Raw genomic sequence first — 144179 nt, 5'->3', positions numbered from 1 at the left:
AACAAGATACATACTCGCAGATGCGCAATTTCGGTTTATTAAATTACATTTAATTTTTGGAGAATAACAATGAAATCGGTATACATGTGTGTGTTTGTGTGTGTGTGTTTTGAGTATATATTACATTAGCCAGCCGCGATAATGTATTTTGCGCTAAGCTTTCTAGCTGGCTATATCCCTTTGTTTTTTTTTTTGTTTGGCAACAAATAAAATAAATTAGGTTGTATAATTAGCTCGTTGGCTATTTTCGGCATCGGAATTTATGCTGCGTAATTACTGTTTTGCGAAATTATTAATTAAATTGCTAGTTTTATTAGTTGTCATTCCTGGGGCCAGTTTTTGCCTTTGTGTTGCGCCTGAAAATTGCAATTAAATTTCATTTCCATAAAATGTGAACACAAGGAAACCGAAAGGAGAAAAATCAAAGCAAAATAACGTAAAGATATAAAAATTGAATTTTGTGCCTAAATAAATTGAATTTTGATTGCTGCTCGGCAGGTTTGCTCCTGCTGGCTGCTGTCTGCTGCTGCACTAACGAAGCGCCATTGTTGCCACGCCCACAGAAAAATAGCACACAACACACACACACACATATACAATCTCAGTTATTCAGTCACTTTGTCACTCTTCCTGGAGGGTTTATTAATGACGATTTGTCAGCCAGCTGCACGTAGCTGGCCCCAACAATATGCAATGCAAATTTCGTGCGAAAATCTCATTTGCCCAATTCAGGCTTGGAATTACGTAAAAAAAATAGGAGCGCACCCTTCCCCTGCGATCTATTTGGTGTCGGAAGGGTGGTGCGTGCCGATGTTAATAAAATATTCATGGCATCAATCGGGCCGAGCCGGGCCGGGTGGGGCGGAGCCTGACACATGCCCCAGCGCCTGATCCAGGAATCATCGCATAACAATGGTGTGCCAAATTTATGCTAATGTATGAACCGGCAATGGCCTAGTTGAATTAGTAAAGTTCTAGCTGATTGAATCATCCGGATAAGTATAGCTTCGAGTATTAAAAGTCCATTTCTATATACATGCATAATCCTAAAATTGTGTCATACATCCATTAAGAGGCTTAACCCAGCCCCCCCCCCCACTTAACGCACTACACACTCGTATATACATATACAAGTTAAATGGTTTGCATTTCGAATAAAATGATTGTGTTTTAAACGCTAACGAAGCAATTGTATGCCCAAATGGAACATTTGGACATAACTTTCACTGGCGGAGAGGCATGAGAGGCACGGATAAAATGCTCTCACACTCAAAAAAAAGTTTCTGACAGCGGAGAGTGGGAGAGGATGAGAGGATGAGAAGCAAATGGAGAGATTCATTTGCCATTAAAAGTCAAATTCAAATGGCCGCTTGACCACTGGCCATGGTCAAAGCCATGAACTTTGCCAGTCGAATCAAATGCCTTTCACAATATGTCATTGCATGTGGATAGGGATACGGATTCTCTCTCTCTCTCTCTCTCCGTGTCCGTCTTCATCTCCATCTTCTCCCAGCTTGGCCAGAGTGCCTAGTCCTGGTCTGTTGAGTGGCTCCTGCTGTTGCCTCAGTGATTATAGCAATTCATTTTGTTGGCTCGCCATCGCTCTTCCCTGCCCCCGGATATGTGCCTCTCGGTGCCGTCCGGTGACTGTGCCTTCTATCTCTCTGTACGCCGAGTGTGCCGAGCTGTTGGTCCATTCAATTTTATGGCTGTATTGTGGAGCAGCTCAGCTACTATTTGGTAGGCTTCAATTAATTAATTGACCTGTAATGAGCCTCCGTTTGTGCGGGAATGTGACTGACACTGAGTGGTGTTTCCCCGAGCATGGAAAGTAATTAATAAAAATAAGTTCTTACAAAGAATTCGTTGAATTTACTGTGCGGGAATTGAATGCGTTTTTCTTTAAAAATTATATACATATTTTCGATAGCCGAACGACCGAAAGCCATTCAAATACTTGAGCTTTCTTTTGCCGCTGTAAAATGCCATTCATGGCCAAATCGGATGTCTCCCCATACCCATCCCCATCCCCAGCAGCGTTGGCTTCATTACGAACCGACTCTGGCTGGGCTTTATAATGTTATCAGCCCTGTTGCCATATGAAGCGTATCGTATGACCATATATCAGAACTGCTTCCCTTTGAGTGTACCAATTTGGGCTTTAATGCTGTGGCATAAATCATTTTTTCGCAATTCGTTTCAATTGCATAAAAATATTTCATGCTGGTGCTGCTTCTTCTGCTTCTTCCACTTCTGGTTCTGCTTCTGCTTCTGCTCTTTCTGCTGTGTACATTGTCCGAGGGCGTGGCTGAGAATGCGAGCGGAACTCGCTCGGTTGGCTGCTGGCCTGCCCCGAACCTCCGGCAAAGGATAAGGCTGTGGCTGGGGCAGCTCGCCAGAGGCTCGAATGATGCACGTTAACATACAAGCAAATGCATTTGCCATCTACCATCAACCATTTTGCCATTGCCTGCCGGGGCCACAACTTGGCCGTGGGCCAGTCGAAAGTAATGAAAAAATGCGTTTGCCAAAAAACCAAATACATGGGCAGCACAACCAGAACCAAAACCAGCAGCAGCAGAAGCAGCAGCAGCAGCAGCACCAGCAGGCCACGCTGTTGGCCAAGTGGAGGAGCTGATTTCTGCCCACTTATGCAAGCATTGAGGCGAGCGAGTGTGCGGCAAATAAAAAGCCAGCTCCAGCACAGCACAGTGGCAGCTCCAACTACAGTTGCAGCGCCAGCTCCAAGGCGAGCACCGCAAAGCGGAAACGGAAATCGGAAACTGTGCAACTGTGCAACTGCCACCACCAGAGGGCACAAGCAGAGGGAGAGGCAACGGCAGAGGCATCGGCATCGGCAGAAATAGGCGGCACCGGCACCAGGACACGAGGACACAAGGACAACAGCAGGCGGGCCTGGGATGACGATAAAAGTGTTGCAATTTATGGTCAGGCTAGATGGCGCCCGCCCAGGCCTGGTCTCAGTTTCAGCCCAATCACAACCCCAACAACACAAACTCAAGCCCAAACCCAAGCGAAGACCCAGACCATAGACAGAGACAGAGCCAGCTAAAGTTTCTGGCTAATTGATTTTGTGATTTTATCTTTTAATGACTTTTTCGGAAAGTGCAAAACTAAACTTGCGGCACGGCGCGGTGCGGTGCGGTTCGGCGACTGCCTCGTATATATTTGATTTTAATTGCATTATATGCACTGCTTGCCATTCCCCCCTTCCAATCAACGCGTTGCAAGCAGTTTATTAAGCAGCGCCAGCCTAAAAGTATGCAGCGCGACACTTAAATTTAATTCGATGGGGGCGTTAAAAAACGCGTTCGAAACGCGTTGTAAATTGAGTTCGTTTCACTTGTCATTGCTCTGTTGACAATCAATTGAACATTTCTCCGACTTGCAGCTGAGCTCGGCGGAAAATCTTAAAGCGCTCAGCCTCATACGGAAAATACTCTTTCCGAAAGTGGATGGAAATTTGTTCTTTTTTTTGTAACCAGTCATCGAGAAGGAAGTCAGTCTTAGTCGTGTTTCACCTTCTCTTTCAGTAATTTCTACTAATTTTACAAATAAATAACATTTATCCCATGAGCACATAAATAAATGGAAGTAGCTTGATAAAGAAGTTTGAGAAAATGCAAAGAAAACTTTATGTTTGCTGCATGACATGCCTGTCGTTCGTTTTCGTTGATTTTGCAACGGATTGCAGCAACTGAAATATTCAAATCGAATAAGAATAATCCATAAGATAAGCAAAAGAAGCATGTCAAATATCAAGCATGACAGAGAGAGTTTATTTACGTAGAGAGCTCAACATTTTAGTATGTGCATTAAGTGCGATCGAGAATGTGGCTCTTCGGTTTGGTTTTACTGCTGCTGGGAATAGATGCGGCCAAAAGGATGGATGACAGGCCCGATCCGAGTGAGGTGAACAATTACAGCAACAGCAAACCTGCTGTGAAGCACAGAATATTCATCAATGACTGCACAATGGCCAAGACGGATGGCATCTACACCACTTACTTAAGCGGCACCAGGAAAAACGCAACAGTGCGGTGCGTGGCCAGCTTCTTTGGCGGTGGCTGGACGGTGATCCAACGCCGCAGGGAGAACTTTGTGGACTTTCGGAAGAATTGGAATGCGTATCAGAAGGGATTCGGGGACATGCAGTCGGAGTTCTGGTACGGACTGGAGAAGATCTACCGCATCACAATGTCCCAACCGACGACGATCTTCTTTCTGTTCCAAAACGGAGTGGGCACTCGATCCTATGCCATGTATGATCGCTTTCTAATTTCCGGCTACAAAATGAACTACACCATCCGCACCCTGGGCGAGTACATGGGCGAGGCGGGTGATGGAATGTTCTACCACCTGAACATGCCCTTCTCCACCTACGACCGGAAGAACACTGACCCCAGCAAAGAGAGCTGCTCGAAGCTCTTTTGGGGCGGCTGGTGGTACAACGACTGCTACACCAGGTGGGTGGCTCGCGAGATCTTCCATCAGTTAACATCCATCAGACATCTCAATGATTTTGTTACAGCAATCTGAATGGCAAATATCCCGATCAAACCGAGCGGCGTACCAGATGCTTCCGATGCATCACATGGAACTACTTTCAGCAGTATCGACCTCTGACATTTGTACAAATAATGCTTCGTCCAACGAAAACAGGAAAAAAGAAAAAATAACCAAACAAAAATTAATCCTCTAGAATTCTTTCAAAAGAATTATTAAACAACTCAAAATTAATTTTTGTGTTAAAGCTAAAAGATTTATTAAGTCGATTAAAGTTGTAGCCCCCCTTGTCTTACCTTTGGCTTAAGATTAAATACTATATAGGAGGTATGTACCCCTTGAAAGGCTCCATTAAGAGAAAAAAATCACTGCCGAAACTAATTTGATTAATTATGCTTGTTTATTTTGGTTTGAATGTATTTTGTTTGTCTTGACATTGGCATTTTATTTTTGTTACAATTGTTTCGCGTTTTTCAATCGTTTCGACGATTTGCACGTCCATGGCTTAAACTTTAAGTTGATATTTGCTTGTGTGGAAGCTAAATGCAAATGAAACATTAATACTTTATCCAATATTTTATGCGTCATTAAATAATCCATTAATTAACAATTAGTCGTACATGTGTGTGTGTGTCTGTGTCTGCTTGAGAGTGTGTGTGTGTGTGTGTGTGTGTGCTGTGCGAGTTCATTTACGTGTATCCGTTTACATCATTAAAGCAAATATTTACAGTTTTATTGTTTAATGCTCGTGTGTACTCAACAGGAATCGCATGTATGGCTGTATGGATGTATGGGTGTATTGATGTGTGTGTGTGTGTGTAAATCAAATGGCATTCACGAGAGATAATTAATGCGGTTCACGGCCGAGAGCTCTAATCTAATGCGCTATCGATTACCACTCCACCCAGCATCATCATCATCATCATCATCTAGGCTATACACATTCCATATCCGGGCCGTGTCCCAAACAGATCCGTAACCAAATCGAATGTTCCATGCTACATGGGTATCGGAGCCACCTGCATTTAGCTGCTTCGGCTGCAGCTAATCAGGAGTGCCAACACTGAGAAGAGCCAGATAGCGATGCCCCCAAAGGCCGTCCCTTGCCAGGTGAGCGCCGCCCTGGAGGTTGTGAAATAGGCCTCCAAGAAGCTGCGCAGTCCCGTGCCCGACGACAGCGTCACTGAAATGGTCAAGAAAATGCAATTTCTACGGCTGCTGCAGGCTGTTGGTGTTGCTGCTGCTGCTGCTGCTGTTGTTGTTGTGGCTTACCTCTTGCCGGCACCGGATCCTTTTGTGGTGTGCCCAACTCGATTTCCTTGTACTCCTGATAGAGATCGCCAATTTGCGCCGTGCAACGCAGAACAAGGCCACCGCCCGACCCACTCCCGCTGGCGGTGACCAATGCGTTTGCTATGCCGTTGCCGTTGCCATTGCCATTCCCGTTGCCATTTCCATTGCCATTGCCATGGCCATTAATACCGGCCACAAAGTGCACCGCCTGCAGCTGCAGCTTCAGACTGAGCCGGGACGCTATTAAGTTGTCAATCGTTCGTATGTACTGCGTTTCCTCCGTGGTTATCTATCGGGAGAGGGAAGAGACAGAGCACAAAGAGAACAATCAAATCAATCGCAGCGTTCACAATATTGTTTTGGTTTTTGTCATTTGAATACTAATCAAAGACTGCCTGAAGCTCGGTGGGTTGGTGGCCTCGGTGCCTTTGTGCTGGTGGCCCCCCAAAAAGTGCCCTTAAATTATTCATGGCGTGCTTCCAGCTGCAATTGCACTTGCAACTGATTTTCCCTACCGTTTCCGTTCCCGAGCACAAGTCACAAAATAATGTTCCAGCATGCATGCAGCAAGGAAAAATAACAGAAAAATAAAAGGGGCATGAAAACTGAACGAATTTCGCATGTCGCAGTCGCAATACCCTATAAAATCTGCAGCAAATCTATTGGATATGGATCGGTCGGCACACACCTGGATCGGCTACAAATATGACCAACAATAATATATGGGGGAGGTAGGTTTCCACCTTGCGTTACCAACATCTGGCCCCAGCTATGTTTCCTTCTGTTAGTGTATGTGAAACGTAAAGTTTTGCTCCGAGTTTTGTCCAACTGCATATGAATGGCAATTTGTCGTCTGTCGACTGTCTCCTGGTGCCCCCCACCGCACCCCACCCACTCGCAGTGGGTGTGTGTGTGTGCGGAGGGGTTATTACGAGCATGTTGCACTTGTGGCAATGGCTGGCTGCCAGTGGCGAGCCCTGGCCCAGCGAAACAGAGCTGGACAGAGCACAGCTGAGCAGAGCCACTTGACCAGGCAGTGGCAGAGGCAGGGGCAGAGGCAGGGGCAATGGCAATGGCAGGGCTACTGGCAATGCGAGGCAAGGAAACGGACACTGAAAGCGAGCGAGCGAACGGACATGGACATGTCATATTTTGTTGTTGCTTGTGGTAAGAGTTGTTGCTGCTTCTGCTGCTGCTGCTGGGCATTGCCATTTTAAAAACGAGTTTTCAATGTTGCACCGTAGCAGGAACAGCAGCAGCAGCAACTCTTGCCAAGCAACAACAGGACGACAGCAACAGCATCGAGAGACACTTATTCACTCATCCGCCTGGTTGGTTTTTTCGCCTCTGCAAGTGTCCGGCGTTTTGTTTGAGAGTGTCCCTCTGACTGTGTCTGTGTGGGTGTGTGTGTGCCTGTTTCTGTGTGTGTGTGCGTGCAGCACGTATGAAGGTTGTTTGCATCGTGTTCTTGCTGCTGCTATGCAAACTGTTTATTTGATGCTTGCATCATCACAGCCTTCCTTCTGCCTCTGCCTTTGCCTGCGTGTCTATGAGAATTTCATTTCCGCCATGACACCAGCAGCTCGAGAAGTTCTCCCCCGCTCCGAAATGCGACTCGATTGTTGACATGCATATGCACCTACATATAGTTGGGATATATAGTTTCGCCTATGCGTCGCTCCTGTACATTCTTTCCGCTTCATTTGGCTAGGCTTCCCCTCGCATGCACACACCACACGATTTCCGTTTGGCGCATCTTTGCCCGCCTTTCGCCGAGTGCGAAAAGAAAACTCTAAACTGCCGTGCAATGCTTTTAGTCGCAAATGGCGCATCGTCCATTGTTGCCGGTTGGCAGTGGAAATGCAGACGCCATTTCGAAAGCGGTCCTGTTGCCATTTCCGTTCTACTGCATGTCCTGTTGCTGACTCATCCACAGCCTCCGCCTCTGCCTCCGCCTGCGCAGCTTTCCTTTACTTTCCTGTTGGCTGCCTGGCTGCCGTTCTCCCTAACAGCTAAGTTCACATGACAACCTGAGCTGTGCTCTAAGGCCGGCGTAAACTCGTTGGCAATTTAAATACAATAAATATGCATTTCATTTCCACTTACAAACTCATTTGAGCTCCATTTACTTATGCATGTATTTTGTAGCCCCGCTCGCTGCCCGTAAAAAAGGTGTAAGATATTACAGGTCTGCCAGAATTTGGGTCAGCTAGGAGAGAGCGAGAGAGCAGGCTCAGGGGTACACTTGCAAAAAAAAGTCTAAAACAAAAACTTTCAGTTAAAATAAAATTATAACCCAATGCAGAATATAATTTTGTTTGTTTGGAATATTTAATTCTTTAAAAATAAACCAAGTACGCTGAATATATTGGAGGGGATAAGCAAAGGTCACCTCAATAGATGTTTAGACCAGATTTAATGTGCAACTTTGATCACTTTTTTTTGCTAGTGTAAAGGACTCTCAAGGATATATCGCACTGCCTCCTCGCCTTTGGACCCGCCTTGCCCCAGTCCCCACACACCCGCAACATTAAAAGCAAAAGAGCTTCATTGCTGAGCTTCCTTTCGCCCCATCCTCAGTCGCTGTTGTTTTTGCTGTCGCTGGTCGCCTTTTAACCCTTTTACAACAGCGTCACACACACACACAGAAACACTTGCACACACACACACTTACTGGTACGTACACATTTTGTTTCGGGTTTTGTGCGTTTTTTGGCTTAGCCTTTTTATTTTATTTTATTTGAATTTTATTTTTATGCTGGCTGGCTGCCTGGCTGGCGGGCAGAGGAAAAGCCGAAACGCAGCGACATAAAAAGTCGTTTTCAGTTTTCTCTCACTTTTCTTTCTGTCCACCCCACCCTCCTCCTCTGCCTATGTGGCTCCTCCTACCGCCCTTCTTCGTATCCCTTGCCGCTGCCAATTTAATGCCGTGTAATTTACGAGAAACTCTTAAGAAGCCAAGCGCTTTAATTAAGCATGTGGCTGAGGCAGCGACCCAAAAGTGAAAATACCCTCATATTTCTTGTGATTTACCTTTATGGGACCACCGACGCCCAGCACCCCCTCCCCCTACCACACAGAGGAGCAATTAAATGAAAATTTGGCATTTGCTGGCCTAAACATTTTGCCGGCCGAATTGTTTTCCAACAGCATTAACGTGGCCGTGGCCCAATGCCGAGCTTGCAGAAACTTTTGTTGATTTCGTACGCTCTCTTCGGTGTTGTCTGGTTCTGGTCTGTTCTTTGCTGGGCTGGCCAAGTCGGCCCTGATGGGCGGGCAATTAATATCGACTTGATAATTTCTGCCCAGAAAGGATTATGCAAATTGAGAGTAAAACTTTGCCAGAACGCAACAAAATATGCAACTCATCAGCAACAAAATTCGGCATTAAATATTTATACATTGAATAAATATCAGACGATATTTTAAGTTAAGTTTTGGGTTGTATCGATTTCCCTTCACGGGACAGGCCATCCATTAATCACGAGCTAAGCTTGGCTTTAATTATGTTCTTAGTTTTCTGTGCTCAATAAATAATTTATCAAAAATCGATTGCCACACAAATCCAAATGTCTAATGGCCCCCGTATCGTGCCCAACAGCAGCAGGGGTGCTGGCCACGACTGTCCCTAATCCCAACTAATCCCCATGAATCACCCAAAAAAGCACGAGGCAAGAAGACCAACACATTTTGAGCCACTTTTCCATTAATATGACAGAAACTTTTTAACAAATTATGTTGGTCGTTAAAGTTTTTTTTCCTCCCCATCTTCCCCATCTGCCATATATTCCCAAGCCCAACCCCAACTCCATGTGAGGCACTCGTTGTCTCAGTGGGTCACATACGATGCGATGTGTGTCCGTTCCCCCCCTCGCCGCGCTAGCTGGGGCTTTGAGGCTGCTTTAATCTCGAGTTGGATTCTCGCCTCGAACTCAACACGTGCTGGGTCAATGCTTTCAGCCCGAATTATTTATTGCATTGCTTTGTGTGACAGCCACTGTGGAGAGATAGAGCATTATCCCAGCCTTTCCATCTAATTTAAAGAGCATGAACAGCTCCGGCAGCCAGATCATAATTCAATATCAAAAAGGCATCTAATGCTCGGGCGGCATACGAGTATGAAACTAAATTGCACCACCATTGCCGCCAGAACACGATGCTGTACAGTGTGCGGTGTACACGATGCTCTGCTCTGGCCTGTCTGCCCTGTCTGGGCCAACATAAACACAGTAGATATAAAATTTTATGTGACAAGACAGACTGAGACCCTACATTCCCATTCCCATTCCCATTCCCAATCCCCCATGCCCAGTCACCGATCCCCTATCCGCCGCACAGCCCAGCAGCGTACTTTTGTCTCGGCTTTTGTCATTAGTTGGCCTGGCTGCGAAGAAGGCGGCAAGCGGCAAGCGGCGTCTAGATAAAATGTTAAACGGCCTGCATATGAACGGTGAAAGCATGTGTGCCCCGAAAAAGTAGACTATGGCGGAGCGACAGATATAAAGCGACAGGATAAGACACGCACACACACAAAGGGTGAGGGAGTGAGAGAGAGAGAGATAGACAAAGCAACAGACAAACTCGGAACAGAGGACAGAGGAATCAGGTCGCCCCGCTGCACGTTATGTCTGATGATGTGGGTAGACATAATATAAAAATTTATGAAGCGTTTAATAAGTTTTCTCCTAGCTGGGCCAGGGGGGAATCCAAGAAAGTTGAAATCGGGGCGTGTCAACTGAAAATTTGTTCATCTCGTAAATTCATTTGAAAACCGTTGTCCTCTGTCTGCTGTGCTCTGTCCATTGTCCATTGTCCTTTGCCCATTGGCCTGTCCGGCAATTTCGTTTTTGCCAGAAGTTTAACGTAATTTATTTTATGTCGTGGCTATGATTAATAACAGAATAAAAAACGCTTTCGGGTTGGGACTGCCCGGGGTCTGCGGTCAAAGAAATGTTACGAGTATCTGGAAATAGCGAACGGAACGCCTTGATTTGCTTTAAAATGATTGCCCGGGGGCTGCAACGTCCGGCACAGGACTGACATTTCACTCCTGATTTATGCAGCTGATTAGCGGCAGTCGCAGAATTGATGCAAAAATGGAAACGCTTTCGAATGAGTAATGATGTTCCAGCCTCCCCCCCGCCCAAACCATATCATTCCGGTATATTCATATGACTCTGCCGTCACATGTTCGGCTACCCCCCATCCATCCAGCCATCCATCCATCCTGCTCAGCCCCCCAATCTTTATGATAAATGACAAAAGGAAAATCGCACAATCAAATCAGAAGGCAGGCAAAGGCAACCCTTTTTGGTTTATTGACTTCATTTGCCTGGAAGGGTTTTGCGTTTGCGTTTGGGGCTTCACGTTGAGGTTGAGTCGCTTCATGCCGGAGACGACTTTTAATTAAGTAGGTAAGACGAGAAGTCCCTTCTAATTCGGTTTCTTGGCTCTGATTAAATTACATCATATTCATAAATAAAGAACAAATTTTGTGAGGCACGTCGCCCGGATCCCAGATTATATGTGCCGAGCCACATGTGCCCGAAACGAGCGCAGCACAGCACCGCAGCGCAGAGCACAGCAAGTGGTGTAGATGCCATTGCCATTATGGAGGAGGATTTACGATGCCGTTAGGCAGTTCAAAGCTGTTTAATTAGGCACATCCCTCCACTTGCTCTGCCCTCCCCCCCCAACCCCTCTATTTACAGTGCCTAAACATGGCCAAAAGTGGAGACAACAAAACATTAATTAGCAATCAATGTAAGGCTTGTGCATACATCGAATTGATGTCTTAATTGCCAGTTGAGCTGGCATTATGTAAAGCGCTTGAGCTTTGCCTGTAATTGCCGGGAATATTGTGGCTCACTCTGCCCCTGTGCCCCGGGGGCGGACCCACACTTACCGGCACATTGTTGATGGTGAAGCGGAGCTCGGACCGCGGTCGTGAAGGCGGTGTGCTGCAATTGGCGCGCAGCACATCGCCGGGCTCGTAGCGGGTGTGCTCCGTGAACAGCTGCGGCCGTTTCTCCGGGAACTCTGCAAGCACAAAAAGAAAGAGACCTTTAAACGGTACACTTGACTTTGCTTTGAGACGCAAGACAGCGAAACGAGGACTCTGGCTCGGTCTCAGGCTCGGGCTGGGGCTCTGGCTCGAGCAGCTTCTGCAAAGTGTTTATTCAGGATTTTAATTGCTGCCAGCGGAACAACAGAGCAGCTTTACACCATTGTCGTGCACCGCTTGTGGCTGTCATGTCAATGCTGTGCCCGGAACGTCGCTAATGAGACAGAACTCTGTCGTCGGATCGGACCCATTGACTCACCCACAACTTGCATCTGGGCGTAGGCCGTGGCCGTGGAGTAAAGCGGCGCATCGGCCGTCACCTCGCAGCTGAATTGACCGGACAGGCCGAAGCTGACGTTGCGTATGAGCACCAGGGTGGCGTTTGAGCTGCCCTCCTGCAAGGATAAGGGAAAATTTTCATTTCGTTGCACAATGCACAATGGCCGGCACCCTTGACTTACGTCCACTCTGATGCCGGGGTACTGAAAGACCTTCGTGTGCGGATACTCCCCGGGCGTGTAGCGGTAGAACTCCATCTGGCCGCGGTAGAACTTGATGGAGTAGAGCGGCGCTCCATCCAGCTGGTAGTCGCACCGCAGAGCCACCGACTGGCCGCGCCTCACCGCAGGCGGTTGCACCAGCAGATTGACATCGCGCAGCGTCGCCTGAACGGCATCTGAAAGAGTGTAAGAGAGAGGGGGGTGGGGGTGGGGGTGGGGGTGAGCATCCGCATGAGATTTATTCAAATTGATGCGGCGTCATAAAGAAAAGGCAGGCTCGTGCTCGGGTTCGGGTTCAAGTACAGGTAGCTGGGCTGTCGATATTGCTACATATTGAAGAGGATGGGGGGCGTTTGGTTCCCTTGTTTATTTTAAAAGCTTTTGGTGTTGGCTCAAACGGCAGCCTCACGGCCACAGCATGGACATGCATTTGCATAGTCGTTCAGGAGCGTAAAACAATATTGAATCTGGCTGCATCAGCACAGTAACGTTGTCGTTGTCCTCCTCATCGTCGTCGTCGTCCTTTTCTCGGGTCTCGCACACACACACACACACACAAAAATCCATTGGATTAAGAATTGCATCCGTTGGGCCCATGCAGCAAGTGCAACATGCAAATGACATGCAGCATACTTTTAGGCGTTTAAAGCCTTAAGAGTTGCCAGCGAGACGAAGCATCAGCCAGAGCACACCATCATCATCAGCATCAGCATCCGCATCCGCATCGATGATGGCAGCAGGCAGAGCAGAGAAGTTGACTGACTACATCAAAAAGCAATTTTCCATTTGTTTTACAATATGCCCGAACCCCTCTGCACCACCCCGCATACCCACACACACTCTCAGACAGGCTCACAGATGTACGACTTCCATGTGTACGTGTGTGTGTGTGTGTGTGTGTGTGTGTTTGCGTTCAAAGTGTGTTTGGCTTTCCATAAACTCGCAAATCGTTTAAGCCGCCTTACGAGAACTTGTAAACCTCTTTGCTTCCTTTTTTTTGAGATTTTTCTTCTTCCCCTACTCTGACTGAATCCTTCTTCCTCTCCAGCCATCTGTACTCTGATGCCCCCCCTTTTTTCTCTTTCCCTGCATACATCGCTCTTTCTTGTGGTGTTTTTCCACATGTGCCCGGTTTCAAATAGAAATCGTGATAGCAACGCAGCATAATCAATGGTGTCAAGGCAGTGTGGGCCTCGTGTCTGCCTCAATTTCGTCACAGTTACTAGGAATCGTATGCCTACACACCCACACACCCACACGACCATACGCCCACACTCACGCCCCTGCCACACCCATTCGAGAAACAATATCCGTTTGACTGCTGCTTGTTGCGCTGCTACTGCTGCTCCCACTGCTGCTTCTGTTTCTGTTTCGTTTTCATCTTCATCGACAGCTTCCACAATGTTTTTTTGCCTCTGTTCTCTTTCATTTTATTCGTACTATTTTTTCGCACTCCTGGCCGTACTTCGAGTCAGGCTCCTTACGGCCATTTGCCTTTCGGAAATTAGGCCGGGCTTAGGTTTACGGCAGCGCCCTGCAGTTTGAGTGGCTGATGCAGATTTCCACACACATGCCACATATGGCACAGACCCACTGCTGCTTCCGGCTAGCAGCAGAGCAGAGCAGAGGACAGAGCAGAGCGATGATGAATTTTTGCGAGCAGTGATTTGGTCTGGCAGCAAGAAACAACGGAAGTAGAAAAACTTTATGGCCCTTCGATGGATTGCCAGGGATATGCCCTGCCCCTGCCCCTGTCCCTAAGCGAGAGCATCAATTCAGGCTTACCAAGGCAGCAGCAGCTTAGCCGGATTTAAGGCCAGTCTCTCCAAACTCCCCAACTACAACCCCACTCCACCCCACTCCACCCGTAATGACCTTAAATTTTTGCAATTGCTCTCAACGGTTTACCGCCCGTTGGCAACTTTTATGCAACTTTGCCATCACAAAGGAGCAAAAAAAAAACGAGCAAAAAACGAGAGGGAAATTGTGAAATATGTGCAGCTGTGATCATAAAACGTTTATTGACTGCAAAATTCAATATATCATGCATTCACCATTACGAGTATGACAATATGCAGTTGCACCAGCACACACTCGGCTATGTGAGTGCCACGGGCGTAGTTGTGGGGATGGTCGGGCAGTTGCCCAACATGGGTATCATTCTTTATGTTTTTATGGGATATGCAAGCCTGGCCACAGCCTCTTAGATGCCATACAGCTCTCTATTATTTGTGGACAGTGTGACTTACGAGTATCATAAGACATCCCCTTTGGAGCTATTTATTTTCCCCGGCTTAAAGTAGCTGTTCTTCGAGTCCTATTTACTGGAACTTTCTTTTCTTAAGTGAGCAAATTTAACCCTTTTCGGGAATCATCACCAATAGCTACGCCGCTGGCTAACATGCTCATGTGTGTGTAAAACGTATGCCAGTGGGTGGGGCCAACGCCACCCGCACACTCATAAACTTTCAGCCACGCAACTGAGTTGAGCTCGCACAGATTTAGTTACAAATGAGCGCGGTAAATGCAATGGGCGGAGATGAGGGTCCTGGAGTCCTTCCGAGTGCTGCAGGATTGGGGTAGCAGGAACAGAAGAGCAGCTGCTGGCAAACTAAAGGCAGGCGAACTTTTTACAGACATGCGAGACCGGGGGGCACTCAATGGTGGAGCAAGTGCAAGCCATGTGATGAACTCACTTCTGATAATTTATGGGTAATATTTTTATTGTCATATAGAGCGGCAGACACTGCGAACAGAGGAGGAGGAGGCAGGAGCAGGAGCAGGGAATGGCAGGATGCACTGTGGCAGACGCCACGTCGCTACCAAACTAATTTAACTTATTGTCTGGCGCTCAGCCCTGTGCCTGCCTCTCGTTTCTTGCTGCAGGTTCTGGCTCGACTCCTTGCCAGCTGCTTATCCCGTTGCGGCTTTCTGGAGCATGATGTGCAATAATTTCAAGTGGAAAAAAATTCCTTGCATACTTCCCAGCGCCAGGCAGGAAGAGCCAGAGATGGATAGAACAAGGAGCATGGGGGAACTCGAGTTTGCGTCTTAAATATTTTATGTTAGTTTTCAAGTTTTGTTTTCTTCGCTCGGCTGTCAATTGCCCCCAGCCACCAGGCACCCCCCCTAAGCGCTGCCTTGCCCTCTCAAGGAACACTCTCCCGTACTTGCCTCAACTGTAAATTGGTTTTCCGGATGATACTACGAACATCGAATAAATGTTTTAAAGTTAAACAATTTACGCGCCAGGCAATAACAAAATTTTACACATGAATTCTTCATGTAATTACGCGAGGCCAAAAACGAACAAAATTAACAAAAATATAAATTGCGCGGTTGCACACACAAACAGCAACCCGCACACCCACACACACACACAGGCTCATGCCTCTGGGCCAGAGATATATTCGTATATATATTGTGGCATTCCGTGATAATTAACGCAATATTTCTGCCGCACAAAATGCTAAAAAGGACGAACAAATATCGAATAACTTCCGCGCCAACAACAGGCACAACAAATGCTTGCAATTATTTAGCATAATGCATAAGCAAAAGCATATATACCATATACACATATATATATATGTATGTATGTATGTATATATACGAAAGAGCGCGAATATATTTGCATAATTTTAGAACAGCTAAATTTGAGTTGAAATTACATTTGAAGTGGGTGGAGTGCTGGGAACTAAGTGAGGAAGGAGTCTGAGAGTGGTATACGGTCAACGTTTTTGTAGACAAATTGGCGCTGTTACAGTTTTGAAAAGTTGCTGACATATTTCGCCAGACCAGACCAGGCCAGGCCAGACAGAGACAAAAAAACACAAAAAGAGAGAAGAGATAGATAGAGATAGAGATAGAGAGAGAGAGAGAAGGAGAACTGGCAGTGGCATGATATAATTATGTGTTGAATTATGAATTGAAATGCTGAAAAGTTTTTATAGTTTTTATGCGCTCTGAAAACTTGCCATTCAACTAACATTTTCGGTCAACATTTATTGCTAATTCCAACTTCTGTGAGAGTGTGCGAAAATGTTTTTAGATGATTTTAATGCACTCGCATCCTATTTGGCAGAGTCAAAGTTTATCGAGTGGCACAGAGCGTCCAAGAAGATGGCGTCTAAAAATAGCACACACAAAATTCAGGGACTTTCCTTCGTTATTTCTCCGATGATAGAATATTATAATTTGATTTAAAGCAGACCAGCAGCATTCAGCAGGAAAGAAAATGATAAATCATAAAGACAGGGACACAGTCGGATTTATTTCCATCTCACAGGCAAAAATCAACATTTATTTACTTGGAAATGCTTTTACACATACACATATATAAATATGGTCTGCCTGCTTCTGTTTTTCTGCTCATTTTGTTTGCCTTCCTCTTTTTTATGTGTTTTTTTTTTCGTAATAGTATTTTTTTATTAAAGTTGAGCGAAGAGCTGGAATTTTTGCATTGGACCAAGAGTCATCAATAAGCCTGTCAGAGGACATGTGCACAGCAGCCATCAGATTCAGCTTCAGCTCCGTCTTGGGCTTGGTCTTGGGCTTGGTCTTGGGCTTGGTCTTGGGCTTCATCTTCATCTTTCTCTTCATCTGCAGCTTGTGAGCTTCGTTTTTGCATGTGTCAGTGTTGGTGTTGCCAATAAACATAAAAATGAATGTCTGCCATGTGGGTGTCCATTGTTGTGCTGGTGCTGGTGCTTCAGGATGCCCCGCCAGGATGTTTCGTATCCATTCAATTATATTTTATATCACACAGTTGCCACACAAAAGCCTGCATCAATGGCTGCTCTCGTGTTTAATATCGCTGACAATATTATTGTTGTCTCCTGCATAGTTTGTGATTGCCTTCACGAGTATTGCCTCTTATTGGTTCCCCGGAACACTGCTGAAGTTTGATATCTTGAGTTGCGTTAATCAGTAGCCAATCCAGGTGTACCGTTTGATTCGCTTTGATCGATCCTGGGCCGTTGATTATGCCAACTGTTTTAGAAAATTGATTTTTGTGGCTAATTGTGCTGCAACCGCAACACTTGCCACACAGATTCCTTTGGCCTAATCCCTTTAATTTAGCCCAAAGCTCCCCCCACACACACACACACACACACACATTCAAGTGAACAAAGACAACAAAGGTGTAGCATCGTTTGGGCGTCAGTCGGTTGCGTGTTTCAGCTCTGATAACAAATTGCAATGCAGGAGGGGGGTGTGCTATGCTGTGGTGTGGGTGTGGGTGTGGGTGCGAGTGTTGTTCGTGGGCGGTGGCTGAGTGCGGCTGATGAGCCAAAAATAAACCACACGAACCTTTTGTAATTAAATGTTGAAAGCAATTTCACGCCCAAAACCAATTCACGCAAGCTATAATCAGGTGTGAGTCTCTCTCTCACTCTCTCTCTCTCTCTCTCTTTTTCTTACTCTTTCCCATACTCTGGGGCGTTGTTTGTGCCGTTGGTTTAAATAAATTTAAACAAAATGTGCGTAATTAATGCGCCATACTGGACCCGACAGCATGAGGGCTCTATAAATCGTTCGCTATCAATTTGTCTGTCTGTCTGTTCGATCCACTAGAGTGTCTGAGTACGGCGTTCTGTGTGTGTGTGTGTGTGTGTGTGTGTGTGTGTGTTACATGTATCTGTACGTGTGCTGTGCTGTGGTCTGCCTCATGTTGCACGCACAATCAGTCGCCTTTCGGCTCTTATCGACTGGCACTGGCCATTGATTGCAGTTCATTAAGCACGCGCAGGCTCACGCACTTGCCATCGCATCCCTTAGTAGCTCGCGGACCCAAAGGCACTTTTCCCAGGCCCCAAACCAGCCCCAACCCCAACCCAAACCCATTCCATCCCATTCCACCCCAACATCCCGACACCTGATAACTTGGCCAACTCATTAGCTGGCCATCTCTTTCACACCTGCACTGAATCCCACTGACCGCTGCCACTGCCATTGCCATTGGCATTCCTTGAACGTCTCTTGTGCTTTAACCTTTTCGTTGTGCATATATTTTCATAATATTCCCATCCCTTTTCTCCATCTCTCTTTCTCTCGTTTGCTAGCTATCTCTTTCTCCTTAGATATCTGTCTCTCTCTCTGTCTCTCTTTCTCGCTTTGCATCTGTATCTGGTCCGTATTTCGTTGCTTTTGGCCATTATTGTTGATTGCTTATTCATGCATTCATTCATTTATTCATATGCCCGAGTCTTCGGCGATGAGCACTTTGCTTGTTTGCCTTGTTATCAAAATGAAAGTTTCACTCCACCCCGCGCCCCATTAGCCACCCACCAATCTCTACAACTGGCCAAAATTAATTGCGGCTGGCTTCGGTTGGCTGTTTATATTTTAAATTAATTATAAATATTTATTTATCCTGATTAGTTAAGTGGGTGGGGTGGCGGCCCGTTCCTGGAGTGCCACCCCCTTTCATGCTCTCTTCAGTTCTGTTCTGTTCTAGCCTGCTATGCTCTGCTCTGGTGGAAGGCTTAACCAAATTGATTTCAGTTTATTTTAGCATTGCACAGCACTTCTGCCTCACCCCACCGCCTCCCGACTCCCACGATTACAAAGCGCTGGCTTTAAAGCCAGGCCAAAAACCCAACAGCTAACCAATCAGCCAGCGGCCAGCAGCCGTCCATTACTCTTGGCCGTGGTTCCATATCTGTGCCCGGCTGCCTGCTAACCGAATTCATTCATTTCTCCCGTTCTGCTGCTCTTCTTTGTGGTTTCCTATAATTGATGGCAGCATCAATTTCCAAACGAAATAATCAAGCAATACGACTACGGATACAAGTACTCGGACACAGATGCACAGATGCACAGAAGAAATCTGCCCGGAGATACAGACACACACATGAGAGCAGCTCACGTGGCTTGATTTGCCGTGTTCTTGCATCCTTCCGCTGCATACTTTCGTGGGCCAAAGTTAATTTCAGGTTTAAGTGGCAGCAACAGCAAAGGCAACGGCAACGGTGGCAGTGCAGCTGCTGATGCTGATGTTGCTGCTTCAGACTCAGGCAAAATTATTGAAGGCAACAAAGGAGGCGACGTGGCTGGGGACTGGGCAAAACGTTTAAATGAAAAACACGAGTCAATTTATATTGCGCTGCCATCGCTGCTGACGTGCCCCTTTTGCCCAGTCCCAGTGCCAGTCTCAGTCCCCTACTCCACAGCCAGCCGCTTAATCTTCCTCCGCTTCTTGGCGCTATTTTCAAATGTTTTTCCTCTGCTGTTTAGCCATTTTTTCCTGCTGTGGCAGTTGTATCGTTTTAGACGTGGCACAAAAACGAAACCAAACCATACACACACACACACACACACACACACACGTCGTTCATTTGGCCATGTCTGTGTATTTTTTTTTGTTGGGCAAAGCTCTACAAAAATCTGCACAAAAATGCACGGAAATTCATCTTGATTTGTGTTGAGAGTTTTTATTTATTTTTTTTTTATTTTTTCTACTGCCCCACACTGCTGTGTCTCTGTCTGTGGAACGGTTGGGTATCTGTATCTTATTCAAGGGCCCCAAAACTGCTGCAGTTTTTGTCCCTCCGCTCGTCGCTGTATCACTACAGTTTGGCGGTTTGTTGGTTTCTGGGTTTGTCTGTCCCTTTTTTGTGGGGCGTGGCGCACTAAATCAGAGACATTTAAGCGCATTTTGTTAAAAGTCACTTACTGCTCTGGTCCATGGCTATGGGCATGGCCATGGCTCGTACTTACCACAGAAGACGCAGAGCAGCAGCAGCCAGTGCAGGAGGCGGAGGCTGCCACCGCTAATGTTGCTGCTCCTTTTGGTAGTGTCGTTTTTGTTGTTGTTGTTGATGGTGATGGTGATGTGGCTGCCACAGCGACACCTACGCACGGACGCTGCTGTCGCGGTGTCTGCTGATGGCAACATGTTGCTCGCTTTGGCTCTGTGACTCTGCATTTCCGCGTGGTAAATGCTGGATTTGGATGCTCGCAGTTTTCCCTTCAGGCGCTGCCCGCACCTGCACCCGGACGGGGGCCCCGGCCCCAGGATAGCCGCCGTGAGTGATGTGGATACAGTTGATAGCGTCTGCCACATTGTCAACGTTGCAACGTTGCCCACTTTGTGATCGTTTGTTGTTGTTGTCCTCTTGACTGCTGCACGACTGCTCCTCAAACTAGACATTAATTAAGTGTGAAATGTTTTTTGGCTTCGCTTTTTCGCTTCGGTTTTTGATTCTTGGCTCTGCCTAAGCGCTGAACTCTCTAGAATTTTTCTACGATATATTATTCTTTATTTAACACGCACTTGGTTACGTATTTCTTTTGATTTCTCTCTTTACTAATTTGATTTGCTGTTTACGTTTGTATTTTCCATTTGTTATCCACACTTGAACACTCGAAACGAAACTTTTCCCGGCTCTCACGTCATTATTTCATTCTTTCTCTGTCTTTGCCGCACAGCCAGCGAACGCGTCACACAACCGTCAGAGTCGAATGCCGCACGAAGTTTGCTTGCCACACGAAGAGTTGTTGTTGCTGTTGCCGTTCCCGCCGAGGCAAGCAATGCCGCAAATGTTGCTGCTGTCAATTGCCGCAGATGTCTCTCAGCAACATGTTGCCTGGAAAGTGTCTGACACTTGGGCCTGTGCCTGTGCCTGTCTTCTCTGTTCCGCGAAAATGTTTGTCACTCGACATTTATAGGCGTTTTTAGTGTTGCCCCTAATTGCTTCATATGCCAATGCTGCAACTCCCTACAAGTTCTCTGGCTTCTTCCTGCCCTGCAATGGGAGAGAGGAGAAATGTTTCAATTAGTTGTTGACAAAGCTGGGGCAGGCAAAAATATTAATTTTATTGCTCGTCGTTAAGGAAAATGTGTACAAAGTTCCTGATAAATAATATACGACTTGGCAAATGCACCAGGGAGTCAGAGAACTCGGCAGCACATTCCAGCGATCGTCACGTGTCGAGACCTTGCCTGCCCCCACTGATTTATGGGGCAGTGTCGCCTGCGATAAGGCTCAGGCCTGCCCTGCCCATTGACCTTACTCAATCGCCGTGGCGGAACGTGCCCCGGGGCCAGGAATGCGACCCAAACTGGAGAGTGCTGGCTAATTAGCAGCCAGTCAGTCGTCCCGTCTGCCCGTCTGCCACTGTCATCCACTGGCAACAATGGCATCCAATTTGGATTTGGATATTGCGCTGGCGGCTATCAATGGGTTTTGTTTTGCATTATTTATGGGCATCCCGTGCTGCTCCATTATGCGCTGTCCTGCCGGAAATACACAATTTCCAATCCTTCAATCGCTCTGCGCGATCCCCACACTGACAAAAAAAGAGTTGCACGCTTCCTGCCTCCCATTGTGCCTCAATTGCAGACTCCGCTGGCTAAACAAAGATTGGGATTGCTGCTGGCCCCATAGAAAGTTTTGGATAATTGCTGAGAGGGGAGCCATTGTCTGATCCCACCCATCCTGGCACCCATGCTCTCATCCCTTTTGCTGGCGCAAAGTCGTGCACTGAAACCAAAAATCACTTCCGCTTGGTCATCAATTGGCGGTGGGGGGAGACTGTGACTCCACCTCAGCCCCATATATGGGATCTGCTGCACTTCACACATCATTTCCTCTGCTCAACATTTATTATGCCATTTGTGTGAGACCAAATTGTCACAATTAGTCGGCAGGAAGGAGGGCGGCACGACGTAGGCGCCGCAGAAGGGCAACAACGTTGCATCTATATTTAGTCCATATCCCGCTCCCCCCATCAACTATTCCTCTTTCACCCCAGTTGCCGCTGTTGCATTGTCGAACCTCTCTCCGATTCATTTATAATATTTTGTCATTGTCGTTGTCGGTCGTGTGTAGCTGTGGGTTGCTTCTGTTGCATTTTATTAATTTGTTTGTCATATTTTCACGTTTGTTTATTGATTAAAATGTGCGCACAGGCATCCGAAAATGGGGGACTTTGTGTAGATGGGGGGAGGGTGGGTATTGGTCTGCTGCCAGCTTTTGTAATACCCTCTACTTGCAAATCGCAAGGTTATACTGGTGTCCTTGCAATTGATGTAGCAAAGGAACGTAATTTATAGAATAAATCCGGCTCGGATCAAAATCAATCGCAAATATTTAAAATTTATCAGAATTGCCAGTTAATTCCAATTAATTTCCACTAACAAAAAAACACGAGAAGCGTACTGGGTATCTTATGGTCGTAATGCCATCATAGCGCTCTGCTTGTTGTTTCTGCGGTGGCAATGCTTCTTTTGCCGCTGCTGCTGCCTGTGCTGCTGCTGAAAACATGTGTTGCCAGCAACATTATCACTGCTGTTGCAGCATTGTTATTTTTATTCCCCGTCTGTCCCGGCTACACCCGCTATACCCGCCACCCGCCCAACACTGCCACTGCCGTCTGGCATTTTAAATAAAACATCATTTTTTGTAATTGTTGCCTCTGCGTGAAACATTCTATTGCCCCAGCCAGCACTCATCTGTCGGCCCATTCCCATTCCCACTCCCACTCCCGTGCGCCCCAGACCCATGCCTAGTCTGTCCTTTGTTCACCTAGCCTCTGGGCCCCCAGATATTCACCCCACTCCGCCACTCAGCCCCTTGCTCTTGTTTGTTTGTACAAATTATTATGAATGATAATTTTGTCTGTCGCATTTTTCATGCATTTTTCCATTCTTTGACGCTTTTATGGCCTCCATTGTTGGTTTTTTGTATTTTTGTATGCCTGTGGCTTTGTTTTATGAATTTCATAATTAATTGTGTTTGACAGGACCTCGTGTTTTTACTAGGGCCATCCATTTTTATATTTTGATTGATTCTACATGATATTTTGCCATTTATCATCATTGTGCATCGAAGTTTGCAGCAGATTGCGATGGCACAAAGGTGCAAAATATTTAAAATAATAATTAATTGCAAGCAAACAAATGCTCTCCTATACTCCACACTGAATGCTCCTAGAACTGCTCTTCAACCGTATTAAATTCTATTCATTTTAATTAGCCAACTGCGGCTTGCCTTGACATAATTATTGGTCTTAACCTTTGCCCCTCAGCCCCTCAGCACAATTCATTCCCAATGTGTCACTGTCAGCGTGGCAAAACATTTGTATTGTAATTGTCATTCCTGCCATTCTTCTTTCCACATATGTATCTTGTATGCTTGTCTTTGGCATATTTTGGCCGGAGACAAATGACAAAAGCCGCCAGCGAAAGACAATTAGCCAAATGCCAAATGGAGGCGGAGCGAGCGGGAGAAAGCCGCTTAGAGTATTTCTCTATATTCCTCGTTGCTTTTAATTAAAAGCAGATTAGCATTGCGCGTGCAATGTATTTTTGTGTAGGGCCCCACGCAGAACCCAGGTCAGGGCCTCACCCACTCGCCATGAAAATTATTGTCCCCAACCCCTTGCTACGCTCTCTTATGCCATTTCAGGCGCATTTGTCTGGAGACATTGACAATGACAGCAGCTCCAGAGTAGCTGACTGAATGTCGTGTGTCGTATCTGTGTGTATTAGTGTCTCTGTGTGCGTGTGTGTGTGTGGGGTTAACTGTCTCAGACAACTGCCCGAATAAAGCCAACGCCATTTGGAGTGCCACACTCCAGCTCTTTGCACTTCTGTCGTTACTTTTAATTCGAGTGCTTGAATGAAATATTTTTATGCATACTTCTTGGATGCACTGCTCCCTCCCTGGAAGGAGACACTTCTGTGAAGGATAGCAGGAGGGTGTCTCTGCCTGCCGGGCTTCGTCTTGTTACTCGCCACATCAGTCACCGCTCACTTGACACATTTCGCCTGCCATGATGCAATTGGCACCAAGACATGCCCAGCACATGGGCAATAAAAGTTGTTGTTGCTGTTGTTGCTACTGTGCTGCGGATGCTGCTGCTGCTGATCGCTGATGCTGCCACCGTTGTTGATGACTTAAAAATAGCTACAAGTTTTTCACACCAAATTGCCCGAGCTGCAGCCTTGCCGCGCCACGCGATGCCTCGACAACAAATTGAAATTTAGATTTCGAAAGTTTCGAATCTTCGCGCTGCATCGACAGGCCCTCAGCTGTCAGGTGAGACCCTCGGATTGTCATAAATCTGTCGCCGCAGTCGATGACATGTTCGGCATTGATCTGTGGAGTGCAGTCGGTTAAGCTTCCTGTGTTTGGGGCTGAAATTTAATTGCCTGCTCGCAATGTTCGCACCAAGTCAAAGATTTTCACATCAGCTTAATTACCGCACGAACCACGTGCGCTCCGTGCAGCATGGAGCCCACGTTTAAATGGGGGCCAGCATCAGCATTTCCATTCAGACACAGACACACAAACAGAGAGAGAGAGAGGGAGACTCAGAGGAGTTGCAGCAGCAGCAGAAGCATGAGATGGGGCCAGTGGCTGTGGCTGCACCAGCTCGTTGGCTCCAATTTGCTGAACTTAATTGCCACAAAATGCGCATAAATGCGTTTTTATTTAATTCGCTTTAAAATTGATTTTGCACGCCCCACGATCGGCATGTGGTTGCACAGCCCGGCAGGCCAGCCCTCCAGCACTCCAGCACCTCCCCACATTTGCGGTTGGGGTGCCGGCACTGAGCCTCTTGCATGAATGGCTTTTATTCATAATCATATTTTGTGAATTCATGTACATTTACTCTACTCTCTCTCTCGCGTATTTTCAGCGTTTTGCTGATTTCGTTTATTGCTTGCCGCGGGGCAACTTGACTTTGAATCTGTGGCGCGGCTTCTGGCTTCTGTTTCCACTTTTAATGCCGCGAATTAATTAAAAGCCTTTCGCAGAAGCTTAGAGAATGAATGTGCATTGTTGCTGGAGCTGCGCTCCGTTTTTCATGCTGGTTTTTGTGCTGCCACGCCCATTTGCATTTAATCTTGGGACAAATTAATGCGAGCTGCGATTCGCTGAGCGTGCGAAATTTATAAATGAGCCAAGAGAAATAAGACCAAGACGAAGATTAAGGGTCACAACAGAAAACAGAAACAGAAACTGTTTGTTGTATCGGTATTGGGTTCCGAAAAAAAAGGATTGTATCTCTGATGGAGATCCTAAGAGGTTACAGCTTGCTTTTCCTTCTTCGGAATTCAGACCAAGCAATCGCTGACCCACAGCTAATAACATTTGGCATTTTCCTTTGCTTCTTTGCCCTGCCCAAATCTCACACAAAATCCAATTACGCAAAGAGGAAGAACCACAGCTAAGGTCAAAGCTCGACCTCTACCCACCGGCCCTCTCACTCTCCCACATAAACAAACGCACCGACACTCCCACACTTCCACTCCCACCCACAGAGAGCACTTGAAATCCAATTTTCATAATAAGCATGAAAGGCGAGAGCCGAAAAAAAAAGAGGATAACGGATGCGAATTTAATAATAATATAATTTCGGCACAATTATCTCAACAAATTAAGCCAAACCGCCGAGCAGTTTAGTTCAAGTGAGCAGATCTAACCTTGTTGTTGTTGGTTCTCTTTCTCCCCTCCCCCTGCTCCACCCCCTGCACCAGCTTCAGCTTCCAGCGCCTGCTGTTGTAGGCTCTTTGACCCAAAACGACAGCTCATTTTGCGGGCAGCTCTCGAGCACATGGGCCTGAGGTCGGGTCGTGCTTTTCGAGTATGGCTCGCTCTATGTAATTAAATTGAAATTTCAATATTGCGAGTGGCCCAGAGCATGCCAAAATGAGTGCTGGAGGGACAGCAGCAGGAGGCAGCAGGAGGCACTCGGCAGTCGGCAGCTGTCGTCCGCCCCTTCGGCGAACTCCGCTGATTTATAAGCCGTGGCCAAAAATTGCTGCAAAATTAAAGTGTAATTTATGAGGCAGTCTCTCCGGCAGAGTCCTGCATATCCTGCGGATCCTGTTTATCCGCCAAGTGCGTGAGCCTGCTGCTAGGCGACCTTGCTCCCCGCCCCCCACCCGGTCACACCGAATCAGCGATGTATGCGAAAAAATGAAAATACTTGGCAGGCTTAATGTTGCCTGGCCAACTTTGACCTGCCCCGGCGACTCTTCACCTGCGTCCCAGCCACAGCCACAGCCCCAGTCCCAGCCCAGCCCATACGCAAAGTGTTAATGTGTTTATGTGGATGGCGATGGCGATGACTCCACCATACGTCCATGTGGCTCCTGGCTGACTGCCTCAACCACTGCCACTGGCCCAGCAGCAGCGGCAGCAGCAGCAGCCCCTGCCATCCTGTGCCTGCTTCGAGTGTCCTTTGCTCTTTTGCGCCGTTTGCCACTTGAGTTATTTAAATTGCGTAAGTGGCGATGGCGATGGTGGGAGCGGGGTTGCTTTAAGGCACGGCCAGAAAAAAAAAGATTGATAAAATATGTTAATTGCGCTTGTTGTGTCTTGTGTGTGCCTGTGGACCAGCCTGGGGGGAAGTATCTGCTGCAGCAGGCCTTGCATGAAATTGTCGCCAACAATGCTGAAAAGTTAATTTTCTTGGCATTCTGTTGCGTAAATTTAAGGCGTTTTAATTATGTTTATTGCATGCTTGAGGACCCCAGTGCTGGTGCTTGTGCCTGGTCCTGTGCCTGTGCCTGTGACTCAGACTGTGCCTTTGTCAGGACTCAGTTAACGGCGACCACAGTTGCCACGCGGCTTCTTTGTTGCCCCATCCAAGGGGAGTGTAGTCAATGGCAACGACAACGCCAACGACAACAACAGGAGCAGTCGCGCACTTCAAATGGACCACATTTCAATGGGATCCTCCGCATCCACATCCACATCCGCATCGCTCACCTGACCATCTAATTAGCGCAGTTATTAGTTGACGCACTTCAAGTGCCTAGTCCAGCCACCACGCGGTTTAAATTCAATTAATTCAGCTGCATTGTCATTGCGGCTTAATAAGCATTTGCTCCCCAGCTTCACTTTCTGTGTTTGATTGGATTGAATTGTTTTCTGTCTTACACATTTAAATACTGCACTGTGACGCCTATGCCCTCAGTGTTTGTGTGTTCATTATAAATTAAATACATTTCTTTGGCAACAAATATGCAACTATTGCCCAAAGTTTAATGGGCATTTGTTAGTGCACAGCGGGGCACAGCTTGAGGCAGGAAAACGTGGGGAAACTTTCCTGCTCACCTGCTGCGATGATTGTTCCAAATAACCAACAATTATTTCAATTAAAACTCACATTCCCATATGACTTGCACACAGGTCAGGCCCCAACCAATCTGTTATCACTCATTCCCCTGAACATCACAATAGTGAGAGGTTTCTCTGTTGAATAAGGAACTCGTAGGAATGAGGAAGGAGCAATAGAAACGTTCCCCAGGGTGGCAGCTAGTGCCACAGCGAAGAAATACTACAAAAGAATAAAGTTTTCTGTTAGTTATTTTGATCCACTGCCAGTATCTATAATATTGAGTTTTCTTTTATGTGTAGCTTGTTTTTTGCTGGAACCGATTCGAACTCCCTTTTATTCCCAGTGCAGCAACATAAACATTTGCACAAAATCAACAATTTAAATATATGTACGAGTAGTAATGCGAAGTACGTTTTGACCGCTTTCACGCTTGACCCACAATCAACACATTTCTCCCCAGTTTAACCTTTGACTCAAGCACACTCACACAAACACAAACACATACACATCTACAAAACAGAGCAGACCGGACCAGAGCAGAGCACAGTTTCTGTGTTTCTCTGTTATTGGCAGCCAATCGAAGGCATTTCCCTGAGCTCTCTGGGGCAGCAATTATTCGTGAGGTTTGCATGTGTTGTGCTCTCGACGCTTCCCAGCCAAAGGTTACATAATCAAAGCAAGGCAAGCAGTGGCAGTAGCACTAACACTAGCAACAAAAACGAGTAACCGATTCGAGGCATCTTTTATGTGGCTTGACTTTAGCAAGCGAGCCCAACCAGGCCAAGCAGCAAAGAAGCAAAGAAGCAATGGCAAAAAAACTTCCGAATTTTGCAGCATTCTATTCACATGTGTGTGTGTTAGTCTGTGTGTGTGTTTGTGTATGTGGGAAGTGCGTTTGTGTTGGTGGCTTGTGTATATCCTTCCTTCCTGCCTCTTTCCTGGCGTCTTTGGCTTTTGTTGACTCAATTTCCGTATTTAATGACCCGTTGCCAAATATGCCTGAAATTTTCAAACCTATTCCAGCTGCTGGCTGCCTGCTGCCTGCCGTCTTACCCCTCGACGACACGCTTCACTTAGAGTGTTTTTGTGTGTGTGTGTGTGTGTATGTGGTTTCCTGATTGAGTTCATCCCCCAACCCCTCCTAAAGCCACACTCGAGTGGGGGTAACTATAAGACTGCACACTTTTGGAGGGTAAATCAAGATTATACATTATGAAGCGCAGCAAATGCAGAGGCTCAAGGGCTCACAAAAGCTCATCAAAACATATTGCAACATCAGGGTGCCGCTCCGCTAATGATAGCCGAAGCATTTGGCCATTCCGGACTAAAAAACCAATTCCCCATTAGCGGGGGCTGCCCGCGTCGGGCGTCACTGTGGACGTGGCATGGAAACAAATACCCGAAATGTGATACGCAATTATAGCTTAATCCCTGGCAATAATCAGATGCTACATAAACGAATAGTCCCGGCCAGATCAGCTGCGGGAACAGCACGGACGCAACACATAAGCAACATGTGTGTGTGTATAGGTGTGTGGGTGTGTGCGTGTCGCTCTCCATTCGCATCAGTGTGGGTGTCGCATTGCTTTTGATAATGGCGCATAAATGTTTTTTAACAACAGCAAACAAAGGCAATCGAAAAGCCCCGAAAAACGGAATGGAACGAAACGAAACGAAAGGAATAAACGAAATCAAAGGAGTCTGAGGATTGGAAATTGTGGGGAAAGCATCATGGCACATAAACAACAATAAACACGCTTGTCCCGTCCTCTGTTCCCAGTCCCCTGCACCATTCTATGGAGCATATTATATTGGGAAAAAGGATATGGCGACCAGGGGTATTGTATTGGGCATGGGGCATCAACTTTGGCATGCATAGGGCGTCGTCGTCGTCGTCTTTGTCCTTTGGCCGACTCTTGTTTTCAATCCTTTGGACAAATAAAGTTTTTATGATAGCTATTTGTAACCTTTTTGGATTTGCCACCGCCACCGCCACCCCCACCGCTCTCCGCACTCACATATGGCCTAATAGCGGTTAGGTTTGTTGGGGTTCTGTCCCCCCCGCACCACGTTCTTAACTTTGATTTAAAAATATGTTTTATCCCCCAGATTGGTCTCTCCGATCGGACATTTAAAGCCCTTCTGTCTCATTTTGTCCCTTGTCTGTTTGCCGCCTGACTTTGTAGCGCATAATTTCAACATAATAACGTTGTCTTCGTGTCGTTTGTCCTTGGTCCTTTGTTTGCACTTCTCCTGCCTGCTGTCCTGCTGCGATGCGAGTTGTACGAGTACCCGGTACCCGGTACGCTGTGTTTTCAACACTTCGAGCCGAAGCTCGCTGCTGTTTACACTGCAAATTACATTGAATAGTGTTAATTGTTACCTTTCGCTGTAAAAATGGCATTTCCATTGATTCCGTAATTTATTTACCCTTGATTGTCACAATGAACCCAGCACACAATTATTTCGTATTAATTACCATTTGTTTGTTTGCCTGCATGCCATTTCTGATTAATATATTGCATAAATGGCGTAGTCTGTTGGTAATTTTCACAAATTTTTGCTTACTCAATAATCAAATATTTATTAATTCAAAATTAATGTGAGGTGAAATGAAATGAAAGTTTAATTCTTGAGTGAGTTATTTACTGGAAAATATCCTCTGCAATGGCTCACATGTCATTAAGCTCTTAAAACTCTTTGGCACACACGCGCAGCAAAGGCAATAAAACCCATGTTAGCCATCATCACTTGAGGCAACTTTTTATGTCTGAGCCCCACTTAATTCGGCCATTAAACCATGTTTTTTATGCTGTCTATTGTCTATTCCACCTACGTCTAAGACTAAGTCAAAGTCAAAGTCTTGTCTCGTCTCGTCTCGGCTCGACTTCTGTGATGATGTCCGAGCATGTTTATTTCGTAACAAATCGCCTCACAAAGGAATTATGTGCTTATGCGATAAATTTTTTATGTTATGCCCAAAGTTTTTTTTTTTGTTGCTCCGACATCCTCATGTAACGCTACATAAAACCCATGGTGGAATCCCAAGAAAAAAAGGCACTCGGAAACTACTAAAAAGTCAGTTCACATGTCACCCAAATGAACAAACAACTAACTAACAAAATCAACGACGCGTCGGTGCCGTGGAGTCACAGCCAAATGAAATGAAATGAATTGTTGTTAGTTGGCATATCAAAATCTGTCGATGAAAACCCATAAAAATATGATTCAAGTCGTGCATGATGAGCACAGATCACATCCCAGTCCCCCAGGCCCTTACCAACACACTCTATCTATCCTATGTGTGTGTATCTCCTCCCCAGTTGGTTGCTTCATCAGCGACGACAACATGAGCATTATTGTCAGTCGCATTTGAATCGAACAAATATACTTACAGTATACGCGCACGCATATACATATGTGGGTGAGTGTATCTGTATACTGTAGCTTGTTTGTCACACATATCCAATAAATTTACATTTTTATCGAAAAAGTTTCTCCCTTATGTTGTTGTTGTTGTTGTTGTTGTCGCTGCTGCTGATGCTGCTGCTGCTGCTTCACCAAAGCGGAAATATCAAAAATAAATCTCTGGCTTGTTTCCGTTGTTAGAATGCGAATAACAGCGTCTAACGCTTGTAATTGGCACATACACACACACAGGGACACACCCAGCACCCAGCACACATACAAAGACAAGCAAATACACATGCCAACGATGGCTGACACATTTGAAACAAAAACATCAATTTGCGACTTTTAATGGCATCATCATTGACTCAATCAGTAGTGAAACTTTCATTTGCCACATCTCCCAGCATTGCTGTCAGCAGCAGCAGCTACGAAAACCCACTACCCAACGAATTCATTCATTGTCTGCCGCTCAGGTTCTTTATTTTATTGGGTTTTTTTTTTATAATTCCGCACACACACACAAATGAGGGGAAAACAAATGAGTTCGTGGCAAAAGAGTGAAGCAAACTCCTGGCGGGTCTAGTTATTGACAGACTCAGGTTGAAAATTGCCAAGTTAATGGAATTACGCAGAAAGAAACCCACTGAAATGTTTCACACTGCATGCACTGACCCACACTGAAATTCCTCTGCGCCTGTCAACCCTCCTCTAAGCATACTTTTTTCTGATGGCAAATTAAATGATTTGTGACTTTTGTGCGACTTTTTCTTTAGTTCTGGCTGGGCTTTGCCCCCCTACAGCTCCGATATTTTACGACTCCCAAGTGGTTTCTGCGCCACAAAGTAGGCAAGGCAAGTCTTACTCAACCCAGACATTTGCCTTTGTTTTGCGTTCTTTGATTCCTCGGCTAGTGGCAGAGTATGCACATCATGTTGCGGTGGTTGTGTTGATGTTACTGCTTTATTGCCTATTGTCTTCGGCTGCTGGGGCACGCAGCGTGTCAATTGAATGCCCCTGCATTAGTCACACAGCTCCTTCTGGCACCACGACCACCTGGCTGCGTTGGTTTACCCATTACCCAGTCCAGTTCTGGAGTCCGCAGTCTGCAGTCCGCAGTCTTTGGTCCAGTCATTCATTGCGCCTGTCATTCAGCCATTCATGGGTGGGAAAACTACCTCCCTGCCTGCCTTCTTTCCTGCTGCCTTCTAGCTGCCAGTGTCATGGAAACTAGTGTGAATGATGGGTGGAGTAGAGTCTGGCCCTTGTTGTTCTATTCTTTCTTTCCGTCGCCCACTTCTTGGCGGTCTATTGCGTGGGCGTGAACGTGATGAGTGAGCTACATGAAATGGATAGCTCAGTGTTTTTGAGGCGCAGGATCTGGGGGTGTTGATGGATTGTGACTAGGGGTTCTGGGTTCCACTAGAAAAAAAATCTAAATTTTGCCCAATAAGCACCTTTAATGCACTGCGAAGAGATTTGCCAGCTACTTGTTGTAACCCCTAAAATTTGGAATTTTTAAGGTGGGATACCATACCCAAGGAGTAGCCTTAAACAACTTTGTGGCTGAAGCTTAGGCGAAACATCAGGAGGGGAGTATCCGCATAGGAGCCAGAGGAGAAATTAAAAACACTCATGCATAGATAATACCTGAATCGTGCTGCACTGCACCCGCCGGCCCCCAGGTGGAAGCCAAAGAGTTTACCTGCCACCAGCCAGGCAAGTCGATAAGCCAGCGGGGCAGCAGAGGATGATGTTGGCAAGATGAGAAAAAAGCAGCGAGTGGAAGGGAAAGCTGTGAAACCCTGGCCATATTTACGTAAGCTTAAATCGCACCATGTGTCTGGCTGGGAATGTCTGTGGGGTATTTTCATACGAGTGCTTGTATGTGAGAGCGTCCCGCCATGTGTTGCAAATTTTTGCAGCCCTTAGCTTCTCCCGGTTCTTGCTGCTGCTCCCTGCACGAATAAACTATGCGGTGGTGGAGGGTGTCGGCGGCGGCCACGCGAAAGTGCCGCCACTTGACTGCCACCCAGCCCTGGCCTTACCCGGTCTGGGCTGGCCTGGGCGCGCCACTGTGCGTATGAGTTATGTAGATAACGCTCGGCGCAGCTCGACAGCGGCTGGCGGGCGACCGCAGAAAGTGTTTTACTCAAAGGCATCGTAACTCTTGCGCGGCGCTTTCTTTTCGACTCTCCTTCTTTGCATCTCTCCCGGAAAGAACTTCAATTTCTGTATCTGTTCTGCGAGACCCGCCCTGAGTTATTGGCAACTGGGGGCAGATAGAAAGAGATTGAGAGAGAGGGGAAAGTTTCCCTTTCAGCTCGCTCCACACGCGCGAGATCACATTTTTTATCTTTTGTGTGCGTAGCTGCTCAAATTTAAATTAAAACTTCGACACTTTTGCATTTTATCCTTGACTTTATAACTGGGGTTAACATGCCAATGCGTGGCTGGCTCTTGCCGTTTCTTCCCCCTTTCTACGAGGGGGGGGGCTGCCGCCGAGACTGCGTGTGAAACTTTGTGTCCACATTTTGCGGTTGTAAAGCGTCAAACGCTTAAAACTTAAATAGTTATTTTTTCCGTTGCTCTTCTTGCTGCCTCGTTGCTTCGTTATTTTTTATTGTTTTATTTTGCAGTGACTGCTGAAACGTTCTGGCTTTTATGGATCAACTTTGAGGGTTTGGTTTTCCATTAGGAAAAAGTTTCGATGGAACCTCAGCAGCGCTCTGATCCCGCCGCCCCTCGTCTCTAGGTCACCCCGAATGCTTTCTGCATTCTGCTTAATTTTATTAAAATTTTGCATATTTCAGTAATTTTTTTTGCTCTCCCACTCTCTCCCACACTGCCGCAGATATTCTTTACGAGTCCAGGGCGGATGGGGGTCTCTCGTACGAGTATTTCCTTATCGCGGTGCTAAAATGTAAAATGCTTATTTGAATATTTTATAAATTTTTCATTCGCGCCTTATTTCGCAAAATATTTTGCTCACATTCTTTGGACAACTTTGACATTGTGGCGGGACGAGGCGAGGCGGCCTGAGGCATGTGTGTGTGTGTGTGTGTGTGTGTATGCTAAATGTCTGAAACACGTCTGTCTCTACTCTCGCTAAGGGCCAGGCCAGCACACATTATGCTCTGGACCAGGCTCCTGCACTTGCCCCCGGCCTCGGTCACCAACCAACCAGCCGCAAAGTAAATTTGCATACCCATACTCATTCAACACACACTTTCACACACGTGTATGTGTGTGTGTGTGTGGCTGGTTTGTCATTCATTTCCGGATGAAATTTATGCAATGGCTTAAATAAGCGCAAAAAATGCCATTTTACCCTCAGCAAGTGACAAAATGTGTGTTTCGTTGGGTATAAAAAAATAATTATGCAACAAGGAGCGTGTCGGGGCGGGAGAGGAGAAAATCATTTCCCAAGAAGCGGAGAAAACCCAAAAAAAAAACAGAAAACAGAAGGCAAAAGCAGGTGCTGGAGTACTTTGCACAAAATGAAACTTTATGCAATTGTAAAATGTTTTCAACAACATTTGCATGTGGCCTTTGGCAACTTTGGCATCGGCTACGACTATTTACACATTCGTCAGGAGCTGGCCGAGCCACGAGCATTTCTGGACAAAGCCCTGGTCTGGCATGGCCTGGCCTGGCATGGCCTGGCCTGGCCCTGGACCACCACTGACCGCATTTAGTTTTGTTGTTGATTAAGTGCTAGAGTGCAAGTTGCGGCCAGGGAAACTTTGCCCTTGCCATGGTCAAGAAAGACCAGTTTCGGAGTAGTTCCCAATGAAAACAAGATGTGTAGTTTAATCTCTCATCTTGCCTGGGCGGCGCTGAGTATTTCGTTTGAAGTTTTGCCCACAAGGCGACGCAATTCCACGTGCCAGAGCCAGGGCCAGGGCCAGCTGGAGACGGGGACGAATACGGAGACACACAGCGTGTGTCGTACACTTGATTTGATATGCAAAGTACTTGCAGCGTTTTATGTGAGATTCAATTTCACACACTTTGCGCCGCAGCTTGCTGCTTATGCAAAATCAATAAAGAGCATGTGACGAGCAAACAGAGTGCAAGAAAAATATTTACGTATGTCAAAGGGGTTATAACACCTATAACACCGGGGCCATGGCTCTGGGCTCTGGGCTCCGGGCTACATTCCATGCCAGGACTCCTACCAAGGCCGTGACGCAATCTAAACGAAAACAAAAGCAGTACAAAGTGTTGTCAAACGCTCTCCCTGAAAGGGTTTCCATTTCTCAGAGGAACGTACAGAGAGAGAGAGAGAGAGTTGGGCCCATCAGAAATCAATTTCCTGTGCAGAAAATGGAAAGCGAAAACTTTGCCAAAAAGTTAAAGCCAAAATGAAGGAAAAACAAAAAAAACGAAAGTCTTGGAAACTTTTGCTTCGTTTCGTGGCTCGTGTGGGTATAGAAAGTTTTACCTGTCGCTTTTGCAATAAAAACACTGGCATCTGCTGCCACAATCAGTCAAACCATCAATAGTTTGATTAGGTCTCTGTGCCACATGTTGACTTTAAGCGAAAAATTAGCTCTAAGCTTCGAAAAAGTTGCCTTTCCCGTACCCTACCACCCACCACTCACCAGCCACTGCAACAAATAAACAAAAACGAAACTTTGAACTGTTGCTGGTTATCTGTGTGTGGGATGGGGGAAGGCATACTCGTAGAAAACTTTGACAACAGCCAGAGATACAGATACAGCAACAGCTACAGCCTACAGATACAACTACATTTACTGGCTCTACATATGGCTACTGCCCGAAGCACTCGAGTTGACATTTAGCAGTGTGTGCAACAAGGAAAACAACTCAAAGTCAGAATGGCCAAAATATGCACATAAATTCCATGGCCAAAAGTTGCCAAAATAACAGGCAACAACTGGTGGGGATGGGGGGAGTGGCACCCGGAAAAAGTTGCAAATGTGCAGAGATAAGCGCATACAAGGCAATGGCAATGGCAATGGGACTGCAAAACAACATCAGCGACAGTGAAATATAATGAAATTAAACAAATTGCTTGGATTTACCTTGGCTGCTGTTGCTGCTGCTGCGAAACTCCTGCTGCCGCGGCCGGAGCCCGAATCATTGTCAACGAGTGGAAAAGTTTTTTCCTTCTGACAAATCCCTGGCCGCCCACCGACACGCCCTTCCAGCCCCCCAACCCCCCGTACAAATGAGTTGTCGTAGAGAAAGGTGGATGGGTTGGCTTGGCTTGGCTTGGGTTCTGCTGCATAGCAAACGACAATTCATGTAAATTGCTTAATTTATTAGACTTTTTCCGAGGCAGAGGCGGAGGCAGACACAGCCCGTCCTGAGCCCTGTCTGCTGGCACTTCCGTCCGCGCCACGCGGCTTCCTGACTTTGACAGCGTCTCGCGACTTTGGCTTAAGCATATTCCAATTGTTGTTGGGCTTTTCTATTTGCGCTCCGCTACAATTTGCCGCTCGCGCTCTGACGGGCTTTTGTTTCGGCAGTGAAAAAAGTTTCGCAGCATTTTCCCAACGCTGTTTTACTTTGTTTTCGTGCTTATGTTTCTCACTTTGGCTCAGATCGGCTCTGCTCTGCCCGGCTCGGCTCTGTTCTGTTCTGCGAATTTGTTATCTTAATTCTTGTCATTTAAAACAAAAACACAAAAATAAGCGAGGCGAACCTGCCTGCCACCATTTGTTTTTTTTTAAATAAAACTCAAGGCAATTGAATACATTGAAGGAGGGCGCAAACTTTTGTGTAATACGCGTGCAGATTAAAACTTTTGGCCCATACACAGCACGCCAACGCCAACGCATACGTATACGCCTCGTGCGCTCCATTCGCCCGGGCAATGGCTGGTCTCACGTTACGCATACGCCCCGCTGCCATTATAGGATGGCAAGCAGGCTGCTGTTTCTGCCGCGGCGGCAATGGCACGTAATGGAGGACCGTGCCAGGGAATCGCTGTCGTTGTGCCGCCGTCAGCTTAATGGCAGCATTCATACAAATCACAGAATAGCTCGCCCCGCCCCTCGTTTCCCTCGCTTCCCACGCTTCCCGCGCTTCCTGGCTGCCATTGCACTTTTCCGAGTTGCTTTCTTGTTTTCTATGCTTTTTTTTTTGGGTAGCGTACATGAATAATGTACGGAAAAATTCAAGAAAATGTATTGCACACCCAAACACACAAATGCAACGCCAGAAAACTGGCGGAAAACAGCGCGCCAACGTAAAGTGCAAGAAAAGCGCGCCAGGACGAACACGAGCACGCACACACTGGCACAGCAGCACGGGTTCCAGTACGGGTTGGGTATATGGGAACGTACAAAGTCTGGCTACACAAAAAACTAGGTTACAAGTTGAAACTTGAAACTTGATGGCGTTACTTTCGGTGCCGGTTCTTGCCACCAGCCATCCCTCCAAATGCTGCTGCTGAGACGCGGCTCCTCCAGCTCCACCAGCGGCAACAGAAATTCCCAAATGTAAAATGAAATTCATGTGCAACATACCCGAAACAGTAGACAATCTTTCGCTGAACAACTCCCAGATGCGGGACTCCTTTCTGTGAATCTTGGCTTGCCTTTCGATTATCACATTAGCCGGGATTCGGACGAGCACAGAAATTGGATTCGCGTCACTTGCCACTGGCCGGCTTTAGCAGACGAGTCTGAGTCTCTGGGTCTGGGCCAGAGTACTGCTTCACTTTGTTGGCTGCTGGCAACTGGCACGATGCGCTGCCCAACGACGGCGACAAGGTGACGAGGCGCCCATCGCCATTTGCCGAATTCGCCGCATCGAAGCATCGGCTGCGAGTCGCGAATGCTGCGAGAAGAGAGGGCATCTCGGCTCTCTCTCTCACACTCTCTCTCTTAGCATTTGTATAACAGTTTCGCCTGCTCCAGTTTGCCTCGGTGTTAGTGTGGGTGCGTGTTCTAGCCGAGTGCGACTGTGTGAGTGTGAAATTGTGTCATTAGGTGCATTTGTTTTCGTTGTCCTGTCCACCTTGTGCTGCATACCCACACCGCCCGCTTTCCCGCCCTGCCGCTGTCCCGCTTTTTCCCTAATGCAGTCCAGCTCTGTGCCCTGTCCCCTGCCCCCTGCTCGCCGCAACATGGCGTATTTGCTGCCTCTTGTGCTTTTGTTTTTGCTGTTTATTTGCTTCATCTTCATGCCGTGTCACTTTTCGAGTGCCAGAGTGTGGGGCTGTATCCATGTGTGTGTGTGTGCGAGCGGGTTTACTACGAGTATCTGTGTGTCTGTGTGCGTGTGTGGTGTATGTCAACTTGGCGCCGCTCATCTAACTAAATGCCAACAATTATGTTTTGGAGTCTCATTAGTTGCAACTTAAAGTGTTCTAATGTGTCGCCGTGTGTGGAGGAGTGATGCCGTTAATGATGTAAGCGTCCACTGACGCCACCAGAATCAAGTCAAGTGTCGGGCTCTGTATGTAATTTTTTTGGGGTCGAGTTCGTGTCACACGGTGTTTTTGTTAATTGGTATTACCTGATACTGACTCGCTGACTCTCTGCCGCTGCTGCTGCTGCTGCTGCTACTCCCCACATCCCCCACGAATATGGAAATTTATATTTGTATTTGTATTGGACGCTGTGCCCGTAACCCCAATGGACCGAACCGAACCGATGACAATGCCAGGCCAAAGCAGGCCAGAGCGAGCGAGCGAGAACAAAGCGTGCACAATATGGCACAACTAATCACGCTGACGTTGACAGAAAATGCACTAAACAAAGAGCCAAATAAACACGGCCCCGAACCAACCAACTAACCAGCCAACACATGCTGTGTATGAGAGCGGTGTGGGGGGTGGGGAGACGGCCACACCAAACAATGTGAACGGGAGCTATAAAAATCGCATGCGAGCGAGCGAGCGAGCTGGCTTAATGAATGCCCAGGTACTGGTCCGGTCCCGGGTCCCGGGTCTCCGGTCCAAAACGGAACCAGCACACAGGTTGGCAGGTCTGAGAAGGTTCGCAGGTCGAAGGGTTGGCCAGAGTTCGGGTTGCTAATGTTGCTTCTCTTCTCTGCTCCTCTCCCGCTCCCTCCCAGCCAGCACATCCAACTAATTTAAGCTGCGCCTTGTTATAATTACAGCGAGCAGCAACAAAGCTGTTGGAAAATGATGCGCACGTGACATCCGGCACTGTCTCTCGGTCGGCCCCATCCTATACCACTCCCGCGCTGTGCTGTCCTGTCCTGTGCTGGCCAGGGGGTTGCGCGGCACCTTCAGTCTCACTCCTTCCAGCCAAGTCAAAAGGACAAAGTGCACGGCGGAAAAAAAAAAGAAAGGGGAAAGCCAAACGAAGAAACGAAGTCGGGGAAATCAGCCATCAGCCAACAGCGAACAGTAAAAGCCACAGCGGCTAGAGGAAAAAAAAACAAAGGCCAGGCGAACGAGTCACACGCTCCAAAAGCAAACAGAGCGCAGTGCATTCTTCTCGGTGGGTGTGAAGCACAAGCAAGGAGCCCACACCCCACAACCCACAATTCCTCTGAGTTTTTAGAAAATTATGAGCGGGAGGGAGGGATGGCCTGCCTTTTTGCATTTTTTATACAATTTTCTGGGATTACTGGCGTAGCGGAAGAGGAAACACGGGGAACGGCGAGCGGGGAACGAGCGTTGGACTCAAGAAAATTAGTCGCGCTTTACGCTCGCGTCGGAAGGGAATAAAAAATGGTACGAACTGAAGCTGAAGTGTAAATTTACTTCCGCTGCAAAATGTGGGCGTGTGACCCAGCTGACAGCCGGCTGCAGGCGTGGCTAGTAGGGGTGGACAGGCGGGACAGGACAGGGCGCCGCTGTTGCAGCAGAAAGCAAAAAAAAAATGCAACTTTTTCTAATTAAGCGTACGTGCGGCTGTCAGCGGCATCAGCAGAGGGCAGCTTGCTCTTTACTTGTATAACTTATTGTCGTTGACAATAGTTTTAATTGAAAAGAGCACCAGGGCTCCGCCATTGTGCAAGTACGTGTACGTGTACGAGTACGAGTGTGTGTGCTGCGGGAGTGTGGGAGTCACGCGGTAAAGCCAGCTGCTTCCGGGCTCACCTCTAACAATTCAATCAACGCTACAAATGCTGACTAGTTTATTTTTCAAGACGCCCAGACAAGTGGGCGCCCGGCAGCTACATCTTCAGGTTTCACAGTGGAAGCTTCTTGCTCGGCATTTGTCTTTGTAAGTGCGTCTTGCCAGGGGCACTTCACTCGTCTGCCACTTGGCTGCCTGCCTGCTGACCAGCTGCTGTTGCTGCTCCTGGATCTGGTTGCTGCTTTCAGCAACATCTTCAACTGCCCTGACAGGGAGTCTGCTGCTGTCCTAATTGAAGTCCTCATCGACGTTGCTGCTGTGAGGGGGGAAAGGTAGGTGCTCGGGGCTCGGGTCTGTGTACTCCGATTAGCGCTGTGGGGGGCGGTCGAGGGTTCGCATAACTCAGCCGCATGCTAAATCAAGAAGCGTCTCAGCTCGAAATCCATTTCCCATAGTCATGCACTACCAGCGCACATTTATCAAGATGATGGCAGCCGGCACATGCACAGTTTACCTGTGTGCCATAAATAAGTAAGCCATCCCCATGCCCAGACCTGCCACTCAGCCCGGCGATGCAATCAGCGCCTGGCCTGGTATATCCAGCACCCTGCCTACCCATCCACCAGCCATTCCCTTCTCGGCCTGCTCTTCCTGTCTGGCTCTCTGGCTGTGGATCTGAGTCTGAGGAGAGGAGATGGTTGCAAGTTTCTTAATTTTCGTTTGCCGTAAATTGGCGCACACACACGCCTCCTCGTGCGCCTACTCCTGGATATTGTTGTGCAGCTTGGCGTAGCAGAAAATCGCTTAAGATGCTGAGGCAATGCAAAGTTTACCTTACCCTTTTTTGGAGCTCCTCCCACTCAGTGCCAACCTTGGAAATTTTTGCCACTGCAACTGCGACTGCGCCAGCAACTGCAACTGCGAGTACGAGTGCGAGTGCTGCTTCAGTCATCAGTTTTGAAGTTTGTGCCAGGTTTGGCTGGCGTCTCCCATTTGGCAGCTCGTATCTCTAGTTACGCCTCCTCCCAGTTCTGGCTCTTTCTCTGGTTCTGGCTCTGCCTCTCCAGCTCCAGCCATAGCTCTGGCTCAACTTTATCGACAACGTTTACTTTTCGATTCGTTTCGTTTCGTTTTGCAATCTGTAATTACGAGCAGCAGCCGCTTTTGATGCTTCTGGTTTAACTTTCAACAGCTGCCAAGCCGTTCAGGCTGCTCTAACTTAATCCTCTTCACTCCTCTCCTCTCCACTCCTCTCTATTCCTCTTCCTGTATACCTATCCAATCCAATTCGATCCCTTCTATCCTCTGCCAGTGTGGAAATATAATCGACAATGTCGATTGGCGCGTTTGTTTTTGTGGTTTTTGCGTTGAAAAGTTTCTTTAGTTTTGTTATGCTGGGAATCTCTAATCTAATGCCTGGTGGAGGAGTTTTTGTTGGTTTCGTTTCTGATTGCGCCGCATTTGCGTGCTTGTGCAGATTGCATATTTCATGCTACTATTTGTCTTGCCACTGCAGATGAAAGTAAGGGAGGTAGAGAGAGAGAGGAAGACTCATTAAGCCGCGTTTGATATGCATACGAGATCCGCAACAGGCTTGGCTTGGCTTGGCTTGGCTTGGCTTGGCTGTTGCCGCGCCAAGAATCCCTAAGAATCCCGCTGGCTGACGCTAATTAGAAAAGTTGCCTCAATCAGGGGTAACACTTCCGCTCGGCTCCATCTTCTTCTGGGGCCCGCGCCGCCATTAACGCAACATTGGCGCTAATAGAGTCTTCGACTTTATTGAGGACTTTGGCAATAAGAGTTTGCCAACAAGTTTAAAGTTGTCTGCATGCCCTTCGACATTCAACAGAGCAACAAAAAAAAAAACAGCAAAAAAAAACATAAAGGGGTAAAAAATCAAGGCGCAAATGACGGTTCACTTAATTTGCATTTAATTACAAAGTTCTACAAAGTCCTGCAAAGAAAACTTGAAAAAAGTAGCAACTGGAATCGCACCCATCCCCTGATCAATGGCGGCTCCATGGCCGAGTAAATATTGCCACAGACAGGCAGGCCAGAGATGAAGCATAAAATATAAAATAATAAATAAGCAAAGATATACATATATATTCTTTATTTGAGTTGGATGTTTGTCTTTGCTTTTTTCGGATTCATTTTACTCACATGCAGCGGACAAGGCTTCGGCTTCGGCTTCGGCTCTGGCTTGGCTTGGCTTGCCCCGCTCCACCCCCCACTTATTGGTTCCGCGGCACTCAAAAGATTAAAAAGCCATTTGATGCGGACCGCATGGGGGTCTGAGTCTGGGTATGGATGTGGGGTATGGGTCTGTGGCAAGGCCATTGGGTAATCATCCCCGGAGCAAAGTTTTGCGACCACAGCAAAGAACAAAGAGCAGTGGGAGGATGGAGGGGTGGTTCGACACAAGTGCCACACTGTACAACATAACTTGATAAACAGCTCACGCAACAGCATACTTGCACAGCAAATTGAAGTACGCGTATAAATGAAAAGCAACCAGTAAAAACATGAATTTCGCTTAAATATATATTGAAAAAGTTTTGCTTAACATATTTTTTTTAGAAAGGAAGCTTTCAAATTGGTTTTCGAGGGTCCCCCGTCCCGAGGCATGGATTATTAGTGAAGTGGGTGCTGCTGCTGCTGCTGCAACAACAGGGGCAGCCACAAAAGGCATTCAGAAATTAGCATTAGCACGCATCTCCGTATCCATCTCCGTATCCATCTCCATTTCCATCTCCTCTTCCTTGACCCACATTGAGCCGGGTCGGGAGTGGAGCCACTCTGCCTCAAATTCGAGTGACGTGCGTGAACTTGCGCATTTCGTGCACGTCCTTGTCGTGTCCTCAATGTTCCTGCTTCAGCTTCAGCTCCCATCCCATCCCATCCTGTCTCTCTGTGGCTTGGCGAATTGCGTTGGCAAAATGGAAACCATTAAACGAATGTTTCACCCACCTACCCGCCTACTCCTGGCTCTCCCCGGAATAAAATGAATATTTTTATGCTGCAACTTTGGCCGAGTTCCTCATTGGAGTTTTGATTGATAAATGTATTATTTTTTATTGCCGCGCTTTTCGTTTTCCACTCTCCATTTGCCATTTGCCATTTTCCGCTTTGGTTTGGTTTTTTTTTTTTTTTATGGAGCGACCTGAACGTGAATCTCGTCCAGCAGTTAATTTTCAAATTAGCTTGGCCGCCTGAGAGGTTCTTAATTACAAATGCCATGGAGTTGCTTTGTCGGCGGTTGTGCCCCAACCAACAACCCCCAGCCCCCCAGCCCCTGTCTGAGTGGCAGTTCTTGCCACAGCGACAAAGGCAACGGCAACAAATGTCTGATTAAATAAATTGACATAAATTAAAAGAATATGCTGCCATGGCAACAATTAAATCAAAATTCTCGAGTGGCACAGCAGCCCGCCCAGCCCCCAGAGCCCCCCACCACCACAGCAGCCTTTACTGTCTCTGGCTGTTGTTGCTTTTGATTGCATAAAAAACAAGCTAATTATGTGAGCAAGGAAGCGGTGCGATGGGCCCTAGCCCCCCCCCCCATCACCAACCAACCATCCATCTGGCTCGCTGGAAGCTCCTTTGAAGTGGGTCCGTGGGCGGGGAAGACACTTTGGCATATGTTTTAATGTCAATTTCCATTTAAATTAGCTGCTAGGCAGGCGCTTGTGGCTGAGCCATGTCGGCAATGATTGAATACGCTCCGCAGGAAGGCTCATTGCCGGCTGCCTTCATATTTACAACGAATTTAAGCAATTCCCGCATACGCAAGCCGATTGCAAATTGACTACGAGAAACGCCAATAAAAATTCCTGCATGCCAGTAGCGTATGCAAAAGGGGCAGCCAAATGGTAAGAGTGCGCAATCGCCTCTTTTTGAGATTTTTTGGAGCTACCAAATATGATAAGTATGATGCACATTTTGATTTCCAGCCTGATTTTGCACCCTCGGAAAATCCCTCTTCATGCTGCTGGCCACGCTACTGATGCTTATTGTCCGTTTATTCACGGATATTCACGGTATGGAAACGCTCATGTATGCGCCAGGAGGAATAATCGACGAGGCAATGGAGCGTTCTCCCAATCGATTGCAATGGCCATTGCCTGGCTGGCTGGCATAGTCTACTTTTGTGCGGCCAGCGTATGAAAGTTTTTAATTGCCAGCCTCGGCATGATCCTGCTGCTCGTCCTGAGGCCGGTCCTTGGGTTGGTACTGGCTCTGCCGTGGCGCCACTTAAGCGCACAACAAGCAGCGAAATCAACCCATGCACAAATCATAAAAAATATAAAAAATAAGGCCAAGCGTTTCATACTCGTTGTAATATGAACATGCAATTATAAACATATATGGGCATACACAGATGTATGTATGTATGTATGTTTATTTGGATGGGTCTGAGTGCGCATTGTTGTAAATTTCGACTGCGAAACGAAAAACAAACAAATGCCAGGGATAGAGCCCTTCTCCGACTTCAACCCGGCATTAAGCATTAAATGAACTAAAAGCTTAGCAAATGAACAAGAAATTGCATTAGAACCGAATGCAAAAAGCTGATTTCACTCTATTTCGTTTTGTGCACAAGTGCTGGCATACAATGGCAGGGGAACGGACACGGACCTGGGCTCTGGCACAGAGAATAATTAAATTAACATTAATATGGCCCAATTTGGCATACAGACAGACCCTCACCCTATGGTTTTATGGTTTGTTTCAATACTAAAATGTACTTTAATAAATAATTTCTGACTATTTGGGATATGGTAGATGTCTGGCACCGCTAATAATACTCGTAATAATTGCTTGCAGGTCTATGGCAGAGAGTATTGAAACCGCACTCGCATGATACACGAGTATCTGTGGTAACAAATAAGCATTTGCGAAATGTTGCTCCTAATTAAAAAGGGAAAAGATGATTGCAAATGTTCGAGCACTCGCAAGCTTGTGACTTCTACGAGTACGAGCAAGATGGGATGCAGCAAATGTTCATTATTTGCTAATAAATGACGTACAGGCAGGAGTTTCGTGCTGGTTCAGTGTCAAAAATGCAGCCGTGTGCATTGCCCAAAAAATGCTTTTGGCATTGGGGTGATGGTGGTGCTGACTGTCTATTCGCTTGGCGCTCTCTCTCCTGGCCGTGTCATATATCAGCAATAAGCAGAAAGTGGCTGGCTTGTGGGACGCGGGGCTCATTCTTATGCCACTGGCGTGTGGCTGCCGTGTTCATGCTGACAAATTATGCTGTTTTATGCGTTTGTCGCCAGGCTCCAGCTCCAGCGTCAGCCTCGGCTTTTGTTCAAGCCCCAGCACCTCCACACATACACACACACTGCCACGCACATACATAGTTAAACGCACGCATGAGGCTAGGCGACCCCAGTCCGTAGCGATGTGGATGCGGACACGGGTGGCGTGGCTGGGAGCATCTTGTTTTTCTGTGGCCCGGCTGTATTATTCTCCGCATTTGCTGGGCCTTTTTCTGGGAATGTGGCCCAGCCAGAATCAGCCTCCGAGCGACCAGTTCCCTGGAGTATTATCTGTCTTCTAAAAATATAATATATACTCGCACACGGTCGTGCATGGGGGCCAGGACATAGGCCATCATAGAAGCTGTTAATATTTCAGTTGCCACAAAGTCAAAGAGGGCACCCACGGCGACAACAGCAGCGACGCGTAAACAAATTGACAGCTTATAAAAACCTGGACGTCATGCGCCCGCCAAGGAAGCGTTTTATTATGCAATCCAAGTTATATGCGACACGTATTGAGTACCCCACACACACTCAAACCACGCAGAGGGTATATTGTGCTCGTGTCTTATATGCTAAATGCCTTACACGGGGATATGAGGATGAACCGAGAGAGCCAGACATATGTAAAGCAAATCCATTGAGATCCTCTCATATAGTTTAATGGAATTATGATCTAGTTAAATGTAGCGAACCAAATACACTATATTTGTAAAATAGTAGAAGTTTTAATATATCCATTAAATTTCCAATTTAAATTATATTAATAATAAATGCATGAAGAGAACTTTCATGGTCGACTACAGTTTATGAACGAAGACGAAATTAATTATTAACAGCAGCAGGAACGTGCCTATATTCTGTTATAAAAATAGAGAGGGAACGAGGGGAATCAAATCTGTTGACGTGCCACTAGAAAAACAGTACACAAAATGTAGTTAAATTCCAGCATATGCAGAGGAAAACTTTCAATTTTCTTGCTGATTTAATTATGGCGACAATTCGTCTGCAGCTGGCGGGTTTCATTTGGTTTGCCTGACGATTATTAAATATCGCAATCTCATTAACGCGAATGCAGCGTTACATCAAGCGCACGCGGGGATTATGGTTTAACCGAGCCGAAAGGGGGGAATCCCCGCAATAATCAGCTTAATTGGTTGCAAATTAAAGCAGCCTCATCGGATTTAAGGCAGCATTTCTATTGCGGTTAGCCTGGGACTCCTCTCCGGCGCATATCGCATTGCAAATTTAAATGCCACACCGACCGACCCCTCACGCACCTGTTCAGCATATTCAGCATTCACGGTCCTCGGGGGGTTCACTTTGATCTTTGCAACTATTGACAAAGGCTTGGCCGGGCCTGAGCAAACATCTGAGAGCGGCTGTGGCTGGGTGCCATGGGAAATGCAAATAGATTTCCAAATGGAAAAGCAAATAAATAAATCGCGCGTGCTACCTGCCCGAATGCCCCGAACAGCGTCAATCCCGATCCCGATCCCTTCTGGGGGTTATTCCATGGTTTATTATTGATATTTTGGCTTGCACCCCTCACTGCTGCTGTGCATTTGCCCGGCAAATATTATGAATCTAATGCCTGTTTGTGTAATTTAATACCTTCTACTAACAGCATTTAATTACAAGCGTTCGTGACACTTTGGGTGCGGCGCCACTGGAATTTCGTTTGGCTATAAAATATTTGATTTTAGCTGCTCTGCCGCATAAATTTGTAATGGCCCGTGCAAATTGTTGGTGTGTGCTGGTGGTGGGCTCATAATTCGAGTAATTATGTTAAAAGTCATCGGGGAACACTCATTTTGGACATGTACATATAGTACTCGTTCATTAATGGATTGTAATATGATTTTTAGCAGCGCATTTTTAATTGTTTCTGTCATTCTGTTGACATAGAAAACTATATGATTTAATGGCATAAATAGGACCACACAGCCTGAGTTCGATGACCGCTCCCAGCAGGCGGCCACAGCCTTTGAGTCGGTTAAGGTACGTCCCAAATTGTGTTTATATTGTGCCACATCGAGATGTTTCGAGTCAAGGCCCAATCCCAATCCCAGTCCCAGTCCCAATCCCTGTCAACGCCATACGAAACCAGGCAATTTCGCCACAGACGAAGCCAGGACATTGGTTCAAAGGCCGTCTAGACGAGGAGCATATTAGATCTGACATTACGGGGAAAGGTTACCAATCCTTTGTGCTGTTTATTTTCCGCACTCCCCGATCCCCGGCTGTCGCAGAGCTGCACTGACTTTCGATGCAAATGCTGGGTAACTGGATAGCTTTATTGGAATTCCATACATAGGGGCGAGATCTCAGCCCAGGATGAGGATGGCTCTCCTATTAGTAAACTTTATTGTGTGCTGCCATTGAATTGATTGTAATCCACCCCCACCAGCTCCACACGCATCTCCATCATGCTGTCGTCTACTCCATCGTAGTTGTTTTCCAAGTCCAAATACCAGACCTGCCAAGAAAGAAAAGCGAATGTTTGTCTATTTATTAAATAGGCTTGCAAATAGGCTGCCCCAGCCGCATCCCCGTCCAGTCCGGTGCTCGGAGCAAATATATTCGTTCGGCTCGCTTACTTATCAAATGCTCACTTTGATTTGTTGGCTCCCGAACGGAATTGGCCACAATCAAATGGAGCAAGGGCTCAGGGCTGGTCCGGCCCGGCCTGGCCTGGCCGCAAGCTGTTAACCCAAATAATTATGGCTTCATTAACTTTATTGTGTGTGTAAGTGGTTTTTTGATAAAGCTACTGAGTTATAGCCAAAGCCAGAGCACTTGCCGCCGCCTCAACCGCTGCCGGCAAATTAATTGCTACGAATTGGGCCTCCACACAAAACGAACAAAAAATTAAAATCGTTTTGCTAAATGACACAAATTTAGCAAGCATTAAACTACAGATTTTTATATATTTTTTTTCAGCATTTGTGTGTGTTCTCTTAGCAAAAGGGTTGTTTCCGTATCCGTAACCAGACAACGGAAACATAGTGCCGCGGGCAGGACAATAACAAGGCGCTTGTCATGCTGCCGTTCGTGACAAGAGCGGCACACGTGGCTTTGGCTTCCTCTCTTGTCGGGATTCAATATATCTGCGGTAGGTTGCTTGGTAAAAAAAAAAGTAAAACGAAAATATCAAGGTAAAATGTAGGCAACAAAAACCGTCTAAGCTGTGAGAGGACAAACAACCGCACTGTTATTTTTAATGGCCAAACATTACAAGCCACGTGGAAGGGATGGGAAAGGAGATGGGCGAATGGTGGAAAGGGGAAAGAGATGTGGAAGCGAAAGCGAACATAAAAATAAATAAGAACAAATTGGCAGGCAAATGTTTAGTTTGTGGCAACATGTTGCCAACCAGCGCAGTCCTCTGGCACCACACCGCATCATCCTCTCTCGTGCAACAACTTAAAAGTTGGCACTGCCACCTGCCTCCCGTTGTCGCCATCTGCCCATCGCACTCGCTGCGGCCATCCTTTGAGTTGCCTTTGAGCTATTTTATAATTAGTCCCAGCCATGACAAAAAGTTTTTGGCAAAACAACTTAAGCGCCAGCCGCCGCTCCACGGGGTCCGTTTAGCTAGCCAACCGCATACGGCGCACGTGAGGGTGAGGCGCCCCAAAATCCCAGCAACAGCAACAGCACCAACAATGAGCTACTGTCGCCATCCATGTATGTTGGGTTGGTGCATGGAGCTGGCTGCGTAGTTTGCCCCACATTAAATTCTACGGAAAATAATGCTCGACATATGTATGGGAAAAAAAAGAGAAGAAAATTTGTATAAAATCAGGAAAAAGTTTTTCGCATGCTCGACTGCGCCTAAATTAGTTTGGGGAGCAGCCAAGGTTTTTGATTTCGCCCTCGGGTGGTGGTGGTGGCGCAACCACTCGACACGAGTCAGGCTGTTAAAAAATTTGAAAACTGCTAATTGGCTGTGGCCGAGCGTGGGCCATATCTGCTCGAGGATTAGTTTTTTTTTTGTTTTTTTGCGCTCTTTTAATAATTGGCAGCAGCTGCGTTGAGGTCTAGATCCGCTCTCGAGGCTGTGCAGCTGGAATGCATCATTGTGGTGAGAGCTGGCAAATGCAGAAAATTTCGCATGGACTTGTATTTCGATAGCGATGAATGCTGGCAAGGGGGGTGGAGTGGGTGATGGCATGGGGGATGGGAAAACTTCTCAGTCAAATTGCAGTTGGTTCTTGGTGCCTGCTACTATTTCTGCAATGGAATCGAATAATTTAAGAAATGCATTACTTACTTAGTTCGGCACTCCTTCGGCTCTGATCTTCCTTTGCAAACGGGGCATGACTGTGTGGGGGGTGGGGCTAGGGCTGGTGGTTCCGCTTAAGTGTATGAAATGCATCAAGTGTGTCAAAATTGCTGTAAAAACCTGAAGCCAGAGCTGCCACGGACAGAACCAGAAACCTGCAAGCTGCAACCTGCAACCTGCAACCTGCGACTGAAGGGCAGGGATGGGATAATGTGCACATGCCATACATTGTAGGATATTGGGGGAGACGACCACTCCCCCATTGCTGTAGGGGCTGGGCTGAGCTGAGGGTTTGTCTATATAAATTGCAACATTTCATCAAGTGCTTGGTGATTACGCAGACGACTTTGCTGCAGGGTTGCAGGATTGCAGGATTGGATTGGTGAGCGCACAGCACTTCGAATGTGATTACGTGTCTTATGAAATTGAAAGGATTTTAAGGTGCAAAAGAGCATTAAATTACAATTTTCCTTTACTGCTTTACAGCTGCTTCTGCCACTGCCACTGCCTCTGCCACTGCTACTGCATTCAGCGACTTTTGCAGCATTTTCCATCTACAATTCACTTTTTGCAATGTGCATATATGTATGTACATACATACAAACGAGTATGTGCAGATGGAAGTTAAGTTGGGAGTGTCTTAGGGGACAGAATTGATAATTTATTGCGTCACTTTTGCATTCCATTTAAGAAATTTTCAATTTTCTTCTCAATTAGGCAGCTAAAAAAGTTTCGACTATTTGTCTTCGTTACACGACGACATATCCGGGCACATGTATGCCTGGTGTGTGTGTGTGTGTGTGTTTGTATGTGTGCCCATGTCCTTGTCCGCATTCGGTCCGTGTCAAAAGACTTAAATGCTGTTTACGCATATTAAGAGCGTTTGACGATAAGTTTGCCCAATTCTTTCGGGCTGCAATCGAAAGTAAACAGACAAAGAAAATTCCTGGAAACTGCAGCTCCTCCCATGGTGGTGCAGAAAACCAAGGAATTCCCAAAGGAAATTGCTCTCGGGGCAAAACTTTTGTGGACGTGGAAGACAGTTTCCTATAAATTGGCAATTAGCAAAGTCAATAATTAGTGAGAGACTCTGTAGTCGCAGGGCCGCTTCGTGATATGTGTGGAACACGCATACCCAATCCCTCCTGCTGGCATTTTCAATTCTAATTATACTTTCGTCGTGTCTCTCTCCATCTGGCAAACTTCTCTCGGTGTGTGGTTTTGCATACATATTGACTAAAAATTGATAGTTTTGCATACACGACGCTTACGACGGCCTGCCTCCATTCGGTCCTGCTGTGCTGCTGTGTCTGCTCTGCTTTTGCTCTGCTCCACTCTATACCAGATACAGTTGCAATATCCTTTAAGCTATTTCCGCTTGTTGCTGCTCTGTGTCGAGCATGGAACGGAAATAACAATGCACCAAGTGGGACTCCTCGCTCCATAACAATGCTGCCTTGGCACATGGCATCATGTGGGGATTTATTTGTCGAGAATTGTCTGGCTGGGACGCTTAACCCAAGTTCGATACGAATGCTGGAGAGGATCTGTGTGCGTGTGTGTTACTGGCAATTAGTGCATTAGGTGGCACAAGGAATTCATAAATAATCATGAAGAGCACCTTGAGCATGGCCATTCTCCACCAAACTGACGTAATAATTATACGAGTAGCAGCTCTGCCCCGGCGACGACTCGTACGATGCGTGTCAGAAAGTTGGCAATAGCGAACAGCATAAAGTAGACTAACTTTAGGGTAGTCGGATGCAGAGCAGACTCTCTGTCCTCTGTCCGGGAATGGGGATGGGGATGTGGATGGGTCTGGTCTGGCAGCAGCAGCAGCAGCAGAAGCTGGCGCCAGTCAACCATTTTGCTAATTGTCTGCATTTATCAAGCGCCAAACAAGGCGGCGCAAAAAAGCGCATAGAATTTATAACAATTGTTTTACAATTTTACAATGAAAAAGGAAAACAGCAGCAGAGCGAACAAGAGACACAAGAGAGATGTCTCCACTTAGGCATTGTTGTCTGGCGTTACTTTTATTTTCGGGCGTGGCGCCACTTCTATTTAATATTGTGGAAATTAGAGCAGCAATCCGGCGGAAATATTTAGCCAATTGGCAACATAATTTAATGGCAGGCAGGCCCGCCCGCCACAATGCAGGCGCCTTGATTTATGCTGCAGCCTTTTCTTTTCTCTTTCCCTTCCCACCATTCTGTAAAACTTTTTTTGTAAAACTTTTTCCCCTCTCACTCACATGCCCAGCAATGTGCGTGTGTGTGACTGCAATTGTGCACTAATTTGCAGTTGGTTTAATATATTTTTCACTGCGCTGCGCCACATGCGTGCAAAAGCGCAAAAGTTCCGCAAGTGGGGGTCGCAAACTTTTAATTTCTTGTTTGGCAGGGCCATTGTGTCATAAATTCTTGCCGCTCCACTGGCCCAAGGCAGCGCGGCAAGTGTGCGGAGTGACCCACTGTGTGATAATTGTATTGGTAATTAATTCCACTGGCAACAAGGCCTAAGCTGGCCCCATAAATACGGCCAAGTCCGGCCAAATGGCAATTAAGGCACGGAAACAGTCTCTGCTCGATAAGAAGGTTGACGCTTTTTTTTCCCCCCTTTGCCACCATTTCTATGCAAATTAAGTGCAATCAGCTTGGAGCTTGCAGCTAGCAGAAGAAGCAGCAGCGGCAGAGGCAGCGACAGCGGCAGAAGCAGCAGCGACAGCAGCAGAAGCAGCGACAGCAGCAGTTGCAATAACCAACAAAAACGAAAGCAATAACAATGGCGAGGAGAGGCAAAAATGTTAACATGAATTAGCCGGCAAGTACTATGCAGTCGAGATGGCAACAGGAAGCGGATGCAATAAAGTATGCACCAGGAGCAATAAAAAGCGCCAGGACGTGCCCCAAGAAGCTGCGCTGGCCCACATTGAACTCCCATCGAGCAGTGAGTGGGGCGGTGCAGATAAAGGAGAAACGGAAGATGGAAGATGGCAAAACTACTGGAGGCTGGGATGCAGAAGGAGCGATAACAGAGCCCGAGCAGAACCAACAATTAGATGGCAAACGAACGCCTTAAAGTAGTCAACTCTTGAAGAGAGATGACTCCGTTCCGATGCCCTGCCAGGAGTCGGGGGCAAACGATGCTCGTATGCGACACTTGGCCACATCCACATCCACATCCTGGCGACAAACACAAGGATTATGCAAATGAAGTAAGGAGCCCTTCGAAATTCATAAACATTTAATATTTTATGGGGCACTCATGAACATTTAGGCGGCACTGCAAGTGCGTGTCGGTGTGTGGCAAAAGCAATTCCTAGTTGTTGCTGCTGCCATTGTTTGTTACTGCTGCCTGCATGTTTATTTGTTGTTTTTCGCTCGGCACTCGAGGCAAAGGCAGCAGAGGCAAACACACAACACACAACACAATTTATGTGCTACTATGTGCCCACACACATACAGATGTACCGTGTACATACATATGTATGTTACATCTACATGCAACCATATGAATATCAAAGTGTTTTGCATGAATTTCATGCGCTCCATTGGTGAAATTTTACTTGTCATTGTTGCGTGTTGAATAAAAGATGAGAGACTTGAGGATGCAGCCAGAATGGAGTAGGGATTATGCCCTGTCTCTGGTGCACTCCACGGGCTAATCACCCAATTCCGTTGCAGGATTCAATCGGAATAAAAGCAGCAGAAAAGAACAGAACAGAGCAGAACAGAACAGAATGGAGAATAGATAGATAGAGATAGGGCTGCCGACTGCCATTCACGCAATTAACTAACTTGGCCCAAATGGCACTAAAGCTTTTATCTTATTATCCTGGCAAAATACCCAAAGCGCTGACAAGCAAACACAAACAAATGAAGCAGGCAAGATGGCAAATAGTCAAAGCAGCCGACGGCGCAGCGAACCAAACGAAGAAAAACAGAAGGCTAAGAGGGGCCGAGCTGGGCTATAACCAAAACGAAAATGTCCGCAGGACACACGGCGAAAAAAAAACACACCGAATCGAGAGCAAAGCGAGTCCAGGCCTGGTCGGGCTCGGGGTCGGGGTCGGGTCGGTTACGGTCCTCGGTGGTGGCTAGGTGACAGAAGCAGCAGCGGAGCAGCAAAAGCAGCAGCCAAAGCGCATTATGTCCTTGTCTTTGGCTGCTTTTTTTTTTGCGCTATCTCTCTCCTGTGGCCGCTTTGTTATTTCGATTTTATTCTCTAACGATTTTCCGCCTTTGATTGCGCACCTTTTTCTAGTTTTTACTTTTCACCTTTCTTCCTTGCCTTCACCTGCTTTGCTTTTCCTTGCCTTGCCTTGCCTTTCCTTGCCTTGCCTTGCTTTTGCCTTGCGTTGTCATTGGGGGGGTTATAAATATGAGCAAACATTTCGCAAGATATCCTTAATTAAAGCAATTTCCTTCTGTCAGAGCGGGGAGCAGGAGCACGGAAGAGGGCAAAGGCGACGCTTGAAATGAAATTTGCAGAGGACGTCCAAAAGGAAATAAGCTGCCTTCTCCCCGCCATAAAGGTGCGACCAAAAATGCCAGGACAATGACCTGTTACGCACACTTGCACACTCACACACACACACACACATACACAGATACGCCCACCGTGGCAAAAGGGTTAAGAGCGAATCTTCGTGTGGCCATTAACATGAAATTTTTACCGTCAGCCGCAAAAAGAGTGCCCGAGCGGCAAGGATTTCGGTGGGGTCACGTCACGTGGCCCGCCATTGTTGTGGCACTCCTCTCCTGTGACTCGTGCAGCATCACCTCCTGCTCGTGCTCCTCCACCATAAGCAGCGCCGTAGGAGCTGAAACAGCTTTTGTCTCCTGGTCTCCGTACGGCTACCCGTAGAGAAGCAGAGAGAGAGAGAGAGAGGGAGAGCGAGAGCGAGCAGACACGCTTTTTGTTCGTAAGCCCGCTTTTTCATAGTTCCTCTTGCTCCGCTTTAATCCGGCGCGTATGTCCTTGCACAACATCCTTTGCATTGTTTGCGCTATAAATACACGATGCTGGAGGTGCGCAACGAGCAGCACCACAACGTGCACTACCACACCCACCCACACCCACCCCAGCAACCACACCAACAACAGCAACAACAACAGCAACAGAAACAGCAAAGGCTTATCCTTGGCGTCTTCGACGGCGTCGCACAGGATGCTCCGCTTATTTATCGCATTTTTATGTGAAATAAACGATTCGGAATTGGCTACGTAAAACATTAATTTTATTGTGGGGGAAATTGAGATTGCAAAACGAAATAACAACAGCAGCAGCAGCGGCAACAGCGGCAGCGCCTTGAAAATTGCAAAAATTCCAATTCCATGGAAATGGATTCGCCTTGGAGCAGTTTCCGCTCCCTTACCACGCCTCATACCTCATGCCTCGAAGATGTCTCACTAGCCGTAGCGTGGCTCAATTAACTGCAACGCAACTGGCCAAGTCGAATCGGTTGGTCAGACCTGATTACCGATAATGTCGATTTAACATCCGTACCGATCCTACCGAACACAGTCTTGGGCGTCCTCTTCAACCGGATAGTCACAAGATGGGGTCAAGGCTACTTCGTTTGGGCTGCCTGCTACTCACTCTGAGCTGTGCTGTGCACACAGCACAAGGGCTGTGCAAGGAGTCCGAAATTCTGACCGAGAACAAGGGCTGCGTCGATCGTGACACCTACCTAGAACGCGTCCTCCAGCGCACCTGGGTCGCCGAGGATCTCGATGATGACAAGAAGGCCGCTGGGCTTGGGAAACAAGTTAGCTGCAGGGCGGACGAGATATTGACGGCTACGGGGTGCACCGCTCAGACGCAGGCACCGCGTCAGGAAGAGCACCTCCGGGCGCAGGTTGTCCACAGCAAACTGCAAGGCGATCAAGTGGTCAAGACGGATGGCGGTGGGGCGGGCGCTGCCGACAGCGCGGCCTCCCCGGAGAAGGTCGAAACGCCCAAGGTGCTGACCGGGGCGCTGATTAGTCGGCCCAAGGTCGTTGGTCACAATCGTCCGCGTAAATATGTCATACTGCCTGGCAGAATCCTTCAGACCGGACGAAAATGTCGCCCCTACGAGGTGCTCGCCTCAAACAATCGCTGTATTCGCAGGAAGGTGCACAAGCCGACTGGCAAGGTCAAGCACAAGGATCACGTGTACGGCCTGCAGCTGCGACATCGGCATAAGAATCCCAAGCATTATAGGAAATCGTAGAGAGTCAAAGCAGATCCAGCTGAAAATGAATGACGACCCTTTAATTAAATATATTACAATAAATATATATTAAATATAATATATGTATGTATATTAAATATATATTAAAAATATCTTTCAGAGAAACCCCTTGCGCGTCCAATTATTCGATGTGCAAATCTCAATTTACAGGCCATTTTAGAGCTCGTAACTTCTTGAGGACTTTCTCGGACCTTAAGTTGGCTGTGAAAATTCATTGTCCACATCTTCCACACATATTGCCACACATTTAATGGGCTCCTCTGCTTGTCTAAGCCTGGGCTAATTTAATTAAATTTTATATTGTGACTGGTCGTTTTATTTAACGACGACAACAACGACAAACCCTTTCTTGAGGCCCATTGAGAGCAAATTGGTTGCTTCCACCGAGTTGGAGCCATTGACAATGGATTAATCAAAATAGATAGATGTTACGTGTGCCTGGCCTGTGCGTGTCTCCCTTAAAAGTTACTGGTGTTTTTGGGGCAGCAAACATGGAAAAGGATTATGAATGGCATAGGCATAATTAAACGGGATTTGCGCCTTGGGGTAACAGTTTGAAATTGTTTCCGGGCCGGCGAGGCGCCGCAGCATATGGATGGCTTTGACATGCTAATTAGTTAACCTCTCACGTAGCCACAAGCCAGTCAACGTACAAGTGTGAGTGTGGGGGTGGAATTGACGGAGTGGTTTCGGGCCACATTGCTCATACGCCGCGTTTGACGGGACAAAAGCGTCGCAGCTAAGTGTCTGCCACCCGAAGGCCCTGAAGGAAGCACCTCAGCATGATGAATAGTTTTGCAATAATTACATTACATGGCAGTTTCACGCTCAGCTCGGCCGAAAGAAAGTCACACGTGGCTGCCGCTCGACTGGAGCGTCGGTTGAAGACTTTGCTTTGGTTGGGTTTGCTTTGTAAATGCCCCAACATCAACGAGCCGACCGCATTAATCATAATCGGGGGTAATTAGTAATTAATTACGTTTTGGAAACTGTAAATTTATCGCCTGCTCAGGACCAGGCGACCAGCTTCGTCTGTTCAAATGTCCCATCAGAAATTATGCTGGCCAACATATTCGATTTAAAGTCGAGGGCGGGCTGCATGGATTGAAAAATAATCCAGTCGAATGACAATCAAACATCACAGCCCTCGAAATGTGTCCGGGCCAATGCGATTTGCCAACTATTTCGGATGACTTTTGCGCTCACAGGGCTTATTGATTGGCGTGTCACTGTGGCCTGTCGCCTGCCGCCTGCACATGCAAAGCCTGCTTAGAAAGTGTTCAAATGTATGCGCCTATTTTGCCACAAATTTCAAGTTAATATGATGGATGGCCTAATTCGATGTTGGCTTTTTTGCTGCATCTCCAAATCACGGCAGGCGCAATGGGTTTGATTTCTTGTTGATAAATTATGCATCATTTTTGACATGAAGCTTCATGTAAGCTCATTGATTTGCGGCTCATCAGAGCTCTACATTTTTCAGCAAAAATAGCTCAAGAAAAACCCAACAGAAATATTAGTAAATTTATCAGACAGTACAATTAATAAATAAAACAGCTATTAGGATAATAAAATTTCAACACAATCGAAACCAAATTAATTTTTTTAATTCTTAGTCTCGTATTGTTCCTATTCTACCGCCAAGTGTGTGCGTAATGCCTTTAATCGTTTAAGTCAGATGCAGTCAGCCAGGAGTCGGAGTACGCCCTAATTTATGGCCTTTCTGAGTGCGAGAGCGACGCGTGAAATTGGCTTCTAATTGGCAGCGAATGAAATGTCACAGCCCTTGGAGAAGACCCAACCCGACGCGACTCTACTCCATGTCGAATGGGAAAGCAGAGTGGGACAAATCAGCCGAAAATCATTTCGATACACTTGAGTTGACTTGCGGTCAAAAGGGGCAGGGAAACGATATATAATTCCATTTAAAATTAGACATGGATTTGAAAGTGGTGGCAGTGCCGAATCTTGTCATAAATTCTGTAGCCAATTCAAATAAATCAGTGCAGTGATTAGTGGAGGGACCCTTTTATTTATTAATGTATGCACAAAGAGTTTATTTATAGCGCAGCCTTCACTCATTCATGCTTGCAACAGTCGCAGTGGCAGTCCCAGTACCATTCCGATCCCATTCCATGCGTGGCATTCACGGAGCCACTTGGCTGGAATTTATGCGTCATTGCACCTGCCCGAAAAAATCGAACATGCAACACTTGAACTGCTCCTGCGTGTGGGTGGCAAATACGAGTAATTCTGTGCACAAGTAAATGTATACAAAAATAAAAATAAAAATAAAAGAGTATGCAGATGACACTGGCACTCGTTTGATTTACACACAGTCGCCTGACACGACAAGTGGCAATTACAAAAATCAGTTGGCAGTCGCAGTTGCAGTTGCAGTCACTGCAGTCGCTGCTCATTTGGCATGCCACATTGAGTGGCATTAAAATGTTGCCGTTTCCCTCTGCACTTACCTTCACTCTCGGCTTATAAGGTATAAGACCCAATTACCAATTCCATTGCCCGTCCTAGTCCCAGTCTCACATATCGAAACGGAATTTAAATCAATGCGTGCTTTTCCGGCTTCTGGTTTCTCTACCACATCACATTTTGCATTACATATTCACCTAAAATGTAGCTGATTAAATCGAATTATTTGTGCTCAGCGGCTGGTTTTATTAGGGAATTGCATTTGCCCTCGTACCATATGGGCCTGCCCTTCCGAGCAGTTCCAATCAGCAGCAGATGCTGTCCGAACGGAGCGAAGTCTTTTATGTTGCCTTATTGATTCAATTGTTTGCATGTGTAATTAAGTTACCAGCAGAGTAAATGTGTTGATGATGTGAACAAATTTATTTATCATAATATTTGCATGTGTTTAAGCCGAGTATTTTTTTTTTTTTTGTTCGCAGCCCTTCGCTGTTGGTTATTGTTGTTATTATAGCCGAGATTTGTGGGTGCTGCAGATGGGACTGGGACTGGGACTGAGACTGGGGGCTCAGGGCGCGGCTTTGTGCCTGGTTGTTACTCGTAAATATTTATGCGGTGGCTGCTGTATTATTGCCGGAATTAAAACAGCAAACATGACACTTGAAAAAAATAATAAAGCAATCAGTTAAACGCGGCGGGGGCTATGCGGGTAATTATATAAATTGTATGCTTATTCCATACGAGCTCTGTACACATATACATGTACACATATGAGTATCCTGTCCGTCTTTATTTGCTTGTCTGGGGGCGAGTGCAATGAAATTTTATGTGCTTATAGTTGTGCTTAGCATTACATTAAAATATGCACAAATATTTACAAGTGACTCCATGGCGATGATGTCAATTGCGATAAAGGCACGCTCGTAAATGTTACGCATACGACATGTCGTGCAGGCCAGCACGACGCCATTTTGCCTAGATGTTGTCAAACAAAGTCGGACAAGGAGCCGGACAGGAACACCTCACTCATTGGCTCTGCGAGAGGGACAGAGACAGTGAGTGAGGGTGAGTGGGAAGGATAGAGAGAAGAGCCTCATTCACTTGCGCCATTTTGAAGTTGTAGTTTGTGGACGTTCCAAAAAGGACACGGGACCGGGACCGGGACCAGCACGACCAGGACCGGAGCGTGTTCCGTGTGGCTGTGCAGATAATGTTGATGATTTTGATGTTCGTGTCATTGTCGTTCGAAAGCGTTATGCGTGACGAAACGGAAGCTCTTAAAAGGCACAATGAATAAACGCTCAAAATGAGGCCAAAAGCCGCCCAAAAGACACTGAAATGAAGAGAACTGAGAGTTGGCTCTGGCACTGTCAGTGGTTCTGGCTACTGCTACTGCCACTGGCATTGGTATCTGGTATCTGGTCTGTGGCCTTCAGTGTCCCGGCATCGTCCTGCTGCGGTTCGCCATGGCACATTAAGAAGGACTCGGCTACTCTTTCTGGTTGTAAATTTCACTGTTTTATGCGCATTTCGTTACGCTCAGCTGCCGACAGAGCCAAACTGCCTTGGCCGGAGCCAGAGTTTCCGGCAGCGCAATTGCCACGCCCCTCAAATATTTCCGTCAGAAAACAACCGGAGGAACCAGTCGTGGGTGGGGGTCATCATTATTTTAATTAGATGCGAGCCTGGGCGGATGATGACTTTGTGTCAAGTGGATTGGGGAGATCAGATCCCCGATGCGAGGGACAGCTGCTCCACATCTAATTGAATTAAACCTATGTCATGTGCCACTAGGCTGTCCTGCCTTGGCTGTTACGCCCGTTCGGCGGAAGGAGGTTAATGCATTTTTAATACAGCCAAATGCCAAATTCCAAATTTACATATAAGCACTGAACACAGCCAGCATTAGCATAATTTATGAGCACAATTTACACATATGCGCAGCATATTTTTGGGGCTAGGCAAACATTCGAGCGATGGCAGGCAATTTGCTCGACTGCCATTTAAATATCAATAATCCAGTGCGAAGTCAGCTGCCCGCTGACCACAGAGCCATTCCTCACACCGCCTCTGGCCGGGACTGAGACATATTGTTCACGGGGCACACTGCCACACCGCCACACTGCCACATAGCTCCAACTGGCCATAAAAAAATCAGAGGACAGGCCCATGCAGGGGCTGACTGCGTAGTCTATCTGTCAAATACATCAAATCTTGCCGGTCGGGCCCCCTGAGCAAACAGACGACCAGTCAGGCAAAAGGCAAACTAAACGGAGCTGAGCCGAGCCGAGCTGAGCTGAGAACTGAACCAAGTCTGAAATGTGTATATCATTTGGATTGATTGCTGGGGCCACACGAGCCAAACCCCAACCACCCAGCCACCCAGCCACCCAGCCACCCAACCCCCTAGCCCAACTCAAGCCAGGCAATGCCATGCCGCACACCAGACCACACCACACCACACCACACCAGAGTCGGTTCGGTTCGGTTCGGTTGTGGTGTCTTTGTTTGTTTGCGACTGTCGTTCTCAGTTTTGCGGGAGTTTGTGCGTGCGTGGCGGATGTGTTCGCCGTACGGCAACCGGAAGGTATACCGCCGGCCACCAGACGCCGTTGGGGCGTCGTGCGTCGGACGTCGTCTTCGTTGTCACACTCAGTTTGTTGACACGTTCAGCGGCCAAAATGAGTTATGGCAACTGGGCGAAATGGCCAATGGATCACTGCACAGTCACGGCTTAAAGTTGCTCAACATTCGCGTTTAGCAAATGATCGTAGTGGCCACACAAATAAAAAGCCATAAATAGTCAACTTGAAGTTGGAAATTTCGGCTTTACTGCAGAACAATGCACACAGAGAGCACACAGAGAGCAGACAGAGCACACAGAGCAGAGGGCTGAACTGCACACTACTCGACACTGGCAGAGCCGTGCTCTGTTGTGGCTCTCGAGGAGCAGCCAGAAAGATGTCGACGAAGTGCAAAGCGCTTCAAACGATTTTCCGCAAAGTTGACTGCCTTCTGCAGTGGAAGGTGTTTTGAGTGTGCACTGCCAACCACATCCCCATCCACATTCACATTCACTCTGTTTGTGCGCTGTATCTGTGTGTATTGTGTGGGTGAGGCAGGGCGGAGTGTGCATGTTTATGGCCACAACAGCAGCGAAGGCGACTGAAATAAAATTCTCGCCGAAAGCCTTAAGGTATTCCGCACCAACAAAATATGCGAGCATGTAAGACAGACCGGAAGGCGAGTGGAGAATGAAGCAGAGAAGGGAGCAGAGAGTGGAGCAGAGTGCAGGAGCCGACGGAATGGGTTGCCAACTTCACACCCAATGGCGGCAAATTTTTGGCAACAAACTTTTGTGCGAGCTCGAGCAGGCGAAGTGGTAGAAAGAGCCGAAGAAGAAGCTAAAGACAGCTGCAGGAGGCAGGGGATGGAGAGCGGAATGGAGATGTGAAGGAATGTGGGCGAAGTGTGGTGGGGAGGAGGGGAGGAGCGCTGTCTTGTAGGTGTGCCAGAGTGGGTGCGGGCGAATTTATTGCCCAGGGAAGCATATCTTGGCGCGGCGATGCTTCTTTCGCTTCTGGGACCTCTGCTCGGGGAATCGGCGGGGGCTGCAACATGTCGCAAAGTTGTCGAAGCGCGCTGCCTCCACCAGCAACAGCAGGGAATAGAGAGTTTCAAGAAGTTGTCGGTTCGCAAAGAAATAGGAGGAGCAGCGCAAAAAATTAGAAGCTGAATATGTTTTAGTGGCGCAACTGCGCGGACAGTTGTGTAAAATATACGCTCCGCTCATAATTTATATCAGTTTTGTTAACTCAACGTGACTGCGTCGCGGGATCGCCCTGGATAGGCTGCCAAGTGTCTGCCGGAGTGAGTCTGCCTTGTCCCACTGCCAGTGCCACTGCCAGTGGCCAGGCACAGCCTCAGCCTCAGTCTCAGCCTCAGTCTCCCTGGATACCTCTGGCAGTTTCAAGAGCAACGGCCGCACGTTCGTGCAATTAGCCAAATGGCACCACCATCTGACTTATTGCCCTTCGTGTGCTCTTTTCGGCCCACTTGTCGGCTAGGCCCAGTCCACTGGCCCTGCACCCTGCACTCTGGCTATGGCTATGGCTATGGCACTGGCAAAAGCAGATGCCTGGCATTGCAGGAGCGAGCAAATATTTGCACTGCCTGAGGCAGGGCTAGCAATTGCAACATTTTTGCTGCATAGCTTCCGGCTGATGCCAACCTGGCGTATGCGTAACATAAAATGTTCATTTTTGGCAGCACAAACCGCAAAATGCGAACAGTTTTCTCTCCGTCTCTGCGTCCCTCCGCCCGCTCCAGAGACCATAATAACTGGAAATCCCAAATGCCTGCCATTAGTGGTCTGGACCAGAAACCTTTCCCATAGTTTTTGTTTAATTAACTAGCATGCATAAAGGCGGTGGCCGCCTCCCCTGTAACCACCGCCCTTGGAGCCTGCCGCCACCACCACCCTTGCAGGCATTGTTAATCCACTTTGAGAACTCAAAATGCTGTAATCTTTGAATGTGTGTGGGTGTGGGTGTGGGAGAGGGCTGGCCACAAGAGCCACCGCAACCCATAATGACAAAGAAGAGAATTTGTGCTCCTTGACGCCATCCCTGGCCATAGAGTTCGGCTCCTAAGGCCCTGGCCCGGGCTCGTTTTGGGCCCATTACAGTGCTGGCTGGCTAATCAAATTACTTTAATTAGCCAGTACTGGCCGCTACATGTCCGTCCGTTCGTTCGGCCAGCTCATGTGTGGCCGGAGCTTTGTTTGCGGTTGTGCAATCAGCCAGAGCGGAGATTCCTGCCCACCAGTCAATCAGGAATGTCAGCCAAAAACAAAAGAGAATCAAAGTATGATGGAGAGAGCTGCCGAGTACTGAAAACTGAATACTGACAAAATAAAATCAGACACAAGAGTCGGGGAATGCAATAAGGAACAACGATAACAGTAAATCTCATTATTCTTCATTTGATTTCACATTCGCGGACTCTTGAGAGCAGAGCCGAACATTCGAACAGCCAGCAGCCAGCAGCCAGCAGCCAGGGAATGAATCTCGCTTTTCACACGCAGCTCGCAGTTCGCAGCTCGGATCTCTGCGCTGACGGGCCACAGATCAGAGCTACCATCGAGTCGGGTAATGTTATTTACTCAGCCATTGTTGTTATAAATTTCAATTAAATAAAAATCAAATTAAATTATATGATGGCCATCGATGGGAATCCAATGATGATGGTGATGACGGGGATAATGTGAATGTGGCTGTTGCTGTTGCTGGCTATGGCTATGGCCATCATCCTGCTGCCGGATAACGAGGCCGACTCATAATTGAAATCTTCAATGTGCCGTATTTAATGGTCGCTCTCCCATTGAGCTGCTGTCATTGCAATTACTCGTACTCCGACACAGCTGACTGCTGCGACTCTCGTCAATGGCAATCATGGACTCGCCTGATTTATTGCTTTGTCTTGGATTTGGCCAAGAAGGATATTATGTGGACTGGGTTGGGGGGAGCTGTAATGAGGAGCTCTCTGGGTTAATTACTTTATATATAGCGATAGATGGGTTCTGCACTCAATTCTATATCGATTTGCAATCAGGCTGAGAGCCCGACTCCACTCCACTCCACTCACTTTTTGTGGCATGCAGCAGCAAAGCAGCCTTTGTCATGTTTTCGTTTTCATTTCCAGTTTTGCCAACCCAATTGCCAATTCGAATTTGATTTGATTGCTGGCATTTCTATCTTCTCCTCTGTTCCTCTGTTCCGATTTCATATTTTTTATTTTTTTTTTTTTTTCATTTTACGGCAACAATTTAGTGCATTTTACATTGTTGGTAATGTCAGCAATGACTGACAGTGGATGGTGCTCCAGATGCAGTTGCACTTCCAGTTGCAGTGCGAGTAAATGTCCCTTCATAATTCAAGCCCAGAGTATGCCCAGCCACAGAGCCAACAAAGTTGACATTGTGCCAAGTGCAATTAATATTTGATTGCGCGCTAAGCCATTGCGTTCAGTCCGTGAAGGCCTGCCTGCCTGCCTGACTGCTACCCATACCCCAACCCACACCCATACAATAGTGGGATTCATGTTTCGGGGACTTCTTTCACTCCCCCCGCTTGAGTAACTTTGACTGCTTTGATATTTTAACTGAGTGAATGACGGACGGACTTTCGGCAACAAACTTTTCCATTTAACGGTGCCGGAAATTATCTCGTGGCATAAACGCAAAGCGCTGCTCACTCGTAAATCCTAATAACTCTGCTCCCTCCACCCACTCTTCAGCAGCAGCACTCATCGGACTAAGACTGCCATCAAAGCAGAGCAGAAACGGAACGAAACGAAACGAAACAGAACAGAACAGAACAGAAAGGGGTGCAGGGCGCATTGTCTGCATGCCCTGCATAATGGCAAAGTTTTGCATTTTGCCAGCACCGAAATGAATTAAAAATGATTTTATAGTTGCATCCAACAGCGCCGACACTGCTCTGCAAACTGTAGATAAACATGGGCGTACTCGAAGCATCACTCCATGAGTGGCCCAAAACCAAAGCTAAACATAAACTGCGTGAAGCCACACAGCCGTAGAGCGGTCGCCTTGTGTGCTGGGTTGGGCTGGGCCTTGTTCTGGCACGCATGCCATTTGCCAAATGAATTTCCCAGCAAATAAACAATTGTGTGTTTGCAGCCAGCCTTCAGTCCAGTGCTGCTCCATTCTTCTCCAGGTTAGACCAGGTCACTTCTGGCAGAAGAAATGCTAACCAAAACCAAAGAGCATAAAGTTGCTTACAATTTTGAGGAGAGCTGAAGCTGGAGCTGAAGTTGGGGGCCTCTTCCCACTCCATGTAAGCTGCTGGCATTTGCAGCTTCCGAGCTGGTTCGCGCTTGATGTATTAAATCAGCTGCAGTGCTGACGTCACACTATGTACATGGTGGCGTATGATTTATATATGCAGCGACGCATACAGAGGGCAGTTATGGAATTCCGAATCGCATGAATTCCTTATGCGAGTGAAACCAATTAAAGGTCTTGCTGATGGACCGGAAGGGCCACGTTGAAACTTTATTGCTTTGACTCTGTGCCGTTCAATTAAATAAATGTCAGAAGCAATACCGAAACCCTTTGCCCCAAGGGCTTGTCGGTGCCTGGGTGCCTCTGTGTCTCGGTATCTGTGTGTGTGTGTGTGTGTGTGCATAAATGGCCACAGCGCTAACTTATTTCAGCTGTTTGGCGTGCAAACGTCAGTTTGCGCACTATACGAAAAACTCTGGTAAAACTAATTAAAGGCATTTAACAGGGTTGGGCAGTGTTGGGCAGGGCTGGCCGGGGCTGGGCTGGGCCGTAAGGCAGTTGGAGTCCGGAAGTGCTGTAACGAACCAACAGGATGTCCAACAAGTTGCCCTTAAAGTTGCCCGAACTGCACTCCAAATAATTCAAATGCTGGCCAACATTCGGTCAAAAAGGAGTGGAACTCGCTGAATTAATTGTTAAATCAACGATAAAGTGAGCGAAAAATGTTCTGCAAAAGGGAAGGGGAAAAAGGGCAAAGCGAAGCAAACCAAAGTACAAATATTTCTGGAAATGGAAGCGAACATTTAATTCGCAGACATAAAGGAGCAGGAAAACGACACGCTGCAGGAGAGAGCAGATGGAGATGGTGGCGGAGGCGGAGGTTCTTGCAAAGGATTTGGGATTCGAGTCGAGATTGTTGCCAACGCAGCACCAGCTGCCACTCGTACTGTTGCCTACCGCTGCCCCTGTTGGCGCTGCTGCCGTTCGTTGCTGCTTCTGTGGTCTCCCTGCCGTTATGCTTTAACTAAATTGCGGTGTTTGCGGCGAGCTGGCTCTCGCCCCCTCTTAATTCCAGCCCACTGTATGTGTGTGTGTGTGAAACAAACACTCAAACAATTAAAAGTAAAAATTCCGCAAAAGTTTTCGCATTAGTTTTGCGTTGATGATGCGCACGGAGTTGGTTGCCACCCGACGACGACGACGACGACGGCAGCAGCTAAAATTAGCAGCAGCAGCAGCCCCAAATGCGCAATACCTAACTGTATATATATATATGTATATATATATATATATATGTCTGAGCTTTTGTATGTGTACGTATTGGTGGGTGCAGCAGAACGCATTCGCCTGTGCTTAATGCGGCGCGTCAGTGCTAAGTGTCGCGGTTGCAACATAACGCTCGACTTGCCTCGACCGATTTCGGCACTGCGCACTGCAAACACTTTCCCACTTGCCACCATTTTTGTGCTCCCCGAGGCACCTTGCAGGCAACCCAACCGCTGGCCAGCCGCAGACGCCGCAGGTCTTAAAGTGGCCCACTGGCTGCCTGGCTGCCTGGCACAGCCTCATCTGAGGTGAGCCCGAGTGCGGTGGCCCAGCCATTTAGAGAACCAGAGAGAGAGACAGAGAGAACGTAGCTGCCACGACTGGCAACAGGCACCCAGTTGATGATCGATATTGGCCGTGCTTGAGTGGCATACGCAATGATGGGACCTGGCCAGGACCATGGCCAGGGCAAGGAATCTAAGCCAATAGTTGCACGCACCGCTTGTCCTGAACTGAGTGAGATTCTGCTTGGCCCTGCTTTTGTCCCGTTTCAATTAAGCTAATTAGATGTAGGTAAACATAATTGCCCCGAGTAATTTACGATTCCTGCTCAGCCACCCCACACCCACACCGACGCCCATCCCCTGATTTTCTCCAGAAATTCAATCCAAGCAAGGGACAGTGGAGACACTGGACACTGGTTACTGGTTACTGGACAGCAGAGTTCTCTGCTCACGTAGCCATCACTGGCCTCAACTGGCCGCACAATGGACACATCGATGACATTGACAAATTTTAAGATTAGTGCAGGACAAGACAAGACAAGACAAGAGAAGACGTGAGAAGACAAGGGGCAGGCAGCAAACTTCATTAATTTAATGACAACAAATTGAGTCTGAGTTGAGTTGAGTGGAGTGGAGCTGGGGCATTAGTGGACGTGGAGATGGGCATAAATTGCATTGCATATTTATAAGCGAGAGTTCGGACTGGGAAGGGCTGGCAGGTGGGCGAAGAGCTGGGCGAAGGTCCTGTCATAATGGGCTTATTGACGATAATTATGATAATCGAATATCTCTTGACAAGGCCAATCGGCAGTCACTAATTGCGCATATTGATGGCGACGGTGAAGGCGACCCACTAATTGCTGAGATTTCGGGCAATAAAGTTGCAGTGTGAGAGCGCGAATGGGGGATTTTTGCTTTGAACTTGCCATTTGTCGAGGGCGGGCTAAGGAATGAGGGCGGGCTCCTTCGGGCTTAGGGACACGGCGATGCGAAAATAATTAACGATTTTACGACTGCAGATTGTAGCGGTGGGGTGGGTAGTAATTGCAAAAGTTTTAATGAATTTTAACTATTTACGCTACACGTATGAGCCATTTCATATTTAGCTTTGGCAACGGCAAAGCACAGAAAGTTTTATTGCCATTTGCAGCGTTGATTTCGCGGCACAAATATAAACACACACACACAGGGCCAGAAACGAGAGCTGGAAGGCAGCCTTAAATGCAGTTAACGAAGCGTTCAAGGTTGGCCCAGAACAAGTAAGCAGGCGCAGGAACATGAGTTGCAATTCAAGGAAATTTATTTCGCACGAACTGTGCGAAGACATCCGCACAATGCTCCGCAAAGTGGACAAGGCTATTGTAGCAGGCAGGCCCAGTCCAAGGCTACTCTATTGGATGGAATGGGATGGGATGGGATGAGTGGCGGAAGAATGGAAGAATGGTTTGGTGAGTAAGCAAAACCAGGGAAAATGGAATGAACAGAGACCAGAGGCGGTAACAAATATCACACACTAAGTGCCAAATGAGCAGATGTTATTCGCATTTCACTTTTGTTATGGATCCATGGAGACTGTGTGTCCCACCAAGGGATAGTTGAAGTAATGAAAGAAAAATATTTGATGGATTTACCGATACAATTAATATGCGTAATAATTCTTTAGCTGGGTAATTGTTCTCCCTTCATTCAAGTGAAAATAAAGGTTATTAGTAATTTTATTGGCATTCAATTTAAATGAGTAAAATAAAATATCATGCATTAAATTCATAATTCTTGCAGCAATTGTAGCAGTTTATTCCACTGTACAAACATACATACATATACATATACATATATTTGCACACCTCGCTGCTTTCTGGGCTGGGTGTCAGGGCCATATTTTCGTTATCATTTTTCCAGCATTTCATTCTGCCAGTCACGTTGCTGTCATTGCCTTTCTCACAATGAATAAGGCAGAGCCAGTGGAGCTGCGGCAGCCAGCTCCCCAGTGTCTTATGTCTGCTGTTTGTCTGTCTGTCTGTCTCTCTCTCTCACGTCTCTCTCTCTGCCTGTCTGTCGCTGTTTGTCAAACGATTAAATTGGCAGCGGCACTTACGATTGTAGGTGCATTAAATACACGCAAATATGAGTGTGCACAAGTGCGTGGCCAGTTAAATGTTATCAAATTTTATTGCTTTCGGACATTAATAGCGGCCTGTCGCAGTACGAGTGTGAGTGTGTGTGTGTGTGAGCCATTGAGGCTAATGGAAATGGAAATTGGTAGGCATAATGAGTAATTTGCATTTGGCAGTTGTGCGGTAATCATTAATTGCATTCGTGTCCTGGGGCAAACTTTCTGTCAGATGTCTCCTGTGCCCCGCCTGACAAACTAATTTAAAAGTCGAATAGAATTCGCAAGTATTTGGCTCGATAGTTTCCGTTCCGTTCCGTTCCGTTTTTTTCTTTCCTTCTTTTTTGTTTTTCCGACGCCGGTCGCCGGTCGCCGCTCGCTGGCCATTCCCAAATGTCCGGCTGGGGAACAGAGGGCAAAGCAATATGCAAAATTGCCAGACAGCTCTATAGATAGTTTAACTGGCAGCCAAACTCCTTTGGCCAAGGCAGTCAGATGGGCAGTCGGGCAGACAGCTAGATTTGCGTGTCGAAAGTTGCTGGCCTTTTAAATTGGCGCTTAAGTTGAAATTGATTCATTTGGACAACACCGATCCGCAGTTCACGGCAATCGCAATGCCAACTACTTTCATGGAACGGCGTGATAATTTCATTTATTTTCAAACTCAATTTCAGCAATTTTTTTTCGCACGCTCGCGCTTTTGACTTGATTTTGTGCATCTCCCTTTACCTAACCGAACAGAACAGAACAGAAAAGAACCAAACACAACTGCAGTGGACTGAGCTGGGAGCTGGGAGCTGGGAGGCAAGCGGTAGATGGCCAGGAACAGCGGACTGGACTTAATTATGTCTATCCGGCTGTCGGGCAGATTGTCTGCCCCAGCCATGCTGCTTCATGCCAGAGCAAAGTGGAATTCTCGCTAAAACAGTAACAGTAAAAATTGCAATGTTTTCCCGGGTCCCGAGAGGAGGGAGTCCATCGTGTTGGCCCATCGTGTGTTTCGATGCTGTTCGCTCCGTTGCCTCGAGACGCGATTTCCAACAGCAGCAACGGGAGCAGCGCCGGCAAAACCCGAAATGGAAATATTTTCGCTCTGATTTATTTCGCCTCTCTTCACCTGGCAATTAGTTGGAAATCATTGAGTGGGCCTTGAGCTTGGCAGCACCAGTCCCGTACAGTCCAGTCCCGTCCCGTCCCGTCCGGTCCCAGTCGGCCAGGGCCGAGTCGAGTCGAGCCGTCAACGCCTGCGGCTTGCGGGTTCAGGTGGGTTGGCCAAATTGAATTTGGCATTCACAGGCAAACACCCACAATGTGAATGCACTTTTCATCGGGCACTTATGTGTTGGCCATGGCTGGCTCAAAGGAGTGGAAGCGAAATTGTGCACCGCATTTCCGCTCGGCCAACTCTGCCACGAGATCAAATCAAACTGCCAATGCAATATGCAAACAAGTGTGCCCCCAGTTTCTGCTAAACGGACGCAGCAAACGGCCCCTCGAAGTTTTCGCGTCGGCTATTTTCCGCTGGTTTTCCTCTTGCGCAGTTGCTTAAAGTTTCCTTTCAGCAACCAATTAATATTGTAAATTTTGAACAGGTATTCGATTCATTTAAATGATTTAAATATTTTGAATTTCTCGCCCAGTCTGCGCTTAATTTGGACTGCCTGGTAATACGAGTATTTCAGACATTTCTGGGTCGCATTCCTTCAAGATTATATAAGCTTAGTTGTGGATTTCTTTTGGCGTGTGTTTTGTGGGGGGAGTGGCGCTTAAGTCGGCGTGATTGATTGCCTGTAAAATGTATTATATTCGCGTATTAAATTTATTGACATTCGGGCGCAAATAAATCACGACTTGGTGTGACATGACAGCGGAGCAGAGCGCAGCGGAAGTGGTGCGGATGGTTCTGTCTGCCGCAGTAGGGGGTGCCGATGGGAAAGGATTTCTGCGCATTATCGAGACAGAGCGAGAAGGAGCGACAAAGGGCGAGGGAGAGCACTTCGGGCTGTAAAGTAATTTTCCAATTTTGACTACAAAACTTGCAGGCAAATGTAATTTTCCCAATGACACGTTACACGCAAAACTAATCATTAGTTTTTCGGGCTTAGCCCCGGGCCGTAGCCCAGGCCCAGGCCCAGGCAGTCCGTTAAAAACTTGATTATGTCAGGTCATGGAGCTCCACAAACAAACCCATAAATGCTCACTAACTTTCTTGCATTATTTGTTTTAATAGAATTTCACATACACAAAATGTGCACCACCCTCAGCCACACTCCACACCTCTGCCATCAGCCATCTGCCATCGGCCCCATTCGGTTTTGACTGGGCTGAAAGCTGCAAAGTCCGCTGTCGTAGCAAAACCAAAAGGCAACCATCTTGCGAGCATGAAGCAAGTAAATCCAGGCAAATGGGACGACTGACTCCTCCTTCTGTCCGAGCAAAGGATACTGCTGTTCCAGTGGTTCTTGTTGCTGCTGCTGCTGCTTTTGTTGTTGTTGTTTGGGAGCATTTCTCAGCAAATTAGATTTGGCAACTTAAACTTTTCTATAACTTTACTCATGTAGAACTTAAGCCTTTTTCGTGTAGTTTTCCAAGAATTTCTTATTAAATTAGCTACTTTTTGAAAAGAAACGAAGCCACCACAAGCGCATGCCGAAAAGGTCCAAAAGAAGATGTAAGAAAATTTCGGGTGCGCTTTCCCTGAGTTTTCCCCTCTCACGACCACCCCATGATGCCATTCAAGTGCGGCCCGGTCCAAGCCCGAAGGCTGCAATCATGGGTGATGTCTGCGTGTGTGTGGTGTGTGTGTGGTAGCCTGGCTGAATGCTCAAAAGTTTATTACACGATTTCGGACACACGCAAAAGTTGCAGTGACAAGAGAGCTTCGAATTATCAGCAGCATTCGGATGGAGTCCTCGGACAACTTTTGCCCCGAAATTGAATAGCTAATTGATTATGTAAGCCAGCTTCGAGCTGCGAGCTGCGAGCCTCGAGAGTTGAAAATGAACTTTAAGCAGATGGCTGCCTCAGAGTGCACCGCCTTCTGCTACTCTCTCCCACTCTGCCACTCTCCCCCTCTGCCTCTCCCTTTGCTCAGTGCCCTGTCCTCAACTTGTCAGCTGTGGATGCCTCTTGGCCGAGAGCCAAACCAAAAGTGTCCTGTTTTGTGGTGATCTTATCTCAATGCCTGCACACAGCAACAACATTTCGCTGTGCCATATTGTGTTGTCACTAGCTGGCTTTCTGGATTCCCTTTGTATGGGTGTAGTGCTGTGAGAGTACGAGTACGTGTGTGTGTGTGTGTGTGTGTGTGTGATGGGGGGGCTGCCAACCAAACCCTACCGGCCTTGGCATCTTGACTTGGCCCTCCCCAGCCCCTTCAGTGTCTCTCTTGGGCGTTGGCCCAGGCGCAATTTGGCTGCAACTGCTTGGAAAATGACAGAAACCAGAAAGTGCGCCACTGGAGCAGCTGCTGCCCCGTTGTTGTGGGTCAGAATATACTTTGGCTTGCAGTCAGGCCCAGGCCCAGGCCCGGCCCCGGCAGAGGCAGTGGCAGGCGTTCTTTTAGAACGCATAATGATAACCCTTGACTTTCACATAAGCAGCAGAGTCAACAAAGCCAGTAGAGCACAGGACAGAGCTGGATCAGATGGGTTATGGTTTCGGGGTAATGTGGCGGGCAGTGGTGCAGGCCAGAGCAGAGCGGAGCCAAGCAGGGCACAACAGTCACACAAGTGAGGCCTAACGAGTGAGCAGCTTTTTATGCGTAAAGCTCAACAAGCGGCCACTGACTGGCAAATGATGTCAACGAGAGGTTGCATGCCACAAGAGAGACAGAGATACACAGAGAGAGATAGAGAGAGAGAGACAGAATGAGAATGAAAATGCCAGCAAACAACAGACGCTCAAGTGCCTTCAGGCATTGGCAAATACTTGTAAATCACGACATAGCCGAACGGGTGCGTCATGGTCTGGTCTGGTTTGGGGGTGTCATCCCAACTGGTGGATGGATGGGTAGCTGGGTGGTGCGTGGCATGGCTAAAAGCATGCAAATGCCTTTGTAAATGGCGCTAATTTGAGTGACAGCAACAATTGCCAGGCACTCAGCAGCAGTCCCAGCCGATAAACAGGAATCTGAAATCCGAAGAAAGAATAATAACCGCATATACTCGCATGCAATCCACTTCTGCGGCTTATTTTTCAGTGCGGGAATTCTGTGGAGAGGCGCAAATGGGCCACCGTTAGTGGGGAAGGTGGTAAGTGGCAAGTGGAGAGGGAAAAAATGAACCCACTCAATGGCATGCCATATAATATTTTATGCTGATAAATTGCCTTTTTTATTGCATTTGCTTTTGAGTGAAAACATTTTCTTCGGCGGTGTCGGTGTCGGTGTTGGCGTAAGAGTTGGAGTTCGAGCTGGTGTTGGTGTTGGTGTGGGTGTGGGCAGGTCAATGGTCGGTCCTGCTGAGAAATATGGCAACCCAAGACTCAAAACCAGCAGCAGAACGAGACCCAGACGCAGACCCAGAACAAGAAGAAAGACCCAAAGTGTAAGATTGGCTGGATGGGACGGCAGGGACAAGGATGGGGCTGGGACAGGGACAGGGACAGCAGCCACATTTTGGGTCGCCTTGGTCGTTTGTTATGTTGCTGATGTTTGATTATTATGTTTGATGGCATTCGCCGGTTGGGGGCAGCGGCTTGCTGATGGCTTTGATGAATGATCCAACACTTTGCTGCAGGCAGCCAGTGAAACTAGAAACTATCCGGAACAGCAGCAGCAGTAGGAGCAGCATCCCGGCAGCGGCAACTTGTCGAGCTCTCAAGTGCATTTCGGCGTAACGGGTTGCTTTAAGCCGCCAAACCAAACCAAACAGAAAAGAACAGAACAAAACAGAACAGAACTCGGGCTAAAACTCAATACAATAGCGGGGAAAAGCGGTGAAAACAAAGAGAGAGGAGAGGGAGAGAGAGCGAGAGAAATAAAAGTAAAAGGACACAAATGTAATAATATCCACTTTCAATTCAATTTACATGCCAAGCCCCGCACAAAAGGCACAAAGTAAATGAGCAGCACAGCGCAGCAACTGCTGCAAAAATAACATTGTTCGCCCGCTTCCAAAAGCCAGAGTACAGCTCCAAATCCCTGATGCAGACCCAGTCCCAGTCCCCAGTCCCAGTGCCAGTTCCAGTCCCCCCAACCCCTTCGTCTGGCTTTACGCTTTGTCCGATGCTACTTAAAACTAACTTTTGAACAATTCCAGCAGAAACAAAAATAAGCGAGTTGAAACGGCGTACTGCCGTCACTGACAATGTTCGTTTAGCTGGCATAATGCGCAACGTTCGGGGCTGGGCCAGCACACACAGTCAGATCATTCACATTCATAGATATAAAAAAAATCGAAAGCATACCAACAACCAGCTGGAAGTTTACTCAGTTATTCAGCTGTTCAGCTGGTGACTTTACGCCAAAGGCACTCGCACTGCCAGACACTGGACTGTGCTCCCAATGGTAAATGATTGGCTCTAAAAGGTGGCTTCTAACGTACAGTCAAGTGTCCTTTTTTGCGCCTGGTTAGCTAGAGAAATTTAAATGGTAATAGCATTTACTTTGCCATTGCCATTGCTGCCTGTTCTCCTGGCCGTGGCCCGGGCCTGGCCCGGTTGCTCTTGTTGTTGGCCACTTGTTTCAAGTGACCATCAGGCCAACCTCAGCACCAACACCGACACCACCTACCCCTCCCGCTCACGCTCCCACGACCCATCGACTGTGGTCACAAAAGCTAAGCGACCATCGGGTCGACATCTGTGTTAGTATGAGTATCTGTATTTGTGTCCGAGTCTGTGTATGTGAGTTTGCGCGTTTTTTGCCGCGCCAAATAAACGCAAATTGTTTTGGCATGAAATATGCACAGTTAATTTTCAATTTAACCCAAAACTCTCTGGTTTGATAGCACAGCATAGCGACATCCATAGCATATCCCTGTCCCCATGCCACTGCACCGCACCCGCACCGCAGCGCACAAAACAGAAAACAAAAAAACAGAATAACTGAATGGAACCGACTGTTCCAGCAACTGTCTGTCCGTCTGCCCGTGGACTGGGCTGACATTTTAATTGCTGCGGCGTGTGACAATCAATTACGGGGTCAGTGGAAGCTGAGACGATTCCTGCTCCTCAGTCGAGCCCCCCGATGGCTTTTAAAAGCCACTTAAATATGCATTCCGATGGGATGGTTCATTGCGGGGGTTGGGTTGTGTCGACTGACCGAAGGACAGGGGACAGTAGACAGTAGACAGATACAGGACCCATTCACAGTCGAATTGACAGCAGCTGCAGCGGTATTCAATTAAAAAACTTCATTTGCCATGGGGTGCAACCTGTCCGAGGGCGGATTCCCTCCATCCTCGACTGGCGTTGCTTCGGTTAAATGCAAAAACAGCAATTTCAATAAAAATGTGATTTATTCTGCCGCCCATTGCCCTGGCTTTGCCTTTGCCTGCATTAAACTCATTTATTTTATTATCAACAACGGGGTCGGGCATCGTAAACATAATTTTAAATTAACGACACGCCGCCGCCCGGGCGCAGGCAAACAAATCGCAGCCGTGCAATGCCGCGCCGCCATCCAACAGCCGCCATCCAACAGCCAACAGCCAAGAGCCGCCATCCCCGGCGTATGCGCCATATTACATAGTTCTTCATTCTTTCCTTCTGGTTCCTTTTTCCTGCCTTCATTTTTCAGCATGCTCGGCCATATTTCATGTTATTTTTGCTTAGGTAGAATCGCCGGGAAATTATAATGGAGCATAAATTGCGCTTAGATGAGGGCCAGCGCCAAGGAGCAGACGTAGCCGCAGCCGCAGCGGCAGCGGCATCCCTGTGCCGTTGCCATAGCCATTGCCAACAATTACTGCAGGCCAAGTGCTCATTTAGGCCATAAATAAGTGGGCAGGGCCACTTAAGCTAAAGTTCCGAGTTCCGTCTGGCCCTGGCCAACAAAAGTCAAATAAAATTAAATGGTTTTTCATACATCTTCGCGGCCCCTGAGAAATTGAGACATTGAATGTCTAGGGCAAGGCCAAACAAAATTGAAATATTAAAAATAAATCAATTTATTGTGCCGCCAAGGAGCTGAGGAGCTGAGGTGCGGTGCGGTGGGCATGGAGACTGGCGGGATTCCCCAGAGATAGCAATAATAAACGCGTCGTGTGATAAATATAAAGCCATCGCATGACAAAACGTACAAAAGTCAACGACAACAGTGTCAAAATTGTCTCGGAAGTGGCGACTATTTTAATAAATAGATCGATTCCAATAGAACGTTTTACACAGCATATAATCGCAGGCAGAAAAAACGTTGCGAAGCGATCCATGTGTCTGCCAAGGGGATTTACTGCCGACGGCTAACAGTCAACAGTTAACAGTTAACGGCTTAAATGTATCCAACGAACAATAGAAGCAGCGAGTGTAATTTATGTAAAGAGCAGTATTTATGCTGTTTCACACATTTGCCAGGCACATTTATTAAGTACCCGATACGTGACTTGCACATAAATAGGCCTTAATCTGGATGGTTGTAGGTTGTAGGCCTAAAGGCAGGATAGGCTGTAAATACGAGCGTTTAATAAACTCATGTCGCAATTATTACGCATACGCAGTGTGGGATACATTCATTAACTGCCAGCTGGTGCGATTGTACATAGAATCGAGGAGCTGGAAGTGCGGGACCTCAACCTTATGAAAATTTAAATGGAATTTCATGTTGTATGACATCCAAGTACTCAAAGGTTTTTGCTTATTTGCTAGGAGAGATCGAAATAGGTGAGTTTTATCTACGAAATTTGAATGCCCGAATGAATGCAATCGCTGGAAGAAGTGCTCCTCCAACTAATGAAAGAAGTTTTACGGAGTGTATTTGCTTTTGTTGTCTGGTGCTTTCCAAATTCCTGCTTCCAGCTCCTGCTTCCAGTTCCCTTATCGTATTATGCAAATATTCAATAATTTAAGAGTATTTCAATAATGAAAGTGCTCGCAATAAGTCGGGAGACAGAGCGTGAGAGAGAGAGGGAAAACCCTTCGCCCACTTTCATCTGCCGGGCTTGGCCAACGTTGAAAATGGCGCAAAATGTGCGTATAACGAGTTCTGCTTTTTATGCAAATCAATGCATATTATAAGGCAGTAAATGAGCCAGGTCCTGAATGGGAATGGGAATGCGAATGGGAATCTGTAGTGGATGAGTACACGGTTGGTCTGTAAACTGAAGCTCTCAGCGCTCGCTGCTGCTGCTGCTGCTGCTGCATTGAAATGCAAAGCACGAATCGAACAAATTTCATTTATCCGGGAACGAGGGCTGTTACTCAGCGAGTGGCAGTTGTATTGTGCACTCGGCTGGGCGGGCAGGCAGGCAGCCAGCCAGCCAGCCAGCAGGCAGGTGGTGTGCAACTGATTCAACATAATTTAATGGGCTGAGTGTGGCTCCAAGGCGGAAGCAGCTCAGCCCCGTGTCGTGCTCTATCAGCCATTGCATCAGCATCATCATCAGCATCAGCCTCAGATGCCAATGAACCAGCCAACCGGGCCCTCTGCCGTCTGCCTTTGTCCTAAAAGTGTGTGTCAATAGCTCACGGAGATTGCCTAACATTAGCGGACTATGGCTAATGGCCTGGGGACAGGTCAAAGTTGAGCTCTTAACAAACTCTAATCGGCCGACAGCAGCGCATTTACCAAGCTCATATTTCAAGAGCAGAGCATTCTGTCGAGCAGAAAATGAAGCAGCAACACGTCAGAGCAGCAGAGAAAATAGAAAGCCGGGCATAGCAGATGCAGGGGAGGGTAGGGTAGGGTAGGGGCGAGTGCACTCAAAGCGCATAAATACTAACAACCTGCAGCTATTTCCTGCTCGAGTATACAAATCTACATTTATAATTCAGGACATATCCAACACCTGGCAGCAGTCAAGCTGAGCAGAAAAAATGCACAAGAGCAAGGGGCACAAAGCAAAGAGCAAAGGACACAAAGTTGCTGATGAAGGGGCCCAACGGAGAGTGCAGATGCCAAAGCTGGCGCCCAAAGCACTTACACACACACACACACACACACACACATAACCTTTGGAGGATATTCCGCGACGCTGCACTACTCTGAGCGGAGTGAAGTGCCAGGAATGCTTTTTCCAGTCAAAGCTTTGAGAGAGGCGAGGCCCAACTGCCTTCGACACGGTCTCGGTCTAGCCACATTACGCATGGGTCATGTGTGACGACTTGGAACAAATTAACAGAAGCATTTGGCGAGGTGCTAAGGCGCAACGATGCAGCGCAACGTCCAGCAGCCCAACGAGTGAAATCTACATTTTCTGTGGCAGCCATAAAACTAAGCACACAAAATAGCAAAACAGTTGCCAAATATATTCAGGCACTGGGTGGAAATATATAGGGAAGATCGCAGCACAGAGGCCTGGGGCTCGGGCACCCCAGCAGACTGTGGTCTGCCTGGGATTAGCAAGGACATTACATGCATGCCAGCCTGCCTGACTGGCTGCCTGACTGGCTGCCTGACTGGCTGCCTGCGCTTGTGGCCAAATGAATTGGCAACATGCAACATGCAATAGCATGGGGCAGACGAGAAGTGTGAACTGCCTCCCGAAAAAGAATGCAACAAGAGAAAGGACTGGGGCTTGGGGACCCATGCGAATCCCAGATAAGTTGAAGCAAAACCAATTTTTGAGCGGCTTGCGATTTTGCATATCAAAGTCATCAAATATTTATTACAAAATGTCAGCTTGTTGTTCCCAGGACACATGTCACTCCCACAGAAGCTTGTGGCGCGTCTCTCTCTCACCCTCTCTCTCGACCCATTTCCCATCTCTATCCATTCATCTCTGGCTCTCTGGCTCTGTGGCTATTGCTCTGACCCTCTGGCAGCACAAATATTTATGAATGGAACTCGAGCTGCAGCTGATGATGAGCATGCTGACAAGATGCTTGGCACAAGCAAAATGAAAATGAAAACGAAAATAGAAACGAAAATGATGAAGGGAAATAGAAGAAATAGAAAAAAAACAGCAACTAAACTCTCAAAGGACATGCAAATCGAAATGCCAGCACACAGGCAACGGGACAAGATAAATTATTACATGTAAATCGAATTGCTGAAGGAATCCCAGGATTCCGAATTACTCGTCAGGGAAGGGGTCAGGAAAAGCCAAACCAGGCTGGAAATTATCTCGGTCCTCTGAAAAGTTTAATTCCAAATTTCACGCCTGCATGCAGCAAGGGCTCTCCTCAGCCAGGGACAGGGCAGGGGCTGAGGGGTTGGGGCACACAATCCACTGTCATCACAGCAAAGTTCATAACATGGCACAACACAACACGACTCTGATGCAGTCTGCCACCGGGCAGGCAAGCGTACGGCTGACGAGAGGGTTTTGTATGCGATCATAATCCAAAAACAGAAAACAGAAAATAAAAACGGGTAGTAAAAAATTCCAAAAACACTTCATGTGTGAAGCACTTTTCACATGCGATTTGTGTTGAAAGGCGTCGTGGGACATTATTTAAAGGTGACAGGCGACACGAGATCTCCAACGCAACGCTCTCCGGCTGCAGCACCAGCCTCAGCCTCCTCCGCACAAGCAGTGGCCGTGGCATAGCCACAGCAACGGCAACAGCAACAGCAACGGCAACGGCAACGGCAGCCCAGGGAAGCATCTCAGGCAGTGTGCCACAATGTTTGGCCAAGCCAACCAAGGTACCATCCAGCCCGAGTGCCTGCCTCTGCCTCTACCTCTAGCCTGCCACCATTGCCATTCCATCCGCCTGCCAGTTGCATGCAGGCAGGCGAGCCGGCCAAAGTTGGACCAGGTTGGTGCATTCTAGCGCTCACAAAGGTCACTTAGTCAACGAGCAACTATCAGGGCAAGCGATGGTTGGCGATGGAGATGCTGTGAGCGAGGAGCGAAGGATGCCGAGAGGGGCCGAGGCTGGGCTGGGCTTGGCTTGGCGCTTGTCAACTTGAGTGAGGCTGCCTGTCGGTCCGGCAGTCGTGGGATGTGCTGCTGTGCTTGCCGAGGCTAAGGCTAAGTGCTTGTGGCATTTGTTGCTGCCCCCGAAAAGGAAAACGTAAAAATAAATAGAATAGTTGTGGTGGATGGGGGGAGGAAATGGTTAAAGCCGCATGCGAGTTTTAGTTTTAAATTTGCAGCACTATTCATTTGCTTATGCAAATGCCCCGGGCAAAAGTTGCAACAGATTTGCATTTGTTTGCTCATTTGAAGCTGCCATGGAAACCGAAATGAAACCGCACGAGCCAGGCTTTATTAGCATACGCCAGCATCAAGCAACCAGCAAGCCAAGGTGCAACTGTCACTTCCACTGACATTGCCACTGCCACTGCCACGGCAACAAACTTTGGCAGCAAAGGCGTGACACGGCAAGGTGACAGAGGCAAAGCCAAGCCAAGTCAAAGTGTTTATTGTTTGTCGGCTGGATAGATGGAGGGATGGAGAGATGCCTGGCTGATATTAATATTTGCCAAGATTGCATTGCCACATCGCCCTGCTCTCTCGACTTGTGGCTGGTTAGACAAAGAAGAAAACTTCGCTTGCCATGCGTCTAACTTTCTTAATATAATGACACTCGCAGGCAACAGCATCAGGCTGCCCAAATCAATGTCTGGCCCCCAAGACCGAGGCCCACTGCAGGGTAGGGTCTGAGGCCATGTTAACACGTGCCAACTAATAAAATCTTTATGTGCCTGGCCCGGGAAAGGATTGAAAAGCGATAAAGCGACCGGGTCACGCATCCCGGCCGTAAGTTGCCGATGATGATGATGCCCACTAGCAGTGGCCGAGTGACCCGAGCACCCACCGATATCAACCCTTTGATACGTATATTTGTTTGCCATTTAATTTATGTGCCAAATTTACGATATTTGCCAACATTAAAAGCAGCACAGCACAGCGCACAGCATGCTGTCGCCCAAAGGCCTCTCTCGCTCTCGCTCTGCCTTTGATTCGAGGTAATTTAGAAGCTTTTACACACAGAGAACAAAAAATTGCAAACAACTTTTCATCAACATTTGCACAAAGCTCGGAAATCTAATGTGTTATTTGATGATTATCCTCGCTGCCCGCTGCCCGCTGGCTGCTTGCGTATTCTGTGTGCGGAGCGGAGCCTCGACTTCCGGTTCCGCTTCCGCTTTGGACTTTCATTGGCCCGATGCAGCTCTCAATTTAATTGAAATTGTTACTAGTTTATGGAAATTGTTGCTGTTTGATGGCCACGCCCAGTGCAGCCAGCCCCCGCTGTGCTTGGGGGCAAGTGAAACATATCACAACAATTGAGTGTGCAACGCAACACTAACCAGGCCAACGGACAAAAACGAAACGTGGTCAGAAAAGTTGAAACTAATTATGTTAAAAGCTTTCGGTTGAGCCACGCCAAAAATTAGTGAAGTGTGCAGCGCCATGCCCGGGGTGGGTCTGTTCTGTTCTGTGCTCTACTGTGCTGTTCTGTTCTGGAGTCATTGCCGGTGGTAACTAACAAAACATGAAGCAGAGCATAATATGCTAAATTAAATAAAAACACGCGAAATACGGAGCGCCAGACCCCGCCGCACCCGGAACCAAAGTCCAACCCCAGACCAAACTCCGCCCACGGCTCCGCAGAGACACCGAAGGGCAGAGAGCCAAATGTCACCGTGCCATCACCGGGAAGCCATCGCCGCGTCGGCCATTGTCAGCCGCCCTGTGGCAGCGACTGTGACGCTCTCCTGTTGCGGCAGCAATGTACTAAACTTTAATGAGCTGTGGCCAGGAGCAGCAGGCGGAGATCGCTAGTGCTCGACAGTGGCATGCTGATGATTTTCATAAATTTAATTTGCGACGCGCCCTCAACAAATGCTGAGCAGTGCACGATTCGTTCACAGTAATTTGCATTTTAATTATACAAATTGGAGTCGAAGGAGCTGTGCTGTGCTGTGCTGTACTGTGCTATCCAGCCAGCAAGATGAAGAGATACATCGAACAGAAATGAGTCAAAGTGAGTGAGCAATCAGCTGGATACGTGCAGATTCCCCTTTGTCCAAATCAAATGTACTTTGGCTAAATCAAACCCAACAAATACTACGAGTGGGAGTTCGATTGCCTGTAAAACTTACCCCCCTTTTTGGCCAACAAAAAATAAAAAGATTTACATGCAAATTAGCAACAAGGGCACAACTAGAATTTCTATTTTATTTATTTAATTTGTATTCGTTTTAGTTTCGGACTGAAGCAGACAGTCAAACGGAGGGACGGGACCGGCCGGCAGACGGATGGATAGACACACAGACGAAGTCCCACTGCCAGTGCCACAGCCAGTGCCAGTGCCAGTGCAGGCTGGGGCAAGTCGACTTCCACTTCATTAGTTTGAAGTTCTGCTCAAAAGCAAATTTTTCAACTAGTTTGCAGAGGTTTTTGTGCAGCGCGAGTCTCCCCTCTTCACATAGCCATGTCCTGGCTCTGGCACTGGCTCTGGCCCCGACTCGAGTCGAGTCGACCAGGGCCAAAACGCAAACAAAAAGAATTCATTTGGTAGTACAAAAGAATTTCAATTGCAGTGCATACAAATTACTTTGTGTAAACTTTGTGCAGCTTGCTTGTGCATCTACTTGTGCCCTGTTCTGAAGGAGCAGAGATTCGCGGCTGTCTCCAGAACCCCCCCCCGCCAAGACTTAAGCGCCCACCCCCAGCCCCACCATGGGGGCGCATTTCATATTCGGAGGCGGGCCAAGTGCGATCTCGTTTAAGCCTGGGTAGCAACATGTGGCTGATGATGGTTTTGTTATGGTTGCTGCTGCTGCTGCCGCTGCCTCATAAATTCGAGGCTGCTGCTCATGTGTGCAAACAGCACAGAATTTCCAACTAAATTGAAACAGAAACAGAAACAAGCAACAGAAACGAGCAGCAAATGTGGGCAAATAAACATATGTAGACGCACTTAAGCCCAACACCCAGCTCGACTCGGCTCGGCACGGCACCGCACTCAGTCACACACCTACCAGGCATAAATCATTTATTTGCAAATATGCATATTAAATATTCTATAAATTTATTGCCCGGCAGTCACAAAGGCCGTAAAACAAAAGCCAAAGCAAGCCATACAAAACCTTGTCAATGGACCTACTGCTACTGCTGCTCCTCCCCACACCCATAGGGCCACAGCCATAAACAACTGGCCACTGCAGCTGCTTGTAACATGTGCTTGCATATGTATCTGAGCATCCATTTGCATGTGTATCTATGCGTACCCAAGTGCAGATGTGTGGGAGTGCTGCAGGCGAAATAGATGCAATGCCCAAAGAAGCATTTAAACATTCAGCTTAAGCTATTTATTTTATTTAACGCTTCAAGTGCAAAATGCTTTTGCACGAAATGCAAATTTATTGCGCCTACAGTGACCAGCAAACACAAGACTCGACACACACACAGCACACTCGCATGATGCCTGATGCCTGGCCACTGCAGTGTGTTGCACTGTGTTGCATGTCTCAAGGCTGGCGGGGCATAAAAGTTTGCAACAAAATGCTCAAGTTAAAAGTTGTTTGTTTCCACTGGCCTTACTTTCAGCCGGAAATTGCGTTAAGTGTCCACTTAAGTTTCATACAATTAACTTTAACTTGGACTTTGGCAACTGTAACGAGACGAGCTTCAAAGGCGACTGCAACATCAGCAGCAACCGAAACTGCAACATGCCTTGCAACAGTAAAACGAGAGCCAACTTGTTGGGCTTTTGGGCAAGTTCAACGACTTCAGTTCGTTGCATTTCCCCTCAGTATTTTTTGTGCGCTTTTGCATATACCGAATTAAGCCAAAACTTTGTTCGGAAAGTTGTTGGCCCGTAATTTGTTTGTTCTGTGGGCCAAGCACAAAAATCATTAAAATTAAATTAGTCCGAAAATAGTTGCAAAGACGAGTCGAGTCTATGCTCAAAAGGAAAATGTGTTATTACATTTTTACTCCCTCAAATGGAAAAACGATCCCTTGAGCCAGGCAGTCACGAAAAGAAAGGAACTTCATAAACTCCAACTCAAAACTAATAAAAAATAAAGCCAACGAATTTCGAAGCTATTCAATAAAATTAATGAAGAACGTGAGACATTTGCTGGCTGGCATATAAGGAAAGCTGCCACGGCCACTGCCACTGCCTCAGGCTCTGTCTCCTCCTTTCCGTCCTCCACATGATACAGGCACATAAAACCAAATTTTATGACAAAAGTTTCATCCTCATTGTTCTAAGAGTGTCGGATGCGAAGCGAATGAAAAACCAAACAGAAGTGTAAATAAATACAAAATAAATTTGATGAAAATTGTGCAGAAAGTTCATTTAATATGGATTAAAAGTTTTTCAGCTGCCCTTTCCTGGCGACTCGTGCGGACTCTCTAGTGTCTATCTGTCTCTCAGTCTGCATGTCTGTCTGTCTGTGTCCCAGTGGCTTAATTCGATCCGATTTGATGGGTAAGGATGAGTATAAGAACTTCACAACTCGCTACCTTACGATGATTGGAAATGGCATGCGGGACATTTGCTTGTAATTGGATTTTAAAGTAGTCAAATTCTAGTCCGTCTGTCCGTCTGGGATACATTTTTGCGAGTGAATCCGAGTGATGACTGAACATGTCCATTTATCTGGGTAAATTCAATTATATGGAAACTTTGCAATAGTTATTTCTGGCTTGCTGCTGCATAATTCATTATGGCCAGCCAGCAACTATGTGAAAATTTCGATAACTCACAAGTTTGAAAATTTGTGCGCAAATTAAATTAAGCTGTCACTGCCCGCCGTCCCCCCCCACACCGTAGTCAGGGTGGCCGTGTAGCTGTGGTGGGAGAAGTTGAGGACACAACACTCAGGCCACAGAAACTTTCTTTGCAAAGTGTCAAGTTTTAGTTGTCGTAGACGTTTCCGAAATTATTTTTTGAAGTTTATTACAAGAAGGCGTGCGCGTGTCCAAGGATATACTCGTACTATGCGAGTGTACGAGTCTACGAGTGGCTGCTCTGAGTGGAAGGGAGTCTCCTCCGACTGAGACTCGTGTGTGCTCTCTGGCGCATAAAGATCATTGACCAGCCCCATCCCCCAGTCCCAGGCCCCCAGAGCCGTCCCAGAGCTTGCCCAACGTAAGTCAAAGTTTGGTGCAGTTTGAAATTATGTCACCCCGGCCAGCGGGTGCTCATTTGAAGCATTTGTCCGGGACATGACAAAAGTTCCTTAGTGTAAATTCAATAAGGCAACATTTTGCATAAACGAGGCAGGCTCAGCAGCCCAACTTCGGTGCTGCCTCTGTCCCAAAACTGTTAAATGGTAATTTAATGAACCCTTTTTTTCCCTTCATCCCTGCCCAGACTTTGGGATTTAGTTACGGCGACTCAAGCCCACCTTTTGCATGATAAGTGGGCTGCAAAAGTTCTGGAAGCTTGAATTTAGTTTAATCGAGAGTGAACGTATTATATGGCTGAGGCTGGATCGATAGGTCCTCTGACTGTCTGTCTGTCTTCCCCAACGAGGTGCTGGTAAATCTGAAAAGATTGACGTCAGCTCCATTCTGCCAGCTGCCTCACTTCCGCCATGCCATTCTCGACCGTTCGGAACTGCACTCAAGGAAAATTGGCAACTGACAACTGGCTTTTATTTTGACCACCTCCAACTTTTCGCAGCCGAGGGCAACATCTCATCAGTGTTTATTCATGAGGCAGCAACACTTTTCTTAATAAGTCTTCATGCCCAGTGTCCCAGGTCGAATGTCTGTTGGCCACTGGCCACTGGCCACCGTATGCCACTGGTCAGTCCGGCCCGGCCTGCAGTGTCCATCTGGCATTGAGGTTTCCCCATCGTGTCCTGCACTCACGTCCAGAGAAATTGCCAGTTATGTGAAAAGTGTCACATCTTCTGCAGCAGCAGGAGGAGACAGATGAGGGGCTGGCCCAGTCCATTGTGTTGTGTCACAGTTGGCCGGCAATTGACCCACGCCTCGCACTTATTTATTTGCATTGTGCACTTTACAGAAACGAGAATATTTGTGATATAAAAACGGACCAGCAGTCCAAGCAGCCCAAGCAGTTGCAGTTGCTCTGTGTCAATTTAAATGAGTTCGAGGCGTGTCAAATCTCCCCAGGGGCTGCAGCTGGGGCTGGATGGATTGCTCCGGAAGAGCCTGGCTCTCTGGGAGAGTGCAGGGGGCCAGATGCATATGCAGCAACCGGCCATATCGCTTATCTGCACTGCATGGCATTGTCACTATTTATTATGCACTCAGGCTGCCTCATTTGCGTTCTGCTCTGCTTTAAGTGATTGCAAATTTGTTTGGTGGCGGCAGCTTTAATGCGGTCGCCAGCCGGATCACACTGAGTCCCTGCCCGATTAATCAATGCACTCATGCACAATTAATGTCCATGTACATTTTCGTTAATAACGCTCCGGCTGCTCGTCAGACGTGTGAGTTGTGCCAGCACATTCGATGCGAATTAAACGCTTTTCGTCAGCACAAAAAATACAAATTAAACATCGGTAAAGCAACGCAAATTGGCCGCTTTGTGCATCAGGATTTCTCGACTTCATTTGGCCCCACAAGAGTCCTTAGCTCATGTTTAATAACTAAGCAATGGGGGAATGAATGGGAAAATCAGCATTGTTGCAACCGGCAACCTGGCAACCTGCACCCTGTCCCACGCTGCCCCCTTGGCGACACCAAAGCGAGAGCCAAGTGCTGGCACCTCCGGCGTCCGGTCACTATAAATTTGATAGGGAATCAATGGAATCAATTTACGCTCCTCGCCAGCACATTGTCTGGCTCCAGCTGTGTGTGTGTGGCCATGGCCACGGCCACGGGCGACGGCAATGGCGATATGATGGCGATGACGATGACGATACGGTTGGACTTGGTGCACAAGGGACGACAACGATGACGACGACGACGGCAACGACAACGACGACCACAACGTTAGTTCGCTATTGGAAATGCACACTTGACATCCTGCGACACGCAGGTCAGGAGGATATCGTGAGAAAAACCAACAAAGAGAAACAGAGACACTGCTCGGAGCAGAGCAGACCATCGCCAATCTGTAGAACACTCGTCAGCCACACCACCGCTGATTGTGGTTGGGGGAAGGCGCGTTGAGGGGATGAAACCATCATAAATAAATCAATTTGTAATTCGATGCGCGTAGCTAATTGATTTTAATTGTGCTCTGCGGTCTGTCAAACTCAATTTGGTGACTCTGTGCACTCTGTGCGCTGCATCGCATCGCAACGCATCGCATCGCAGGAAAAAGGATATGTCTCTGGGCAGGAACAACACGTTCCCCACCGGCTAATTGCACGTAAATAAGCTGCGGTCCAATATCCGAGGCTGGACACGGACACGGCTCCTGATCATTGGGACATGTGCCTGCCTGCCTGCCTTTTCTGTGTCTCTACTCGCTGCTGCATCTGCAATGCAAATTAGTTGACTTCAATTAGCAGGCCCTGCATCATTTTGCTGCACACTATGTTCAGAATACTCGCACTAGTCCATGTTCGGGTGAAGGAATTAAAAAAAAAGTATCTAATTGGCCCTCCCGCAAGCCCATTCCAAATTAGAGCCATGTTGGCACGGATGTTGTTGCGGTGCGTAGGCAGAGTTGATCGATTAATTGAAGGATCCGATTGCGGGTGAGGGAGTGCCTACCGCTCAATGTACAAGGACTGTCCCCGTTTGCGAACAGGTTCCGTTCGAATAACGAACTAAATTCCCACTTCCCTCTGACAACTCTGATAGCTTTAACATTTTTATTGTTGCGAGTACAGAACATTTTGAATTGAATTAGAACGGAGAAATACAGATAAAAATAATAACGAATAACGACTACGAATATTCGGTTGCTTTGTCCGTGATCCTTGTGGCAGGGCAGGCTGCAGCAGACAAGGATTTTTCGCATTTGCAAAGCATCAGAGAACCAACCGCAGAGCCGAGCAGCTGCTGTATTCTGATACATTTTGTTGCTATCATCTGCAGAGTGGTTGAAATTATTTCGGTGCTTGTTTGTTTGCAATTTAATTTAAATACACACAGAGAGCAACTTTCCAGACGCTTGGCAAACGAAACGGAATGCCAAGATATTTATATATTTATTTTCGCATTTGCAGAAATATTTTCTATGCAAAATCACGCACAATTCAAATGTTGCTGTTGCCGTTGCTGTTGCTGTTGCCGTTGCCGTTGCTGTGGCTATTGCCATGCATCTCTAAAAACACACTTTTATGCTCGTATATTCGAGTGTGCGTTTTCAAATACATTGTGGAAACGGCAAAAGCGAAAAAGGATCCTTATATATCTGCAATTATTTGTGACAACAGAGTCGGAGCGGAATCGGAGACCCCTTTGGCTCGTCGAAAAGTTTCTGCTGGAAGTCGTTCGAGGAGCAGCTCTCGGCCGCAATTGAAAAGAAATAACAAAGCGCGCTTCAATAATTTTCCTACAACTCGTTCTTGTGATTCTAGTGGGGCGGGGTACACTCGTACTGGCGGCACCAACAAAATATAATACAAAATGCGCATGCAGAACGGAAACGGCAACGCCAACCAACAGCAACAACAACAACAACAAAAAATGGCTGCGAAAGGAACGGAACGGAACGGAACGGAAAGGACGGAAAGGACAGCAACGGAAAAGGGAGTATGCAGTGCATTGTACTAGATTCTTTCTTTTACATTTCTTTCAGCTCTTCCGCTGCGTAACGGCAAGTTTTTCACACTTTGGCAGGCAAACTAAATGCAGACAATAACCAAAAGCCAGGCTGGCGAGGGAAGGAGGCACGAGGCTGGGCCGGCCTTTGTTGCCAGAATTTTCACTAAGATTGCTTAACGCCAAAAATCAACAGTGGAAATGCGTTGAGTCGGAAAATGCATTGGGTCACCGGTCACACTGTAGAATAAATGAAAATTTCTGGAAATTCCAGGCATCCGAATCGAGTAGAATTAGACCAGGCTGCGTTTAAAATTAACACACACTTTTTATTTAATTTCACCACCATTTACAATATGCCTATACAAGGCTTTGATTTATTTACTTTAAATTAAATTAATATTATTTTAATTTGGTTTTGCATTAAATATATATTTTACACACATTTTCTTATCTGTTTGATTTTTGGTTTTCCATTTTACTCGTTCGCTCGTGCATCTCATGTATTTCTGTTGTATTTTTCACATTTAAAGTAGATTCAGTAATTTGATGTACTCTGTATATTTTTGTATTCTTCATTGGGGTTTTTGCTTTAAGTTATGTTTGAGTTTTCTTTGGTTTTTCAATGGGTTTTGTGTAAACATTTATATTTGGATTTCCAGGAGTGCGGCCAGGGCCGGGCCAGGAGTGCCAGTGGAGTGCCCCCCGGCTCGTTCCTCTATAGGTTGTAGACTCTTCTCTGGTGCATCTTGCTGCTGGGGCTTAAGACTAGGCTAGTTTATAAATGTTCGCTTAACGTTAATTTGTTTTTTTTTTTTTTTGGTTTTGTTTTGTTTCGTTCTCTTTTAGCTCGGTAGTAGACACCACATCTCAAAGTGCGGGGCAATGAAATGAGAATGAAAAGCAGTCATCAAATGAAGATCATCGAACCGAACGCCAAACGCAACTCAGGCTTGCATAAAACATATGTTGAATTACTCGTACTTAAGGATTTAACTAACTGGTTTGCCGGTAACACATGCCCATGTCCATGCCGGGCAGACGGGACTCGCTTAGGCCTGGCCAACCGTCCTGACTGCTGGCCCGGCCAGTGGCTGCTTGGGCGCCTTGGAGGCGCTGCAGCTGGACAGAAGGGGACGCGGCTGCTCCTTGGAATGTGTCATCAATGCGGTGGCTGCTGGTGCCGTTGCAGCTTCTTTGCGGGTGTCTGCAGCCGGGTGCTGGGCACCCACAATTAGCCCATGGCCCATCAGGGAGCTAATAATCAGAGCTGCCAGGGCGCCCATTACGAGGGGCGCCACGCAGACGCTGGGGCTGGGTCGAGGCGAGGCGGACGATGTCGAGAAATACGAACTAAAAAAGTTCGTCAGGCTCGAGTCGGATGAGAGCGTAACTGTGCTCCGGAAGCAGCCAAACAAAGAAAGAGAGTTGGAGGGAGAGCGGAAACGGAAGGCAGATGGATCAGTAACGTTATTGCATAATTGGCTTAGGCGAGCAGACAGTCAGTTGGACTCACCTCGTGCCGGTATCGGATCCTTTTGCGGAGTGCCCAATTCAATTTCCTTGTACTCCTGATACAGGTCGCCGATTTGTGCCGAGCAGCGCAGCAGCAGTCCGCCCGGATTGGGATTGGGTGCGTAGACGGGCCCTCCGTGGCCGTAGACAGAGTTCAGGCCGTACACGCCATTGTAGATGGCCGGATTGATGCTGGAGAAGTGCACGCCCTGCAGCTGCAGCTTCACCGAGATGCGGGAGGCAATCAGATTGTCGATGGTTCGTATGTACTGGGTTTCCACATTGGTTATCTGCAATAGGAAAATTATGGGGTTACAGAGCGAAGATTGAGAGTGTGCCAGGCGCAGGGATTAACATTTTTAGACAGCTCCTGTTTGTTTTACACTCGCAAATGCATTTGCATAATTTAAGACGCCCAGACGAGGATTCTGTGGAGTGGTTGTGGGTGTTCGAGTGGGGCGGTTCAACATTTGGCAACGTTTAGCCCTCACGCTCGTAATAGTTTTGTTTGTACTCCTTGGACCGGGGACCAAGGAGAAAAAAACTTTTGCCAGCCAGCATCTTGTCGCCATTTGCAAGTTGGCACAGTTCGGCGAGGAGCCGAGGTGGGGGACAGTTGCCACATGTGCTGGGAGACACTTGTGTATGCATGGAAATTATGTATCAAGGAACTTTATCTGTGTTAATGTAATGCAGCAAAAAGCAGCGGCGTCTGAGCCAAACACAAACACACAAAGCGGCAGAGAGAGACACAGAGAGAGAGCGGAAAAAAAGTGGAGCCCTGGCCGAGCCGGAAGACTCACACAATTGCACACATTAGTGGCTGCGGCATCACCAGCAGCAGCAGCAGGACATGCTTGCTGGTAGGACAAGGACACAGACATGGACATGGACATGGAACGGGCTCAGCCAGAGCCGAAACTGCGCCAGACGACACATTTGACGAAAGTTTTGCCAGTTTTCTGCAGGCTTTGCCTAGCTGCCGGCCCGGCCCGGCCCGATCCGATCCAATCCGAGCCGGGCCTTCCTCCTCCACTCTGCCTTTAGTCCCGTCTTATGCGCCATTTCTGCCTTTCATTTGACTTGCATCTTTATTGCTCTGTATCCATATCCGTATCCCCATCCGCTTCCCCATCCACATCCATACCCATGTCCATGTCCATGTCCTCGCTGCGTAAGTCCACTTTATTTTCGCCAGCTCTAAGACGCTTAAACTTGCATTTGGCTTAAATGCTGGCAGCAGCTCCTTCATGCGAGAACAGCTTTTATGCTTAATGGCAGTTATTTAGTGCAATTCACTGTAAAATTGTTGCCATAAGAGAATCTGCCGCTCGCCAGCTCCATCTCCATCGCCAAGTCTCTTTCTCTCTTTTTCTGCATCTACTACTACATCTGTATGTGAGTATCTTTATATCTCTGTGCCCCGCTTTGGCCATGTAGATCTGTGTATGTGAAAGGATTTGCGCTTTGATAAATATTTTCTCTTTTTTTCCCCCTCCCCCCTACGCATGTGCATTTCAGATGTTTAAGCAGCAAAACTTCTTTTTGTGTTCACGTATTTTACGTGCAGCTTTTCCTTTCCACATGTGTATTTTCCCTTTTCCTGTGTTGTGCACACAACGCAAATTATATATTTTAAATAGCTTTGTGCAGTTTAGTGTCGGACGACAGCAAATGTGCCCCACTAAGTCTTGCAGGGCCAGCATATAGTGAGAGGAATTCGTTTTGTACAACAGCCACCATCGATACGTTGCGAGATCATAATACCACTATGCTAAGACTACTAACATTTGTATGCCTGATATTTTGTTTCAGATTAAGTTCAGTCTTATTAATGGGGAACATAAACTGGCGAATGATTATTCAAACTTTAACCATAGCACATTAACGTCATTAACTGGGCTGCCACTGTTTTCATTTATTTGTCTCAATTCTATCGATATATATTATTATGGTAGAGTACATATCGAAATCCCTGGTGTTTCTCTCCATGGCTTTTGTGCATGACACATAGCATTGGTACATATATATATTTATAATGTACAAATTCCAATATTACTATTTAATTGCGCTACTTCCTCGAAAAGGTACAGCCGATATTTGCAACGAAAATATCGATATGCAGAATTATCAACCATGTGTTAATCAAACGAAAATATAATAAATTAAATTAAAACTCTGCAACTATTCCCGTTCTGTTGTAAGTTTTTCCACAGACGTCAGCCAATTGGGAATTAATAAATCTTCAAGCTTGCATAGGCAAATTTACTTGGAGAGAGTGTAAAAATGGCAGCGGCAAGCAGCATGAAGCTTTACGGTGGCCGCAATATGGGCTGCATTGTGGAGCGCATTGAGTGGAACAATAAAATGGATCTCTTTGCCTACGGCACAGAGAAAGGAGAGGTGGTGATCCAGCGGCTAAACTGGCAGAAGGTAGCAGCCTTCCCACCGCCCATCGAAGGTGCCAAAGTGCGCTCGCTCAGCTGGCAATGGGACGACACGCTGCTGGCCGTGGGCTACAGCAGTGGAAAGGTGGCCATGGTGGATGTCGACAGCGAGAGCCTGTTCTCGAGCCTAACCTACGACGACGACATCAGGAAGGTCCACTTTAGCCGGACTATCGACTGCCCGGAAACTCTGGAGGGCCACACCTTCAACTCCAAGGACAGGCACAAGCAATTTCTGCCCAAGCCACGGCCGCTGCCCAGCATTGACCCATCACTGAGGACCGACGACCTAAGTCCTTTCCCGAAGGTTTGCCCAGCTTCCTGATCGTAGTCCTATGCAGTGGGAAATTTCATCTGCTGCTTTTTGGCGCCCTGCAGGCGGGCAGCATCGATCTCACCCAGCACGTGCTGCACCCCGAACAGTTCGAGGTTTACGATGTGCAACTGAACGGCGACTCGAATGCCATTTACGCCCTGGTGCGCGATGGCCAGCAGCTGAAGTTGCTCCACTTCCCCAATCAGGTGCTGCAGGACAGCATGGCGCCCGTAATGGGTGTGGCCAGGCTCTGCGCCCACATACTGGAGACGAAAAACTACATAAGCAACACCGAGCATTGCCTGCTGGAGGCCCGGGAGGCTGTCCAGCTGGAAATGCACAATAAGCTGACGGCCTACGTCAGCTCGCAAGCGTACGGAATCGCAGCCACAGACCTTCAGGAGCTGCACCTTTTTGGCTACACTTCTTTGGAGGTGGAGGATTTCCTTACAAAGTCGGAGAAAGATTTCAGGAAAATGGCCAAGGGTGTGGAACTCAGCCTGAAGGACCTGCAGGGCCTGGTATTCCGGCAGCTGAACGAAGCGGCCATCAGGATGTTCTACTTTCTGAACGCGATGACCGGCCTGGGTCGCATCTCCCATTTCTATGAGTCGCTCATCGTGCCGGAGGTGGCCGTCGAGGCGATGCGTGCGTGCGGATCCTTTTATCTGAAGGTGCACGAGCTGCAGCGGACCATCGATACCCTGGTTAACGAAATGAAGCTCTTTCACAGCTGGCTGATCTTCACCGTAATGCGGCTGTCGCACCAGGAGATACCCGACAAAATCGTCCTCAGCGACGAGCAGAACTGTGCTCTGGCTGAGCTCCTTTTCACGTTGGCACCGATGGATGCAGATGATGGCAGTGATGATGAGGAGGAGGGGGCTGAAAGCGCCCCTTCACTGCCCACACGCAGCCTGTTCAATCTGGAGCGCGTGGGTCAGTATCTGGAGAATGCCTTCCTGACGCAGCCGCAGCAGCAGTCCGTGGACCCCGACCAGCTGTGGGAACAGCTTGTATCCGAGAACGACTTCATGGACACGTCCAATACATTTGCGCCGCACGACACGAAGCTGTCACTGGTGCAGCAGCGCGAAAAGTTGTTCAATGCCATCGATGGCGTCTTCCAGAGACCCACGGAGAGCATCAGCACCAGCTTCAAGCTCAGCTCGACCATTATCTGCAGCGAGTTTTGCGCCATGGAGCCAAGAAAGGATCAGGACTTTGTGACGTGCAGCTATTATGTCCACGAAGCTGCCAGACGGGATATGTTCGCCCTCGCTATCAGCTGGGAGGAGGCCCTGATCCTGCAGTTCAGCCGGGCCGACAATTGTTTCTTGCTCTGCTCAAGCATCCACCTGAGGGCGGGCCCCTTCACCCCGGAGCTGCACAAGAACTACAACAATCTGCGCTTCGTGGACCTGCAGTTCTACAACGAGTCCATCCTATCCATACTGACCCAGAGCACGTCCCCCGCCAGGGATGTGCGTCCCCACAGCTGCTTCATTCAGCTATTGCTAAGCGGGGTGACGAATCAGTGCCCCCGGCACCATTGGGCGACGCTCATAAATCTGACGGATGCGACGGTAACTCGCAGCATCCACGACATCGCCGCCACGGACGCCTTCAAGTGTTTGGATGGAGTGTGCGATATGCTCGCCGTCTCCGGCGGCCGCAGGTTGGTCACAGTTATCTCCGACGGCCACCGCAAGATGACAATCTTCGAAACGGAAGTCCAGGCGACGGACGACACGGAGCTGACCGACGGATCGTTTCTGCAGATCAGCTCGGATACCAATTACCCTGAGCAGCTGGATACTTAGACTTACAATAATTAGATTAAAATTAATCTGAATATTTGTAGTCCATGTACGAGTACTCGTGAGTCCCGAAGAATGAAACTGAAACTGGAAATTTTCGCTGTATTTTGTGGCAGCAACAATGCTGGTAGAGATGCTCTGACTGCAAGCATAAATTCCCTGCAGCCGGCAGTCATTCAGCCGAAACCAGACAATGCTAAAAACCAATAAATATATTTTATACGAGCACTGTACTCCACTCGAACATAGTGCACAATATATATATGTGGATGTGTGTGTGTGTGTGCAGTGCATTGGTAGCGTATCAATAACAAATAAATTGTGGATAGCACTGCAATATCTTTCGGGCCGATACGTTACTGCGCCCGGTTGCTGTTGCCAAGAATACAACAAACAACAAACAGCAACAAAAACTATGGCACAAAAGGAGCTGCCAAATAATGCTACGTTAGGGGTTGCCGTTTGCCTCCTGGCTGAGCAGCTTTTTTCAATTTTCCGCTAAATTTGGCAGGGCTCAAGTGCTATTTGTCTTCATTAATGCGAATGCGCCTAGAACTTGGCAAATGCCTCTCGAAGATTCGGTTCGTTCGGTTGGCTCGGTTCGCTCAACCCCCGGCAACTGCTGCGTAGCATTTTTAAGCCAAAACGACGCCAAATGACATGCAGCAGTTATTAATTGGCAATTTACATGCCAAATGATTAATGCCCGTCGGGCCCGGCCTGCCCCGGCCTGGCTACGGATACGGATCCGGATCGGACGGAAGCCGCCAGACCCAAAATAGAGCCACAGCAGCCGTAAACCGAAGGCACATATGTCACACGGTGGGTGTGGGTGTAGGGTAGGGTAGGGTAGGGGGGCTGTGGGGTTGTGGTATGTGTGATGCTGGCATGTGCTTGGTTTCGGGGTAGCATTTGCGGTGGGGGTTGGACCTCTTGCAAATTACTGCTGTGGCATTTCACCGCAAAAACTTTTGTCAACATAAAGTTCTGTCCGGGCCCAGGTCTTGGTCTTGGTCTTGGTTCTGGTGCTGGCTCCTGCCAAAGACTTTGGCTCCTTGCTGGCGCACCTTTTAACGTAAACTTTGCTGTGGCACAGACCTTGTCGGAAGTGCCGGAGTGTAGGCAGCCAACAGCAGTGTGTGTGTGTGTGTGTGTGTGTGTGTGTACGTGTGCAGCCAACATCCGCCTCCATCGTTGGCTCCCCTCCGTGTTGATTTGCACAGCATGAAATATTCATTTGTTTCCTGTGATCGGCAATTGTAATATATCTTCCTCCTGCGGTATCGTTTTCTACTCAATTTTAGTCAATGTCTGCCACGTTTGCTTACTGTTTGTTGTCTTGCCTTTGCCATTGCCGTTGCCATTGCCGTTCAGTTGCTACTCCATTTGCCACTGCCGAAAATTTCTAGATGTCCTTGCTCCATGTGGCAGCCAGAGGAGGAGCATTGCCGATAAGCTATCATTTCATTTTCAGCCAACAACCCGTTTGAATATTCTCTCTTCCCGGAGCCAGGGATGGAGCCTTTTCCTTGCTTCTTTGTCCTTGCAGTGCTCGCTCGAGCATCGAGTTATTGCGGTGCAAATGATTTGAATTCATTTATCATGTTTAATGCGGGCTTGCCAGTGCGCTGCTGGAATGTGGCAACCATTTTTCAACGGCATTGACAACCCTCGCCACTCTCCACTTTAAAGAGTCGGAGCCCAGCCAGGAACTAGCATAATGGAAAGCATTTGCAGGGTCCCCCGACCAGGGATTCTTGGTTAATAAAATCATCAGAAATTTGGCAATTTGTAAGCCAGCCAGGATTTTCTTTTGTTTCCCCGAACAATGTGTGTATTGTGCACCTATCGCCGCTGTCAGCTATCGTTGATGCTTTTTTAATTGGTGAGCTCAGCCAGTAGCAGGGATCATATTTCTCAGGGTTTTTGTGCTGCCATTACAATGGCAGATATATCCGATGCAAGTCAGACTTTGCTCTCATCCCGCATCCAATTCTGGGAATCCTGAATGCGAATCCCAAGCACAAATCAATGCGAATGTTTTCCCATGCAAAATTATGCATCACCCAATGGCAGACACATCTTAAGCATGGCAAGCAGCCCGGAAATCAAATAGGAGTCAATGCAGTGCTTCTGCCAACCTGTTCAGCACGTGGCCCGGACATCCAGCACTGTCTGTGCCACATCACCTTGCAGTGGCAAATGCTTGGAGCGCAATGGGAAACTTTGCCTTGACCAACTCAACTGCTCTTGACATCGGAGCGCTGGATAGAAATTACAGCAGAGACAGAGAGACAGTGCTACGAGTCGCATGTGGCATGCATATTCATAAAATTGCAATGGAAAAAACCCCGGTATTCCGACAGCTCTGGCAGGCAGATGGAGGCAGGAATGGGGCTGGCACAATGGCAACAGCTACAGCGAAAGCAACCAAAAGTGAAAATCCACAAGGCATGACAGCCACGAGAGGGTCGGGTCTTGCACACAGCTGTGACTCGTGCTCCTAGTCCTGGTCCCCGTTCTGCTCGCGACAAAGGATCTGGTTATGTTTGCGACCGCATAGAAATCTGTATTTCACAGTAACTAAATGACAAAGGAGGCGGCCACAGATGCGCCTCAGCCTTGGCCTCGGCCACATGACAATTCTCACTCTCTCTCTCTCTCTCTGTCTCTGTGTCTGTCTCTGTCTGTCTGTCTGTGGCTGTGGCAGGCTGTGAAATTGCGCATACGCCACGTTGACGGATGGACGAGCCCCATAGGCAAATGGTGGCAAACAAAAAACACAATACAAATGGGGAACGAACCCTTTTGATTAAAGTCTCATGTCCTGGCAGATTTTCATGTTCATTTCTCAGCAGAATAGACAAGGACTTCAAAGGATTGGGAACTGCTTTGAGCACAAATAGCCGCTGACCCGCTGTCAAGTTTGTTTTTCTTTCCGTAAAGCATAAAATAAATTGAAGTGGACTCGGGCCCAAGCACAGACCCGGATCCGGAATCCGGATACAGGCTACATACAGGCGGGCTACTGGACTCTACTAATATTTCACTGGAATAATCCCGAAATGGAGCAGAGTAGAGCTCTAGTACTTACCACCATGTTGTTGATTGTGAACGTGAGCTCGGCCCGCGGCCGTGAGGGCGGAGTGCTGCAGTTTGCTCGCAGAACGTCGCCGGGCTCGTAGCGCGTGTGCTCCGTGGACAGCTGGGGACGCTTCTCGGGCAGCTCTGCAATATAGAGACGGGAAAGGGTTGAGCTTTAGCTTTTTGACTGGGCAGGATAATTCAATTAGTTGGTCCGACCGGTTTTGGGCACGCACTTCACCAAAACGCACATTAATAGGCGCATAAGTGGAGACGGAAACCCGTGCCGCCTAAGCTCTTCAATCACAACCGCACCGGCGGAAGGAGTTCCGAGGGGATCTGCGGAGCTGGCCACGCTTAACTTTTTAATTAAGTCAACCGGGGCGAGGCCCCAGCCACCGCAAGACCGAGAGCAACAAAGTAACTAATGAAGAAAGTAATTTCCATGACAAAGGCGGCGGCAACGGCAACTTTGCTCTTCCCTATCCGGGCATGGCTCAAGGCAACTTTCTCCCCGTGCCTGTGCCTGTGTCTGTGTCTTTGTGTGTGTCTCGCTTTCTAATCCTGAACCACACCGAGCACCCCTCGACTTTTTGCTGCCTTGGCTTTGTGCAGATTTTGACCTTTTTGCTAGGCCTCGCCCAGTGCCCATCGCCCAGTGCCCAATGCCTCTTGCCTTTGCCTTTGCCGTCAAATTCTGTCTAATGAGGGTCAGTTTGTGCCGCAAGTTTTGAGTTTAATTTAGCAGCTGACCAGCCTACTTTGCACTTGGTTTTAGCCACTACCGCTCCTACTCCTCCTCCTGCTCGCCCTGCCCTGCCACGCCCCCCGACCTTGATGTGACTCATGTCATTAAGTTATTAAAGTTAAGGCTGCCCAAATGTTTGCCAACTATAAACTTTTGACTTGTGCAAAAGGCAGAAGGAGCCCGCCATTGTGACTTAATGAAAGCCAGAATTAGCATAACTTTTGGGCCAGGCCATCCATTGCCCATACCATTCCTCTCACCCTCCTTTCGCCCTGCCTGCCAGCCTGCCTGCCTGCCTGCCTGGCATCTTGGCACTTTCGCTGTTGTCCTTGCCGCGACGCGTATCGGTACCCGCCACAACTGAATGCCAGGGCGCGGCACAGTTCGGCGCAAGGACAAAGTGTTTATTTTATGTGCCTCGCAGACTCTGCGCCATAGCCAGAGCCCGAGCCAGACGCAGTCTCAGCCTTTCTGGTGGCTTCTTGGCCCGCAATCTGATTGCCACTTGAGCTCATTAACACACGATTAAACCTCAGAGTTATTTGCGCCAAGGACAGCCAGCGCTTGCCGTTGCATAAGTGAATGGGTGCGCACTGCGCACGGCTAAGCGGGGGCCACAATAGTGTTGCATAAAACATAAGGCGAAAACACACACACAGCGACACAGCCAGGGCCGAAAATTATGCTGCAAATCAATGAAATTAAAGCGAAAGTTTAGGCAAATAAGTTTGCCGATCTGTCTTTGGCTTGTACGCATCTTAAAGCAGACATTCTCGTGTACAATTCGGTGGTTTCAGGGCGTGTACGCAATATGGTTTCTGTTTGTGTTCATCCCCGGTCTCGGACTGGTTTGCTGCTGGCTGTTGTAGTAGTAATTTATTGTTTAGCCAGCAAGTTATTGGGGTTTTAGTGTCGACGACATTAGGGCAAAGCCACAGAGGCTTATAGACACACACACACAGGCGAACAGAGGCGCCCGGGACTTGAGGCTGGCTCCTGTCAGTGTGTCAGTCCCCGGCTGGCTTATCTCCCATTGATGTATGTCTTGCTCTAGAGCCCTGAGCCTAGCAGTACAACAAAACAGGAGAGCAACCAATTAAATGCCACACCATTTAATGAAACTTTAATAACAGAAGAAGCGGCAAAACAAAGGGCGTGGCATGGCGTGGCATGGCGTGGCACTGCGTGGCATGGCGCGTCCTTGAAACGCTGCGGGGCATTTGACCCAGCAGAAGACCTCATGAATTTAAAGCAAATGCATGATCAAAAGCCCTAATCCCTTGCTGCTAGTTAAGCAAAAGCGGCCAATTAAATGGGCTAAATGCGGCGTTAAATATAAAACGGACGGGCACGCAGGCAGGCAGGGAGGCATGGCATTCAAGGAGCGCCAGCGAGCCCGCAAGGGCAGGAGGCAATGGCAATCTAATAAAGTCGGCCAGGACGGGTACGCGAACGCGGCAGACATCTAAATGTTTAATGCTGAGCAACAACCAGCCAGTCAGCCAGTCAGCCATCCAGAGAGCCAACCAGTCAACCAGTCATCCAAGCCTTAGCCCAGACCCAGACGAGCGCTCTCCATCATACGCACGCACACAGCAAGACTCTGTCGAAGGGGTTGCCAGCAGCCCAGTTGCTGCCGGCTGGGTGGATGTTGATGCCGAATGCGGCTGCGGATGTGGAGGACGTATGGAGCAGAAATAAATCGCTCGGCAAGTGGCATAAAAATCAGCCACTAAAGCAGAATTTAGCTGTCAGAGCGAATTTCTCGAATGCTTAAGGCCAAGCGGATATAAAGATTAGCTCTGGCAAGCGCTGATGCCGCTGCTTCGACTGTTTGTTGATTTCACAGATGAGCCTGCCGCTTGCCGCCTACTGCCTGATGCCAGCCAGCCAGCATTCCGGTCGATTCAGGTCACATTACGCATACGCCCCCCTCCGCCACTTGCCCCATTCCCCATATGCTGCAACGACCTACTAAGCCACAGCACAAGTGGATGGCCAATTGTTGTGCTCTTGTGCCGCCTGTGCCGCCTGTGCCTTCCTGCCATTAATGCCAGCTGCTGGTTGCGCATCAACTAAATAATTGTTAAGCCGAAACGGACTGGCGCTCATTGCTTTTCATGACCCTGCCACGCTGATTAAATCCGTAATTCAGGGCGCGGCGCGGCGTGCCATGGTACGCTCATTTAAAGCGCATAAAGCCGTGAAATGCGTGGAGCACAGGTAAGACTCCCAAATGACCCCAGACAACACCACCACCACCGCCACCACCGCTACCAGCTAGCATCAAGCATCCACCTCCACACACCTCCCCACACTCCATACAACCTGCTTATCTGGCAAAGTCGAAATGGCCTGTTAATGACGCAATTTTCAGCGGAAAAGTTTCCCGACCAGCAGAAGTAGCAGCAGCAGCCGGAGCAGCTGCCGTGACCTTGGCCCCACACAAACGAATTGCCAAAGAGACAGAAAGTTTTCTACGCTCTGGTCTGGTCTGGTCTGTTCTGGTCTGGGCTGACCTTCTCCCCGCTATGGTTGCTCGAAGTTGACGCAACGCTCTTAGCGATCAAAGGAGACTGTCAAAGGTGGCCGGATAGCTGATACACTCACTCTCGGCTAACATGGAAGCTTTTAAGCGCACTTTAGGCCAATTTAGATGAATCAGCTTAGACATAGAGTGTGGAATGGGAGTGTGAGTGCGAGTGAGGAATGGCAATGGGAATGGGTATGAGAACTGAGATGAAAGAGAAACGAAACTGTACGTATATGAGACTTACCGACAACTTGCATGGTGTCCACTGCTGTGGCTGTCGAAAAAAGTGGGGCATCGGCGGTGACTTCGCATGAAAAGTTTCCAGAGAGGCCGAATCCAACATTGCGTATGAGCACCTGGGTGGCATTCGAGCTGGTCACCTGTTGATCGAGGGACAGAAGAAAGTTTAGTTTTAGTTTATTTAAAGTTATGTCCTGCACGTTTTCCCCAAAGCTAACATAAACAATATATCGTCTCTGCACCTGCCAACTCTCAGCTGTCCGCAATCTGACATCGAACCCAACAAAGAAATGCACTTAAATTTATTAAAACAGCTTAAAAAACAAACAAATACATATACACAGTCCGCAGTCGACAGTCGACAGTCTACAGCCCACAGGACAGGAATAAACGACAAGAAAAACTGTCTGCAAGCTAGGTAAAAGTTTTCCACGGCAACAAAACAACACACAAAAAAAAAAAAACAAAAAACCCAAAAAGAGAGTACAAAAAATAAAACTAAAGATAAACTCGCTGGCACAAACTCAATAGCCTGATGAAATATTTAGCCAGATTCAGAGCAACTTTATCGAAGCTACGAAATTGTAGGGAGCCTGCACCCCCCAGCCCAGCCCCCTCAGCTGCAGGCTGGATAAACTTTTTCAATAATCTAGCCAAAGTAGAATTACCCAAGTCGAGACTCAATTCTGCAACCTCAGGCCCCGCCGACCCATTCACAGTAGACCCATTCTAGTAGCTGCAGTTTTTGCAGGTGGACGACCAAACTCTGACGCAGCATTCAAAAATTTAAATGAAAATTGCGCCGCAGATAGCCGCGCGTTGATAGCGCCCAGGACCAGGGCGGAGTCCTCACGGACAGATAGCCAGGCAGCCGGGCAGCCGGGCAGCCAGGTGTCCCCTGGCATGGCTTGGCGTTTTTTGAATAACCGCCAATAACAATAAAACTGCCAAACTGAATATGCATGAGCGAAAAGTTTAAAATATACAATATAAATAAATGCAGTGTGCGCGCAATTAAGGACATCAAAGTAGAGGGTGTGCCGGAGTGCAGGTGCCGTATGGTTCTGAATCTGGTTTGTTCTTTTCTGTTCTGTTCTGTTGCTGGTCTGGTCCTTTCAGAATGGAAGCCATTGACTGGACTCAGTGGCAAACAAAAAGTGCAGCCATCGATTGCGCAATGCTTTAACGGTTTATTCTTTTGAAAAATTTTACTTCCCCCCCACTCACTCACGCACACACTTAACCAACCGCCCACCCATTCATTCAGTCACTCAATCACGTACCCCTCTGTCTCGCTTTGATAGAGTTTCGATTTTCAACTTTATTTTATAGTAAATATATATATTTTTGTGTGTCTTTTTGTCATACTTACATCGACATGAATGCCAGGAAATGGAAACACTTTCGTATTGGGAAATTCACCGGGCGTATAGCGGTAAAACTCCAATTGACCGCGATAGAATTTCGCCGAATAGAGCGGGGCCCCATCCAGGTCGTACATGCAGCGTAGCACCACATGCTGGCCCCGTCGCACCGCCGGCGGTTCAATGATTAAATTGACATTGCGCAGCGCGCACTCCACGAGCTCTGCAAAAGGGAAACAAAAGGCGGAAAATGTTGATGGAATTACGTGCGAATGCAAAGCTGGGGAATTCCAATTTAGTGTATTTTATTTTAATAAATTATTGATATATTTCGCGAGACCCGAGCCGAGCTCGGTGGCGACACTGATAACACATAAGCCACCGCTTAACTGCCCCACAATTGCTTGCATTTCAGTTATACTATTTATTTGTTTTGCGGGTATCTGTGGCGACCCCAAAAATGCCTCAAATGGCAATGCAAATATGGTCCAAACTCAATTTAGCTTGTGCAATTTTTTGTGCATGCACTTTTGTTAAGTTAATCCGTTTTTTTTATTAAAGATGCGCTCATAAATTAAAATATATTTAAAAAAAAAATACACTTCACTTCAGTTTACCCATAAAAAAAAACAAAAAATCCTGTCTATAATATACGTGCAAAGGGTATTCAAAGATTCGTTCTTAGCAGTAATAGCATGTTCTCTATAACGGTATTTTTTTCATGTGTCTCGTCAAACGATTGTCATATTTGGTGCTTAAATGATTTATAAATATTTTTTTAAACCATGGGAAGCTTGAAAGATTATTGTGTTATTTTATTGGCACCCTTGTCCATGATCATATACATATATAAAACATGGATGCATATTTCTGGTAAGGCACATTGATGGCCGGCTAGATAATTTAAATCGGAAAATACGGATATTAAATTCCAAAACTGTTGACTCAAATCACCAACACTTGCAAATTTTTCTATATTAATTCCCAGACATTAAAAAAGTAAATCAATGTTTAAGCTAAGCGAAAATGTCTTGAAAAGTTCCCAAATTCTGCAGCACAATTCCCCGCACCAACCCTCAATTTCTTTGGTAATTTTCTTGTTTGCTCGCCAAGTTTTATTAATTACCAAACAATCAACGCCAATTTCCGGCAACTTTACGGCCGCCCATTTCGGAGTCGTTTGTCAACAAATGCGTAGCATTATTCAAGGCGCCGCAGCGGAAGCTGTCCCTCTGTTTGCCCCCGCTTCGCCCCATCTGGAGACTGGAGTCGCTGTTTTACAAGCATTTGCAGCGTTGCCAACATAGCCTAACAAGGCACTCAAAAATTTTTTATATCTTATTTGGGTCACATTTCATGCGGCTGTGCCCTTAAGAATAATGGCACATAATTTGCGGCTTTGCCGCCACCCCATTTCAGGAAATGGAGAAAGGATGGATGCTCCCATGTTAACTGTAGAATGAAGATATGAGGCAAGAATTTGGCAGCCTTGTAAATCTCTCGCGAGGCGAATAAAATTAAATTGTTTTCATCTTTTTTTTTTTTTGTTTTTTTATATGCCGTCTGTGCGTGTAATTCATTACCTTCGGGAGTTGTTCGCAGATCGGGCGATATCTTTGCTGCATGCGTCTGAGGGAAATTGGCATGATTTCCATGATGTTGCCACAGCCATTGCCACTCGAGTTGACCTTTAACATTTACTTCATTTGCAGGCTGTAAAATGAATTTTGTGCACATTGACCTTAATGACCAGCGGGGCCTGCCAGCATAATTGGCCGAAAGTGTCCTTGCCTGGGTGCCGTGTACCGTGCCATGCCAGTGCTCGACTTAAGCAGTATCTTAAAGTCCGGCCCTAGCCTCGCATAAATATTTGCACACTGAAATCGAAAATTCCGCTTGTTTGCCAATTGAAAATTGGAAAGTGTAGTTGAAACTGCACACAGCATGCAGCCCGAGCTGTGAGCATCCCCAGAGCAGCCAGTGTGCCAGGTGTGCCAGGTGTGGCAAGAGAGAGGAGGAGCAGCAGCAGCAGCAGGGCAGGGTTGGCAGCAGCAAAATGCAACCGCAAATACTTGCTTATTGCTGGCAAAACTTTGCTTGTTAGTGTTTAGGTTGGAGTGCAGCAAAAAATCATAGCACACAGCCGGGGTGCACAACTTCCAATAAGAACCAAACAATGTCTATAAATCCACACACACACACGTACACACACACATTCGCACCAGGAAAGGGACTATAGTCTGCTCGCAACGGCAAAGGCAAAGGCAAAGATATAGTTGGAAAGGTAAAAAGTTTGCGCAAAAGTCACATATTTGTTCGATTTTGCTAAGTGCCAGCTTACAAGTGCCTTGCCCTTATCCTTCTGCGATTTGTTTACATGGCAGGCAACAAAGAGAGGCAACAGAAAGGGGGATCGTGCACCACTGCTCCTGCTGTTACCCGGCTAGTTGGAAAGGAAGTGTGTGTTCCGTGTTCCCCCACCCATACTAAATATCAATGCAGCTCGCTATCCACGCTGCACCCTGGAAGAGGGTATAACAACTTTGACTAGATATTCAACAGTCCCAAAGCTATGCATCTGGCAGGGTATTTAAGGTGTCGGATACCTGGACAGGCGTTCAATCCCTTCTTGTTTGTTTCTATGTTCCTGTCGTGCTCCCAGGGCGCTCTCATTGTCCGGCAGGGGCCGAAGCAGGAGAGAGTAAACACTTTTTACGCTCCTTTCACCGGAGTTTCTTTTTGGAGCAGCAGGAGCAGTGGCAGCTGCAACAACCCCCCGGCAGCCGCCTTGTTTATTGTTTCCCAATCTGGCCAGAGTGCGTCATTGCGGGAATTGTTCGGTCGTAGGAAACACATCGGTCAGGTTCGCCGAAACCGCAAGTGATACTAAATTGAAAAGTTAGATGCCATTTTTTTCTGCCCGACCCCAGGGAGAGTCCGACTTCCATTTTTTTTTTTTTGTTGCTGTCCATTGGATAGTTTGCAAAAGTTGCCAAATTTGTTTGTGCTTTGCTGCTGAGACAGTTGTGTGGTGTGTTGCAAGAGAGAGGGGCAGCAGCTCGCACCGTTGTTTATTTTTAGTTTTGTGATTTTGGAAGTTCTCCAATTGATCGAATGGTTTGTAGTACTCGCCTTAAACTGTATTCCATGCGAGCAAGTTGTAACTTTATATTGAAATGTTTTCTGCGTTTAGATGCAAAGTACTTGGAGTGGTTCCTGGAATCCCGAAAACGTGGCCCCAGCAACAGGCAACAGGCAGCAGGCAGCAGGCAACAAAGGAAAAGCAAAAGCAAAAGCAAACAAGCCCCAAAACTGAGTGGGCATATTTATCACAGCCCAATAATTTGTAGAGTCCCCCCACCCATGGCCCCCTTTCTCAGGCCACCAGCCGCACCCGCTTTACGAGTATGGCAAGCCGAAAGCAAACAAATGTCGGGCCACCAGGCATGTAATACTCGACTCGTATCTGTGTGCATGCATGGACGTGAGTGTGCGAGAATGAATGTGCTTGTGTGCACGTGTGGGTGAGTATTGTTTCGGTATTTAATAGGCTTTTGTTGCAAGTTTAAATGGAAATTGTTAAGGTTGCCGCTGCTCCTTGAGCCTGTACCTGTGCCTGTGCCTCTGTGCCACTGAGCCCATCATCAGCGTCGTCGTTCTCATTGCCTGGCTGCCAGGCAGCCCATTGAAAGATTTATCATACACCAGGAACGGGAACAGAAACAGAAACAGTTTGGTGGCAAATGAGCAGGGAGTGGTTCTGGAATCTCGCTAGCTAAATGAAGCAATGGGGAAACGCATATGGCAGCCCACCTGTCTGGGCCCAGGATGCCGTCTTGTGTTGACAGAGCCCACATAAGCAGGCCATACATACATATGTGTAATGGAATTTCTAATAACTGCCACATCCCTCGAACCCACACCAACACCCCAACACACCAAAAGCCCAGGCAGTCTGCCTGCTGGGTCAACAGTATTTAAGAACCGTCAACAGGCTCCATCCAGCAGTGACAATAAGCGCTGCAGCAGTTCATTTGCTCAGACCCTGGCACAGGAGTGGTTTGGTTTGGTTTGGGTTCGCTTTGATTGGGCCTGGTGCCTCCCCGTACATGGGCCCTTTCAAAGTTTCAGTGCCCAAGTGCACTTAGTCAAGCATCGCGTAACATGCACTTCAACAGCCCACCCATCCACCGAACCATCCGGGGCCACAGCCCAGGACCAGGCACAGGCCCAGCCCAGCCCAACTTCGGAGAGGTTTGGTTCATTCGAAAGCCAAAGCAATTTAATTAACATAAAAAACGCAGCTCGCACAATTCAAAACCATAAATCAAAAACCCGCACACGCCCAACACTAAACTTATACCAGGGCCCGGCCGGAGAGGACCTAAAAAAGCATACATACATGTCCTTCCATGAGTATTTGTCTGTGTGTGTGTGAGTGTGTGGAAAAAAGTCCAGCAAAAAGTGCACTAGGAAAGGTTTCAGATCGAAAAAAATGAAAAAGGAGAAACGAACCGTTTCTAATGAAACCCAAACTGCTAGTTACAGTCCACAGTTGCTGGCTCTTCTGGAAGTTATGCTTCACTGGAAGTGGATCTGGATACCCACTAACATTTTTTTTTCCATTTGTATTTTTATTTGTACCCTTGCCGCGGGTATTATGTTTGCCGCGTTCCGATGATGAAAAGTAAGTATGAGAACAGCTTTTGTGTGTGCCGTCCATATATACATACAAGACATACATATATAGAGATTTTATTACTGGTAGACTGAGCTAATGAAAATAAGATTTAACATGCTATTGACTAGTTTCATCCATATTAAATACCATTAAAAACTGTTTAATTTTTTAAATAGTTTTGCCTAAAGGGTATCACAAAGGAGTAAGCTACGCTTGCAAAGCCACACTTCTATTCTTTCATTTGTCACAGCTCAACACCCCACCAAAACGGGGAGGGGGTGGCAGGCCCAACCCATAACCCGTTCGTGTCGTGTCCAGAGGGCATCAGCATAAACAAAGGGCCCAAAGAGCACGCCAACATAATTTAGTTAAAGTTGCTTCGGTGCGGGGCGTGGACTGGGCCGCAGCACACCTCACCAAAGGAAATGAAAAATGCTGATTATGGAAACGCGAAGAGTAATTTGTTGTGTGTTATGGCAGCTCATTTGGCGGCGAGGGCGGGGGATTATTAATTTCGGTTTTGATTCGGATTTTCGCAGTTTTCATTTACTAATTGCATGATGATTAAATTCAATTATAAATTAATTATGTGTAACTTAATCAAATGCCCAATCAAATAATTCCAAAAAAAATGCCTACGAAAAAAAGTGAACATAATTTAAATTACATTTCCCGCTAATCGTTAGATAATAAACGATATATTATATAACTTTAAAAATTGTAATTACGAGTAACAAAATATATTTTTAATTAATTTTGTTCACGGCTTCCATTGGGCACAGGCCTTTTGGCACGATTCTAGTCAAAGCCCGTGTGCCACTCGACACTGGTTTGGTTTATGAAAACAAAATCCCGACAAACCCGAGAGACTCCCCGAAGGAGCAACAGCAGAGTATAACAAGTGGATCGCACAGTCCTTACCCTTGCCCTTGTCTTCCTTCGGCAAACAGACAACGGACAGGACAAACAATAAGAATATATGCGATAAATGAAAAAATAATAACAAACATTAATCCGAGTGTTGGGTGCCGAGGGCTGGAGTGCCGGAGTGCCGGAGTGCTGGAGTGTTGGAGTGCCCTGCGAGTGGATGATGATGATGATGATGGTGTGCCAAAATGCCGCCTGCTCCAGGACGGAGTATATCCGTGCTGCTGCTGGCTGGAAGTCCTTAGTCTCATGATAGTCTTTCGTTATTTCTTTCTTTGCACAGAAGCGCTAAGCAAATAAAACAAAAAGGATAACAGTGCAAATACGAGTATGGTGCAGACGAGCCGGGGCGCGCTGAGCCAAGGCAAACAGTCATAGTCACAGTCACTGCTTAAAATATAAGTATGCATGTGTGTGTGGGTGTTTGTTTGTGTATCTGTATGTGTTCGTATAAGCACAAGTATTTTTTTTTATTTTATGCTGGTGACATTGCAGTGCACATAAGTCGCTGGCTAGCTGGCTGACTGGCTGGCTGGTTCTGCTTCTGGTTCTGTCTTGGTTGCTTAGTTAGTTATTCCGCCTTTTGCTATTTGCCAATTTTCATTTGCTCTCAACTCTGCCCCCCACGCACACACAGATACAAATTTGCTTGCATGTATTTACTCAGTTTGTATTTTTTTTTTTCTCATTTCATTTCTTCCGCATCTCGCAACTCTGCTCTGGCCAGGGTCTGCTCACTTGGCGTATACGCAACGTGAACGTGAACGACGACGACGACTCAATTGAGGCAGGGCAGCAAACATTTTGTTATCTCGGCACCAGCATCGATGCCGAATGGATTTTTAGTTCTGTATTTTTTTCCCTCTATTGCTGCGTTCTGTGTGCACGCCGACTGTGCTTCTTTCCTTTTCATTTTTCTTTGCCATTTTTTTCAACTTCATTCAGTTTTTCCATTTGGTCCCAGTCGGGACGGGTCGGGGCGGGCGGTGCGGTGCGGTGAAACGCTTATCTCGCATGCCGCATCGCGAACTGCTTGTAAATAGCATTCATGGCCTGACACTAATGGAACTTTTGACCGTTTGCCCATTGCCCGACGTCCGCTGCAGGCCGTGGCTAGCTTAGATACCATTCATAGACTCATCTGGGAGTTGCTTTCGGATAGAAGCACTATTTTGATACCCTTTGCTGTGATCAAGGCTCGGGAATTATATGAAGAAGATTAAGTGATAATTATAATTATTATATCTTATAATGCTCAGATACTACGTTAGTTTATTTGATATGTTTCGTTCCAATGGAATCTGAATATATGTCATTATTATTATAATCTACAGTTCCGAATTCCCAACAGCTTGGACTAACTTTATTTTGTTCATTCAAATATTAATCACAGTGAAAAGGGTATTGCAGATTCGTTCCATAAAAGTTCGTTTCCATTTTCATTTTTCGTAACTCGAACCCACGCAATTTTCTTTGTTTTCTCTTCTTTTTGGAGAAGTTTTTTCTTCCATAGTTCTGGCTTTTTTTCCATCACACTGGTGGTATCAATTTTGCGAGCCAACAGTTTGTCCAGCCCTTCAACAAGTCGCTGGCAATCGCTTTTGGGAGATGGCTGATGCCGAATCCCATTGTGGCAGCCAACAAAGCAATCACCTGCCACTATGACTGCCGGCTAAAGGTGGGTATTGAATATTTGGCCCAGCCCAAATGGGCTGCGAGTCGACACGATATGAACGTATAACTTAAAAGCTAACTAATTAGCAGTCAATGTTGGATATTTGCCTATCGCCGATCCATTCGCAACTGCAGCAACGGATGTGTCGCGCATAAAATGTGCGAGTATAATGGATTTTGGTCTGCCAGGACAGTACGGGACAGGACACGACAGGACTCGACCTGAACTGGGCATGTACCCAAAATTGTGTTTGATTAGAAAATTAATCTGAGCTCTGTTTTAAATGAAAATACAGGCACTGGAGAGGGTGGGGCGGTGGACAGCGGTACCGCGGGCGATAAGCGACAATGAAATTCGGAAATTTCATTTTTGGTAACTGCATCGCATCTCTCGGCACAGACCCCCACACAAATGTGGTGCCAATGGGCTGTGCGGTGGCTCTGCGGGCTGATCTGGCTGCTCTGGGGGGAATGGATGGGGTGGGTGGTGGCAGGAATATCCATTTCGTTTTATGTTTACAATTTGGCATGGTTTTTGTGCCATGTGATTTATGCATAAATTGATGCTACTACTACTACTATTTGTTTGTTTGTTTGTTTGTCTGCCTCGATAGCAAAAAGCGCATTTGCCATGGACATCCTGACTGTCCTCCGTACCCGCGTCCCCCCTGCACCGGCTTGCCTGGTTTTTTGGTCGTGCCACATCTCTGGCATGTTGCAGCAGCGGCAAAAACATTCATAATTTTAATTAAGTCATAGAAACGTGCCGCACACAAAACGCAGAGATACTCGTATATTTGCCACGCTTAACTTTTGTGTGAGTTTTTGCTCTGTCCCTGTGCTGGTCCTGGTCCTGCACCAGTTCATCGGGCAACTGTGTACCCTTGCATAGGGTGCTATGATTTTTGAAATTTGTTTAGGAAAACATTACTGGAAACATTATCGAGCTCAAGCATGATATACCAATACAAAATTTATCCATTTATAAATTTTAAATATTTTCGAACAATTCTTTCCTAGCTAATAGCAAAGAAAATAATCGTTCTGAAAGGGTATGCAATGCTTCGGTCTGCGCAATAATTCCTTATTGTTTGTTACATGTTGTGCTCGTATTTGGTTACGATACTCACCAAATTGCACTTGAAATTTATCCTCGAGCCTTATTAGTTATTTACGCAGCAGGCGCTCGCTCGCTCGCTCGCTCTCTTTCTCTCACTGCATACAGTCTCTGCATGTGTGACTGCATCTGTGTGTGTCTGTTTGCCTTTGTGTGTGTAAATGGGTTTATGCAAACGCCCATGCTACACCTACCCACAGCTCATCCCCCGACACACCCCTGGAACCCCACAGCCATTGCAGATTTATAGCCCGCAGCCGTTTTCAGTGTTTTCTTTTTGTTCGGCCCGGCCCGGCCCGGCCCTCCGCTTCGTTTTGTTTATTTGGTTTTGCAATTGTTAAAAGTTTATGTCGTTTTTGTTGCGGCTGTTGCACTTCGCACACAGTTTCCACTCGGACTCTGCAAAACAACAAGGACAGTCCGGGCAGTGCAGGACAGGGCAGTGTTTCGGGTCCTGGCAGCCAACAAAAACCAACAACCAACAAACAAACGGAAAACAAAAGCAGCGAAATATTTGGTGCGCCAGTTGCGATTTTGTCGCTGTGATTTGTCCTAGATATTTTTTGGCAACGTTGCTTAATTAAACGTGAACCATTGCCAGATGGAGTTTAAATATCAGAAAATTTCGTTACCAGCCAAATATTTGCATGAATTTGCAAAAATATGGCAGCGCACTTTGACGGGCAATTGATTGGAAACGCCCCAAAAAATAACACTTGCACTAATCACTTTTTCCTAATTATATTTTTGGACTAGACTGGATATTATTTCAAATTTTAATAGTGGCTAAATTTTAATTTTACTTCAATTTGTAGCCATTAAACTATTTCAGTCTGTAAGCCAAATCTTTTCATAGAGAATTCGAATTATGCTCAAACATTTATGCATATTTTTAATGGCAGCAAATAGCTTCCCTTTTTTGAAATGGAAAACTTTTCCAATGATTGTCAGATAACATCAATTTAAAGACTTAATGTTCCCCCTTTGTTCCTTCTCGTTGCTCTCTCCCCTTTTGTGCCAGTTCCAAGTACTCTGGCATTAATACCAATTTGCACTTGTCAATCAAGGAAACACTCATTGGGAGCACTCGAGCCCGGCCAGAAACCTACAAAAGTTCTAATGAGCCTAATTATTTCAACTATTTAGCCAAATACACAGACACTTTCAGCGGCGGCAACTTCTTGTGGCGGCCGGTGGAAAGGGGAGAATACCAATGCTTGCCAAATTTTGCTAATGATAAATAAATTATGCGACAGCAGCCGCACAAAATACCACCCAAGCCAACAACCAAACCCCAGCCCCCCAAAAACACCCAAGCTTCGCAGTCAGCCAACCACAAGCAGAAAACAAATAAACTCGCTTCGCAATGCCAAAAGATAAGTATGCGCCCCATGGTCCCAGTCCCAGTCCCTGTCCCCGCACACATTAAAGCCGCTCCTGGGCTGGGCTGGGCGGTGCGCTCGTCATGGCTTGGATGGGCAACAGAATGGGACAGAATGAGGCGGGATCGCATTACTGAGAGCGAGCGCACATGCGTTAATAAACAAAATCTGTTGCTAATGTACAAAATAAGTTAATTATGGCAACGCAAATGCGAAAATGCGAAATGCGAATTACGAAAATGCGAAAATGCGAAAATGCTCTGATGCCGGCGACAACTTTTGCAGCAGCTCTTCCGAAACTCCCAAAGTGGGGAATCTAATAGGGCAGCAGCCAGAGTGGCAAAGGGGCGTGGGGGGACTGTGACCCCTGGCTGCGTTTGGCTGCAAAGCATAGTGCAAGCTTTGTTCTTTGTGCGCGATAATTGCGTTTTATGGCAAAAGCAAACAAATAAACAAACCAACAAACAAACAAACATTTGAGAACACAAAACAAGCGAACAAACAAACAGAGATACAGATCGGGGGGTATAGCGTGTTCTCGCACGACTCCTGTCCTGTATGCAGGCAACAAATAATTACAAATTGCATTAATAATATACAAACACAGACGCGGTGCCCAAAACCTGCCCCAAAACCCCAAGCCAGAGGAGCACCATCTGTACGACTATTTTGCCACCCCTTCGCCAGCTTCGATCTATTTACCTTTATGCAATTTTTGCGTGACTGGCATATATTGTTGGGCAGCCGCCGAAAAATGTTGCACTATGCACCGCGCCCACATCTCGCCCAGCAGGCAGTGCCGCATTGGTTTTGAAATTCAAATGGCACTGGCAGAATTTACATAGCGGAGAACCGCAAGGAAATTTACATATTTTATTTGTAATTTGTTTGCCGCTTGTCAATATTATTTTGCAATTAATATTTCAATGACATGACAAGAATCGTGTATGGCTGCTTAGTACCCTGTTGTCGTTGGAGCGTGAGGATAAACTTATGCAAAGCAAAAATCAAAACACAAATCAAACAAAATTTACTAATTAAACTGTCACAAAATTGCTACTAAAGGCAGCTTGCTCAAGTAGTGGGAATTAATATAAATAACTCTAATTACTGGGCGTCTACTAGTCGTCGTACTGCCAGTACTGCCATTCTGCATGGGGGAATTCGACAAATTGATTTGGGCAGAGCAAATCGCATTTTTAGTTGTTATATATTTTTGAATGAATGTCAAAATTAGAGTCGAATTGCATTTTGATATATGGCGAAATTGATTATAAATAGATCGTAGTATTGTCTGACTGATTTTATGGGAATATGGTCAGGACTATGCGGATTCGGTGCAGCTTGTAATTAATGTAAAAAAGTTCATGCAGTCAGTGGGCCAAGAAATATAAATCTATAACCAAATCAAATGAAATCTATAACTAATGCGAAGCACTCTTTGTGCTCTGATTTATGGGCATACTCTGGGGAGTTGCTTGGGGGAATAGTTATTGCCACACTCAGCCATACATCACCACAATCGATGCCCATTTTTGGTTCTAATTCACTTTTACAAATACAGACACCACTTTGCTGCTAACCCTAACCCATTAACCCCCATCCATTAGAGGAGTCCCGGCCCTCACCTCCATCTAATAAAGCACTGCTGATGCACACCCCTCCCCGACACCCCGACACCCCGACACGCCGACACCCCAGCACTGCGCCACTCTGCAAATCCTCACAATACCCTGAGTGCCAAAGAGCCAATGCAACAACAGCTCCGAACAAGTCACGGATCACGGCACACAAATCTCTCCCCCATTCGATGCCCCAACTCCTCGATAGCCGAAAAATGCACTTCAATGGCGGGGCTCCGGCTCTGGCTTCGGCTCCGTCTCCCATTGAAATGCGATGCACATTTGGACGGGTGGGGTTGCTGCTTAAGCTGTTCATTAGCGGCCACGTCGACACTGGAGTAATGAAGCAACAGCCTGACACAGATTTGCCTTGGCAAATGTGGATACGGAATGGAATGGAATGGCTCTGTTCTGTTCTGTTCAGCTCGTTTCGAATGGGAATGGGAACAGGCCGCGACACGGCAGGAGAGGGCGTCATTAAAAACTTTTTACAAGCGTTCAGCAACAGCATTAGCGCTCCAGCTCCAGCTTCGAATGCGAATGCGACTCCGACCCTGGCTATGGCTATGCTACGGCTTCTCCTGTCACCATCAGAGAACAGGCATTTAGAAGTGAGTGTACGGAATCTGATTCCGTTGCTGATTGTCATTGACAGCCAGCCATTCGAGTGGCTGTCCCCTGTCTGTCCGTGTGTCTGACACCTCTCCGCCGCTTAGATATCGCCGACCGACTGCCTCGGGCTGTCAATCCTTTTTATTGCTCTACTCACCACTCCGCTCCGCTCCGCTCCACTCCGTGCCGCTCCGCTCTCTCAAGTAGATCTTTGCCACTTCGTCAATCAATTGGCGTTGGAGCTGTGTTGCTGCTCTTGTGCCCCTTTTATTTGTATTTTATTATGCCAAAGTGTTGTTTCGAATGTCATTTTATGTGCAGCCCCCACTCCCACACCCACTCCCACACCCGAAGTATTTCAAGTATCGATTGTTTGCGTCTATCTATCTCAAAGGGTGGGAGTATCACTTCACTCACACCCCTTAGGGCCTGCCTGCCTGCTGCTGCTGCTGTTCGATTTTTATTGGAGTTGGCGCTTGAGTTTGGAGCTGCTGAAAGTTTTCCGCTGCTTGGGAATCTGGCGGACACACTCCAGGCATTTAATTGAGCAGCCACAGCAGTGAGCAGTGATGGCGGCTTCCAGCGGACTTTGGCAAAAAGTGGAGCAGTCAATTGAGTTAAGGGCTCGAGTTCGAGTGTTGGTCGAATGAAACTGCCACTGGGGCGGGCAATGTGATTGTGGTTGACATTGTCCCAGCCACCCGGCCATGCTCCCTCCCAGATGCCCAGATACTTCTTGAAAAGGGATGACAGCTCGGAAGTGGTGGACGAGGGAAGCCCCACAAATATACTTCATTAAATTGAACAAATGAAACTCTTGAAATGTGTATTCGATAGTCAAGAGTCTAAGATCGTGTTTGATGATTTTCAATTTGTTTCCGCTATGAGCGAGAAATTTAAAAGAACTTGTGCATGGTGGGAGTTTTGTGGCCTATTGAGAACTGAAAATTTATCTATCTATGAATGTGTTTAAAGAAGTTATCACCCAGGCAGCTCTCGCTATATTTTATGCAGCCAATATTCGAATTTTATCACTATCAGTAATATAATACCAAACAAAGTTTCGACTTACCATTGCTCAGCAGGAAAACGGCGAGCAGCACAAGGCAGAGACTCGTCTGGAAGGCTCTGTAGTCGGGCTCGCGTCTCCGGCGGTGCTGTCTGTGGCCCGTATCCAATGCCTTTGGGTGTCTCATTTTGTGGATATCGCTGGAGTTCGCTGACAAATCTTTGCGCAGTTGCAACTCCAACATGCTGGGGAGTACTTCGTGGGCTGGGGGCAGGCGCTGTCTTTCGCTCAGAAGACGCCCGACATTTGCGGGCAGACTATTTAATAAACACTTCAACTTCACACGCCGCGCTGTCTGTTCTGTTCTGTTCTCTTCTGTGCTGTGCTATGTATTTACGAGTATATGGGGTAGGTTGGGGTCCGACTGGGCTGTGGAATATGCAAATTGTAGATGTCTCTCCGCGCTTCAGCCTGATGTGGCCTGGGTGGGGCTGGCAAATTGGCTCATAAACAAAATGTCTGCCTCTGTGGGTGAATTCCGCTAACAAGCACTGCGGTAATTAATAATTTCTTGAGGCCTCAATTTTTCACTTTCACTCGAGTTTGCTTTTGATTTGCACTCCACGAATTTGCACATTTTGCCGACAATCAATCGATTGTTTATTCATTTAGATTTCCGCCTTTTAATTGTCGGTCTGGTTTATTTTCTTTTCTTTTTTATTTTTGCGATTTATTTAGACGAAATGCATTTGGCTTTGGTAATTTCCTTCAGTTCGCACTCTCTTAAATTTGCTGGGCTGGATGGTACGCTGGGTCCAGCTGCTGTTGCCGGAAGTTGCAAGCTGCAAGTCGGAATGAATAATAAACAATGTTTAGTTGTTGTATAATTAAACAGCTCTCAAAATGCATGACCGAAATGATCCACAGCTGTCACGGTGGCGAACGCTGCCGCAAAGACGCGTTATTTGGCGTGTAAACAAGACCCACCAGCAGTGGCAGTGGCAGTGGCAGAAGCAGACGCACATCCCCAAACCCGAACCCGAACCCGACTAAACACGGACCGAAGCGGCGAGCGAGCGAAGATACAGAGAGAACAATCCGCGCCTACGACAAGTTGACAAACGAATGAAAACTCATCAAGGCGAGACAGTGGAGGACAGCCGCAAGAACACACCCCGAAAACAAGATACGTTAGGAGGGAGCGAGCATTTCCAAAATTAGCACGCTGGAAAATGTTTTCTGTTCTGGTAGCAACATGTTCTGGGGAAGCCTGGCAACATGCTGCCATGCTGCCAGCCTGCCCACAGGAAGCCCTATCCAAAGGCAAAGCCAAAGCCAAAGCAAATATGATAAACAATATCAAATCATCAAAAACAGCAGCAAAAAAAAGAATATAAAAGAAAAGGAGTAGTACGTAGAAATACAAAAACGAGCATCATAATAATAATAATAATAATGACAAGAACAAGAACAAAACGGGCTCTTTGTGTGCGCAAATTTTTTGTTTGTGCTAATGAGGCTGTGGCACAAGTGGCAGGCAGGCACTTGAGCCTGAATGAGCATGTCGATCTCCGCTCCACTCCACTCCACTCCTTGTGTATTATGTGGCCTCATTCAAACTGCTGCTGCATGCAACTCCCTGCACTGCACTGCACTGTGAGGATGCGGCCACTTAACCCGTTCCGTTACTGTTTCTGTTTTTTGCTACTGTTTGCACTCGGCCCTGCGGTCGCTGCTCCAGCATTCTGTTTATTTAAGTTTCAATTACTTTTTGCTACCCCTGGATTGGCAGCCGTTCAAGCAACACACAACCCATTTTCTGGCTTTCAATTGCAGCATTTTGTAAGGACACCCCGGCTGAGCCGGCTGAAGGCCGCTGTCCATTACATATACAGTCGATGCACTATGAAATACCAGCTATCCCTGCTTAGCTCTCATAGCCATATATTCAAGGGAATATTCGTCAAAACAAGTCTCCCAGATCCAGGTGATAATACCACTTATATGGACTGCTGCAGCTTAGGCTTAACTTTATGTCTGTTACGTACAACAAGCGAATACAATATACCCACACAGTACCGGGTGTTTAGATCCCCTCAAGTGCAATGACATCATGGAGAGCATTCATAATGCTTATTAGCCTCGCTGGTTCTCGCCCTCTTCACGGGACCACTCGGTGGCCATGTCAAAATGCCATTTTTATGTGGCACACGCGCTGCACTGTTTCTGGCAGCTTATCGATGCCACTTCCAATGCCCCTTTTTCCTTTTCCTTTTCCTGATCCCCCCACAAACGCACACTTCACCACTTGGATTTTATGGGCAGCAGCATGCAGCATGCAGCATGCAGCACACCTCGATTAATGCATACAGCAGCTAGATGGAGCTATATGGAGCTATATGGCACAACATGCCCATGCACTTAGCAGTTTTATTGTATTGTATGTCTCCATGTCGTGCCAGCAGCAGCACCACAGCCACAGCCAACCCCTTGACAAACGCAACACGTGCGATTCGAGAATTTTATAAAAGTGTTTATTAGCCTCTTCAGACTCTTGTTGTGGCTCCCCACCTCGCAGCGTTGCCCTGGATTGCTTTCGCCCCCTTGAAGAGGGAGACCAGATGGGGTCTGACTGACATTGACGACGCTGACATGTTTTTAGTGCTCCAATGAAAATTAAAACACATAAAAATGGCTGAGAAACCGCACAATTAAATGCGAGAAGTAGCGGCTGAGGTGGCACGGGAGGGAAATGTGTGTGTGTAATGTTATGTTTGGTCTTCCGAGAGAGCTGTAAATGAATGAAATTCTACATTTACGGCGGATTCAAGGCCATATTCACGAACTAAGCTCTAAATTATCCCCTGGGAAAAAAGAGCTGAAAGCGTTCAACTAATTAATTTCTACAAAAAAGGGATTAAATGGTGGATTAGTTTGCCTAATTCTATAAATTATTCTTATATGTATGCCCGCTGCAAAACAGTGGCTAAAGGTCAAAGTAGTGCGAATCAAAGGGTACAACGGCCTTAATTAAACCACAACCAAGCCACATCAGGTCTTAGAGGCAGGTTTTATTTCACATTTACTCCTGGGCCTGCAATTGTTTTGGGCTGTGCACTTAAAAGTTTCTATCTGTGTCACATTTGCTGGCAGCTCTCAGCTCATTGTCAATGCACCTTGTTGCTCTATTTAAAACACACACAGAACAAGCATTCAGAAGGACACGGACACGGACACGGACACTCCACCCATACGGTCGGGCAGGGGGGTGCATGCAATCTAGCACCTTGTCAGTCTATTGTGGCAGACAATTTGGTATTGGTAGCGCCGAGAGCACGACGAACACGTTGACATCGCACCACAGAGAGCCCTGTCGGGCTACTGTCACACCTCTCCGGCTGGTGCCTCGGCTGCTGTTTGCCGCCCTTTCGAAAAATGCAAATTTCCTTTGACATGGCCAAGTACAAGATAATAATTCTCTCGCACATGCCGAGTGCGGCCGTATCTCTACACTCTCCTCTCTTGTCATCCTCCCATAGAACTCTCACAATTTCCGGTTACATGCTGTCAGTTTCCATCTCTTTCCATCTATCTGGCTATTTCACTGTCTCTCTCTGTCTCTCTTTCTGGGTGCTTCTGTAACTTTGTCACACACGGAGGAGCCCCAATTGAAATTTATGCGTTACCTTGGTGTCAATTAAAGACATTTCTAATGCAATTTAATTTGTGTCCCGCCACGATGCGAAAGTTTCACTACACTGCGCAAAACATACTACGCAAAAAAAAAAGATATATATGGAGGAAAATAGTGAAAGAACTCAGATGTGGGAAAATAATCTTTAAATAATAAAACATTCAAGTCGCAGAATTCTCCTGTTTTAAGTGCCCCAATTGTGCATTTACATTGTCGTGTAAATCACTTTTGAAGCTGTTTTTACATTGCATGTGCTATGGATGAGCCCCGAGTATAACCCTGGGATGATTAGTTGCCTGCCATGCCAATGGGTCAAGTCAGGCATTTGCGGCCTGGATAATGGCCGAAGCGTCCCCGTGCAAATGTATCTCAGACAATGCCTTGGCATGTTAATCGATTTGGCCGCTGGCTTGGGCACGATTTCGCTTTGATTAGCATTGGACAATTATACGCATGCTGTAATCGAATGCACCGAATGTGAATGCGAATGCGAATGCGTCTGATGAATGCATCTCTCGGATATCATACCCATGCCCCATGCACCCTGTCCCTGCTGCAACTATGCGCCGCAGCAAATCCGAATTAGATGGCAGTTGGACAACGACACACTTGAGGGGGGGGTGTGTGGTGTGGTGTGGTGGGGTGGCCATTGCCTTTGGAATGCAAATGTGACATGGTCATCATGCCGTTGGCCCTATTGGACATGGGGCCCCAAAAGGGCAAATGTTTGCAGCCGCGACACGCGCAGGGGCACTGGCAGGGGCAGAGGCAGGGGCGAACACGGACTGCTTCGTGGCTCCCTGGTTAATCGCTTGCTCTTGTCGGGCTTCATTAAATATGTGCAACCAATGAGATCGGATAGGGAGGAGGGGCGATATGGTGGCGGTTATAGTTTTTAAAATGCCATATGCAAATATGTTAATGTGTCATAAAGAGGGCAACGTATTTAATTATGCGCACATTTAATGTTTTTAATTGCAGTTTAAGCGCTACAAAGTAGGCTTTGTCGCGAAATGAAACAGAAAAGAAAATGCAGAATGGAGAATGGAAAACTGGCAATGGAAAATGGAAAAATCGGATATTCAGGTTGTGTTAAATGTTGATTTATGGCAGGAAAAGGCACGAACGAAAGGCAAATGGCAACCAATTCGCAATGTGAATTAAATCGCCAACAGAGCCGAGCCGGGCCAGGCCGGGCCGGGCAGAACTTTAAATTTCAGATACTGAATGATTCAGTCTCGTTGCGAACTATTAGGGCCAATCAGTGCAGTGCAGTCAATGGCAACGGCGGGGCTCGGGGGTCGGGTTGGTTGGGTCGCTTTGAACCTGAACGGAGAAGCACCACAAAAATGCCATCAAAAGCGAGTTGAGGCAGCTACTTCAAAACCGCCTCAATGCCAATCCAAACAAATTGCCATGTCCCATGGCTGATGGCTGATGGCTGTACACCATCCAGCCATGGAGCTGTCTCTATTTTTGTCCACTGCTCCTCACGAAATGGTTGGGCAGTGCCTGGTGGGTGGGTGTATGGGGCTGGGGGGGGGCAAACACTCCTGGTATTTTGCATGGAAAACATAATAATCATTGACCTTTTTTATGGCTGCCTGACGCGCCTTTTAATAAATTGAAAGTGCCGAAAATGTTTACTTCCTCGTACAATTGTGCCCCACAAAGGCCCCACAGGGCAACAAAGGGACAACAAAAAAAATCAATGCCATGCCCCAATAAGTCAGCGGCAATAACCATTCAAGATGTCGTCATGCCACGCCCCAAAGCCGCCCGGCGACAGGCGACTGCCAGCAGCTTGGAAGAATTTTGAGTGTGGCCAAAGGAAGACAAGACACAGATACAATTGAATTTCAGTGTTGGCAATTTAATTTCTTTTGTTGTCAGCGGCATAAACATTGATGAAAGAGAGAGATACGCAAGAGAGAGAGAAAGTCTGGCAAACGGAGGAGGCTGTGGCCACGCCCACTGTTATAGTTATTGTTGTTGCTGTTGCTGTTGGCGTTTCGTTGACAGCAGGACAATGGGAAAAACACGCCGGGATATCCGGCATACAAAATTAAACAAACAATGACAAGACAAGAACTCAACATCAAGCAAGGAGCTGCGTGCGAAAACCAAACTGACCTGACCCCAAAAGGTTGCCCAAAGTGGGCGTAGGGGAGGGAGGGGGAACTGGTGAGAGGATGGGCGTGTCTGCAGCTGCCATGACGGAAGTGTAAGACACAGCAGGCAATTCTGCTGTTGCTGCTGCTGTTGCTGCTGCTGCAACAATGTGTATGCCACATAATGACACATGAGCAGGAGCCAGAGCAGGAGCCAGAGCTACAGCTTCAAGAAACATAAAAGCAATTTTCTCACATATACGAGTACACACCGACACCGACACAGAAGCCAAAAGAAAAAGTAAGGAAAAAGCAGAGCAAGGTCACGTCTTGTTGACCAACATTTTCACTACAAATGAGTACCCATTGTGGTTGCCCCAACACAAGGTATATTCAACACCCAAAACCTTATTCAGCTGGACTTCCCTACCTTCCTTACTGGATATATATTGGGGCTGTCACTGTGTGTGTGTATTGTTGCTGTTGACACAGCTCGCACTCGTTGTTGTTTGGACCAGAGTCTCCAAGTGGCCGAGAGGTGCTCCTTATTCAAGCCGAGCCGAGCAAAGAAAAGCACAAAGCTACCATCTACCATCTACCGTCTACAGTCTCACGGCAGACTGCACAAAAATGAACTTGATTTTTTAGTGTAAACCAAGCAACGAAGCAACCACCACCTGCCCACATTGTGAAGGCTAAGGCAGTTCATAGCCAACCCACTGACTGACTGGTTGCCACAGCAGAGCAGGCATAAAAACAATTGTTGTCGCTTGCTACACATTTCCCAGGCCCGGGCTTGACCCAATAGGCCCTAAGGCAGCTCGCTCTGGCTGTGGCAGGGGCGAACGAAAGCCAAGCCACTTCAAGCAGAGCAGAATCAGCAATGAGAGTGAACGTAGCCAGCTGAAAGGCAATTGTTTAAATTGGTATAACAACTTCCCAAGAAAGCAGTCGAGAAGGCAATGCAAATGAACTCGAATCGATCAAAACAAAACAAAAAGATGCACAGCCCGAGAGGCATACATACATACTCAATTACCAGGTAAATATTTACATATTACATGGGCCATATTCCTGGAAAACCCTGGAAATAAGTCGCAGGCCCAGTACTTCGATCTACTGCCCAGTACTTCTGGGGAAACTCTTGTGCCAATTCGGCACAAACTAAATCAGCCCAGGCCCAATTAGAAATGATCTAAATGGGCACCTGCTTCATTTTCACCTTTTTGTTGTGTTTTGTTGTTTGGCTTAGTGGGAGGGGAGGACTACAAGCAGCTCTTCCCCCACCCCCACCAGTGGGCAAATGAACCGGAGCCTTTGCTTGAGTCCCTAGCCTAATGCCTAATGAGCGTCAGGCCGCCAATCTTATGACTTTATGGGTCTTTCTCCATCTTGTGCGTATTCCAGTCTGTGGCGTCACCAACAGTACACACACACACACAACAACAATGGCGCCATTAGCATCGTTGTGCCTGCTCCATGGCACCCTCTTGGTGGGGGCGGAAGTTACGTTTCCGGGAAATGGTCGGAAATGGCATTTTCAAAACGAAGATTTCGTGCCGGCCCCAACGCCCACCGTCGAAAGCCATACATTGATATAACGACCATGATGATGATGGCGATGAGAGCGACCAGCTGCCGCTGCCACTGCCGCAGCCGCTGCCTAGCCGTCCGTTTGGCCCTACTTTGTAGCATCCCAGGGCAGTGTCCGTCCGGCCAGCTGTTGTTTGTATAATTTTAAGCTCAGGTAGAACGATGTCGGCAAACAACAGAAGCCAGAGACAGTCCCAGTCCCAGCCCCAAGCCCCAGCACGGGGCAGGAGTTGCCTTTAAACATAACGGAAATTGCGACAAAGACGCTTAAGCGGCTTTAAGAATGTCCTGCCGTGCGCAATGTCCTCCTATGTCCTCTCGGCATTACCACTCCGGCACCCACTTGTCGCCTAATGCAATCACAGCCAATGCCAATGCATTCGAAGTTTAAGTGCCAAAACACTTACTTAATGGAAATTACTTGAGATTGCCTCTCTGTCGTACTCCGCTACTTGACACGGCTCAGTACATCCATCGATAGGCAGATGCCAAGAGCTGAGCAATCACGTGCTCTGAAGATGCAATGCCAGGGGTTGATGGAGAGTGGCAAACGGATTGGGGTGGACTGAACTGGAGTGGAGTGGTGTGGTGTGGAGTGGTGGCATCGGTAGCCACTTGAGTGTGTCATGTCCGCACGATTTTTGCTAAAAATCATTTAACGGCAATGTGCCGGAAATGCGAGACATCGACATACCCGAACACAGACAAGCGCACAGACAGGCACAGGCACAGACAAGCACAGCAGTCAAACAGGGGCAAACAGGGGCACAGTCCGAACAGATGCGAATTTCTGCCAATTGATTGACTCGGCGCGCCAGGACATGCTGGGAGCCCAGAACACAGAGCCCAGGGAACTGTTTAAGTTTTTCAATGGCTTCGTTGTCACCAGCACGTAATACGAACGTGTACATAGTTCCGCACCACTCCCACGAACAGTGTCCCAACTCCCCCTCTAGTCTGGCTGTGTGTTTGGGTTCATGTGTGTTTGCCAATTTCAAAATTGTTGTGTTCAATCAGAAGCGTTTTGCCAAAGCCCAGACAAGTATCCACCTAAATCGACATCAGCATCGTCGAGGCATCGTCACCGTCAGCGCTCTCCAGCCCCAAGTGCTGGTCCGAGACGCACTGCGAAGGCATTCCAGCCCCAGAGCAGCCCAGAGAAATAGAAGCCCCAATAGTTGCCCAAGCCGATGGACTGTGTGACTGACATTCGATTGTGAAGCTTCAGTTGGCCAAACATTTGCCAATTGCACATTGTTTGCTGTGCTCTGCAAGCTTCACAGATGTTTGATAGTTATTGGCAGGGCATCCTCTGGCTCGTAGAGAGAACTGACGAGAAGTATAGGTACAGAGTTTTTGTTAGGAGAAGGAGAATAAATTTAAAGTTATAAATATAAATATATAATGGAAAATAATACAGACAAATAATAAAACAAAGGGTACTCACTGGAAAACATTTCCATAACCAAACTTGAAACTCTCAAAGAACGAAAATCAAACTTTGGGTCCAGTAATGGATCCCGTATGCTCTTAAAGTGCATCATGGTAAAAGTACCATTACGGTTCCATATTACAATAAATGTATGTATGTATATAGTAATACCCACTGACCCAGAAACACACACACACACACACACACACACATACACACGCATAAACGAAGCGCACGCAGAAAATGCATAAGAAAGCGCCAAAAACTTTACCCATAAATAAAAATTGAGAAACATGGAAAAGGCAAGAACCGGAGAGGAGAGGAGCAGCGGAGGGCCCACCCCAGTCCAGGTCAAAGATAATAATAATAAAAAACCGCTCAAAGATGCTGCCAAAAGGCAAGATGCAAACGAAAAAAAAAATCAGCGAAAAAGAAACACACACAGACAGGCAAACACACACACACAAAAAAATAACAACAAGAAAAATAAAGGGAAAAAAATGATGGAAAAGAGGAAACTTGAAATCTTTCTTCTTGGCGTTTTTAGCATTTTTTATTTTATTTTGCGTGGAGTTGAGTGAGTTAGCGTTGGCATTTGTCAGTTGCTGGCTGTCAGCGCACACTTCCTTGGCTCTCAGCGTCCTCCAGGCCAGAGTTCGCACTGTGTCTGCAGCTTGCCGCAACTTTTAATAAACTTGGCAAGCAATTCTTTCTTTTTTTTTTTTGCTTTGTTCCTTCCATCGCCCCGCTCCCCTTTGTTTCGTTGGTGCAAAGGTTACGCACGCACACCCAAATACTTATATATGTATGGGCTATAGGGTAGGCGAGGGCTCTCCTCGAGAGTAGAGAAGCAGAAGTTTTACAACCAAACTCAAATTGAAGCAGTTAAATGGCGTATTGTTTTGCAAAATACTTGTACTTGACCAGACCAGCGCTGCCCGGCTGGGGTGCGCTTTCAGTGAGAAGTTTCGACCAACAAATTGTCAAGTTTTACGAGTATGCATGGCCGTTTAGCAAGAGTTGATTTTTATGTGCTGCCACGGTTTTTATGTGATTTTTATGGGACCCTTCGCCCACCCCATTCTAGCGTCTTGATCACGAATCAGGTTACTTTCGATGTCATAATTTCTGGCATAGCTTAAGGGGAGGAACAGGCACTGGGACATGGTTCATTATTTTAGAACTTTCGCTGACGATGCTGCCGCATTAGACGCTAATTAGTGGCAGCTACAAAAGCAACGCCCTGCAAATTAGTGTAGCATAACTTGAGGCGCTGCAAGTGAAATATTTGCAAATTTGCGAAAGCAAGCCGCCAAGTTGTTGCACAAACGCGTATCCATGTACGTGTGAGAGTGCCTCTAACATGGCATGCATGGCATAGATTACTTTAGTATGCGTGTGTATGTTTAGTTACTGTTGCTAGTGCTGCTACTGCTACTGCTGATGTTGCTAGGTTTGCTTTTGCTTTTGCTTTGGCTGCGGCTGAAGCTGACGCTGCCAAAACTTTCAAATGAGACGCCTGCCATTGCAATTATGCTGAAAATACCATTACACCTACACAGCCGCACACTCACACACACACACACACACACACAACTCGCCACCCCGCAGCTCCCGTCTGTGGCACAGTTTGGTGCACTAATTAAAGAAAACTCCACCACAGAACGCAGAGCAGAGCAGAGCCAGAGGGAGACAGAGCCGAGCAGCGAACGCACACCCAATCTGCCTCGGCGATTGTTCAAACATTTGCATAAATTGCTGCACAAACTATTTAAAGCAATAACTAAAAGTAATTTGTTTTGCTTCGCAAAGCACAACGACGCCTTGTGGCTGCTCAAATATTTGCACAGTTGTTTGTTGCACAACAGAAAGAAAAAAAGCCGAAATGAAATTAAACAAAACCAAACCAAACCAAACCAAAGGAAGCCTAACCGCACTAAGATTGAGAGCAGCCTGCACAGACATCGCCAGTTGACATCGACCATTATTTATTTATGCCTTCGCTAGTTGATTTATTTATAACATATTTAATATTGCTACTTGCCTGCAACGGCAGCTGCCTGTTGCCCCGGGGCTAAGCTGTTGCTTTTATCTTGGACATAAATTAAAAACGACTGCAAATTTAATGATATTCCCATATGTATGTAGATATGTATGTATGTATATGTGGGTGGGTATATACTAAGCTTGCATTCCGTGCAAAGTTTCCTGTGCCAGGAACTCTTCACTTTGCCTGTGTGTAATTTTGTTTTATTTATAAGTACTTGAAAAGGGTTCTATATATTTCGACATCACATGCTCTATGAATGCACACTTCAGGATGGGATTGCTATATCACATAGGTATGTTGTCCCATATTCCAATATAGGAATAAATGTAAGAACCTTTTTTAAATAAAGCTGTCGGTGCTGGCCAATTGCAAATTGGATGATATTATAAAATTTATAAAATTGTAGTTGCTTGGCAAACTGGAAAGCGTAGGTGTGGGTAAATCCCCAATCCGAACACCCAACTTTATGAATTTTTGTGAAACTTCTTGAAGAACTTGTCATTTACATACAAATTTGATATGCAGAAGCAGGAGGAGGAGGAGCAGCAGGCCACATGTGTCTGCCTGGGCGGCTAGACGCCGGCACTTTAATTAGCAACGCCACAGAGGGCGAGGCCCAATTTGATTTTGTTTCAGTTTTTGTAAGTGGGTTACCCACTTTCGTCCTGGCGGAATGCCTTTGATGTTGGGGGACCGAAGACCGAAGCTGGGGTTTTGGCTGGCAGCGAAACAGGGGTCAATGGAACCCGTTTTTTTGTTGTTGTTGTTTGAGGCTGCCGTTGTCACGATGTCAGATCTAACATGAGCAGAGGGTTTTTGGTTTATTTTTGCCAGAGTAAGTTTCAAGTACATAGAAGTGGCTGCCAGATACTTATGACAAGTAGCTGGGTCAGGGATTACACATTCAGCGGCTGCCATTCGGCTGCTTGGCTCTCGTTTAATAATTCACTTTCATTAGGCGAAAAATGAGTGAGAGCGGAGCGGAATAAAACAGTACTACCGCAACTTAATGAGAGCACCGCACCGCACACCCGCCGCTCCCTCCTACGCGAAATGTTTTATGCCACGAGCCACGCCCCGCTCATTAAAAGTAACCAAACTGTTGGGGACCACAAACCCAATGACAACGACAAGAAGAACAGGGGGGCAAACGGCGCCAAAAACACATGAAAAGCGGCCAAAAAGGCAGGCAGGCAGGCAGGCAGCAAGGAGCTTTCAGGTCTCTCTCTCTCTCTCTTCTCCAGTCTGTTCGTCTCAGTCTCGTTTTGCCGCGGATTCACCCATTGCCCGTCCCCCGTTTTGCTGGCTTCCTGTTCACGTTACAGCTATCAACGCTAATGACAAAAGCGCGCAAAGTTTGCATTTACTGGGAAAGTGAAAGGACACTAAACATGCCCACAGGGTGTGTCCAGCACAGAAATCACAAAAGAGCATAAAATTAGCGAACGACGTCGCCTCTCTCTCTATCTCTCTCTCTGCCCCACTCAATCTCACAGCCAGTCCCTATCTCTTCTTCTCTGCATCTTCCCACAGCTACACTCGGAGAAACAATGCGTCTTTTGCTGGGAATGTCAGAATCAAATTCGCAACGGTATATACACTCTCTTTGATGGATTTCAAGTACATAGAAGTGGCTGCCAGATACTTATTATTGTTACTATTATTGAAAAGCAATCTTGAAGGATGTGCATGCAAAATATTCTTTGCTCTTATTTAGATTCATTTAAGCACATATTTTTTTGCGAGTGTAGCCGTACTATGTTTCGTTACTTTATTTTAAAATTCGCCACGACATAGATTTAATGGAGTGGGCGGGCGGTTGGGCATTGGGATGGGAATATCTGGGACAGTGTCCCAGTCCAAGCTGGTGGCTCTACAAGCACTCCCATGATGAATTCATGCCCATCATTTTGCTTGTAACCAAACTTGTGATTGTTGCATGTTGTTTTTTCCGTTGTTCTTTTTTTCGGTTGTGGTGTCGGTGGTGGATACACTGAGCCGGGCTGTGCTGTCCTGATTTTTCATCCTAGTCCCCGTCACAGCCAACCATCCATCCATCCATCCCCCCATCCATCCCTCTAGCCAGCCAGCGCACTTACACGAGTTGGTCATTAGCTACGCCTGCCAGCAAATTATTTGTCTGGGTGCGGCAATGGTCGACCATATTGTTGCTGTTGATGCTGCTGCTTCTGGTACTGGTTCTGCTGCTGGTGGTGCTTCCCTTGCTGTGGTTCTTGTCATTGTGGCTCTTGTAGGCGGTTATGATAAACATCAGCAGGCAGCCACACTGATGCAGGCAGCATCAACGGGGGATGGCTGGGTGGTTGGGGACTGTTGGGCGGGTTGCTCCCTTTTGTTGGCCAGTGGAGCACAAATTTTCGCGTGCGTTGCGCCACAAGTTTAATTTTACAGATGGCCATTACTGTGGTTGTTGTTGCTGTTGCTGTTGCCGTTGGTTTGAGGTTTGTTGAAAATGTTCATGTCAAGTACTTAAATTTGTTGTCCCTGCCTCTGTCTCTCTATCGCTGTTGTTGCACGAATCACCGGGGGAGCCATGAGAGCTTTGTGGAAATAGAAAAATTGTTGGTCATGGAACATGCTAAAAAATTAACGCAATTTTTGTTATATTTTATTCATGTAATATGGGAGGAGTGGTTATGTCAAGCGGGTGTGTCTGTGTCTGTCTGTGTGTGTGTGGCAAATTACAGGAATTAGTGTAAGTGTGGCGAATTTATTTTGGTGTTTTCTCTTGGCAACTTTTATGATTTATTTAGCTCTGCCTCTGCGTTTCTCTCTATAAATAATATCTGGCCAACGATACAGCCCTCATTTAATAGATAAATAAATTCCATTAGCATTTTAATGATGTATTTTCCAGACGAAATTATATGAATATTGTATTAGCCAGCCAGACCATTTCGGCCATGCAATTTCATGGGCATTACACATATGTAGTACACAAGGTAAGCCCTGATCGAATCTAATATTAAATTGTACCGCGTCTGCTGTGTGTGTGTGTGTGTGTGTGTCCTGTGGCCCGCTATTGATTGTATTGACTAACGATTTCTTCTGACTGCTGTTCCTATAAAAATGTAAATTTTTTTTTATTGTTGCGAGATTTATTAGACGAACTGTGCGAGTATGTGTCCCCACAACTGGAAAACTGCTGATTTGCAGGGATTACTCGGCCAACAAATGTCGAGGCCATATATCTAGCTATATGTATTCGCATTCGTATATGTATGAATTGGAGAGGTTGCAGAATGCACAAGGAACAGCCATTTTTATGCCACGTGGCACAGTTTTTATGCTTTTGTGCGCCAAATTTATGATCGCCGCTAACTGTTTTTATGATTCTATTTTGATGATTGTTTGGGTTTTTCGGTCTTGCCGGTTTTTTTTTGTTTTGTTTCGAGACTTAGCTTTCGGCTTTCGGCTCAGCCTCCCCCCTTTCTGTGTTCGCGTCTTTTTTCCCCCACTGAAAACATAAATAAAATTCCGCTCCTCTGGCAGTGTCAGATTTGCATTGTTTTGGGCTATGTCTCGTTGTCAGGGGCTTTTGGTGCTTAGAGAGCATGTGTCTGGAAATAGATCACAACTCAATCGATTCAGGCCCAAGCCCTGGCACTGGCACTGGCCGAGTAAACAACGAAATAAATGTTATTATAGGCATAATAGAAATGTTAACAACGGCACGTACTAATCAAAGTCTGGCCCCGTGGGCGTGGGAGGCAGTGGGGCGCAAAAATTCCGACAGGCTGTCCTGTCGTTCTGTCCATCAAGGCCAATAGGGCGAGGAATTGACAGATTCCCACTTGAGTATGCCAGAAATGTAGTCTGGGAAATTGCATAAAAGCATGATTTAATGAATTTCCGGCAATAAAATAATTTAATTTTGGCCTAGTCAGTCAGGCAGCAGGAGAGCAGCAGGGGAGCAGCAGGGGAGCATCAGGGGAGCAGCAGCCGGAGAACTCTCTGGCTCATCATTAAAAACGTCAAGAGGCTTGCCGAAAAATGCTAAGAAAAAAAAAAAAGTGCGCAAATCTCCGCATAATTTAATAACGTCAAAGTTGTGCGTCCCCTAGATAGGTGGGGCCCGAAGGAGGCTGTGTGTCGCATAATAAAACTCCAGGCAGCAGGCTGGCAGCCAGGCAGGAAGAAGCCTAAGAAGAAGACGATTTTTGGGCCCTGTTCGGCTCGGTTCGGCATGACTTGGCGCCGACATGCGAGTACATGGCAGCCAGGCTAATCTATGAGATGTGCGAGCTGGCACCTAAGCCAGCAGCTTTGATATTTCAGCATTAGCTCCATTAAAGTCAACATTATGAATTTTAATTTCGTGCACTTTATGGCGGCGGCCACATAAGCCGTGTCTGTGTCAATTAAGTGGCAAGACGTGCCAATGCCAGACCTGGCAGGTCTTCCAGCATTTGTCGGCTTCTGCTCCAGCTTGGGCCAGCCAGCTCCTCCAGAGCAGCCAACAATTGCTGCTGGCTGGAAAACAAAGCCACAGACAAAAGTTGAAAGCCAGCAAGAAGACGTCAGCAGGGGGGTGGGGGAACTGAGACTGAGACTGATTCAGCAATCGCCTTACAAGTGCAATGTCAATTTGTGCACAAAAGGATAATAAGGATTTATGTCAAATGCTGGCGCTGTTTGAGTCTTGCCAATATTTTCACAGATGACTGCACTTGCTGGCTGGCAGTGAAAATAAAACGCGGCTTAAGCACCAGCAGCAGAAGCAGCAGCAGCAGCCGGAGGAGGAGCAGCCAAAAAATCAGAGAGCTCACTCAGGGGATTCCAAGAGACTCTTGTCTTGTCTGTCTGAGGGGGGGCGGCGTATGCTCCATCCACTGGCAAAGTTCGAGAAAGTTCAACGATTGAACTTTGCACTCGAGCACCTAATGGCTACTTAACTTATTAATTTCCTGTATTAGCAGAAACATTTCCACAAGCGACTCTCATTAAAAGTGCATAAATACGAGTACTTCAGCCGAGACAGGCCAAGTAGCTGAAAGCAATTTTGCCAATACTCGTCGTCCGATGATGCCCTAAACCAAGCCGCAAAACTCACTTGAAAAGTTCTTAACTTTCACCAGCAACAAGAACAACAGCAACAACCTTAATAGCCCGAACAAGCCCAACTTTCGCTCCGAGCTCAGAAAGTGCGCTTTGATGCTTTTTCACAAGTTTTTAGTGATTTTTTGTTGTATGTTGTAGCCTGCTTTGGGTGAGGGCTCTACAGACCCGCCCATACACCCAGACAGAAGGGTCAGGGGCTGGCACTGGGGCAGGGGCTGGAGCTGTAGCAGGGACAGACGAGGGACCACCAAAAGCAATCAGTTTGCGGTACACAATGTGGGCCAGAGGTAGGATACAGAGTCCCCAGCTTTGATAGAAATCATGCTGAGTTGTGAAACGTAAAATTGAATTTACTTTTTCAGCATTCCGCAGCTCCCACGTCCCACGTCCAGCACCCAACCCCTAGCCCACCTCACTCACACCCAGAGCCTGTGATTTTCCATGTGGCAGACAGTTTTTCACGCTTTTCACCACCAATCGGCAGTGGACAGAACTTTGCCGACTCAACCCAGTCATAAATCATTAGGCATTTTCCATATGCAAACGGTCTGGACTCGGGGCCTGGCTGTGTGTCCTTCTGCCTGCCTGCCTGTCTGCTTGTCCAGTGTGCCATCTTCATTGGTGTTATCACTAATCCCAGCATTAAATTCGGCTTTGACTTTCATTTACTAAAGATATAATACAAATTTCCGCACTATCCGCCGCTGTTTGGCCTGGATGGGTTTGGGGTGCCGCCTCGTGCTACCCACATCAAATGTACAACATTTCCTTTCACAGCAAACGGCAAAGTGGAAAACAGAATTTGCTGGTTTTGCAACAAAAGTTAATGATTTTGTTTTTGTTTGTGTGTGTTTGGCAAGCTCATTGAAATTTATAACTCCATTCGGTTGAGGCTTCTCGCAGTGCCACCCTCCTCCTCCTGCTCCTCCTTTCTGTGGAATGTCTCCCCCTTCTGCGGTAATCAGCTTAAAGTAGCCGCCGAGACCAAAGTGGAATTGAATTCAATTGAATTGAGCTGTCTGCCCGTTGTTACGAGTATTGTTGTGCATGTAACTGTTGTGGCATTGGTCATGTTTGCATCTATTCGTGTTTATTTAAATGTAATTAATCTGTACGGAGGTCGGCGCCCGAACTCAGGTTCACTGTGAGGTTAGGGCTTAGGCAATTAGTTGGGAGTGAGCTCGCAGAGAACCCGGGGGCAGGACTGGCTCCGAGAAGCAAGCAGATGATGGCAAATCTCATTTCCCACACTTTGCAACTCAAATGATAATCCTTGTTTACCATTACAGGCTAAGGATGCTCTGGCCACTGGCCATTGTGGCTAGAGTAAACTAAGCAAAGCAGATTAATTAATAATAGAGCTAAGTAGATAAACATCTTTGGGAAATTTCCTGGAAAATGATAAGCGATTGCAATAAAAAAAACAAGATTTAAATGCAGTAAAGGTTTCAAGCATTCAGAAATACTTTTACCAGCAATGAGCTTTCACCTAATAATAATTCAAAGCAATTAAACTGGTCTTTGAAATTTCTTGGATGCATTCAAATGGAAACAGGATTAAAAAAGAGCAAAACATTAAAGCAAGAATGAAAGCACAGAGCTAAAAGCAGATTCCATGTAATAAGAGAGGCAAGAGAATAATAATCTTCCCTTGGAATATGCTTGCAAAGAGAAACAGTAAACGATAATATTCCCGGAAAGTTATTTATATCCTTTGGACATTTTAATCCAAAATAAGAGATGTAGCAGCTTATTAGCTTATAATATTTTAGCTTATTATCATTTGCAGTAAATTCGCAGAAATAAAAAGCAGTTTCCTAGTGAATTGTCTTACAAAAATATAGAAAGTCAATGAAGTAATCAACGACCAAAAATTTCAAAGAAATAAAAGAGCAGCATCCACCTTAGACAACACCAAAAGATCTGATGTTGGCTTTTAAATGTTCAAGCACAATGCAAGCGAACCCCAGTGTAATTAATCCAATTTTCTTGTACCATATTTCACACTTAAAAATCAAACTCTGGCAATTTGTTACACTCACTCGCACCGCACCGCACGCACCCGAAACCGAAACCAAAACCGAGACAACGATACACATGAGACACCATTGAGCGGAGTGGGTGGCTGTGGATTGGATCCATGGGAACCATGCGGAGTGGGGTGTTCGGTTAGTACGTGAGCCCCGCTAAAAGTTGTGCAAATAAATGGCAGTGAAATTTTATAGCACACTTGATAATTTCAGCAATAATTCAGCGCAGCTAATCACCGCATAAATAATCTTAAGGACAGCAAAGCTTAGCCCATCCTCCAACCCCCGCAGCTCCGTGCCACTGGCACTGCCAAAACAGCTAAATATATATGGATATATATAGATTTGTATATATTTATATCTATATATTGGACAGTATGCATAGTGCAAGAGGCGAGAAGAACAAACATTAAGAGATGCGGGGGACAGACAGACGGAGACAGCAACTGTGACTGGGATCGGGAGACAGACTGTGCTGGGTGACTGGGATACGAACTGGGACTGGGACTGGGGCACGGAGTCTAGCAGTGCGCTGGCTAAGCGGCGGAATAGGGGAGCAAATAAAAGCAACCAGGACCAGCATCCAAAACTCATGAAATCGAGAACTCGGTCGAATGGAACGTGAGCGAAATTTTTGCTAACGAATGTTGACTTTGCCAAAGTACTAAAATCAAATAACAGCAACAGCAGCGGCAAACGCTACAGCAAATCAAACAAAATCAACAATCACTTGGTAAAAGTTAGCCCAAGTTGATGAAGACAAACGTTATGTATACGTAAGCGTATACGTATACGTATACGGACCAAGTTGGTTGGGCAACTATTTGGCCATAATAATACAACAAAAATTAATAAAAATGGCCAAACAACAAGCTGCCTGCTGTCTGATGTCTGCTGCCGCCCCTCCCTTTGCCCGAATTCGTAGCCAACTTGTGGATCTTTCAGTATTTAAGCCAAGTAAACAAGCAACGCAAATCCATAAAATTAACTCGCCGCAGAAGCGACAGCAGCTGGCAAAGTCAGCACCAGTCTCCAGTTACAGGTTCGCTTCCAGGCTCAGAACAGAAACAGAACCAGAGCCAGAGCCAGACCCAGACCCAGTGCTGAGTTCCTGTCTGTCAGAGAAACTGGCAGAAATGTAGGTTATACACACAAACACAATAGAAGTGGATACGTTGCGTATACGCCGCATGTGCCACACAAATAGGAGAAAGGAAATAAAAAGCGGCAGCCAACAACAAAATAAGAAATTTAATGCGAACGCTGCGTGAACCAAAAGTTTTAAAGCAACAAAAAAAGCACTGGGAATGGCTATAATTTGTATAACTTTATGGCGGTACAGGATAGCAGGCAGCAAAACACCCAAAAAACCCACACAAAAAAAAACACAAACAAAAAGCGGAACAAAATAGAAACTCGCTTGAATAATTTACCAGAAATTGTGAAGACTCCAAGGAATCCAACTCGAACTTAGTGTATGCCTATAGTTTAGCTGGGGACTATGTTTAGTTAATTGGAGTGTCACTGCTTGCACACTGCTTGCTTGGTATTTATATTCCTTGAAATTTTTTGTTGTTGTTTTTCCTTTATGTTTATTTCACTTTTATTTTTTTTTGTATTAATTTTCTTCTTTTTTATGTTTTTTTTTTATTTTGCGCACAAAACGATTCGTTGGCCCAATGCGGTGCACCGCTTTCTTTCCACTTTCACTGCCAAACCGACCGTTAAATTCAACGTTCGCCACGCATCTGACAGATTCGCTCGCTGGCCATCAGATATGCACGGAGGCTGTGCACGCACCCAAGCCATCGTCAGAGTCCTACTCGGCTCTGGCTCTCGCCTTGCTTCGTCCCGATTCGTTTGCTCCAGCTGTCGTTTCCGCTCGGAATGTGTGAGAGAGAGAGAGGGGTTCTGGCCAATTCGCCGCGTGGGTGCCAAGCCATCCAAAGTTGGCTATGGTCAGGGCTAAGAGAGCGTGGCCACAAAAGAGCACAGCGGGAACAGCTGAGCGTAGAACAGTTTTAGAAATCCAATTGAAGAGAGATCCCAGTGCAATAGCATATAATTCCTGTTGCGACTCGCAAAAGTAATTTCAAATACTGGGAACAAATGATTTTAAATTTAACAGCTGTTCCACATGTCAGTGCGCAGAAGCAGAAAACATGTTAGACATAATAATGGTTGCAAGTGGGAACAGTAAACGGAAATGTGCATAGCAGGCAACTGTGCTGCAAGCAACAAAACAAGTTTCGTAAATTAATTGGCAATTTTAGGAATGGATCTGCAAAGCTGGTCAATTGATTCTTCAATAAGATTATTCGAGCAAAAACAACTTCCGAGCTATAGTGACGATCGAATTGAAGGAATGCAAAAGCAGCGTCCTCAGAGCTCTCGTCGGATGACAAAAGCAGAAGAAAGTCGCTTTCTGGCAATAGGGTAAAGACATTTATTTACGTTGAGAGATGCTTCTGTAGTTTGTGATCTACGTTCCGATGCTACACTACTATTTGCGCCAACATGTCTTCACTTCTGCAATTCGGCAAGTGTTACCTTTTATTAATTTAATTAATTTAATTAAATTTTTCAATTTAATAAATTGTATTAACAATTCTTGTAATATAATAATAATAATATATAATAATATAATATACTAATAATATATAATAGTACTCCTGAAATAGGATCATTCTTACATTCGTTTAATTTCAAAGTTTGCTTGCTTGCTTCACATACGAGTAGAATCAGCATATTTTTGCATTCCACTTTGAAAAAAAAATGAGGGGGGGGATGTGAAAAGTTTAATCCATCTGGCTTAAAGCTAATAACAAAAAAAGATGAACAGGAATAGGATTTAAGACGAGAATTTACATGTTGAAATTAAACCACGCTAAGCCTTAATCCCTCATCCTCTCACACACACAAGACATCTCAATTTTAATTGGTGATTTTTACCCCAGCCATCAACACTCCAGCCGGTGGCCACCTCGCTTCCGGGACCGCAATGTTTATCAAAACAAAATTCCCGAGGCACTCCCACAGAAATGAGTGTGCGAAAGACATAAAGCAAGCGGCAGCGCTAAACGGGCCAAGTCACAGATCAATATAATGAACCGAAAACGTAAGCCGAAAGCCGCAACAAATTGCCAGTCCTGAATCTGGTATCCCTCGCTGCAGTGGCTCAATGTGGATTTTGATTTAAGTTTTAGCACTGCCGCGCACTTATCGAGCAATTGAGCGCTCCAAGGGATGGTCATGGACCAGCATAGAGGAGAGCTGAGTAGAGAATTGATGATTGAGGAAGGAGTATGGCCAGGCCATATGCCGCATTCGAATGAGAGACGAAAAGTTATTTGCAATATAAGAATCGATACGATACAGGCCACCCATAGATGATATACGAGTATGTATAGTACGAGGGCATGTGTGTGTCTCTGTTGTATATGGGTATCATCCCAAAGTGCACATCATGATTTTATTAAATGGACTCTGATGTATTTATTGTCCAGCAACAACGTGACTTGTGAATTGATTTCATTAAACTGAAAAAGTTAACAAAGCAGCGCTCTGCTCTGCTCCGCTCTGCTCGGCTCTGTGCTGGCAACATTTTTTGGACAAAGTTGCCCTGATAGCAGGGAGTCAGTCGGGTACTCAGCTATATTTCGCTATATAGATAAATATTTTTTTATGGCTATACGGGTGTCTCTGTGTGTCTGTGTGTGTGTGTGTGTGTGTGTGTGTGTTGGCTTAAGGACATCTATCGTTAGTGGCCAGGAAAAGAGAGCGAGTGGAGAACGGGTGGGAGCAGGAGGACAGCGGCGGTCGAGCTTCAATGACCAATGGCAACAGCAGCGGGCATCGAGCGTGGAATATCAATGTGGTCGAGTGGATGAGCAGCCCGGGCATGACAGGATGGGCCAGGACGGGCCAGTAAGAGTCAGGCCAACTAACTGACTGACTGTCAGGCTGGTCAGCAGGGTTCAGTCCGTCAGTCAGTCAGTCAGCTTTTTGTTGACCGCAGTTTGCCACAAATTGCCAAATTGTATAGCTGTATGTGTGTGTGTACGTATGGATGGGAAGCGTGTGCGGTTTTGGCCGCCTTCGTTTTGTACAAATAATGATGATAATGTTGATGCGGCTGTTGACTTAACGCACATAACGCTGATTAGCCGCCGTCGAGAAACACATACAGGCAGTTGCAATCGGACCTTAGCCTTTAAGACTTAATTGAAGCCTCCCCACAGAGATTCGTCAGCAATTTGTCAGCGCATTGTGGCATAGAGGGCGGCATTCAAACATCCAGCGAAGCCGCCAGGAGAGGTATGAACAACATTTCAGGGCCTTTGTACTTGGAGCGTCCTTGGCATGCGATTGCACTCAAACAATTTATATTAAATGCGCTTTTAATTGCAGTCGAGAGTCTCCAAAGGCATTTCAATGGAACGCTTTGCTATCCCCCATGCCAGAGCCAGTGCCAATGCCTGTGCCCGTGCCTGTCCTCGTCCCTGACTCTGACTCTGGCTCGGAACCAATGCGGCGTATGCGCGATGCATAAATGAAAGCTAATTCTGCATTAAGCAAATGCCCACCCCATTCCACGCTGCGTCTAAGCACATGGAATTATAAGTGAAGGGCGGACTGAAATGGGAAATGAAAAATTGCCAAGTAAAATAGAAGCTCAGACTCCTCCTGTTTGCCATAGACAGACATGGGCGTCTGCTCAAACTCCTTTCCCCCTTCCCCTTCCCGCCGTACCCAATGTTGTTGCTGTTCGTGCATTGTAAGTTGTCCTGTTTTATAAATGTTGGCGGCAAGAACCACTTACATGAGCCATTTGCATCATATTTCTGTTGTCATTTGTTGACATTTTACTTGCCTCGTCTAAGCATGCGAGTGTACGAGTGTGTGTCTCTCTCTCTCTCTCTCTCTGTATCTCTGTATCTCTGTGAAGACGTACCCTTAATGTGCAGTCATTATTTTTCAAGAAACAAGCTCAGCAGCAGGCCGCACGAGAGCATAGTGCAAAGGCGGCAAGCAGCAGGGCAGGGCAAATAAAAAGCCAAAGCAAAAACGTTTTGTACACACAACGACAAAACAAAAACAACAGCAACAAAAATAAGTAAAAAAAAAAAGAAGTATAGATTATGATGACGAAGCTTTTGATACCCTTGCAAGCAGATAATTGCCTTGGGAGTTGCTCCAACGGAACGAAAAATTTGATAGATTGAATTTATATACTTCATTTTCTACGTAATTTTGATCTTTTTCAGTCTCTTACAAATATAAGCTTTCTGCATTGCAATTTCAGCTTTGGATCAACATTTTGTATGCCCCCTTCAAGGGTATAATCAACCCATTGCCACCCACTTTGTTGTGTGGGCAGCAGCTCCGCCAAGCAAGCCAAGCCAGAGCCAGGGACAGAGACAGAGGCAAGGCAGCGGGCAGCGGCAGCAAAGGGTTCTCCTCAATGTTTGCCTTTGGCCTGGGCCCAGAACTTGGCTAATTGCCTCGGCCCCGACTATCGTTTTTCACCAATCAGGCGAGTGAGTATTAATTAATTATCTTACCATATGCCATGCTGCATTGAAAGCTGAATTTTCGCTGATTTTTATTTAACTTTGCACGCTAATTAGCGTCCATTTTGATGCCTTCGGTACGGTCGGGTCAGGGGCTGGATCGGATCCGGGTTCGGCTTCGGGTACGGCTACGGGTGCGGGTTCGGGGGCACTCTGGACCGGCCACAAACTGACTGTCATGGCTCAACTTGAGACTGAAGTTTTTCTGTTACATCGGTCCGAGCGAAGATGGGGCAAAGTTTCTTGGAAACTTTTACTGAGCTCTTGGCTTGTTTTTTCAGTTAGCAAATCTCTATTGATAAACAGTTGATTTATGCCACTATAGAAGGGAATGTGCAAGTTCTTTTGGCCTACTGCTAACCCTCCGCCAAGGGGCATACAAAAATTGCATTGCAACACGTTCAATGTTAATTTAAATCTACTAATAGTAGGTGCATACTCCTACTACACTTTTTTGGGCTTTAATTAAGTTTCACTGTAATGAATCAATTCTTTGTCGCGACACCCGCCCTACAGCACAGATATAGCATATCTAAAAATTGCATATGCATTTCAATTTAAATTGATAAAATCCATTTATTGACCAGAACAAGAATCCTTTTCATTTGCATACAAAACTCAATTGACTGTGTATGAAATATTTAGATATAGCACAAAAAAAAAACCGCCCATTTCTATGGCTATCGGGTATTTGTGTTTGCTGTATCTCCATTTAGGGTTCTCAATTAAAAGAGCAACGACAATTAACTATGTCTGTTTGAACTTGCAGCTGAAGTGCGAAATACAATAATGCTACAAACGAAGGCTCTCAATTTGTTCTACTGGAAGCCAAATAGACTGACAGAGAACTATTGCTTGCTAAATTCTGCTGATGAACATGATGTAAATGTAACGACTTAGTAATAGTTAAATTACAAGTGGATATTTTATGACATATTGTCAGATAATCCTAAACATATTCCAATCCTTTTGGGATTCTCTATTGCCAGTAACGGATATTTTATTTGTACTTATTCATTCAATTTATAACGCGGCAACAATTAACTAAATGGCTGTCCAAACTCTTAGCTGATTTGGCCTGGCGTCTGGCTGTCCTGTCCCCCCACCCCTTCACTCGGCGACAATTTGTTTTATTTCGTTTGGTCAGCATCGGCGCCGAAGTGCCGTTTGCACTCATTTTGTTTTTTTTTTTGGTTGGTTTGTTTTCTGTGCTCTGAAAAAGTGCAATAACACTTTTTTTCCGCCCTTTATGTTAGCCATTTTTCGTTATTCGCTTTGCTCTTTTCTAGGGGTTGTGTTTGCTTTTTCAAGCTGTGTTTTATATTCTATTAGCAGGTCAATTTATGATTACGGCGTACTCCCATACTCCCAACCTCTCGTCTTGGCAAGGACGGTTATTAAAGTCGATGTCGCTCATCTCTGCGGCTGCTGCTGATGCTGATACTCATACACTGTCATAATCCTAAATATGCTCGGGCCCTACACATTACGCAGTGTTGCACTTAAATTTCACACTTAAATAAACAACTTCCAGGCTGCTCGTGCTGCTGGTGCTCCTGCTGCCTCTGCCACTGCCGCTGCCTACGCTCAGAGATGCTGCTACTCGTACCTCTTGGCTGTTGACTGTTGGGGCTTGCACTTCGGCCAGGTCCGGGTGCTTGGCCTACTTTTGGCGCCCACAAACTGCTAACTGGCAAAAACCAGAGACCAGCGAGCGCCGCAGAGGCAGTGAGTGAGAGCGAGCGAGCGGAACAACAAGTATAACTCCCGAGTGGAACACGCACACAAACACGCATAAATTGAACAATACTGGAGCCCCGGGTCCTGGCCTCATCCCGCATCCATGCCCAAAACCCCATCCTCACTCCTGTGCCCCACTCTATGACACCGCACAAAATGCGCCACATGTTATGGCCCCGTAGGAGCTGCGGAACTGCTGTGGTCTACAGGGCAGCAGGGTGTTGGTTTTGGTGCTGGCGCTTTGGGGGGAGGGAACTTGCTTAAAGTGCTTTTACTACGCTTAATTCGCATAATTAATTTTGTTAGTAAACTTTGGGGGCTAATACATACATACATATATATTTTGCCACCGTTGATGTTGATGTTGTTGCTGCTGTTGCTGCTGCTGCTGTTGCTGCTGCTGCTGCTGTGGATTGTAGTCGTTGCTTATTTCGCGGCAAACACCCAAACTCACGCAGCTGCTCTTTATATGTGTGTGTGTGTGTGTGTGTAGAATCAGTGTGGAATGCGTGTGTGTATCTGCCTTTTCCGTTTATGTTTATTCATTGAATTTATGACATTATCGTTGCCTACTTTGCGGCACCAAGCATGGCTGCCAGCCTGCTTATGTTTCACAGTATGCATATGTACATACATACATGTATGGATGTGTGTAAATATGCAATGTGGTTGCCTGTGTGTGTGTGTGTGTGTGTGGGTGGCGCCTGCAGGCCAGGTAATTGCACTTGTGTTTTGCAATCATGCCTCGCCCAGTTTGCCAGGCACTTTATGTTCAATACGCTGCCGGCCATAGATGCAGTTCAACAGGCGACACTCGCTGCAGTCGCCTAAGCCTTCGATTTACACCCAGTACTTTAATATGTGTGTAAGTAATCCAATTTATTGATTCCCATTTCAACTATTTTCCACTAATATCATTATGCGAGCTGACGTTCATTTCGTGTTCTTTCTACTCAGTTTTCACTGTGATTGTGCCCTGTTTTCGCATCTAGCGGCTTAATGGCGGCTGGCAAGCGTTTATTTACTTTATTATTGCATATTTGCATGCAGGCCCAAATGTGCGTGGTTTATGCGTGAGTGTTGGTGTGTTGGTGTCGGTGTGTGTGTGCAGGGAGGGCTTGACAATTCGAAATTGTCTGTTAACTGCCATTGCATTGGAAGTCCGCCCCAGAATCTATATATGTATGGGTGTGTGCTTATTTGGGTCTGCTCCCTCAGATGCGACGCCTGCTGCTTGACTGCTGCTTATGCTGCCGCTTACCTTACCTTGCTGTTAATGCTGGGTCATTATCAGCATTCGCCAAAGCCCTCTACCCCTTCCACAGCCAGACCATCTTGTGGCTGTGGCAGTAAGCAAACACACTCCAGCGATCGCATGATTGGGCAGGTGCCTGCACCTGGACCTGGCCCAGTTCCATTTCCTTGACCATTTATGAGTATACATAGACGGACCGCAGCCAGGACAAGGTCCGGGATACGCTCAGACACTACCACCATTGGCAGAGCTTGGATAGATTCAGCAATTGATGGCGCTACAGATTGAAACGACAGTGCTATACTTTGTCATGGCCCACTTTTGATGGCACTTTTAATAGCCTCGACAAATTACTAAACAAAACATTTAGCGGCCTAATTAATGGGCTCGCGGGGAGGGAGCATTTCAATTATTCATGAACCCCAAACAACACTCGACAGCAAAACACAACATAATTAGTGCATAAATTAGTGGTCAAACACACACACGCACACCTACATATGTATATGTATATACCAATACCTATACCATCACAAATCAAATGGCATATCGGTGGGGCGGCTTTAAAGTGCAGCCTACTTTGGGGTTGGGTGCGCTCCTGACGTCTGACAAAACTGCACTTAATGCAACTAATTTTCCCTAGGCTGGTGTGCCTAATTAATCAGATTTTGCGCGCTTAATGTACATTTAATTGTGGGCACCGCTGTAGCCGCAATGGGCTTAGGCGAACGACGCTCTTTAAGCGTATTAAACGCTTATGTCCCTGCTGCACTGCCATCGAATTCTACAGGCCAAACTGCAGCGACCCTCGCACACAAGCTATTTTAATTAAAACCATTATTTTTGCATCTCTGCTCCTGCCGCTGCCGCTGCCACTGTCCCCTGTTTCATTTGTTTTCTTTTATTAAATACTTTTCAAAATGGACGCCAGCTCCGCCACGGCTGACCATGCCATCAGCCGGCGGACGCTGTATTTAATAATAAAGCAGCCAAATCCGCAAATAAAGTGTAAATGATAAAATTGTCATTGAGAGAAAAGACGAAAAAATGAATTCCGAACAAAAAGAAGGAAAAAGCTACAAAAAGTTCTGCAAACAAAATCCCCGTGAACAGTGAAATGACCTCAACTTGGCACATTTTTAATTAAACTGCATTAAAATAAATTGAAAGCGTATTCAGTATACATACATATATCATATACTCGTATATATGTTTGTGTGTATATTTATATTGAAATTTTAGCGGCAAAGAAAGATTTTTAATTAATTTGCCGCAATTGACATACGACACAGCTGCAAGCAACAAATTATGGCAAAACACCAGCCACAAATGTGATGCCAGCTCCACGAAGCAAAGATACTCTATAAGGGAAAGTGCTTAAATGTTGCACAAACAAATTAGTGTAAGTATAATTTAATTCAAAAAACTTTTAGCAATGGAGAAACTAAACAGGGGCTTATGTTTATTCTACCGTATGTTCCCTTCCATCATAGAAGTTCTATGCCGAGAAAAACATGTTCCTTAAATCACTCCACAGGTAATCAATTCTGCGTTTCATCTGGCATACAAATAAATTATTTCCTTAATTTCTTGCTGTCATTTGTCACAGCAAAATTCATTCAAAAGTAGACCTAGAAAACTGTCGAAAACACTTTAAAAAATGTATATTTTTGTAATCTAAATGCATCCAATGGATTGGCCGAAATTCTTTTATTGTGAAGCAAATATAATTATTTAATTTATGTTATTTTTAATTATTTTTAAAATATTTAAATGCAAATAGTTTTCCAGAAGACAGCCATAAAGGATTATTACAGTTTGTTTCACATACAAAAACAATTAAATACAAGCACTTTCTACTTAGTTATAATAAAAACTGACCAGTTAATATATATAATTTATAGTTGCTATACCTAAATTGGGATTTACAAAATAAGTTTCACACTTTTCCATCTCAACTCCCATGATACGGCTGATGGACCTTGACAGCTTGACGCAAAACTGTGAACAAAAAATCAGTGGAGAGAGCACAAAAGTGTTAAAATGATAGCACAACGGATTAATGTGCTTAATCCAGAGATTATTCACATCAAAAGAGCAACCAGCGATTGCCAGCGCCGCCCCCAAACTCAGCCCAGGCCCAGTTGCGCCCTGGCACTGCATAAATTAGTTGCACCACTGACCACTGGCCAGACCGAGGCCAGGAAACTTCCAAGAGCCAGGGCCAGC

General features: G+C 46.7%; 6 protein-coding genes across 6 annotated transcripts; 4 read left to right on the top strand and 2 right to left on the bottom strand.

The window, feature by feature from the left end:
- The first annotated feature begins 3827 nt into the window (after window positions 1-3827).
- LOC111069704 (ficolin-1-like) lies at window positions 3828-4905 on the top strand. The gene is made up of 2 exons (XM_022359888.2): window positions 3828-4487; window positions 4553-4905. Exons 1-2 carry the CDS (start codon window positions 3853-3855, stop codon window positions 4698-4700), a joined length of 783 nt encoding a protein of 260 aa, XP_022215580.2. The 5' UTR covers window positions 3828-3852; the 3' UTR covers window positions 4701-4905.
- A 414-nt stretch (window positions 4906-5319) lies between these two features.
- LOC111069701 lies at window positions 5320-37573 on the bottom strand. The gene is made up of 7 exons (XM_022359883.2): window positions 37374-37573; window positions 20107-21134; window positions 12346-12560; window positions 12144-12279; window positions 11726-11859; window positions 5800-6109; window positions 5320-5710 (listed from the first exon to the last, which is right to left on the bottom strand). The coding sequence occupies exons 2-7, from the start codon at window positions 20537-20539 to the stop codon at window positions 5553-5555; spliced, it is 1386 nt and encodes a 461-aa protein (XP_022215575.2). The 5' UTR covers window positions 20540-21134; window positions 37374-37573; the 3' UTR covers window positions 5320-5552.
- A 596-nt stretch (window positions 37574-38169) lies between these two features.
- LOC111067284 lies at window positions 38170-39903 on the top strand. Its single transcript, XM_041591754.1, is given in 3 exon segments — window positions 38170-38238; window positions 38240-38260; window positions 39817-39903. Coding segments are annotated over 3 exon segments (177 nt in total).
- Window positions 39904-54985: 15082 nt separating this feature from the next.
- Window positions 54986-55759, top strand: LOC111068795. Its single transcript, XM_022358526.2, has one exon. The coding sequence runs from the start codon at window positions 55024-55026 to the stop codon at window positions 55678-55680; it is 657 nt and encodes a 218-aa protein (XP_022214218.2). The 5' UTR covers window positions 54986-55023; the 3' UTR covers window positions 55681-55759.
- Window positions 55760-88795: 33036 nt separating this feature from the next.
- LOC111067620 lies at window positions 88796-135142 on the bottom strand. Its single transcript, XM_022356802.2, has 7 exons — window positions 134816-135142; window positions 115454-116232; window positions 102375-102589; window positions 101007-101142; window positions 97492-97625; window positions 89816-90104; window positions 88796-89692 (listed from the first exon to the last, which is right to left on the bottom strand). The coding sequence occupies exons 2-7, from the start codon at window positions 115632-115634 to the stop codon at window positions 89352-89354; spliced, it is 1296 nt and encodes a 431-aa protein (XP_022212494.2). The 5' UTR covers window positions 115635-116232; window positions 134816-135142; the 3' UTR covers window positions 88796-89351.
- LOC111067567 (anaphase-promoting complex subunit 4-like) lies at window positions 92020-94422 on the top strand. The gene is given in 2 exon segments (XM_022356721.2): window positions 92020-92548; window positions 92551-94422. Coding segments are annotated over 2 exon segments (2298 nt in total). The 5' UTR covers window positions 92020-92100; the 3' UTR covers window positions 94401-94422.
- Window positions 135143-144179: the final 9037 nt, after the last annotated feature.

This window comes from Drosophila obscura, unplaced genomic scaffold (assembly GCF_018151105.1).
Source record: "Drosophila obscura isolate BZ-5 IFL unplaced genomic scaffold, ASM1815110v1 contig_150, whole genome shotgun sequence".
In the NCBI taxonomy this organism is placed as follows: Eukaryota; Metazoa; Arthropoda; class Insecta; order Diptera; family Drosophilidae; genus Drosophila; species Drosophila obscura.
This window is presented reverse-complemented; position numbering and strand designations above follow the sequence as displayed.

Excerpts from the sequence above, each read along its gene's own strand:
- LOC111068795 (XM_022358526.2), top strand. The coding sequence starts at position 55,024 with ATGGGGTCAAGGCTACTTCGTTTGGGCTGCCTGCTACTCACTCTGAGC.
- LOC111067620 (XM_022356802.2), bottom strand. The coding sequence starts at position 115,634 with ATGTTGGAGTTGCAACTGCGCAAAGATTTGTCAGCGAACTCCAGCGAT. Across the intron at positions 101,143-102,374 it reads TTCCTGGCATTCATGTCGAT|GTGACCAGCTCGAATGCCAC; the intron begins GTAAGTATGACA and ends CTCGATCAACAG. Across the intron at positions 97,626-101,006 it reads GGACACCATGCAAGTTGTCG|AGCTGCCCGAGAAGCGTCCC; the intron begins GTAAGTCTCATA and ends TCTATATTGCAG.
- LOC111069704 (XM_022359888.2), top strand. The coding sequence starts at position 3,853 with ATGTGGCTCTTCGGTTTGGTTTTACTGCTGCTGGGAATAGATGCGGCC. Across the intron at positions 4,488-4,552 it reads TACAACGACTGCTACACCAG|CAATCTGAATGGCAAATATC; the intron begins GTGGGTGGCTCG and ends ATTTTGTTACAG.
- LOC111069701 (XM_022359883.2), bottom strand. The coding sequence starts at position 20,539 with ATGTCTAGTTTGAGGAGCAGTCGTGCAGCAGTCAAGAGGACAACAACA. Across the intron at positions 6,110-11,725 it reads TCACCATCAACAATGTGCCG|ATAACCACGGAGGAAACGCA; the intron begins GTAAGTGTGGGT and ends CTCTCCCGATAG. Across the intron at positions 5,711-5,799 it reads GGATCCGGTGCCGGCAAGAG|TGACGCTGTCGTCGGGCACG; the intron begins GTAAGCCACAAC and ends TGACCATTTCAG.